The following is a 120,760-nucleotide window of genomic DNA, read 5'->3' on the forward strand; positions in this document are numbered from 1 at the left end:
AAAGTCGCACGCTATGAATAATCAAGCAAATGTCATAATTTTCCAGAGGCTCCGGTTTTTCGTCTGAACTAAAACATAAAGCGAGAATTTAAACCCACTCTGGAAATTGTATATTATCCAAGTGAGAAAAACGCAGCTGAACGCCAAAGAGAAAAAGATGCATTTACAAATTTTGCCAATGTAGTGTAGATGTTCTCTCAGTAACCTCATTTAGCCTTTTCCAGCCATCATTCCTCACACACACAAAACTCTCCATCCCTCTTCTCTTTTTTCATGCCTTTCCATCCCTCCCTCTTTGTACATCTGTCCTTTAATTTTGGGGCTCTGCTGAGAAGTTGTTAAAAAGCCCTATGAAATATGTATGAAGGATTGTTAGCCACGCGATTGGCCCCATTTACCGGACAGCCCAGCGAATGAACGGCCACACTGGATAATCCCCCACAATGCCTCTGGAACAAAGGCCCAACAGCTGACCCCAGAGAGCGAGAGAGATGAAGAGGGGGGGAGTGAGAGGGGATAGAGGGGAACATGGGAGGGGTTGCAAACAGTTAAGGCTCACTGCTGATCAGGAGGCAGCTCGCTCACATACACAACTCACATGTAGTCACAAAACAAAGGCTGGTGGGACAGGAATAACTCCCTCTGTTCTCTCACCCCTCTCTCTCTCCTTAGACTCTTCTCAGCCCCTCCTTCTCTCACCATCTCCCTCTCTCCCTCCCTCCCTCCCTTTCTCACTCTCTCAGTCAAGAGGATCTGAAATACCAATACCCTTTTCTCCTTGACATTGCTTTCTCCTTGCAGTCAGCATTTTGCTGTCCTTTTATAGTCAAAACGTCAGGAGAAATTCCATGCAGGAATATTCTTAGTAATGCGGCACTCCATGCGTCTAACGCCGAGGGTGTCGTGCTGCTCTGGCCCGTTAGCGAGGTCTTTTGGGAAAAGCGTGCGCATGCCCACACGCACTTCTACTGTACAACGGGTACACACAAATTTGCCCTCAAACCAGGGTCATTGTGCCAGTATTTCAGAGACGACAGGAGCCAAACAATGAATTATATCCACTTTTCTCCCTCCAGAGGGGAATTCAATATTTGGGGAATTGGGTTAGCTTGTGTTTTCTCTCTCTCTCTCGCTCTCTGTGTCAAACACACACACACACAGAGCGTGCAAGCTCCTAATTTATGTCTCACCTTTTCACTTGAGTAGTGGATAGAGATATGCACACACACACATACACACACTCACACACCAGACACACAGGCATCTTAGCCTCCATTCATCACCCCAAGGGGGCCTGGTGGCTGTCCCATATGTGTATAAGAGTGTGTGTAAAAGGGCCGGTCTGCGTGTTTGATTGTGCGCGCACATTTCCGTCTATGCGTGTGTGTGTGTGTACCAGTGGCCACTAACCTTGCTGTGTCCTGACACTCCTGATGAGTATCTGCAGGACACTGGAGGAGAGGAGCGGCGTGGAGTGCGCACTGTCAGGCATTTGGGCAAGCTGCTGCTGCTGCTGTATATGTGTGTGTGCGACTGTGTGTGAGCATCAAGGGAGGTGGGCAGGGAGACAGTCAGCATTATCCAAGCAGGTGACCCCTGAAGGCTGCGTCGCCCTGGAGCTTTGAATCAAGGAAAGACACTCAGCCAAACACACCAGGGTAGCTAGTGTGTGTGTGTATAGCGAGCATTATGTGGAGCTCTGTCACACTGCAGGATGTGTCATCTCCTTGGCACAAGGAGGTGTGTGCGCTGGTGTGTGCGCTCACGCCTGCATGAGCGTGTGTGCGTATGTGTGTGTGACAGAGTGTTGGCTTGGGGGAAGGTGTCACAGATCTTTGCCAGACTAATCATCTCCATGGTGTCGGTGAGTGCTGCTGTCAGGGACTCTAAAGAGGCGGCGTGTCTCCCCGTTCCCAAAGCATTTAGTACTTCCTCTTTCGCCAGCACCTCTCTACTGCTCGTCACTCAGCTTCGTTCTCGTTCGGTCACAGATTTACAGTGGGACTCATAAAGGTGTCATGCTCACCGTGTGGCAGGGAGGGAAGTGTGGGTTGTGAGAAACCTGAGAATTCACAAGAAGTGACTTTTCTCAGGCCGACGCCTGTACTGGCTTTTAAGGAAGTAGACACTGAAGATATCAAAGATTTATGGTTTTACATCCACTGTGGAAATATGAGTATATTCTGCAGCTGAGGAGTTGACAGTGTGTTGTGGATAATGCAAAGAAACTACTGAAGGTTGCCAAATGTAACTGAGCACTGAGCAGGAAGTATGTCTGGTGTTCAAGGGTTCATGGTATTTTCAGGAAAAGTTAGGTCAAATGATAAAACAAATGATTAACCACTTCTATTCTCCTTGTGTCTGTTCAGGTCCCTGATCGCTTCCTGGAGGTGGCAGAAATCACACTGAGAGAGTTCTTCAACGCCATTGTGGCGGGCAAAGACGTAGACCCATCCTGGAAGAAGGCCATCTACAAGGTCATCTGCAAACTGGACAGCGAGGTCCCCGAGATCTTCAAGTCCCCCAACTGTCTCCAAGAGCTTCTACATGAGTAAAGTTCTCCTCCTCGTCCTCCTCCTCGCTCGACGCTTTGCGCTTTTAAAATTTTTCTCTGATTTCGTAGAATTTCAGAATGATTTTTGCTCTTTTGCTTTGTTTTCGTTTCCTTTTCACTGACCCTACATTTGATTTCCAGTTTATATATTATTTTTTTTTGAATGTATGAAAGTTATGAAGTAGCATTCCCAATCTGAAGCCTCTGTGGCAGTTCCTAAATGACCTAGCTATTGTGTTGTTGTTCCTCTTATATGATAATTATCATGATGGTTATTATTTGTTTTTGTTTTTTTTAAGATTCTGATGAACTGAAGAGACTCTAATCTTACTGGGTGTTTTCTGGACTGTGTGATCCCTAATCCGTTTAGGCTTGTTCTATGATCAACACTAACTAAGTCCTCAGTCTGTGAAAGGAGTTCTTGAGTTCCCATTTACACAACTAAGAACATAGGCTGGGTTCCTTAAAGACTTTATTCAATTATGGCACCCAGCACTTTTCCTCCAAAATCCAGTGGGTGCCCACATGAACTTTCCCCGCAAAGACTGTGCTACTATGGATGTCCTTCATAGGACAGTCATACACACATTCACACAGAAACAAGGCCTAGTGAGTTTATTACTGGATTAAGACTGGACTCGAGGTACTGGTCTGTACTGGTCTGTGGGACTTGGGACTGTTTTTAAATAGCTACTGAGCTCTACCATGTTTTGAAGTGTGTTTTCCAGGCAAGTAGGGCATTGTGTTTATTGGGTGTACATTATTATTTTGATTATTATTATTGTTGTTTATTATTATTATTATTTGTCATCATTGCTTGCTGAAGATTGGCACTTCACAATATGTTTGTCCTTTGATGCCCGCTGCAGAAAAAAATAAATTATTGCTATTAATTTTATTCCACAAGAGTTTAGATTCTGAAATATTTCTGCGCCCCCATTTCCCATCCTTCTCCTCACTCTTCTTTTAGTCAGTCCATTCCTAATGTGGACTTTAGTTTTTATTTTATTTTTGATGGTCAGGGTTCACTTGCCTAGAAGTGGTGCACTGGGGTTTTATAGCACCAGGCCTATCCTGCACACAGCTAGTCTGGGAACAAAGCTGCAAAAGGAGCTAAGCGGCAGATACAAATGAAGTAAACGGTGCAGAAGTACAGAGGTGTGGAGAAGCGTGACTGTTTGGTGCACAATTCTAAAGTTTTTCCGTAGGGTATCCAGCTTTGATAACTACAGTGCTGCCACTCATCAAGCCAGCTGTTCAGCGCTCAACTAAATCGTACTGGTTTTCTGGTCAGGACTGATGAACATACTGACTGTTTACTTTTTTGCCTCTTAAAGAACTCAGTAATTAGCTCATGCTTGAGATGAAGTCAGCCATCTTATAATGGCAATAGCACTTGATACTTGAATAAATTTAAAAACTGTGAAAATCTACAGTAGAGTTGCTTAAACAATAAATAACTATAAGGAAGATAATTCATGGAAACCCAGATGTTCATTAATTCTGCTTGCAAACAACACACACACACACACACACACAGCTCCTTCCCTCCATGTTCACCTGCCTTTGAGTTGTCTAGCTCTACTCTCAATACAACAATGGTAGGTCAAAGGTAAGCACTCACCCCAGGGGTAGATGGAGAAGCTCCCATCACTACAAAGAGAGCGGACAAAGACGTAGAGCGATACACACCTGAAACCCTGCGCTCTTGTCCCAGCATACCACACTGGCAGCTTCTAACACCCAAAGTATGATTCTGTTGATGCCAATGTGTGCCCAGGTTGTTAAACACCATTCCTTTCACTTTTACCTGAGATGCTAATCCCAGATTTTCCACTTGATTTGGACAATGTAAACCTAGTGTTTTATGACTTTCATCGACCCTCTCAGGCTTTTAAGATTTCTAAGAAGTAGTTAGTGTTAGCTGGCCTTTTGATGAGGTAAGTTTGAAGCAACGAGAGGACTTGAATACTTTGTGAGCTCAACGGCAAACGTTGGCTCATAGTGTGTCTGTGATCAAAAGATCAAAAGGGGGTAGGTTGCTTAACCTGCGGACTTGTCTAAGTGAGACAAAGCACCTGACAAAAGGAGGCAGAGAAAGACAGAGAGCTACTCCCATCATTATGTGGCACCTTCTCCGCCTCCTCCCCAGACAGTGTTCTTCTTAAGATCCGGAGCCCTGAGAGACCGGGCCGGACACTTTTCTCACTGAAGGATGGGCTCTGCCCTTCATGTCTCGGAGTCTCAAAGCACCAGCCAAGGGCTCTAAAGCGCCGCAAACAAAGGAGAAGGGAAAGGACACTTTTATCTGATGCGCAGATTATTATCGCGCCCCATCCTCCCCCTTCCTGCAACCCCGCCCTGAAGTTAAAGAGTTCCTGCGCCTAAAAAGATTACTTCAGGATAATGAAGACTTATGTGCAAAAAAAAGGATCAGCAAGACCTTAATACCGCTCTAAAAATATTTTTGTCAAGTTTTCCTTTTCTGGCGTCATTTGATTTTTAGGACATCGTTATTTAAATACATATACATAATAGCCTTTTTTTAAGAAATGTAAAATATGAATCTATGAAAAAAATATATACTGTAGTGGAAGTTCTTTGAAAGGCACTGTTAGCAATTGTTTCATAAAGAAATCTTGAGGATATTTTCTGTGACGGCTTTGTTTCAATCTGTATTCTGAATAAGTGAGTTGATGGTAGATTAGGAGCATTAGTTGTAGTTTTTTTGCAGGTTTTGTGACCAGTTTTCCTTTTTGGTTTCTTTACCTTTTTGTATTGTGCTGAATGGCTGTCTTCTTGAGATCAGAAAATAAACTTGGAATCCATTTTCAGAGTATGAAATATTGTCGTCGATGCTGTAAATACTGTCAGGATGAAACAATGAATAGCTGTACAGTTTTTCTATTATCACTCAGAGTGCTAGGGGAGGGCAAGAGTGGTTAAAAAAAAGGAGGGTGGAAAAAATAAATGACCCATTCTCTCCAACTGAACTCATAACCACTCTTCTAAAAACCTTTTAGAATTTTTTTTGTTTTGTTTTTATTCCCCTTGCCATGCCTTTAATGGGGCTCTGTTTCCCGTCGGCAGTGCCCTTGAAGTTGCACCAGCATCCGTTTCTTTAATATTTGCTGACAGAATGCTGCATTAGGCTAGTGGTCGGGTAATGATGATGTCACAGAGTGTTCCCGTTGGCAGTCTGCGGACCAGCTTATGTCCAAAAACAAGGGCAGACTGCCACCGACGTAGCTCTAGATTTGACCCGGGAGAGAGACAGGAACTCATTGTCATCAGAAGAAGAGTGTCATGGAGGGGGCACATGTTGTACAGTAACCGTGTAAAAAAAATTAAGGAGAGAGAGAGACTGCAGACAGGAGAAAAAAAGTGATTTATACCCTTTTTTACTGGGTTCAAACAGTGGGGAAAAGTTTGGACTTTGTGGAATTTCTGTACGCTTTGCATTGTGCTTGTGTTTGTGTGAGTGTGTGTCTGTGTGAGAGAAAAGACCGATTATGAGAACCTGTGAACCAGTGAGTGACACAATTCTCAACACTGTGGCCCCACCCCCACCCCTGGGAGTACCATCCTGACATGTAAATGATTCTCATTAAGCGTTGGCAACGTGTGTTTGGTATGTGTGTGTGGGTGTGTGTGTGTGTGCGTGTGGATGTGTGTCATGATAATTTCCTCTGATTTGTTTTCTGACCTGTGTGAAAGGGGTTTTGTTTCTCTATGCTTTCAGTAGTAATTCTTTTTTATTATTATTACATTGCTCCTCTTTTTTTGTAAATATCAAAACTTGGACTTACAGTGAGACATACTGCCTTTGTATAAGTTAGCAATATGTTATGTACATAGTGTTTTGTTGATGCTTTTTGTATAACATTATTATTCGATTTTAGTGCAGTAATTCCAACTGGAACAGCCATGTTTGAAATACAGTCTGAATAATTACACACAGGTTGTAAAATAAAACTCACAATATGGCTGCTTTTTTTTCCTTTTATTGGTGTCTTCTTGTCTTGCAGATTTTGTGTAATTTATTGGTTTAATTTATCCTAATTTATTTGAAAATGTTTTTCTTTTGTTTTTCAAACAGGGAAGGCTTTACTGCATTTCATTAAGTAGAACCAACTTAAAAAGATTATGATCCTTAGACACCTGAATTTGAAGTCAGACATATTGTACTCTCATGTGCACATTCAATTGACAGAATTTATTAAATGGAGATCATGGCAGCTAAATGGAACTGGAGTTTTCTTTTTAAACGACAGATTGCTGCGTTTGTTCCTGGACAGGGGCCGAGGGTGGGCTAGAAAGCTGAAACTAGTTTGAAGCAGTTTTGTATTTTCTCTTGAGATTTTGTTCCCCCTCTATTACTTTGGTCCAGCCCAAAAAACAACCAGTAGTCAAATTGCCTTTCGTGCCTTCACCCTCTATGAACTGAATGTATGTGCAGTATATATGCAAGCTTGTGCAAAATGGATTAAAAATGGAAATAAAAATGAAAAACAGAACAAATCATGTGTGGTTCATTTATATAAAACAATGTGTGTGTGAGTGAGGACGGTGGATAATGGTTGGACAGATATTAACAGAAACAAGATTTAGGTTATACAACAATATGATATTACCTTGTACAGTTATTTTTATAAATAGTTTGGCTACAGATCACCAACTTCTGAGGATCGTTTCATCCTCAGGCTCCACAGCCAAGTGCAGATGCCCCCTCATCATGCTAAATGCAACGGTGGCCATATGCAGGTACACACACACAGACACACTGTTGAATAATAACCCCAACCTACAACATTGGAGCTGATTGAAGTAATCATTTATAAACATTGTTAGAAATTGAGAACATGATAAAAGATTTTGGAGAAAAAGCAGAGTAAATAAACGCATTGAGAAAAGTTGAGAAAAGAGCAGAAAGACAAGGTTGGATGCTAGATTTGTAACCGTAATCATAATTGAGTTAATCTGCTAATTACTTTCTCAGATAATCATTTGATCTTTAAATATGACATTTTACACATTTTTTTCAGAAGCTGAAAGCAGCAAATGTTTGGCATTTTTATTTGAAAAATCAGCATAGCAAATCCCCAATTCTTAAAAAAATGTATGATTAAAAAACAATTTCTATTTCATGTGTGTGCCGTGGAATGTTATAACTGAAAATAAGGCACCAAATGACTGTAATTCCACGGAAAATCGTTTTTATAAGAGATTTTGATTCTCTACATATATTTTTACATTTCCCCACGCACCTTTTATGCTTCATTAGTGTGGATTATATTTGCTGATGAGTACAGAAGTCTTTACAGAAAAATACACTTTTTTAAAAGGCTGTGTGTGTTCTCTCTGCGTCATTTTGCTGTTTTGTTACCGTGACCTCTGTTGTGTTTTCCACCACGCCTGCCCGTTGCACCGTTCCTTTCTCTTTCTTTTGTTCTTGTCTGTCTGCTTTTCACTTTTTTGCTTTGATGCTCAGTTTTGGAGTTGCTTCTTTTGTGTCTTTCTTGCTTGCTTGCTTTTATTCTTTTTTTTCTCTCCTCTCTCCCGTGTTCCTTTTCCCTCTCGTCCTCCGCATGCCTCCCCTCGCTTGCCTTCACCGGAGGCTACAGCTCCTTAGGTTGGGCTGAGACAGCATCTTTGTACAACACCGACCGTCTGCTCTGTAATCAAATACCATCTGTCGCTACATCTGAAGACTCACTCTCTCGCTTCCTCCATCACACACACACACACACACACACACACACTTAGGCACATGCATGCACACACACACACACCACATCTGTGCTTTCCAAGCCTGAATAATGTGTGTGTATGTGTGTGACTTTTATGTACAATGACCCGTGTACTTACAATCATTCCACCTGATTCATTCTTGGCCTGCACAGAGGAAGTCACTGAAGTCACTTTCACCACTTCCTGTTTTTCTCCACCTCTCCCACTGGGGTTCAAAGGTCATTGTCTTCAGGTATCCATGTTTGCTCTGTGGCTCTGTGTGTCAGCAAGACCTTGGCTGCTGTATCAGACGGGAGATTGTGGACTTTAGCTCCTCAGTCTTAGATCAACGGCCCACTATCTCAAAGCTGCCAGCCTTTCCCAATGTTTGCCCAATGTTTGTCCCTGGTCCGGCACAGAAAACGTTGACACGGTCCCCAAGGTCTCTCACCAAGTCCCTCCTCCCTTCGTGGTCACTTGTTATCACATGCTCAGGTTCAAGAACATTTTCCATTCGGTGTTAAGGGTTCTTTCTTTCCATTTGCAAAGGTAAAGTGTGTTCTAGAACTTGTTGTCAGTGGGGGATTTACAGCACGCCGACCTGACAACAAAAATAAATATTTCGGCAAATATCACCACACACAAGCATTGATGTAACTCCACATACTGGGAAACCTTTGTGACAAAGAAACACAAGGACTCCGGGCCTCATTTCGATTTCTTCTCCGTGCGATCCTCCTACCAATGACCGAAATGAGCAATGCACTGTTTGACACCTACTCCTCCAAAATGACCGTGGGCTTCAAACTAAAACAATCTGTCATTCTGTATTCATCTATGAATCTTTCTTTTGCTTGGCAGTGCATTTATTTCACAACTGAACTTACAATTAAACTTTACTCCCCAAAAAAGGATTCCAATTTGAATCGACAACCATGAAAACAGATTTCTGCATTGCACAGATTGATGGATTCATTCTGCATGTGTTCATAATTAAATACCGGATTTCATCTATTGTGGATGGAACAGTACACTGCATGCTCCAGAGCCTCTGGCACAGCCTGGGATTTACTCAGGGTTGCCGAAATTTGGCATCACTGATGGGGACACCTAGTGGTCAGTATGTGCTGCTTCCACTGACTGTGAGCTGTGTTTTTGATGTCTTCCTCATCCCGAACTCATCCTGTTCTTTGGCCTTATTGTTTTTGTGCAATTTGTTCTTTATTCTTTCTTTATTCATTCATCGCTTGCTCTTTCTTTTTCTTCCCCCTCGTCTCTTTGGATCCCAACATCTCATGCGTGTGGAAGTGTGTACGTGCATTTGTTGTGTGGAACTAGAAGATTCCAGTTGGACAGATCATTGTGACCCCCCCCCCCCCCCCCCCATCACCACCACCCTGCACACGCACACACAAACACACATCCCTAGCTCCCTCTCACTTCCTCTCTTTCGCTCTCTCTCTCGCTGGATGGCTTCAACGCAACTGGAGCCTCGGAGGCTCAAGAGAGGAGCCTGGGAAAGGAGGAACAAAGGGCCGTCCATCTGCAGCCATCACCACTCTGCACCTCCTCTCCTCTCCCTCTCCCCCCCTTGTTATTCCCTCCCTTGGTCCCCTCGCCTCTCTTCCCTCTCCCCACTGGCCAGCGCCCCAAATTAAGACTTCAGACAAGAAAATGGGCTCACTAAAAAAAGGGAGCAAAAGCGAGAGAAAGAGAGAGAGAAGGAAGTCCATAACAAGCCAAGAGGAGCAGGGCGACAAAGCCTCTGTTGTTGGATGGCAGGGCCCCTCTGTTGCACTGCGAGGAACTGTCACTGTGTCAACTTGGAACGCTTGTTGCAAGGAGCACAAACCGTAATGAACACACACAGGCAGAAACAAGCTGCAGAGGACAACCCCTCGTACACGCAAGACCTGCAAAATAAAGAAATCCAAGAGTGTGTAAACTCACATACACAAGCATGCCAAGCAGGAAATTTACCTATAAGTAAATGTGAGTGAGGGCTTGTAGAAAACATGAGTTGGAAGCAGCCATGACCTGATGTCTGGTGTTGTGATGCAAACACACACACAGGACTAAAGCAGCCTGTACTTGGTCAATTTCTCAGAGAACGATCAAAGAACTGGAGGGGCCTCTCATGTTCTGACCCAAAAATACACTTTATACTGACTTCAAGAGAGAAGAGGTCATAGGGGGAGTGTCTCTGTGTGTTAACGTGTGTGTGTGGGTGAGTGACTGCACATAACCTCACATTGGGGGTAGAGCTAGAGACTGAACTGGTTTGGCTTCTTCCAGTCTAAACTGGGTCTAGTGGGTCCAAGACAGATGGCACCCAGGGCAAAGCTGGTCTGGGCTCTCTGTCTCTCTTTCTATCTATCTCTTTCTCACTCTCTCTCTTTCTCTCGCACACATCTCTTTTAATAGCCATTATTGGCATCCTTTGCCCCTTCCAGATCCCTGAATCAGAAATCACAGAGGCCCATTATATTTCCTATTGACCCATTTGGCAAGATGGTGGGAGCATCGAGTGCTGGATTAAATCGAGAGCAGTTTATAATCCCATAATTCTAATGTTTTAATTACTTAGATGAACAGGAGGTGTTTGAGCAAGGGCTAATCTCTGAGACATAAGGGCGAGAGACAGAGAGAGACACAGGGACGGAGAGAGAGAGAGGATGGACGAGATTTGTGTTTTTCCTTCGCTACACGCACACAGGCTTACTCGTTGAATATTAGCAGTGTATTAAAGTTCATCACCTGTTATCAACACAGATTAAAAGATTCACAGACTCTACTTTCATATTAAGGTGAGGCCCACACAGTGGCAAGTGCAAAACGATTACCAAGCTGAGATGTTGCTTTGTATTGGTTTGTAATTTACATTGACGTCAGACTTGTTTTTATTCCATGTACACCATGTTCTGGCTTTTAAAAACATGTATTATGGTTCTTAAATCTTTTTAATTGCTACATCTTGAATGCAATCTACGGCTGTAACTGATCCCTCGATTGTCTTTGATAACCACCCCTCGTGTCAATCACGCTGCAGGACAAAGGCTGCTTAACCAAGGCTGATGACCTCATGCCTGGGGTCTACTCCATACAGAAGGGGTCTTAACACAGTTCAACTTGCCGTTTGAGTCTGGGGACGTTTTTCAGATGCTGTCGCGTACTGTGGATCACCTCGCAGGAGCTCTCTGGGCTCAGGATGCACGGACACACACACACAATCACACACACACACACACACACACACACATGCACCGACATGCATCCCCTTGATCCATGGGCTGGAGCGTTGAGCCAGGAGTGAGCCTTAAGACAAGGAGTGACAACCGGGACAGCTGCAGGGGCTGAGAGCCAGTCTTAACCACCCCCTTCCACCACCACCACCACCCGCACTGCCTCTAGCCAGCCAAACAAGCCATTGTTTCTGGCCAGGGCCTATGGTATTTCATTTGTCATGAAATGGATATGGACACTGGACGACCATGAGGTACTTTCTCAAAAAAAGACACTACACTACTGCTGCTGCTGCGGCTGCTGCTGAGCCCAGCCTGCTAACTCCCTTCATCCTTAACCTTCTTGTGCAGCTTTGCCCCAAGCACCCTGCTCTAAACTATTAATAAACTGCTTTTTCCAAGGTAAAGAGCGGGGTAGGGAGGGGCTGGTCTGAAGGGTATTGTTTTCTGGAGGGCTGTAAGAAGAAAGAAGGAGTAAGGTTGTGGGAGGGACTGAGGTTAGCTTACGTGCCAATCTGCTTTTGTCATCCTTTGTGATCTTCACTTTCTCAGGTTTCTCGGTGGACATTAGGCAGATTAGGCCTGTGAGTCAGGTAGGTCATCAACGTCCTGCTCAGCTGTTGAGAATGACAGCAGACATCATGAGAGAAGGGCTATAACAGCCACCTCATAATTGGCCACTTTTTACATGTTCCCATGGCTGCTCGACACTAAGCCGCTTGCACGTGCCGCATCTTAGAGCAACTTTCGTCAAGTAATTGCAGGCCAAAAAAAACACATTGCAATGTTTCTTGTTTCATTGTGAAAAGGGTAAAGATGCTAAGATGCTCATCACCATAACACCCATGATCCATAATTCCCTAAGTCCAACAGGGTTCACGGGCGTAAAAACAATAGCCCTCTATCTCCGTCAAGGGCATTCCTTGGCACAACAATAGGACCATCTCCTCTCCCAGTATTTTCCTTTCCTCCCCTCCCTCCTCATTCTCCAGCCCCTCCATCAAAGAGCATTCCAGCTCCAGAGCCCCCTAAGCCCTTCACTTTGGGCCTGTACATGTGACATGGCATGCAGACAGTCATCTTTAAGAATTGATTCACTCTGGTATCCAAAGCCCAGGGAGCCTGGCTGCCAAGATATCCAACATAGGCGCCACTCATGGGGTCCAGGTACACAGCAGCTGCTCCCCAACAATAAATGCAAAAATGGGAGGCACTCAGGGGGAAGATGCAGAGCTAACCTCCCTCTCAAGCGTGAACTGGTCACCTTGGGCCAGTTGTCCCCTGCCTGCCTTTGGAGATGACAAAGGATTGGGTCCAGCTTTGGGATGAGGGTGGTGGAAGGGGGTGGCTGCTGAAAGACACCTATAATTCAAAATAGATAAATGGAGAGAGAGAGGCGGAGGGCAAGAGAGGGCAGGAGACATATTTTTCCTTCCTTGGAAGAAGCACGCAGCGACGGCTGTGCTACCAAGATGGTACAGAGTGACACATGGAGGACCATAAATAAGGCACTGGCATGTTGTTTTCTTCTGCGGCACATTGTGCAGGAGCCTGAAGGTCAAGTGAAGGAGATGCAAGCCCATCCTAGAAGCCTCACACACACACACAAACACAGGCATACGCACACACACACTCACATACCAAAGTAACACTGGGTATGCTGTGGTGCTACAGATAGAGATCACAAATCATGCAGAAGGAGACAGGAGAGATATTACCTCACCTGAAGTGTTTCCATAAACTCCAGTGTACCAAAGCCTTGGGAAGTGGTATCACTCCTCCAGCAGGTCATGACCCACACGCATAGTGATTTATGATGATGCAATCTAGCACATCATCCATCATAAATAAGAGAGAGTAAATGAATAGACTGAGGCTGTGGATATTGCAATTCCACCCCCAGAAATTATGTATACTCTTGAGCCTCTGTGTAGACATAAATTCCATGATTGTTTAGGATAGAGAAGAAACACATCCCTCACTTTCTTGCTGAAAGTTAAGGTACGGGGGGGCAAAGGCAAGAGACAGTAAATTGAAAGAGGACAGAGGAGATAGGAAGACGAGGGGAGACAGACGAGGACAGACTTGGCATCATTGGTCTTCCTGTTAAAGCGGAAAAGGCATAAGAGGGAAAGCGAGAGCCATTGAGAGCTCGAGAGAGAGGCGGAATTTACCAAAGCGGCTCAGGAGGGCCCTCATTACGATATTAAACAAGATTTAATAAGTGAGAGTGATTTGATGAGGTGATTATCCCGGCCCATTAATCAAGCAGGCTTCTGGCCTCACTGTAATATGGCCCATCTTTCCCCCTATACCAAAGCCTCTTTAGACGCTGAGCTCCTTACTGCACTAACGCCGCTTCAGAAACATCACTAGGCCAAAAAAAAGAGGCATATTACATCTCATCTCTCAAGCCTGCGGGTATTTTCAATGCTCACTCATCCCTCTGCCTCCCAGGCCGCTCTTGTGGTGCATCTGATAAATTGAACTCCTTAACATCTGGGTCAGAAAGTAAAGTCTTATCAGAGGGAGCTAAGAGTGATAACTGGCAATGATAACGTAAAAGCATCTGTTGGCTTTAAGGCTTTTGGTTTGAGAACAGAAGGAAGTTGCACAGATACCATTGGATTGTCTGGTTTAGTCGAGAGGCAGGGGAGGTTTGTGTGTGTGCGAGTAAATGTGTGAGTGGATGGGCTGATTCATAGAGTGCGTCTTTGGAAAAAGGAGTACAAGATGCATCAGGACGTGTGAGAGCGAGCACAATCACCTCTTTATCAAAAAAGACAAATATGACCAAGACTGACCTGCAAAACAAACCCTCCAGGACGGCTTCTAAGATTACATTCACTATCGATTAGTCAGGTGGTGTTGTTGTTGTTTTATCAAACACATTTTTCAGAAAATAGTGAAAAATAACCCAAGGCACGCAATGACATCTTCAAAATGTATTTTTGTCTAGAAAAAAACAAACAGGCGGTTTATTTACAATGATTTAAAAAAGAGATAGAAGTCAGTAAATCCTAACATCTGAGAATCAAAGACGAGCAAACGTTTCACACCGTTAATTACCTTAAATGATTAATCAATTATCAAATCACACAGCAAGATATATAATGCGATGACTACTGAGAGAAGATTGATGAAAACTGATGGTTAAGGTGGTATGACATTTTATTGCATAATTGGTCTAATTAGGATTATTGTTTACACAGTTTAAGTTTTCCTAAATGCTCAAATGTTTGTGAGATGTTGATAAGCTAAACTTTGGCATGGAGGGAGTTTTCTACCGCACTTTCAAAGGAGTAGAAATTCAATGTACAATATTCAACCGGTTTTCTTTTTTGGGTCTAATGAACGTGAAAGAGTAACAAAACAATATCAATAAGTATTACAATATAATTGTATAGAATAGATATATAGATAATAGATATCAATAAAATGCTTATCCTCACTGCAAACCCAGGGAGAACATCAAGCATATAATTGTTTTACCTCAGATTTGTAAATTGTTTTGTTGTTTATCAGGTATTTCTTATTCTCTGTTCGTGAAAAACCTTCACTCAGGAGAAAAATTCTTTAAAACTATCAGAAATATGTAACATTTATCTTGATAAATACCGATATAGACTGAAATAAACCTTTCACTGGTCATCTTGTGATTGTTATGTGTTTTTGTCACTAAGTCCAAACATTGTAGGGAAAAAAAGATTCATATAATTGAAAAATGTGTCTGCAGATTTATCAATAAAGAAAATAGTTTGTTTCAGACTTATACACCAAAAGAATACCTTTGGTTGAATGTTAACTGAATCACTTTGGGCTAAACAAGCTCAGGCACTATACCTGGATCCACATATTTAGTAAATATGTAGAATTTACTGTGTAAAACGATATCATAGAGGAACTGAAAGACAAGAGGGCAAATATAACCTCAAGTGTGGGAGAGAATAGGTATTACAAAGACAGCCAACCCCCCCAAAAAACATTTTAAAAGCTCAAGTAGAAGAAGATTACCTCAAAGCAGGCGTGGGACGGAGCTTTTTCTAGGAACTGCCTGAGAGTATTAATACAATAAGCACAGAAAAATATAATACAAGAATGTTTTTATCAACATAATCCGGAGAGATGAGGCCGAACAAACCTGGAGTATAATCCCAAGGAGAGGGTCTCCTGGTTATCAGGCACACACACACACACACACACACACACACACACACACACACTCAGACACAAACACACAATTGCAGAGACAAACTCCTCCACACTTTTTTTCATGTCTCGCCCTCACTTCAAATAATCGACCGATAATCTTCAATGGGATGTTGTCCCTTCAGTCTTATCTTTCCTGCAACATCTCCACTAGCATTAAGGGTCACAAGGTCAGCTGCTGGGTTAAGCTATCAACTGGAGGTCAGCTTCTTCATATTTACATTAAGATGACTTTTTTGACATCATACAGTACAATTATTTGGATACTTAAAATGTTATTTGTTGGACAAAATCCTGTATTTGATTATAGCTGACCTTTGGCCCCTCCAGTGCTTTGTAATATAAGAATAAGCCGAAAGCAGGAAATAAGTCACTTAGTATATCCCGTGAGTGAGAGAGATGAGTAAGATGAGTATATCCCGTTAATGTTTAGGGGGAAGTCATCTTTAAGGACCCTCTTGAATACGAGATGTATGATCTTAAGGGATTTATCCTCATGAATAATGTAGTATCATCTTAATTATTAAATCAAAGCAAACACAGTGATGCAGCATTAAGCTTTAAGACCAACAGATGATCCACTTTAGATTCTAAATTAAAAAATCTTTGTTTTTCGTTTTGAATGATTAATTTATTTACCTACTGTGAACATTCATGGAAACGTATTGTTGTGTTGAAACAGCATTTATCGATTAGTCCTACTTTATTTAAATTTTCAACTGGTATTGTTTGAATGCTTAGAGTCAGTCAGTGGTCGCAGGGGAATTAGGTTTAATGGTGCAGGTTCCGTCCACATTCTCATGAACACAATATCTCAAGAACGCTTAGAGGGAATTTATTTAAATTTGGTAAAATGTACAGTTGGACTAAAAGATGAACCGTTTATATTTTGGTGATCAATTATCTCAGAAACACATTCAGAGAATTATTTAAATTTGTTGTAAACATTCACCTGGATTTACTGATGAACTGTTTAGGACAAAGGTCAAGGTGTGAACAAGTTTTTTAAAAAATGCCTAAAGAGAATCTTTTTAAATTTGGCAATTATGTTCATTTTGACTCATTTATTAACTGCTTAGATGTGGCTGGTGAAAGTTCATTGTCACAGTGGCCTCTTTAACTTGATGTCGCCAGTCTGCCTTTAGCCAAATGTCATTTGGACTCAAAGATTAAATCAGTCAATCAATCAATATTCAAAGATAAAGGTCAGAATGACTCCACTGGCTAGCATACAACTGCAGGGAAGTAATTTGTGTTCTATATTATGCTATTAAATGTGGTTTGGACTTTGGATTTTCTCCCCATATGAAAAGGTACAAGTGCTTTTATAATAACACAATTTGATAATCATGATAAAACCGATTGAGGGTCACCTCTAGGGAGAAACGTTGGGGTTTGCTTGAAGGACAGATGCTGAATTTGGAGTCTGACACTCGGATCCCTGTAAGACAATGTCGCCTTGGCCAGTAACTTTCTCTCTCTCGCCTGCTCGCTCTCGTTTTCCCTCCATGTATCTAAGCAGCGTAATTTGAGTAAATGACAGGGGAACATCTGCTGTGCATAAGAGAGAGGCCAACACTTTAACATGCAGATGTCTCTCTCCATCTGCATTAATTCAATAATTACCGCAATGGAGGGAGGGAAAAAAAATCTTTTTTATAGCTTAAGACAATGTTATCTGTGCCAGTTGGTATGGGGTGGGTGAAAGGGAGGGGAGTGAACAAGTGTATTTGTGTGTGTGTGTGTGTGTGTGTGCTACTGGAGGTTTGTGAGAGGAGGGGGTAGATTATTACACCATTTAGCCAGAGCAAGCTGTCACATTGCAGAGAATCTCACTAATTCCATTGTGCCCTTGGTGAGTCACTGGCAGACTCAAAGTGACCGATGATGCCTCAACGCTACCACTTGGCCACCAGACAAGCAACCTGCTTCCCTGAGGGTGCAACACACACATGTATGCTGTGTGTTCATGTGTATATGTGTGTGAGTGTGTTACATATGACTAACCTGTGTGCTTTTATGTAGGCGTATGCAAGTTCACGCTAGAGTGTATAATAGCAATGCAACCAGGTTTCAACTCGGCGATGCTTCACGATGTGTGTGTGTGTGTGCACATGTGAGAGAGTGTTAAAGCACAAGAGTGATCTCTGACTACCGTATACAAGGTCTCACCACGTTTAGGAGAATTTGAAGCAAAGCAGTAATGACTGAACCAAAGGTCAAGGCTTTGGATGTATTTCTAAAACTACTGAATCAGTCCTTGTAACATTTAAAATGTCAGGCAATCATTTTTGGCTGGACACCAACAATAACAGTGAAAATATAGGGCCTCAGAGAGCATTAACATGTGATGGTTTCCATTCAAATTAGCTAATTACTTGAAAAGGTGCGCTCCAATAACAGACTCTCTACAAAAGCATTTATAAAGCAATCAGACACATCTCATGATGTCTCTGTTTAATAAATCACATTGAGGTGATGTTTTCAATGGAAACAATTAAATATGGAAACAAAGGTTTGTCTGCACAATGCAAGGTTACTTTTTACATCAAGAGCAACTCTACAGTTTCTCTTTCACATATGAACGCAGCAGGGGATTGTCCAGGTCAGACACGTTCACAACAACAGCAAAATGTCCAGAACATTCAAACAAGCAGTGGCATCTGGGTGGAGCAGCAGGAGGCAGGACATGATGTTTAATTTCTGCAGGGAAATTCACGTTTCAGTTTACAGCAAATTGAGTCAAGCATCGGCCCTGATCAAAAGCTTTATTTATAATTTATTCATTTTCCAAGATGGCATCTTCTTCAGCATCTTTTACATGTATGGCACCTTTTTTATTCTGAATTTTTTTTTGTCTCCCACTTGTTAGAAACGTAGGCTCACTCTGACATTTTCAAAACATTAGACAAGGGGCCTTGCAGGAAAAGTTCCAGAAAATGTCCAGAGCAACTGTCTCACATATTTGTGTTCTCACGTAAAGCCCCTCTGGAAGTTCAGTGCACGTCTGAAAGCAGCGAGAGATTCAGACACTACATCACCTGCCTACACACCTGTGAACACAACACTTGCCCATGTGAAGTAGATTAGCATGTATTTCATCAGTCAGCATACCAGCACACCAATAACCAGCCAAGCACATGACCTCTCAGATACAGGGTCGTGCAGTTCACGAGTTGCTTTCACACACACTCACACAAACAATTAAAGGACGCATCACTGTACATATTAGATTACACATATAAATAAACACACAACCTGACATAATGCCCACGAGCATGCACATATTTGTTGGTTGAGACACACACACGTGCACCCACCTCTATGAACACACTTCTGACTCTTACATGCCGGCTAAACATAGGGACAAAGGAAAATATTTGTATACTTGGCAGGCCAACTTCCTTTGATTGCAGTAGTGCTGCTGTAGGAAACAATGCACAGGCACTATTAATACACTAAGGAGAAAGAGAATTCCTCTCACAGGAAAGCTCAAAGGAGCCATCGGACAGGCTATTTACAGACTTACTGACTGATTGGATGACCGACTGCTCTACTGTAGTCTCCACATCTTGTCTTACTCTACTCTTTTTTTTCTACAAGGACTACGACATGCTGACAAATATAGTACGTGGTGCCTTCGAGGACAAGTGGTACAGCATCTTGGACGTTTCGATGTGCAAGATACTTAATGGAAGAAAGTACTGCTGCATCGCGCCTGTGACATTTGACTGGTGGTAAATAGCTGCCCGGTCCACCCTTATGACAGCTTCTCCTTTCTAAAAGTGCCCAGTTAAAGAGCATCAAATCCCCACTCGCTAAACCCACACAAGCCCAGCCTTCATTAGCATAGCTAACAAACTCCCTGAAAGAGCAACAGTGGAAGGAGAGAACAATGGAAGTCTATTAAAGGGGCAGATAAGGGGGTGAGAGTCGGAGAGGAGGAGGGGGGAGAAGCTATTGTTCTGGTCTTATTTAGCCTTTGGTGTCACCCTGCAACTGTTGTCACTTCTAAGTTTAGCCGGACAGCCGAAGAGGACAGCGAAAAGGAGGAGGACGAGGGGAAGACGGAGAACAGAGGGAGGGTGAGCAGGGAAAGGTGGTATGAGGAAGAGGGGATGATGAAGGGTAGAGGATAAATTGAAAGCAAGAGGAAGATGGAAAGAATAAAGAATGGTTTATGTATAAAAGAAAAGAAAGGGATTGAAGACAGGAAGAGATGATGTAAAAGTACTGGAGCAAAGCTGTTTCAGTGATTTTACGTCAGTCTTGGAAAATTACTGCAGATTCCGTGACTGGTTTTTTGAATTTAATATTTTAAATGTCCCAAAATACTTAAAGAAATCAGAAATCATCTCCCAGAGGCCAAGAAAATAAGTCAAGTTCAGGTTTAACAGCAACATTTCACTGCAGATTGATTATTTTAGCAAATAATCTAAAAATAGGACACGGCTCAATTTGATCAACAGCTAATAAACAGAAGCAGCAATACAGACTGAAAAACCCTCTCATAACCTGCCTCATGACTTTGCAAATATCTGTCAAGGAAAGCACTTTGTGTTGCCATGGAGACACGTTAATGGTTTAAGCAAACATCAGATGTTTAAACAAAGTTACTACATCGTTCTAAGACCATATGACACTGACCCATCTAGGTGTGTTTTCACATTTACATGAGGCTTAATGTGCTTAACACCGCACCTTGAATTTATTATGTTTAGCTCTGGGTATTAGTCACTTGTTGGTTGGTTCTGATGGAAGCTTTCTTTAAGAAGAAAAAGAGTTTCACAATAAAGTAAAACTGCACTCATACAAACTTCCATGCGTTCTTTACATTGGCAAGGTCATTGTGCATGACCTCCGCTAGAGGGCAACAGAGAGTCCAGAGTTTCTGAGAACAACAAATACAGTATATCCATGGTGGAGTGGGCTGTGATAGTGTACCTGTTGGTTCAGAGGCAAAAGTGTCTGTTTGTCCCTGTGCCTGGGTGAAGTAACCTCATGTGGTGGCTTACCAACTCGTAAAGTCTCTCCTCAAAAAGTTGTTGATATTTCTTCCTCTTGCTGGTCGTATTTCTTCAAATATTTGCTACACTGCCTCCCCATGATTTACGGTGGTAGTGCTCCTTTTCATCTGTTTCTTCCATATCCGTTAGCTTATAGAAGACGTGCATCGGAACGTAGGAAATTAACGCAAAGTGCAGACAGTGGGCGATACACATTGAACCATCAACATTCGTTACTGATAAATTCAGTTCACATGTCAAAGTGGAGGAGATGTAGTTTAAGAGCAACTTGGGTTCAAGTCACCATCTGAAGGGCTAGAACCAGGTTTAAGCCCGAGACCTGTCCTGACATGAACTCCTCTGCAGTGATGCCTCTCTTCACAAGCTCTACTGTAGTCAAGACACATATAAGAGATTTTTTTAGGTGAATGTAGGTGTTTGTTTGTTTTTGTGTGTGTGTGTGTTTGTGTTTGTGTGTACTGAGGAAACAGAAACAGCAGTGTCAGTGTTTGAAAGGCATGAGAGCGAACTAGACTACAAACACGGGGCCAAAGGAGCCAAGAGATGTGACGAGCCAAGACCTGAGGAGAAAGAAAGAAACAGGGAGACAGAGGTGGGAAGAGGGAGACAGATTAGCTCAGCTGTCTGCTCATAAAGCGGCTGGAGGGTGAGGCGCTAAGCCCTCCAGTGAAAGCAGAGCTTAGATGGGTGACACAGGGCACTGGACCCCACTCTGCCCACAGTGGCCTACAGCGTCGGGCCAGAGCCAAAGCAAAGACACATGGATAAACAGTGGGAGATGAGGCTCCGCGCCTGCAAACCCCACATGGGCTAAGACGGCCAAACAGGCGAGCAGGCAGGCAGGCGTCACATTCCCCCCCAGCCAGGAGTGGAGACAGGGGGGTTAAGGCTTAAAGCTTGGCTCCCTAACTGGCCGACCAGGGACAAGGCAGGATGGTAGACGTTGCCTCATTCAAGTCAGTCAGTTCATCAGAAAGTGTGGATTTACTGTACAGTATAGAGCCTGGATTCAGCTCAGGGGAATATAGGGACAATTACACATGGTCTTGGCGTGAACTCCGTCCTAAAGCTCAGCCCAGAATGATCACGTACTCCGTCCTCGCTCCCTCCGCTGAATGCAAACACACAGCCCCGTCCATCTCTCATGCCGTGTCCCGCAGATGACCCCTAGTTAACACAGCAGCCTGTGTATGGCCTGCGATGACAAGGTCACGGCTATGGATCGAGGAGTCCTCAGCCCGCGACCACGACAAGACTGAAAGCAGCAACGGTCTTTAACGATACTGGATTTCACATCCACATCCACAAGGGATTACACATCCCTTGTGCACGACCTCGTGGCAGAGAGGCATTAGCAGCTGCCATTTTATGAGGTCCTCAATGTGACAAAGTACTGCATCCATCAAAGTCAGGCCACAACTATGAGCATAAGTATGACCACCGGTTCTACATAGAGTGTTGTCTAAACTGTCACAATGCTTATGTAGTCCAATTCTTGAAGGGGCTCGAGATACAGATACATTGTGAGATTTTAAAGGTTTCCTATGTGATTAATTCTATGGCGGTAGCGGAGGTAAACGCCTTCAAAGGTTGCTCTCACACACAACAGATTTCGAGTGATAGGAACACAGACGAGAGTGAGAGACAGGTTCTTGAGTGAGAAACGGAACTGAATTGCATGGGGATAGTATGAAGTCTGACTTTCTGAGTGGACAATAAAACCTATGGACGATCAATCAATAGCATGAACAAGCACACAGCAATTAGCGCTGTTAACAGTGCTGCACACAGCTATAAAATGTGGCAACAGTGCAATACACTAAGTTAGAGATCTATTATGTTATTATAAGAGGTGTAAAAAAATGTTTTAGTTAATTATGACACTGTGGTGGTAAAAATTATAATACAGCAGACCACCACAGTCTAAATAGTCTAGATCAGTCTTTTACTTTGCTCATGTAGATCAAGCCATTCAACACCTCATTCCCTAAGAAAACTTATTGTTAAAAAAATACATGGAGAATAAACCTAGAAAACAAAAAAACATTACAAATCAATTATCAATTAACATCTACACCTACCTTGAACTGTGCAAAGCTTCAATGCACCACACTCTATTGTCTTTAACTTAATGGCTGAATCTGTACACTGTGATGCCCCCTGTTGAAGGACTATGGTCCCACGTCTGTTAATCATGTTTACTTTTGTTTACAGAGACATTTACTGGATTTTATTTGACATGTAGCATCTCAAGCTCCTACAGGGCAGTAAAGCAGATGTCTTTTTTTACAGTGCACTTAATCTAGTGTTGCAGCTGCTGATAATTGTTGTCCATTATCAACCTACAGGTGCTACCATCTTTACATTTAAATGTGGGGAGGTATAACTTATTTGAACGTTTGTTTTATTATTGTATTATTTAAGGGCTCAAATTTTATTTATGCAATTCATACTCTGTTTATTATAAGTGTAATTTTTTTGTTTAAGTTGTCCATGTTTGGAACAGTTCGAACATCCTAATCAACTTTGTTTTATTATTGTATCAACTTTGTTGTTACAAGAATAAAGTATTTTCCTGATTAAATCAACAAGTCGTTAGGTCTATTGAATTTCAAAAAGTAGTGGAAATGTTAAAGGCCATGGTGAAGTCTTGATTATCTAACTTCAACTAACTGGCAGGAAGCAACAATAGTTTCAAATTTGATCTCATGAAAATGAACAATTATAAAACCAATTTATTGATGAATAAAATAGTGGCTGGTTTTTACCCTATAAAGTAAAAATGAAAAAGATAAACAGGAACAAATATGTTTGACTTTACATTTGCAACAGCTGACGTCAGTCCACTTCACTGGAATTACTTTGAATCCAAGTATGCAAAGATACTCTCTTCCCTATATACAACAGTGACACACAACATGCTCACAGCGGTGCCTTTCTGCTTGAATAGAAGCTGAACTAATTGATTATGGAAAAATTGCTAATTGATTTTCTTCCAATCAACTAATTTCCCTACTTCTAGCTGTTAAAAAGAGCAGTCAAACTCAAGAACATAGCAGCGTATTCTGAACCTCTACAGTTTGTTGTTTATGCTCATTTAAATTTCAGTTTGCAAATCATAAATCAAAAGAGAACTCACATTATATCTCAGACCAAACAGGTCAGGTCTACCATATCTATTTAACAACAATGTCTGGTCTCTTTTCTGTCCTGTCTCTTATTCTGTTGATTCCCCCTAACAGGGTTTCCTTGAGAACTAAATCTACTTAGGATTTATTGTTTCTTATTATTTCTCATCATTGGAAATTATAATCCGTTCACCTAATCCCCCTCTCCCTCCCTCTCTTTCAGATCATATTCATCAAGATCATCCCCTCTGACAAAGCAAGAAATCAGTACAGTGGGTAGGTCTAAAGAGATCCCGTCCTGGAACAGGGGGGTTTCTTCCAAATCAAATCAGGTTCCTCTGGTGTAATCAAGACGAGTCGCCAAAGACGAGGACATAATCTCCCAGGGACATGACTCCCTTGCTTGCACATTATTAAAAAATGAGGAGGAACAAATCTTTAGATTGAGAGAACGGGGAAAAAAATGGAATTATAATAAATCGGGGTTGGAAACTGGGGCAAGGTTGGATAAAGCCTTCAGATACAGATGAGGGACAAATCTTCACAGTGGTATGTGCTTGTGCGAGTGTGTTTGTGTGTGTGTGCGTGCCTACCTAAAAGAGAGAGAGTGAAGGTGTGCAGGCGTGTAATGTGTTTGCATGGTTGCTTATGAAATATTTCAATTTACTCAAGATCAAGTCCCTGACCTGAGCTCCCCCTCACTACCTCTGTATTGAACTCACTCAGTTGTCAAATAATCTGTTGCTATCTAAGGTGACAGTGATGATTTTGAGGGTGTACTTACAAATAACACCCACATGATGGCACAATATGACAAAACTGGACAGTGACCAACTTGAGAGCTCCTATTAAACTGTCAGGACCGCATCCTCATAATAGATTAACTATTGTTTAATAAAGAGTAAAGAGAAAATATAATCGAAGCCAGTGTTGCAGCAGTTGAAAACTACAGTAACAGTTGAATTTAAAGCAGTTTTAATTCGCCACAGTGCAGATCAACTTCAAGAGAGTAGATCTTGGCTTTGCATAAAATTATATAAAATAATAATATATTGATATAATATAAATATATATAAAAATATGAATGGTACAAAGTTTGAGTATGTGAAGCTCCATTTTCACCACCAGGTGGAATCATTGAACTGCAGCTAAAAGTTCCAACAGTAACATGACAACCTCTTGGCTGTTAATACAGTATAAATGTTGGTATGTGGTTTATATATGTATAAAATACATATTAAAAAAAGGTTTGACATAATTAAAGTGAAGGCTCATTTTTTGCAAACTCTGCTGTCCACTTTCCAATAAAGCTATACAGAGTGTATGGAAGCCTTCTTAATGCACTGCAATGCCTTAAAACATCAACAACAACCGTAGCTGTTGTTGTTTTTAGACGAACCAGTGTGTTTGGATTCTGTGGTGCTTTCTGTGGGGCTGGAAAGTGTCACAACACCTCTGTGACAGCTCATTGTCTATTTAAAGTGAAGGGAGTGTGAGCTGATATGGAGCAAAGCATCAGTCAGCTCATGTACAGTATGTTCATCCTCCCATTCAAACTGATTTTCATTGGTCCTGACAACCAGTCGGGCCAATCACAACCATCGATGCCCATCAATGATTAAGATTAAGATGCATTTATTTGTCCCAAACACATGCACAGACATGCACACTCATGCAGGTAGGGAAATTGAACCTCTGCTTTTGACCCATCTGGTGCAGGACACACAGAGCATTGAGTGACCATGTACGGCGCCCGGGGAGCAGATGTTGGGGGAGTAAGGTGCCTTGCTCAGGGGCACTAGACAGGGTAGGGAGAATCCTCTTGGATTTTTGGACAGATCAATCCAGGTTCGTCTTTTTGTTGTTTCTCCGTGGAGTCGAACCAGAGACGAACCAGAGACCTTCTCTGCCCATAGTCCAAGTTTCTGCCACTAGACCACCCCCTCTCCTTACAGATGCCTCTGTCAGTTCCAGTGATGGTGGTGGCTTGCTCTCCACAGTGAACGTGTGTGGCTTTAACACACTTTAATAATCTCACTTTGATTCTCAGCTAACGTGTGCTGCTGCAGTGTGTTATGGAAAGTGATGGGGCTGACACAGGGCCAGAGTGGGACTCTGATGTTATATAAAATGTTATTTTGCACAGCTTTTTTTATTCACGTTGTATTTTTCTAGAATATATATGTGGGCTACATACATACACATACATAAGCACTGTTATGTGTTCAAGTGTTTTATCAAATGTGTGCAAATGAATTAACTGCTAACAATACAACCACCAACCATGAATGGATATAAAAGTATCAACAACTTTGTTAATCACAGCAAAACTTTGTAAGGACACCATCATTGTGCAAAGGTGTATTCTACACAATGTAATAGTTATAGTTTTCAGAACAAGCCTGTACCACGGATGTGTTGTGATGTGTTGGGATAACCAATCCTACCTGTGCCCTCAAGAGTCACGGGTTCATCATGGCGGTTGTTTGGTTCTCCATCTTCTTCACCACCGGAACACGACACCGGTCCCCTGGGTGCTGCTGCCATGAACAACAAGGTGTCTCCCACTCAGGTAATGTCGCGACACAACGTTTAGCATTAGCAAAACATTCGTATAGTAAAGCTTCCGTTACCCGAGACCAGCATACACACCTGTCTCATTGGCTCAACTTCTAATCTTCTTGTCGTAAACACATTTCATGAAACGTTTCTTTTTCAATTGTGTCCACGTCAGTTCCGCTCTTCTCTCCTTATCCTTTTATTAATCTTCTGTTTGTTTTTTATAATTATTTTCTTAATCGTGTCTTTTTGTCGCCACCTGTCGCCCCTGTCCGTGACGTCCTACGTCAACACGTCAGGGAGTTCAGGGGTCACGTGATGCGTGAGTCGTGGTCCTCAAGTGAGACTCTACTGGTAAACAAATACAAGAAAAAGAAAGTTAGCTAAAAGTCGTCACTTATAACATAATTGGGTTCAATGACCAAAAACCACAAATAGCCACAGGGAAAACGGTCCCCTGCCATGTGTAAGATAAGATAAGATAAGATAAGATAAGAGTCCCACAATAGGGACATTTGCAATATTACCGCAGCAAGAGTATGGTATAAGAATGGTATAAACTAATATATACAGTGTAAAAACCACAAAAAAAAGATAAGGCGTGTGGAAATATGTATATCTTTATGACTATACTTGCCACAAGAAGTTTTAATATATCTTATACTGAATAACTTCCTTGCAGCTGCGCCTTTTGGATGCTACTATGAACTATTATTGGGGAGGGTTCCGCCTGTTGAGTTGGGGGGGCCACATCCCACTTCTTGCTTCTTCGGAGTGAGGGGTCATTCCGGCGTGAAGACGAACTGGAGACAAGACACGATGACGGGCAGCATCGAGGGACTCGAGAGGTTCGAGAGTCCGGGGAAAGGACGAGGTCTGCGCGTGTCCAGAGCCTTTAAGGCTGGAGAGCTCCTGTTCTCCAGCCCCGCGTACTCCTACGTGCTGACAGCGAAGGAGAGAGGCTGCTACTGCGAGTTCTGCTTCAACAGGTAATCATCGGTTTATTTTCTGTTCGCTGTGGGATTTAATAACTCGTTTCATTTCATTTCTGCACTTGATAAAGTTCATAAAGACCCTGCACCAGATGCAACTTCATGATGATGACGTGTAACCTGTGGGAGCACATCCACAAAAAACTTCCATTAGATTTCTAGTTCTGAAAGCATTGATGATTTAAAAAAGTATTAAACTGCAAACCTGTGGTTCTCTGTTTTACCAAACCCATTCATTAGTGACTTAATGATCGCTGTCACATTCAGCACCACATGGGCTCTTTGGCATGAAAGTGTCACTCCACAGAATCTATTTCGGTCTGTGTGGCTCGTCTTTCTCAATGGCGGTTTCTATATATCGTCTTTCACCTGTCTCTATACCTCCCTGTCAGAAAAGGAAGGATGGCCGATGAGAAAGAGATTCTGTTTCCTGAATCATGATTGCATAACACAGTCTCGATCAACGGCAGCTGTAGTTGGGATCAATGAAGGGGCTGTACCTTGTCATAATATCACAATGCTAATCTCTTTTGCAGACGAACAAGTTTATAATACTTAAAGCAGACTATTTTTTATGTGATTGGGCTCTTGGGTGAATCGTAAGTTACTTAATCATAAATACAGGTGCGTATATTCTCCTGAGATCAATTCAAAACCATTACATGTCTTTTCTCTGCACATCTTCATGTATGTGTATTAATTAGCCTCTTTCTTAGGGACAGAGTTTGGATTAAGTTAATTTAACTTAATCTTACTCCTCAATAAATGCATTAGAACCAGACCATGTCAATGTCCTGAACACATTTCCAACACAAACATGAATTATGGAGACGCATTCAGTTGGCTGTGAGTTTCATGAACCATCTGTTGAGACTTTTCTCTTCCTAGTATGATATAAGATCGTCTGATTGTGTGTTGATTTGTTCAGAGTGAATTAAATCTGTTACACGGCTTGCTTTGACCCAACACTTAACAAGGAAGGCAGTAATTTCACACCCTAGAATAACACATGCACCCAGTCCTTGGTGAGATGCCCAAAGTTACACAGGCCAGCGTCAACTCACTTTTATCTTAAATGAATAAACTTGGTAAAAGCTGTAACTCCAGGCAGAATTTACATCAGGTCATGTTTTCCCATGTTTACACTCTCATGTTTTCCCACCACAAACCCTGAACACAGAGCAGCTTGTCTGGCCTTTGGTTTTAAGTGTCTCCAAAATGGCATCAGTGGACATTCGGACTGCTTTACTTTTTTTCAGTGTGGTGCAGAGACAGGTGGTCCGAGCTACGGCCAGCTCTATTAATACCACAGAATGTTTTAAAGCCCTTCATTGCTATCGGTTATGACAGGGCACCAGCAACTGCTCCTTCTAGTCTCAGAGACGGAGTTTTACGTCTATATACTCAGACACTGAGGCAAAAAGGTACCCACAAGATTGAGCTCTGATTTATTGGGAGTGGTCTGTGGTATGGAAGTTGACATCCAATGGGCTCTGAAGCCTGGGTCGTTTCTATGTGTGTACAGGGATGGCTGAGAATCTTTAAGTAACTTTTCTTATGATGTGCTGCTTGTCAACCACAATATCATCGACTCTCCTTATTGTCATTTGTAGAAAAAACGGATTGGCAAAATGTGGGAAGTGCAGGAAAGCCTTCTACTGCAATGTGAAATGCCAGGTAAGTAACACTCCAACAACCAGGAGAGTGACTGCAATGTGAAGACTCATGTGTGGATGCTCAAAGGGCAACAGTGGCCCTATCAACCATATATTGATATTTACATGTGTGTAGAAGGGGGACTGGGCCATGCACAAGCTCGAGTGCTCAGCAATGAATGCATTCGGAGAGAACTGGTGCCCATCAGAGACGTCCCGCCTGGTGGCTCGGATCCTTGCAAAGAAGGTTGAAGACACACAAAAATATCCTGTGTGAGAGCTTTCTGGCACAAACTGTACCATCGTTAACTGTGCTTATTTCCACGGGTTTCCACAGAAAACACAGAAAGAGAGATGTTTGTCTGAGAAGATCCTGCTAATAGAAGATGTGCAATCACGTGAGTATTAACTTTAACAACACAGAAAATCATCCAATCCTCATTTTTGTCCTTACAGAAACAAACTAATTTTGTCCAAATTTATCAAGTGTAACACAGTGCTGGATAACTGAAGTACAATGATACGGTGTCTTGTATTACAAGCTAGGAACTTGACATACACACACACTCTGGCAGGTAGTAGCAGTCACAGCGACAATGTGGCCTTGGCATAGTGAGACAAATAAAGGAAGGAGAGCTGTTTATCCCTGTATGGTTAAAGTTGTTGGAGCTTATCGGTGTGGAGGTGAGGAAAGACTCTTATCCAGCAAAGACCTTCGGAGGAAGTGAATTTGATCTACCGCCTGTCACTCTGTCATGAAGCATGGATGCTGCTCAAGTTGTTAATGGAGATTCAAATCCAGACACAAATCAGATTACCACCGTAAGAGCAATGCAGTCTAACTTAAGACGTCCAGTCACATTGAACATTCATATTTAACATGTGAAGAGAGTGATACCGAAATCTTATCTGTAGACTGTATATAAAGATGGACGACGCATCTCTCCTTCCTTCAAAATATCCTGGATACTATAGCGCTGTCATCTTGAGCTATTGATGTCATTTGGAGGCAGAATCTGAAAAGTATTGATGATTGAAACACATGCTCGACCAATCGCAAGTCAGTCTTAGCTGTCAATCATGACATTTAAAGAAAAAACGAATTAAAACCAAACTAAACATAACAATTTGCCCTGTACTTAATGTGTATTTTGTGATTCAGCCTATGTCCCATCAACTAACATGGAGAAGGTTGGGTTTGTGTCCAGTTCTGAGGACAGCCACTAGGGGCCCATCGAAATGATTTGGCTTCACTTTTGGGGAGCTGACCTGTCGTCTATGTTGGACATCAAAAGCTGAAATTTTGAAAATATTACCTCGCTAATTTAAAATGCCACAAAAGACAAACGTCAACTGTCAGTACTTGCATCTAATACAATACAAATAAAATGTTAACTCTTTCTGTAACAGACGTGGAGGATGTAGATAACGAGAAAAGAGAGATGACAGAGTCAGACATCGCCGGACTGTATCGTTTTTTCTCCAAGCACTTGGACTTTCCTGACCACAAAGAGCTGCTCACGTTGTTCTCCCAGGTACTACACACCATGACAATGTGTGAGTCTCTGTGAAACATTCAAAAGATGATGAACAAGTACATGAACAGTGTTTCTTTCTGTGTCCTTTATTCAACAGGTCGCTTGTAATGGTTTCACAATAGAGGACGATGAACTATCCCACTTGGGAACAGCAATCTACCCAGAGTAAGAGCACAAACTCTCATGCAACTGTATGTTCCTTACACTATCTCTGCTCGAGGTTTTGTTTTATTTCAAATTGATTTCATAGTTTAGCGATTTAGATGGTTTGCACCAGTTCTCAAAGGCTGCCCGGGGCTGACTGACACTCAGAGGATGCCTATTGGACTGTACTAGCTGTCAATCACACGGTATCTATGCAACAATGCATACCATGATTCATTCTTTATTTGACTCTACGTGGGACCATCAATTACCAATCAAGACTCATTGTCTCTTGAAAAAGACTTGAAACCAGCAATTAAGACCATAATCTACCTAGGGATATATTTACTGGTGTAATAAGTCAAGTTCAGAGTAGGGTCATTTTCTGTGGAGCCGCTCTCTGCTGATCATTCAGGAGAACACATGTTTCAGGCAATTCCACACTGGCTTCTCTTTCTGGATCCTGAGTCAACATCCATTTTTGTATACAGTTTATATCTTGATCCTCACCACCACCAAGATCCCACTTTTAGGAGCAGCAGAAACTCACAAAATGCACCTTAAGTGTTGCAGATGCATTCGATAGCCGAAATACAAAGAACTTGTTTTTCCCATATAGTTCTGGCACATGGACACTACTTGGAAATCTTGGAAATGTTCAGTCATCCAAAGCCCAGACAAGAACACTTTTCTCCTCCAGTTGGTCTTTGGTGGTATAATCCCAGCTCCCTGCTGGGGCTGAGAGAAGGTGAATTTGCCCTCTCAGCTCCTTGTTGAGCTATTTCCAGCCAACCACCCAGGTAACAGCAAGGTCGCTGACATATCTCAGGGACACTCAAGGCCCCTCTGTAGGCACAGTGGTAGCCTGGTAAACAAAGTGGTTATGTCACAGTTTTATCATTGTTCTGAGCAATAATACGTCTCTTTGCTGCCACCTCATCCATTTTAAGGACGGGGACGTAGAGAGTGGTGTCTTTAACTCTAATCTGTCTCTTTCTCTCCGTATCTGTTTGTCTCTACCCACAGTGTGGCCCTGATCAACCACAGCTGTCTTCACAGTGTCATCGTGACATACAAGGGGACGTCAGCTGAGATTCGGGCCGTGCGGGACATGAAGCCTGGAGACGAAGTGAGGAAAGGGGACAGCTGCCCTGAGAGGGGGTTGGGTCCTCTCATGTTGTCTGTGGAGGAGGGCGCCATGTTACTTACAAGCTGGATGAGTGTGTGAAACATTAGATAATTACATTACAGACCGTGAGCTTGATTTGATTTGATACAGCAGCTTCATCAGAGCATAGCGAGAAGATCCAATGAGTCATGTTTAAAGAACATAAGATACAGAGCAGCTATTTGATAATGTCCATATACTCTGGAGCTGACCAGCAATTTGTCCATAACACACAAGTAATACAGGAGGTTGGTGGAGATAGAATTAAACATGTCTTCTCTTTAGGGACAGCCAAAAAAGGTTATCAATCAGCACATTATTAACTCCACGATATGTTTATAATACATACAGGAAACAATAATTCCAAGGTTTGAAAATAGAGAGTTGGGGTTTTATGTGCAAGAAAATGTCTCTGCTGAGTGACATACTGGAATTAATTTGCTATCAAACTTGAGTAGTGTATCCCCTAAAATGTTGAACTATTACTTTGAAAAGCTTTTTCTAATTAAGAATAATGTTAAATAGGAGGCTGGTGGGGTTATTTTCAGCCGTGACCTTTAACCTGCAGGTTAACAGCTATCAGGCAGCTAATTGAGACATTCAAACAAGAGGACATAATCAGGAATGGACAGCGAGCATTGTGTGGGGATCCTCATGTGCTGTGTTTTCATGTGATGTCTCCACCTGCAGGTGCTCATCAGCTACATAGACCTCCTCTACCCAACAGACGACCGCAACAGCCGACTGAGAGAGTCCTACTATTTCACCTGTGACTGCCAGGAATGTAAAACTCAGTCCAAAGTAAGGCCCAGTACAAATGAGCTCCTGAGAACCAACACGTCGTGCTTTGTTTTTTAACTAAGCTCCGGCTCTGTTTTCACTCTCAGGACAAGAAGAAGTTGAAAGTACGTAAGCGGAGCGACCCCATCGAGCCAGAGGTCATCAGCAACATGGTGCGATACGCCAGGAAATCCATCAGAGAGTTCAGAGCCTTCAAACACGTTAAATATATCCTTTTAAATGATAAATCAATAACATGCTCGGTTGTGTGTGACTGCACGTTTGTTATACTTTATTATAGGAGTGCCAGAGTTAACCCAAACTACGAATGTGCTCGTATAATGTTACTTACAGCAGTCTAACAATGTATACAAATGTTATGGAGAATAACAAAGAATAGTGCACATACAAAGGCAAACAAACAAAAACAAAAACAACTTTTAGAGCGAAATTATTTTATATTATTTAGTTTTGATCCATGGAATTAATCAATTTATACAAGTTCTTGATTTTTGATTTTTATAGATTATTGTTTCAATTTCTAGAATCACCTTTTTATTATGAACCCTGTGCGTCTGTAAATCTTACCAACATTCATTTTTTTTATTAATTTACTTAAGAGGCTAATAGGTGTTAAACTTCCTTTTGCCTCCACTCACACTCTATTATGTGCTTTAGTACCACAGGTTATAAGTAATGAGTGTTTTTATAAATAATAATTCAAGATAAAGTTGCGCTTTACTCACATATTCACTCATCGTGGACTTTAGTGTTCAGCAGAGTAGTTTCCCAAACTCTAAATTATCTGATTGTAGAGCAGCGGCTGTGTCCTGAGCGTGTGTTGATGCAGCCTTGACTCGATGGCACCTCCTAGTGAGCTGCTGGAGATGTGTGAGCAGACCCTGGATAAGATGGGGTCCGTCTTTGATGACAGCAACGTCTACATGCTCCACATGATGTACCAGGCCATGGGCGTCTGTCTCTACATGGGAGACCCAGACGGAGCCATCAGATACGGCGAGAAGATTGTCAAACCTTACAAGTAAGAATCCAACATACTTTCTGCCCGGAATATTTTTTGTAGTTTCTAAAGAGTGTATTAAATCTAATGTATTATTATTATTAATTTAAGTCAGTTTTGACAATACCTGAATAATTTTAATGAGTTTTCTCCTTCATCCATTACTATGATTACAATGAACAGGAATAAGATACAGCTTTACAAGAGGAAAGCCTGGTTTGTCATGTGATATCTGCACTATAAGATTCTTTGCTAAAGTTTTTTTATATTATCAAATAAACACATTTGAGATGTATTCTTTGTGTTTGAGTAAAATATCTTGAACTCTGCCCCCTGCAGGCAGCTGTATCCCCCCTACTCCTTGAACGTGTCCTCCATGTACCTGAAGCTGGGCCGACTGTACATGGGGATGGAGAAGCCCTCGTTGGGCATCAGCTTTCTCAATAAGGTCATTGCACTCTTACATGATATATACATATAAATATACTCTCATACCACATCCACTGGCTACAGATGACTCTTAATAAATTACTCCACTGGGAAAGTAATAAACAATAATCGTCAGCGTCAGGGTATCATTTGAAATCTTACTCTGACACTTGTGCTGGTACGAGACCTGATCTTTGGTACTTATAACCAAAACTTTTAATATCTCACTTAGAGGAAAGTAAATGTGTTTTTAATTTAGTAAAAGAAGCTGGTTTGTTAAATGTTAAACATTGTTACTGCTATGTATTTTTTAAAGACCTACTTATCTGGTTGAGTAATTAAGAATGGCTTCTGATAGTCAGTGCTACAGACACATTTTAGTGTGTACTAGAAAAGTGATTAATCGCCACCAAATCTCTATATTTAATGTACATGTTTAATGCTATAAATGATTTTTGTGTGCCCACAGGCAATGGCCATAATGGAGGTGGCTCACGGGAAAGATCACTTGTACTTGGCAGAGTTGCGCAATGAGATTAAACAAAAATGAAGAGAGAGGATAGAAATGACGGGACGTGGCTTATTCCTATGGACTGAATACACTCCTTCATCCAGGAGCTTTACAGAAGTGTTCTACTCTTTCTGTTCCTGGATAAAAGACGAGAAGGCGTCCATGTTTTTACGGAAAGATTCATCTATGGATTTTCGTTCCCTCGTCAGTGTTGCGTATGTTGCAATATGAGTTGTGTGCGGAACTTTTGTAAAATGGGAAGCTAAGAAATAAGCTGTCATCATAGGACGTTTGAGAAGTTATTTTCCAGACTGTTGATGATTTCGTTTTTGTTATGTCTCGTGAATGACGCATCAGCTGGATCCTGTCATCCATCAGACTGGAGATATCTATGTGTTGGAATGTCGGGACAACTGCTGGGTCTGTTAAAGCTCCTCGACAGGGAGCTGGGATGGAGGACTGTGTTTGTATTGACATCTTCTGTGCTCTGTGTTAAATAATGTTTCCAGTACTGCTAGAGAAACCCTCTACAACACACACGGTAATACGAGGTAAAAGAAAATGAATAAAAAAATTCCTAAATAAACACATGTGTGGCCACAGTCTTAAAGAAAATAAGGCTTTATTGCATAATAAGCAAGTATGACAGCTTCATACATGTCAGGGGAGAGAAAAACAAAGGATTTGATGCACTGAAAACACATATACAAAACATATGTACACATACTTTGAAACGTATTTAGGAGTTTTTGCCAAAAGAAGAAAAGTTGAGGGGAGAAAAATTAAATATTAACAAACAGTGGAATACCTTGTGAGAAAAGAATACTGTCATAAAGAGAACTGAAGTGCAACAAAACACTTACACATGTCAAGATAGAGCTTATATGTATCTGAGAATATATACATTGAAATATAAAAATGCATGCATAGTTTATAATGTTGCGGTATTTTTGGGGTACCAAGTCAAAACAAAAAGGCGAAAAAAAAACTATATAAACACATTTGTAGAAATCTATTTCTCTCACGTGCCCATTATGTACAAAGTTATTTTGGACACGGCTGGCTTTGCATTACAATTCAGACAAATAAAATAAAAAGTAAATTTTATGTAGCGAGTAAAAAGAAATTGAAGGTGAGTCAATAAGCGGAGTTCAGATACGCAGTTAATCTATTGGGTTTGGATCAGATTAGAAGACACACAGTTGTGTCATTAAAGACATAAAACAAAACCCAAACATCAGTACTCTCCTGCTGAACCTTCACCAAAGAGTTCGGTAAAAGATTTGAAATGTTTAAATTGTTCTTTTGCCAAAATTCAAACTATAAAATACTGATTTAAAGATTTTATCTTTGGAGGTCAAATAAAATAAGGGAGTGAATTTACAGAATCCATCAAGGACCCACCAACAAGCCAGGCTCGTTTCATGTGTCAATAAGGCCTAATGATACAGTATCTGGTCAATGTAAGGACACAAGTATACAAATGGTCATATTTATAAATTATTTCCAATTAACTGGACAGCTTTTGAAATGATTTACGGTTAAAAAAAAAATGTGGCAAGCACTTGAAATTGTAAGAAGCAAATAATTGTTGAAATGTATTTTCTGTGTTTTTGCATATTAAGGTGGAATCTTATTAGAAATGTTCAAACAATTGAGAAGAAAAAAGGGACGAATCTTTCTGAGATTCACAAGAAAGGCTTTTAGAAAATTAGGACGAGAGATCTGACATAACTGTCGATGCTCTGTTCAATGGCAAAGGTGACATGGATAGTGATAGAAATAAATTAGAAAAAAACATTTGTTACAATGTTGAAGTAAATATTTGCTGTATTAATCAATACTCTGTTATTTTAGAACTGTGATTTAAAGGATATGTTTTGTTTGGCAAACCTTTTCTGAGTATACCAAGAGTTTAGTAATAATACTGCTGCCACCTACTGTTCATGCAGCGTAATGCCATTTCTAATAATGGCTCAAAGAAGATTGTGAAAAGTAGCCGGCGGGTGAACTATCCAAACTGTTATTGATTTTTGATTGATTTCTCAAGGTATTTCTCCAGAGACACACACATTCACGTCTGCAGCAGAGACAAGTCGCTCTTTCACCTGACCCGCACGGAGAAAAAGCACAAACATGCTCCACACGCAAAGATCAGGTCCGAGATTAAATCCCAGGGGATAAAAGAATGAAATGTGAAAACACACTGATCAGGAGGAATCGGTTTTTGAAACAGGCCGACACACGTCCTCTCCCCCTCCTGAGGTGAGCTTGTACCCAAATCTACACCTTTCCATAACCTTCAACTGCCAAGTAGAAACCTCAAGGTGAAGGTGGAGTCGCTTCTACCTGCGTCTGGTCCCACCGAGGCCACATCAGCTGTATCGGTCCTCAGGCTTGAGTTTAGTACCCCTGTCGTCATCTGCCACATCGTATAGGGTCAAAGGTTGTGAGCCCCTGATCAGATGAGCCGGGAATTCTTGAGGAACTGGATGAGGACCTGGTAGACGAACTTGTACTGGGAGATGGTCTGAACCATCAGCATCCGCTGATGCCTGAGCTCCGACAACATGTGGGGAACCTCCATTGGCTGATGTGAGAGGAGGAAGAGAAAACAGAGAGCGATTGAATAACGAGAACTATACAAAGAAAAAAGAAGAAAAGAGAGAAAAAAGGGTGTGTAGTGTAAAACGTATTCTAGACAGTAAAGTAAAGAAAGATGTCTCTGAACCAAACTTAAACTGGACTAGAATCCCAACCGGAGACTTGAATTCTGACTTGAATCCCTGACTGTGACCCCCCCCCTCTGCCCACGCACCTCGTTGTGCTCCAGGCAGCTGATCATGAGCTCGGTGAGGATGACCACGCCGGTACGTCCCACCCCGGCACTGCAGTGCACCACCACAGGAGGGTTGAGGCTCTTTGAGGTGTCCAGCATGGAGTTGGTGTGTCTCCTTACAGACTGGATCTCCTCCAGGTACGCTGCAGGAAAGAAGACGGAGACAAAGGTAAGACGTGAGAGGGAATATGAATATAGCAGTTTTTATAACTTGTGAATAGTCATATCATTTTTATTTTCTGAAGTCACAGTGTTTGTTTCATCTCTTCTTGTTGCTTCTTGAAAATTGATGATGAAAATGACAAAGTCCCACTCACAGAGAAATCCCACGACGTATTCAGGACAGCCCTGTTCAGGCCAGTCCGTGTACTGCAGGTGCCACACCGTCCTCTCCTGGCCAGACAGCAGGTGTTTGACCTTTAACCCCGTGGTGGCGTAGCAGCCCGAGTCCGTGCGGAACTTGGTGGTCACCTTGAACTTGCCATGTGTGGCTGAGTTGTGTTTGGAGCCCAGTTTGGGCCAGTAGCGGTGACTCTTGGACCGGCCGCCCTCCTGCACGGAGGACGAAGATTGATCGGTGATTGGATCAGGGAAAATAGACACCGTCGCACTCATCGTATTTCACACCCACAGACGAGCGGCAGCTGTCCGCATGCTGAAAATTATCCACTTGTGCGTGTGCCATTTGTGTGTGTGTACCTCTTCTGCAGTAACCATGGCGATGACGTTGACCCCTTGCTCCCAGACCATCTGCCAGAAGTCGGCACAGGTGTTGGCGAGCGGTCCCTGGGTGGCGATGTAGTGCCACTCCTCCCCTCTGATCATCACCTGGGAAAACACACACCCACAATCAATCACTGCACATGTGAAACACACGGCCTGCAGTGCAAACAAAATGCAAAGAGAGTCACAGTTTAGCCTGAGTAAGACATTTATTTAAAATTTTTAATATATTACATTAAAGACACCGACAATACTCTGATCCACCACTGGAGTGCAGCAGAAACCCCTCTTGTGTTTCTCTCCTTTTTCCCTCATTTATAAAACTATCAACTCCTCTTCTCTCACTTTCTTCAGTTTCTCCCTTATTGATAATCACTGAAACACGTCTCATCTCAGCGTCGTTACACCATGAGCATGTCCCTACAGCTGATTCCACCTTGGGACTGTAAACAAAGCATTAGGCGACTGATGGGGGGGGGGGGGGGGGTAAACAAGGCCTTTTGTTCTGTGGCAGCTACCTTAAATGACAGGAGCGGTGAATGTGTGTGTGTGTGTGTGTGTGTGTGTGGGGGGGGGTAAGAGGGTTACACCGTGATAGGCGGCGATTCAGTACGGCGATCGCACCATGGATCGCGATTAGGCATACACACGAAATGCAAACTCATGCATACGCACGAGTTTGTGCGTGCACACCATTTTGCGACTAAGAATGAATAGAGGGGCTAGTGAGAGCAGCTCAGGCTGACTTAAGAGGGTTTTGGAGTTTGGATCGCATTCTTTGGGAATTCCACGAGCTCTGTGAGCTTAAAGGCCTAAACAGCCTTCAATAGCGGCCTTTCATCCTTTTCCCTCCGAGCCTTTCCCCCCCGCTTAGAAATGACCACAACAAAGACCCGCAAGAGAGAGCTGAGTGTATCAAGTTTATACACTTTGTTTCACTTCATGTTGTGTGATGCGTGTGCAGCAGAGACTGTGATCAGCAGTCGAACACATGAATGTTATGAAGCAGTTGGTGACATTGTAAATAAAAAAAATTAAAAAATCAGTCTTTATGAATATTGTTCAATTTCACTACAATCTGACTATCCACTGTAATGTCAGTTTGTGTCGGACTGCACTCATTCACTTGAGTGTGTTTTGCAGCATGTGACTTCATATTTTGAATTTACGATTGTCTCATTTTAAATTCAGATAGAGATTTAGATAGTCCTGGTTTCCAAACAGTGGTATACTGTATGCTACCGAACCTCCCCACCCCTCATGGATGAATGCAAGTGTAAATGAGTCCTTTTTAGACTTTTTTGTACACATTAGACATTTGACCCCATTGAGCCCACCTTGATATGCGAGGCGTTAATGTAGCCTGTGTTGTTCTCCTTGTTGGGAACAAGCTCGACCCGATTCTCTTCGTAAGGAACCACATCACGGAAGCGGTTACGTTCCGTGTTCTCGGGCAGAGTGGCCGTGGCCAGGGCGCAGTTCGCCCTCTTCTTGGGCACCTGCTCGTACTCTGTGAAGACCCGCTCCTCTTCCAGCTTCAACTCCAAGGTCTTACACTGGAGAGACGGAGAGAAAGAGAAGAAGAAACCGAGAAGAAAGAGGAGGGGAGTGGGGTGTTAGTCATTGAATACCAAGTAACACATTATTCAGGGGGTTTCTCTTTCAGTCGCCCCTAAAGGGCTTTTATTCGTTTACATTCCACCACAGCTGAGAGACCATTCAGACCAGGAGGGTCCAGAAATCTCCTGAAAAAAATTATACAAACGCTTGTATAATGCATCGCCGCAGCTGTAAAAGAGCAGAATATGCAGTGGTGGAATATGAAGCCTGGTTGGGGGCTGTGTGTTTGTTAGGCCAGTCATGTTTGAGAGAGCAGCATCACTGTCTGTGCAGCGCTCGGGTCACATTCTTAACATACCAGCGGGACCAGAGGCGATAAGCACCACCATGCCACGCGTTCCACAGCCCACTTAGGGCTTGCCCCCGTTAGCTTAGCAACAGTCGGGACAAAGGCGGTTTTCATGTCTCTGCGCTCAAAAGGGAGGAAAACAGGCCAGAGCTTGAGAAGTAAATTCATTAAATAAATGTGTGAGAGTTGTATTTTGAAAAGGAACAGTCAAACTTGTTTGTCAACAGGTGAGAAATCTGCTGTTTAAAATGTCCTGTAGTGATGTGGACCTCCAGTAAAAAAAAAAGAACTGGTAAAAATTAGGGCTTGAAAGTTTTTGAGTTATTCTTCTTGAATGGAATGAATCCAGATTAGAAGTAGCTATGTATATCCAGTAGGATATTTTCCATCTGAATTGGTTTGTTTAAAAGTACAAAATAGGAAAACAATTACAATATAAGGTTTCAATTTGTGTTAGTAAAACAACTATTGCAAATAATACATTTTGTAAGATAGCACAAACAAAACAGAGGCTTGAAATGATTTCAGCGATTATTTTCAAAGTTACTTTCTGAAGCACAACTTCCAAAAGCACCACGCAGCAGCTTACCCGTTCGTCGGTAGAAGCCTTGGTGCCGTCCTCAGCTGGACTCTTGGGGGCCGGCATCCGAGCCACGTAGAGGCCGTTGAGGGCGGCCATCATCAGTGGTCGCTTCATGGAGTCCACGGACATCTTCTGCCTCTCCAGCGTCTTCAACAGAGAGGAGAACCCAGGCGTCACGGTTACAGGTACCGGCAGCATCGCAAGACTGACTGACCTGCCATGGCCTGAGTGAAGTGCGGCGCTCACGTGAATGTGCGTGTGGAGAAGTGGGTGGGGAGAGTTTGACGTGCATGTGCACGTGTGCATTACAATGTGTGTGTGTGTGTGTGTGTGTGTGTGTGTCCTGTTTGAAGGCTAAACCAGGCCGCACCAATCCCCTTGATTTCTGTTGAAAGGTGAAGCCCCGTCCTCTTTCTCACTGCCTCCAACTTTCCCTCCCATCCTTCCTTTGTCCTCTATAATTTTTCATTCTTTCATCCCTTCGTCTTTTCCTTCCTTCCTCCTCAGCCTTGTGTGTTTACACACTGTCCCTCTGTTACCCTGACTCGTTCCCCGTCTACCAAAGTCTGACCCAGATTGCAGAGTCCCCTCCTTGCTCTGAGGATTACCTCTCCTAATCCAAGATGCTATTAAACCTCCAGGACAGCTCCACCCTGCCCCTCTCCTCCACCTCCCTCACTCCCTGTTGGACAGTCACAACAACAGCTTGGGTGTCACCAGGAGTACCCTCTATATGTACATGAGAAAAACCACTTGGTAGGAATGAGAGATGTTAGCTGTGGAGTTTTGGATTGAGCAGAGAGGTTTATCGTAACCAGCAGTGAGACAGATGATTTGAACTTCTATCTGGATTGTGCTGCTGCATCAAATGTTTGCTCCTTTAACAAACCTACACAAGTGCACCAACCCAAAGAGTAATCTGAGGGATTTAAGAGGGTTTTAGCTGGTTGGGGAGACCGGGAGCCGAGTGCTACCCTCTCAGGTGCTGAACCCTGGATTACTGCTAATCAGGAGCCATGAAATTAGCAAGCAAACAACAGACTGCAACATTTAAGCGTAACAACAGTAGGTTGGGTTAATTTGACTATTTATCTTGATTCATTTGATATATATCTCTAGATTTGATATGTATTGATATGTATATTGTTTTCTGACAAATCCATTAACCATTTTATAAATAATAAATAACATAAATTGTTGAAATCCATGTTGGCACAAATTAAACTATGAATTTAGAGGTGTTCCAAATATTTGCAATTGTCGAATTAGCGAATGATAGTCTTACCCTCTGAGCGATTTCCCTCTCCACGATGCTGTCTTCCAGGGAGAACATCTCTGACACTGGCCTCTCTTTGACGGGCTCCTTCCTAACCCGCTCCTTCACACTGGTCAGGTCCGGCTCAGAGATGGATGGACCTAAAACAGCTCCGTTCACCCCACCCTGGTCCCCTCGGGTCAGTGTCCCACCAGCACCTGCAACACAGCCTCCTCCAGGACCACCACTGCCGCCGCCCTGGCTCGGCCCAGGTTTGTATGCTCGGCCCTGGGCATGGTTTGGGTCCATTGCTCCCTGGTTGCTCTGTGGTCCTTGATTGTGGTGGTGAGTGTGGTTGTGGGAGTGGTTGCGGATCTGAGCGTTGCTCGGAGTTCTGGGAGGACCCGGGTACTCTGGAGGGGGTTTGTTGGGCAGTTTGGCCAGAGCTGCCTGGAGCTGAGCGCTGATGTCCTCGTTCAGGCCTGGGATTTGAACGTCCAGCTCAGGCCTCTCTTCTTCCTCCTCCTCCTCTTCTTCGCTCTCACTACTATGTATAAGCATGGTAGCATTAGAAAGAGTCTTTTGATGCTGGTAGGCCACAGCTGCAGGTGGTGCCACAGCAGCCTCAGGTGCTTTCTGAGCAGGTAACTGCTTGGGCACCTCCTTTGTCTGTGGGGGTGGAGGCTGGGGCTGCTGTTGTGGGGTTTGGGGCTGGGGCATGGATTGGGGCTGAGGCGGCATCACATGTTCTCTGAGAGTATTCCTCCGATGAAGCGGAGCATTCATGCCTTTCATCACCAAGCCCTCCATCCCTCCTCCCCTCATGCTGCTGATCACCTCCATACTGTGTCTCTTGCCCAGGGTGGAGCGGTGCTTAGCAGCTGCAGTCAACGGTTCGCTGACCTCCTGAAGGGACTGGTGCACAACAGCTGAGCTGTCCGGCTGAAAGGTCTTGACTGACAGCTGCACCATGCGGGTGACCAGCTCCGGACTGCTTCCCCCGATGCAGCGGTGGCGGTGGCTGGCGAGGTCCGGTGTACTGGTGGCCGGGCGGAAAGAGCTGGAGGGGTAAGGTGGAGGAGGTCGCGACATGTGGTTTCTCAGCATGTTGGCAGTAGCTGCATAGCTTCCCGCATTGGTGCTCTGTTGTTTGGTGTTTGCCAACTCGGGTGTGCTGACAGTGTGAGAGATGGAGCTTCCTACACCGCCGCCTCCACCACCGTTGACACAGGGTGAGTGACAGGGGCCCTGGCTGCTGGCTGGCCCTCCCTGATGAGGCCCATGGGACACTGGCTTACTGTAGCTGATCTGCAAGATGGAGAAAAAGAACAGGAATTTAGACAAGAGCAAGAATCCCCCAAAAAATCTAAGAGTAGAACAATTTATTCAATCCAGCTCTACCTGTGGTGTGTAAGGTCCAGGGCTGGGCCCAAGGCCATGATAGGGACCCCTCTCCCTCATCTCTGGTTGGCTGTACACCAGAGCTTCAGGCTGGCGGTAAGCACAGGCATTACTGATGTTCAAACTGCGCAGCGACTGGCTGTGGAGATCGTGGTGCGCGGGGAGCATGCGCCGCTTCTGCCTCATGACGGCATCGTACTCAGGCGTGGGCCGGTAGGACGGCGCAATGATGGCGCTGTGGCGGTGGCTTGGGATGTAATCGGGGCGCATTAGCTCACTGCCGGGGATGCTGAGGTTGGAGGATATCGGCGAGGGCGGGACGAAGGTCTGGGAGTGGTTGAGGGAGCTCAGGCTGGGGCTGCTGTACATGCTTCCATTGGGCACGGTACCATTTCGGAAAGGATAGTCCGAGGGGCAGCGGTCCAAACTCGTTTCTGACTTGTAGTACGTGTCATCATGGAAGATGCTGTCTAAAAAGCACAGGAGAAAGGACGTGTGAATAAAAGCATCGTTGTTGATTTCTGGTTGCACAGAAGCACAAACTAACTTAGAAAGAATTCTGAATATTTCCTACCAGTGGGAACAGTACAGATTTGGACGATGTTCTTCCCACAATAATGAGGGAGACAGAGCATGTCTTTATTTGACAATGGAGCGTTCTCTCATCTCGCGTGAACAGTCTCAAGCCCACAAACCGGCAGGCGCACACAATCTCCGTCCACGCAGACAGTGTGTGATGCCTGAGGTCACACTCCGGAAATGATCTCACACCCTCGCATCGGAGCAACACCCAGAATGTTTGTTTTTTCCACACATGCTCTGTTTTTTACGGTCGGGCATGACAGAACGCTTTTCGGATTATGAGGCGGGCTGAGTGTGTGAACAAGTTAATGAAAGAGCGAGGTGTAAGTGAGGTCACTGCTCGGCACTACTAACGTTGCGCCTCTATTTGGTTGGGGCAATTGTTTGAAAAATGCAATTGGCCGTGAGTCACAAGCCGGATGGGAAGGGCACAATTAGCTCCATTGAGATGCTTTGGTTATTATGAGGGAGGCAGAAATCATAAATCCCAGTGTGGTTAAAGCAGTGGGCTGCAGGGGTGGAAACTTGCGCTAAATGTGTTTGTTGTTGTCACTGCCTATGTGTGAGTGTGTGTGTGTGTGTGTGGTTGTGTGTCTGTGTGAGTGTGTGCGTGTCTTTTACACATACCTTGCGAGCTCTGTGGGTCCTGATAATGCTCTCCATACTGGGAATGCATAGACTGGAAGTTACAGGACTGGGGCCGCGACTGAATGAAGAAACACATTTAATTCAACACGGTTAAGAATAGGTAATTAATTGCAATTCTCCGTATACATCAAGTTATATTTTTTATAATTATACACAGATGTCAAAACATACTCTAAATTAACTTAACTTTCTTTGCATTACTAAGCAAAGCCATTACTTTACCACAAGTCATTACCACAACAGGTGATAATGACTGACTCAGACCTCCTCTGAGGCTGTGGAGCTGTCAAACGCCGATGCCTGCCCTTCTCCAAACAGAGACATCTGAAGACTTGAGTGGACTGACTGAGCAGCTATTGTGCCACATTTAGCGTAGCCATTGTCTGGCCAGCGTGAAAGGAGACTCGCAAATCACTGCCTTCATTGTCGCACCGGAAATGAGCCCGAGCAACACCCTTGCAAACTTTCCAGCAACACCCACCACACCAGCAGAGCATGTTTAAAACCGAGGCTCCGCAGCACAATTAAGAGCTGGCCTGAGTGGGAGAGCGGGGTCAGATCTGTAAACCACGGCTGCTTCTGTCTTCCCTCTCTGTCTCCTGGTCTCATTTATACAGACCAGAGGGCAATAATAAGAATAAACAGGGCTGCGACAGAACACTGAGCAAAAACCAGTGACAATAAAAAGAGAAAATGCTTCTGACAGTACCAGAGAGAGGCGGTGGGTCCAGGTGGGTCTCCTCCGGATTGGTGCAGGTGAGTGAGTGGGCCTGCAGGGAAAGACAGATGATGAATCACAAAAGAAAAGCACAGTGAACTCTGCATTGTTACACAATCAGTTTTTTTGTGTTGCGTTTTTTTTTTACATAACCCTCAAAAGGTTGGTTAACTTGACTGGAAAATATAAAAGGCAGATAAAACCGGATTTAAATGTTTGTAGCGGCCTTCAGTCGGCCTCGAGACTCACTCCGCACAGATCTTGTTCTGTTTGTAGAATTTGTGTCTGGCCGTGAAGAGACGGGAGATGTACTTGGCCATTTCCATATCCTCCTGCAGATACAAACACACAGAAAGGAACACATTGATATGTCAAATTAAAGCAGTATTTATAGATGGTCGAGACCACATTTGCCCCTGTCGTTATCTCTGTGCAGGGATATCTGGGAATGCATTGTGGGAATGTGTGTGTTTCTTTTTGTTGCACTTCCCACTAGAAGCCTTCAAAGTGTATGTGTGTGTATGTGCTGAGACTAAAGTCAGACACAACACTCACCATGTGAAAAATGATGGTGTCGTCTTTGCTTGTTATCTCCACTGTGATGGCTGACTTGTTGTGCGCTATGGTACCAATGTCCTTCCACCTGTCGCACAAACACACGCACAATATTCACACAAGGGTGGAATTTTCCCACACACAATATTTAGTTTTCAAGTTCATTTAAATGTATCTTCACCACTCAATAAAACAAATCCATGAAATAGAGGAAGAAGAAGGGGGGACTTACTTGTGAAGCATGATGGATCTGCCGTTTCTGTGTTTGACAAACACCCCGATGAAGGAGACTCCGATGAAGATATCGTTGGTGTAGTTGTCCTGTGGGAGAGGAATGAATTCAAAGTCTTCTCACTGTCAACAAACTGGGTCCTCAGGAGATGTGCATGTGTACGTGTCAGTGAAAGAGGTGGTGGTGGGGGATTTCAATTATCTACCTTAGCAGCGTGGCTCTCCTGGCCAAAGCCATCCAGCTTCTCCACCTCTTTGATATACAGCAGCTCCGCTTGAGCGGCCTGCATTCGACTGGAAAGCAAAAACATATACAGGAATGTCAACGTCTCGGAATCTTTTCCTTGTGTACAAACTGGAGGAGATGATGCTGAGGTTACCAGTGAGTCTTGTGCTCCTCAGCAACTTTCTGGGTCCACTCCTCAAGCACCTCGTCTCCATTAGGCCAGTTCTAAGAGGAGGGAGACGGCAGCGGCAAGTGAGACGGAGAAGGACGAGGAGAAAGGAGAAGGAGAAGAAACAGGCGATGGGAGATAAGAACATGGCAAGGTGAGGGAAATGTTAGCTGTTGAGTATTAATGAGAAATTAAAACAATCCATAATTTACTCTCTTTCTCAAGCACCGTTTCAAACTGTTCGGCATAAAAGTGACTAAATGAACAAAAGAAAATTGTGTTTATTTAAAAAATGTTCTCACAAGGTGACAAGTGACAAAAGATGGTATTCAGGGCAATGCACACGCACACACACACACACGGGCACATTTACAACCCACTTTGACAGTGAAGATTTAAGGACTCACCACTGGGAAGAGCACGTACTCCCTGAGGAAGTCCTGAGACATGAACTGAGTGAAGTCTCCAAAGTCAGCTGAAAGTCACACAAACACAAACACACATTGAATATGGTGATATGATCTGAGACGTCTGCTCTGAGCGGAGACCCCGGAGTAGCACATTTTCCACATTACAGTGATGTTTATTTCAGCTTTGTTAAATAGTATAACACAGTGTCATCAGAAGCAACCTCCTTAACTAGCAAACTAATAAATCCCAGATTTGTTCCTCATTCCTTATAACTACTCTCATGTGAAGCATTACAAATAAAACTGCATTTCCATTTCACTCCTCCCGATAGGGCCTGTAAGCACATCCTAAGTACTGTTCTGCTGTTTGTCGGACAAGAGGAGGTGCAGCAGATCCTTCCCTCCTGACAGATAAGAGTCTTCCTGATGCTACTGAGGCCAACCTTGGAGCTAATGATAAGCTAACTGTCTGTTTACATTCCCCCGAGACACAGACAGCACCCAGGAACAAGAAGATGGAGTGAGGTTGTGTGTGTGTTAAGACTGATACCATAGGAACTCAAGTGGACTGGGCTCTCCCTGTGGTATGCAGCCATATTAGGTAGTGAAGTCAAGATGACCTGAGAAAGTGCGAGTTTGTGCTCAGTCCTTCTCCCTTGTTCTGTCTGTCTCCCTCTGGTAGATTATCCACATGAGATGTTTGTTCAAGCGTGTGTGTGTTTTACCTTGTACTGCTAGGCCTGCTAGTCTGATCCCCTGCTCTACTGTGCAGTGGAGACGTCCATCCAAAAGCTCCTTCTTCACCTGTAGGTAATACTGGTACCTAGAAAGAAAAAAAGCATTATTCAGATGAGAAGCTAAGTCTGGCATTGGTGTTGAGACAAGACCGGGAACATTTGGGGGCCCAAGGCAAAGGGGACATGGCAGTATCATATATATATATATATACATATATAAATAAAGGCATGGAGTTGGAGGACGCTTCTCCTCCTTCTCTTATGTTTACATACAGTCTATGGATTCTCACAAAAGTGTCGTTGCTGTGGCCTAATGTAATCAGCCGAGCTGTGGGCCCACAGCTCAGGGCCTCAGGTCATTTACCTGCTTTGGCTACCTTGTTGCACTGTCCCTGAGTTGAGATTTTGTTGAGACATTCCTTGTCCCTAGATGGTGATGGTGACAAGACTTTGATTAGCCCCTGACCTTTCCACTCTAAAAATCCCTGGGTCAAGGTATTTGCTGCCACAATAATTTGGGTTTTAACCAAATACTTGCATAACTCTTGCAGGTAAGCAGGTAGAGAATGAAAGGATGTAACTAATGGTAAAACATTCCTGCAAAACATTAACATGTTCACATTGTCATAGTGGGAATGTTAACATGCTGATGTTGGAATGTATCTCAATGTGCTGCTGTACTATACGTCTTGTTTTTACGTATCAGAGTGCATACCACAGCCTCTACAGAAAGTCTGACTATGTGGGTGGTAGAAGAGGCTCTTATTGGCTTTCATGAACTCACCAGGAATTGCCTGTTGGTCAATGTTATTTTTCCAACTCGCCACAGTCTCTGAACACCAATTATGTTAAACGGAGCTGGAAAACATGACGGGTCTCAGTTCAACACGTTTCACCCAAGAAAATAAGAAGAGCTGTGCTCAAGGCATCGCACATTAGAAGCTGAGGGATTGCAGACTTCTACTGAGACACAGAGAGACGTGTTCTCCTGCTCTGGGTTTGTGCAACAGAAAGAGTGCGTCAAGACAGTATTGGCAACAGCATTAGCCGGTAACAACAATGCCAGAGAAGCCGTTCTCAGAATCCAAGTGAGGAATGAGTGAATCACCTCCATTTGAAATACCAGTGACTCATTTTTGACTTGAGAGGAATGCCAAACATATACCAGTAGAGGCTAAACAGAATAATTGAATAGGTCTGTACATTTTCAGCCAAGAGCAAAGCATGTAAAAGGGAGCTGATGCAAATAAGGACTGATTCCATTCTTAAAAAGGGACAACAGCAGCTGGACAAAAGAGAAGAAACACAATTGTGGTGCCAATTTGCAGCAAACTGGGACTTTGTGCCCTGTGGTTTTGGGCAGAGTTGGTTTTGCCAAGCGTAAGCTGATACGATGACATTGCTCAGTGTGCTGAGTCCCACTTGCAGCCTTCACAAGATGCGGTACTGAGTAAGTCCCAAAACCAGGAGGCTGAAATACAACGCGCTCATTAAGTTGCTCAGCTTCTTTTGTCCACTTTTAGCCGTGGTCCAACTGGATGTTTGTCTTTTTAAGAATGGAGTGGCCACACAAGAGGAAGGAGAGGACTGTCAGGGTGACCGGGCTCAGCTGCATAAAAACTTGTGCGACGTTTCCTGTTTGTTGCCATGGTGAGCACAGGCCGAGTCTTTCCAATGTGGGCTGTGAGACACCTTCTCTAACGTCCACACACACACAGTCCTCCGGAGTTACGAGTGGAGGCGGACATGGGACAGTCCATGCATGTGCACAAACTTCTATGAGGAGCTGACTGAACTACAGATGCTTCGTTATTCACTCATCTTTCTTACGCCTCAAACTCCCCGTGGATCCTCGTCGTTCCACTGTTTCTCTTCGTTCGTCACCACCTCACATCTTTCATGTTTTACATTCTCTTTCACATTTTCTCCCCCTCTCCCCCACCTCTTCTTCTTCTCCTTTTCTTTTTTGAGCTTGTCTCAGCGTACCCGTGGGCCTATAATCTGACCCCGCCCTCCTCCTCCTCTCACCCTGTCATTACACCCGTTGGCTGAGTTGCCATTCCGTTCCCGTGGCAACCCTCTAATTAGCCAACCCCAACCACCGCGGCTGCAGCGGAGGGGAGGCGGGGCCTGATGCGGTCTGGAGGGGAGGAGTCTCGCGGGACACAAAACTCTTCGAATGATTGTGGACTTTGTTTTTACAAACTCTCCATGTTTTCCCAGCACTCTCCCAATGGGGTCTGGGGAACTGTTGAGGTTTGACCGTGGTTGGTTCTCATTCTGAGGTTCAACGGTAACAACGTGATGGTGTTTATACGTATGTGAGGCCAGCGGTGAGGAGGCTGACCGTAAACTGTTGAAATAACTATGAACAAGTGAAAGGCTAAAGAAAATACACTTCATTGTAGCCTCATGTCAGAGCCCAAATTACACCAAACAGCCCTAAACATTTTATAGAACTGTGGTTCCCAACTATTTTGGATTTTGACCTTTAATACGAAACTGTGTCTACTTGTGACTCCAGAGTAAAAGTGTTATTTCTCCAAAGGTTGTGACCAGTTCAAAGAGGAGATGAGGGGTGAAATTATCCTGGAATTCACAACAAAAATCGAGAAGTTATAAGAAAACCAGAACAATTTAAATGTTCTTCATATTTTCTCCCCCTGTTCATCATCTCATGTCCTCTAAAACTGTGCTGAGAACTACAGGTTGGAAGTAATGACTCCTACTTTTACAACTTTGGACCTTATTCTGCAAAATTCTACTAATATGTAAACCCTCTAATAAAATATTCCATTCATATTCCCGTCTATATGTTGCAGAGCATAGTCCTGATTATGACTCAAGTCAACATTACATTCTACTTGTTTACACTCGAACCAAGAACCTGCGTCATCAGCCAACTGATGACTGTATAACTTAATGTTGCAACATTCTGTGTAAACTCCAGTGAAATGCTATAAGTGGATTAAGACTTCTACAGATCTACATAATGCAAATAAGGTTCTAAGTGCGCCCTTATTGATGTTAAGGTAATCAGAAAATACCGTTTACTATTTCCGAAAATGTTACATATGTTAAGTGGAAAGTTGTATGAAATGCACAAGCTTCAATGAAGCAAATAATTTGATTTATTATGTCTCCTGCCAAACATACTAATACAAACTGAGATTCCATGTAGCTATGCACAAAGACGTCCCTACAGTCGCACACACCTGGCGTGTGCTGTATGTCTGGCATGCATGTCTGAGTGACATCATTCAGTAATAACAGGTGAACATACATACACCGACATGAGGCACAGCTCTCCTTACTTTGAGTTACTGTGACTTCCACCATGGCAGAGAGCTCTGCTGGCACTCCAGGCAGCCACACAGGCACAAAGAGCCCTTTATATGCCCACGCATGTTGAAGCCTCGCTCAAGACACGCTGCCAGATGTCCGAGTAGCCCGGACAACAATCCTGCAAGCATGTGTGCACGCATGACATTAATGTGTGTATGTGTGCGCAACATATGCCTGAACCCACCCACCCCCTGTGCACCCACCATCTATGCAGTGGTGTGACCCTAACTGCCCCCTCAGCCCCGGGATGGGTGCAGACGCTTGTGTTGGAGGGCAGGAGGATTTCACTTTGAAATGTGTTGAATCAGCAAGGGGCACAACAGAGTACATCTGTGTGTGTGTGTGTGTGTGTGTGTGTGTGTGTGTGTGTGTGTGTGTGTGTGTGTGTGTGTGTGTGTGTGTGTGTGTGTGTGTGTGTGTGTGTGTGTGTGTGTGTGTGTGTGATAACTAGCCGAACAAAGCTAGGATTTCAAGGCTGTTGGGGCTGTTAGCCTTGGGGGCTGCTGGGGCCAGCTGGCCTCGCTCTGGTCAACAGCTCTCTGTTTAGGTTCCTCACTTTCTCTCTCTGGACCACTTTGCTCCTCCTTCATATCAGTGAGCCAGAAGGAACAGAAGGTTTCAGCCACACACATGCACACGCAAACGCACACGCGCACACACACTACACACCTCACGTTCTGGTGATTCACAGAAAATGTAAAGCAGAAGGGGATATCTAATAAAAAAGCTAGTAATATACGGTCAGTATTATTTGGAATTAGTACGAGGAGCAGCCAGGGGTCAATCACTGTGCAGCCGCCTCTGCTGACACACACACACACTCCTGTAAAAGTTTGACAATACTAAACATCTGGATATGAAATGATCTATAAACACAGCCCCATGTTGCAACATCTGAAGTTTCTCTCCATTATTCAATTTCAAGTTTGGCTCTTCGCTGCCATTCCCTCGTGGCCACCTTGGCGTAAATATTGCTATGGTAACACAGTGGAGATATTTACACTGAGAAACACACAATGCTTGATTAGAACTAAGACGAAATAGGTATTTAAATTAAATGATTATTTGGTTACTGAATCACCTTTAAATTGTCATTGTTTTTCAAGCTTGTTCCAGCTTCTGCAATATCAAGGTTTCACAGCAACGTATAGAAAATGTACTTTCTCTGGAGTTAAGACTATTGTATGGCAGTTGTCATGATGTGCATTTTTTACTATTATCTGAGTGTTCATAAACCAAATCAATCATATTTACACTCGACACAAGTCGAGTACAGTGTTTACACAACTCCAGCTTCCTTGCATTACCACCTCAATTGCGCGATAGTTGGTTTATCGGTGTGAAGACGTAACCACAGCGGGGGGGGGGGCAGACATACGCGTATGGGTTTTAAATCCCCGGCTTTGGGTTGATTTACACAGCTGCATGTGGGGAGGAAGAGAGCGAAGGAGAAACAGATGAATGGATGGAAGGACGGGAGGAGAGCGAGATCCAGGATCAGGTTACACATCAGTCAAACTCTGAACTTCAAAAAGACGCGACCACAATGTAAAACTCGCATTATGTTCTTCTCAGTAAATCTCATTTGCTCCCAGACAGAGTGAGATGTCTCTCTGGTTTCTGGCAATACAATTTGACTGATTTGAAAACCCAAGTTAATATGTGATAGAATGTTTTAATTCCCGATGATGTTTGTAAACTCAAAAATGGGAAAATAATATAACTCTTATGCAGTTGATATAGATCAAATGATAAATAATATTAGAAATAACACTGGTTTACATTATTAATTTGAATAATAATTTGTAAATGCATTCCAAACTATTTAACTATATACATTTTGAAGGTAGGGTGTAATTTCTTACTTTTTACTCTTTTGGAGTTTTGTGAAACCAAAGCCCAAAGTCCACAAAAACCCAATCCACTCACTCCACTGTTTTTAACAAACAAGCATATATACATAGACTTTTTTTCTACGAGGACAAATAAATATGTATTCGTTCCAGAAAATGCACATGTGGCCGGCGACCTCAGACCAAATAAATAACAAAGTACGAACCCAAAGCCAAACGTTTTACTTTCTCCGCCCCCACTTTTCCTCTGTCATCCTTTCTTCCATGTCCTACCCTCCCCCCTTCATGAGACCAGGTGTGCAGAAAAAACAACGTTTGAGAACGTGTCTGTACATTTTAAGAGCACCGGTGTCCATGGTCTTTTCAGCAGTGATAGATGGAGCTCTCAAAGGAAAGTACAGATGGTATAAGAGCAAGAGATAAATGCCTTTAAAGATATTTGAATTTAATTAAACCCTTCAACAAGGGTTACTAGGAAATAGAAAATGTCCTGAAATCAGTTTTCTACTTCATGAGGTGGGGAAAAAGAGGAAGGGGCTTTTGGAGAAGCTTGCCTCAGGGGCCATGTATGTTCCTACAATGTGCTGTATTGTGACTAACCCTTCTGACAGGGCTGCAGCTGGCTTCTGAGAGGATTCCTGGGGGAGTGTGCGAGGTGTGTGAGGTGAGCGAGTGTAAGTGTGTGTGCATGTGTGTGTGTGTGTGTGTGTGTGTTTTTAAACTAGACATCCCTCGCCCTCCCCCCTTTACCCCCAGCACTTTTGCTGGGAGGAATGTGTGGTCTGCCTCCTACGCTGGACGGCTGTGCCAACATTCCTGCCTAACATAAGAAAGAGGGAGAGGAAAAGAAAAGGAGGATGAGGGGACCGGGGAGAAAGAGAGTTAAAATGTGGGACTTGAGTGATGAGGAGATCTGCTCTTGATAAACACGGAGTAGGGGATTCACGGTGTACAGGAATCGAACGAGAAAGAGAGGGGGCTTGAGAAAATGAGGCGACCATTGTTCCCTAAATTGCCCCCAAGGCCCCATCATAACCCCTCAACCCCTTAACCCTACACACACACACACACTCCATAAAAGCCTGCAGGGGATTCCTGGAATACCATCCCTTTACCAGAGCAGATCCTGGCCTCTGTATAACGAACCTGCAGACACACACACTCTAGTCTCTCCATCTACCTCACAAACACACACACAAACACAATACCATTATTTTAAATGCAAATCTGGTCCTGCCTCTCAAAAGTACTGAGGGAAATGTATCAACATAAATGGTTGACACACACACACACACAGACACACAGACACACAGACACACAGACACACAGACACACAGACACACACACACACACACACACACACACACACACACACACACACACACACACACACACACACACACACACACACACACACACACACACACACACACACACACACACACAACATGTCAGCTGTGACCTGCAGTTGACCTTTCCCCACATCCAGTGAGGCAGAAGCCGCAAATTCACCAGCTCATTGCAAGGTCTGCAGACACAGAGGGTGTGTGTGTGTGTGTGTCTGTATGAAGATGAGAAACAACCTCAAATGATAGACTGTCCACTACACACTCACCCCAGGACGCCCCTTTACCAGCTCGCCAACCTGCTAATTGTCACCATCTCACACACACACACCCACACACACACAAACACACACACACACACAGACATATATGGACTCCCATTGTGATATTAGAACAACATGGCGGCTGCGGCTGCTGCTAATGTAAATGTACCTGTCTGTGAGCAGCTGTATTCAACCATCACATGTCAAAACAGTCATCAGGCCGGAGTCAAGTAATACTTCAACATTTCAGGGACACACTTATGTTCTTTTCTTTCTGCCCTCGCTCTTTCTAAAAGATGGCGCCAGTCAGTGTCAGTACACATTAAACAATCTGTCACTTATTCATCACAGACACGTCAATTGTGACTTTGTTTGTTACTACACCTCATTGCTGGAGCACAGAAGGTACATGACTGTGTTTGTGGAGCCAAAAGGAAAACCTCATCCCCATGTGGGCAGTAAAGGTCTGTTATGTTCAGGAATCAGGTAAAGAACGTAAATAAAATAACTAACTCCCTCTGAAGTTGTGATGTGTTGAAGGAACAATTCCACATTTACTTTTCACACTTTTATGCATTTTTTTCAACTGTCAACATCTCATCCGGCTACTTTTGGGTTCAAGTTTCAATTTAGAAGGTGAAAAACACTATTTTGTACGATATGCATATACGTCCTGATGTCATCACCAATACCTAAAAGCGCGAGGACCCTACTGTTTCTTTAATCTTTGGTCTTTCAAAGCACTGTTGAGGACCTACATGCTCACAAACCTCACAAAACCTTGCACATAGCTCAAGTCTGGTGAAAATATATATTTTCTGTGTGTCATGATGATGTGATGAAATTGCTCCTTGTGCAACCTCTAGAATCTGCATTTTCAGATGTTTCTGAGTTGTCAGCATCTTTGTCACTCAAGGATCATACTGTCCCTCCATAATAACTGCATCTGCACACCCTGACCTCTCTAAAAGCTATTTTCCACCTCTAACCCGTTTTGCGAGTGTCTGAAGAATCTTTACCTTGTGGCCTCTTGCTCCAGCCGGGAAACGTTGGGCACGTAGAACATGACACCGAAGAAGAGGAGTGGCTCATTGCCGAACTTGTCCAGCTGCTTCTTTAGAGGTTTCTCCAGCTCCACCCAGCGCTGGGCCGGGGTCTGCGTCTTTCCCTGGAACCACAGCCCGAAGAAATGGGTCTGGAAGAGACAGAGGGAAGGACATTGTGGTGCACAAGGTCAAGGGGGTGGTGTTGAAGCAAAGCAATGATGACTTAGGTAAGCATGATGGAGCGAGAGGAGGAAATCAGCAGGGATAGAGAAAGGTAATGGAAGCAAATGGAAAGGACAATGTTTTGGGATGGGAATAAGGAATTCGAAGGGACAGAGAGAAATAGGCTCAGGAGTTGAAAAATTCACTGAGAACAAATTATGGCAAACAGAGGGGGGATTCATAGCAGCTGATCAAACCTTTGACGTCAGCATCATAACTCTATTAAACATGAATATTAGAGAGAGAAGGAAAAGGCGATGAGCTTATCTCACAATATCAATCTGGGAATAGATATGCTCATTTAGAATTCACATTTCAGGTGTATACGCGGCAAGAACACTGAGAAAGTTACATTCTTTAATGTGTCAGGAAACGTATGTAGAACATGCTGAGCCAATAACAACACTGCTTAAAACATTGCCCCTACTCAGACTGATCATACTGATTTATTGCCTCTGATCAGCTACTGTCCTGCAGCCATGCAGGTGCCTATAAATATAAACACCGGGGCAGGTGACGACATGTTGAGATAATTTCCTGTCACATTAAGTTTGATATATTTCAATCACATCAAAACAGACACTGCTTGAAGCCCTGTGGGACCTATCTAAATTCATCTGCAATTTGTGAACGACAGTGGGTCGTGAAACATGACGCTGTTGCCATTTTCTCCCCACTGTGTGTGATATACTGTGTATAAAATGTTTGCATATGGTGCGAGTGTCGGCGAACTTTTTTTTTTTTAGGCGTCACCTTGCAATTTAGAAACACACAATGACGTTTCAATGGCTTTGTGTGTTTGTCTTATCTGTTTCCAGAATAAGTAAGCACACCTGTTGCTTCTGTGTGGTTTGACTCTATTATAATGAAAGTAAAGCTGCTTTCAGACATGCCCTGAACTCATGTGTGAGCACAAATGGCCGAGTGAGAGCCTCCGGATTATCTGCAGACTTTCTCAACCTGGCCTCCTAGAGATCACAGCAGGGGATCCCCCAATGGATTCACCCCGAGCGAGTGGGGGGGTTGATGATGCATCTAACGAGCGACAGACACCAAAAAATAAAAGAAAAAAAAATATCTCCTCCAGCAAACGCGCTGACACACACGTAGTAGACCTCGTCAAAGATGTCAAGAGAGCTCAGCCCCTAATCTCGACCTTGACCAATTCTTGCCAAACCCGAACCTAACCACAATTCACATATAACCCCTAACATACACATAACCAGGTCCTCCAAACTGAAGTTTGCCTCATTAGGGCTGAGCTTTGGTCCTGATAGTGTTTATTCTGGAAAAGGTCCTCAAAGCGCCAAAAGAAATGAGCTCACATACAAACACACAGATAGAGTCCTGAGATAGCGTGCATGCATGTGGCAGACTGCGACTGAAGCTGAGGCGTCACACAACATTATTTACAACATCACTGACACCTGGGAAATACCACAACACTATGTTAGAACGCACAGCTACAAAGCCCCTCCCTCTCACTTTGTAAGCAGCCAAGTGAGCGCAGACACACACACACACAGAGACACACTCGAACACAAGTATTCATCAAAGTCAATGAGCAAACACACTCACATTCTTCCTCTCGTCTGTAAGACAAAGTACCTTTCACACACAAAACAACTGCACAAACAGACAATTAACACCATGGAAAGCTTTGCACGTCTTTTTCGAGTCACGAGCAATGACAGACAGAAAAGAAAGATGATTTAGAGTAAAAGGTGTAAATCAAGAGAAATATGAGAAGAATGAGTATGAGAGAGAGAGAGAGAGAGAGAGAGAGAGAGAGAGAGAGAGAGAGAGAGAGAGAGAGAGAGAGAGAGAGAGAGAGAGAGAGAGAGAGAGAGAGAGAATGGACAGGAGGGGTCAAGAGGGACAGGGGGATGAGCGATATCTCTTTCTTCTGGGGTGAAAAGAGGACAGCGGTAGCCACGCTTCGTTAGAGACAGACAAGGACGCTGCAGGAGAGGGACACGAGAGGGCAGGGAGACCTACATGGGGTGAGGGAGGGAGAGACGCGTGGCCATCACACGCACAAAACACACGCACAAGCTGACAATGCATCCATAACTGTGCTGAAGGGAAAAGTGAGTGTTTTCTTCATGGTGTAGGTCTAATCTCACCTGATGCTGATGATAATCAAGCATGACACTTGTTTATACATTTACAACAGGAGCCTGGTTTGAATCCATTATAATCTATTTACCAAAGTAAACATAAAAACAGAGCGAAAGTTCCTGATGGACGTTTCCAGACAAATGAGCTGACAATTTTACGATTAAAGCAAAAACAGGAAACAAGTGTCAGAGAACAAACGTACCTCTCGCAGCTCCAGCCTTTGGGCCACCGCCTCCAGACATTCCTGTCCTGTGCTCTCCACCGACAGAGTGCATTCAATCACGTTGCTGTCCAGCAGGCGAATCCGTGTTACAAAGTAGTTCTTGCTCAGGACGTTGTAGCGCCGCGTGCGCCACGGCTTCAGCCTGAAGGGCATGGCTGGGCCGGGGGTCGCGGCGGACTCACGGCTGAGTCGAAGGTCAAAAGTCAATTGTGGGGGAGCACCCCAAGCGGAGAGAGGGGTGGGCGGACTCTACGACCTGGCCACTGCCCTCCTCACTCTCACGCGACGCCAGCCACGCCACCGGGTGGAGAGATGCACCCTGGCAAGGCACTGGCCCATTCCCAAAGATGCCCGGAGAGGAGGACGAGGATGACGAGGTGGAGGAGGAAGAACGGGTGCTGCAGGGAGAGATGGGAAAAAGAGAAGGATTAGAATATCTTGAGAACTATCTACAGGCAGTTGTGTGAGTGGACCGCAAACCCCTCAACGCCATCATTCTGCCTACCTCCCATATACTAGCACAAACAAATTAGGCGAGTGCTACGACGTTTGCAGCGGCAGCCCTGGCACGGTAGCAGACAGCTTTGTCCTACAGTTGCAGCAGCTGTGCTCTCCGTAGTCCCGTGAGGCCCCGCGTCGGGCTGAGCTGGTAGACAGAGATGTGAGGCTATGGATGAATGGATATCAAACAGCAGAGCGCAGACATCCATCTGAGCCCAGCAGCTGGCTTTGAGGAGCTAATGGAGCTTCTAAAGTCTCATATCTGCCTGTGTGGGAGGGCTTTTCCTTTTTATCTCCCCCCCCTCTCCCCCTCTTGGCCCCAGCAGCAGCACAGGGCCAGACATTGTCGCGTACAGTGTCGCAGAGTGTAAGATCACACACATTTGGTGGTGATGGTGGTGGTGGCACATGTGCTTCCACAGACACTGCTCCACAAAACAGAACAAGCTGAATTGATGTTGTCAGTAAAAGCTCGTAAAACTGTTAATAACTGCAACATCACAAGGAAACAGGGCAACACACAAACACACTCTCTGTGGCTTTAAGGTTGAGAAAAGTCTTTGGGGAAAATGTTGTATACATCTCTAGATTAGTCATCAGTTCTTAGCTTTCATGTCTTGAATGAGGACGCAACTTTCAAAGTAGCGCATGACAGACAGACACACACACACACCTGTAGTACGCCTTATAAAGCCACCACTTAGAGGCAGGCATACAAAGATGAGCTGTGAACTATGCGGTTTAGCCAGGCGATTTCTAAGAAATACCAAAGACGCTTAATTAATAAAGCTGTGGCCTCTTTGTCGTTTTGTTGAACTAGATCACAAGATCAAAAAATTGAATATTACTCAGTAGAGTTCATTCCTCCACCAAGGACCCTCATGAAACCACATATAAAATCACTAGATCCTGATTTATATGTGGATCAGCACCAAATTACAAACACCAATAAATATCAGTGCACTAAACAAAAGATCCATGAATTATCTCCTGAGAAATCAAGGAAATAAAAAATCATAATCCTTCAATTAAAATAGCCCCATCTCTCAATGTTAAAGAAAGTGAAACTAAATTACTGGATCTGCACCAACATTTATTGCCCCAACCCTCCACAGAATTTCATGGAAATCGGTTGTGTAGATTTTGTGTAATCCTGCTGACAGGCAAACAGATGCATAAGGTTACATGCACCCTACAGCAGGGGAAGGAAACAGCAACCCCTCCTCCGTGAAAAAACACTGACTCAAGTCACTGACAAAGCTGGCAACGCAGGTCAAAAACCTTAAGGGTTACAAGAGATAGGAAGGGATGAGCATGGAAATCGAGAGACCGGAAAATGTGTTAAACAATAACAAACGAGGACGAGAGAAAAGACGTACAAATGGGGGGGGAAGAGACCCAACTGTGGCATGTCAACGCTCCAGTGACCAGGAGAGGAGAAAACAGGGGGGGGAGAAAAAGTAGAAGGAGGAGGAGTAAGACTGAGTGGATGTGTTGCTTCTTGTCCTGGGCTCTGGCAATGTGCTGTTGATAGTCAGCTTGGACCCAGGCCCAGATTCTTTACCCTGACTGGAAAAACAGAGCACACCTGACACAAGTATGCACCACAAGGAAGGTAGAGTGCATGTGCGTGTGTGTGAATGTGTGTGTGTGTGTTTGTGTGCCCAGGCTGGATGAAAGACAGCAAGAAGCTGCTAAAGCCCTGACTTCAAGCTTTGTTGTTTGCAACTATCTGAATCACACTCAAAACCCGTGTCCGCCTTAGGAGTGTAACACATTCCTAAATCGTGAATCCTTGTGAAAACAGCTTACTATAATGTGGCATCATCATATTATTGGATGTTTTTATTGGGCGTCCTTGCCAACACACACGCACAAGCACACACACACACTCAAAGCTAAAAGCCACAGAAAAGTGAATAGTTAAGCAAAAATGGCAGAGTAAGTCAGCTTTCTTTAAGAATATGTGGCTGTCCTGACCCCCTGCCATCACCTAACCTGAACCTCAGACCCCCCCCCCCCCCCCCCGTCTCACGCTTTGGGGAAGTGACATCACAGATTGACGGTAAAATCCTCGCCTGAAAAAAATGCCTCCAAAAATGTTCCCATGCTCGCAGGCCAAAAAGATCCCTGTCAGAAAAAGGCTCATACAGACACAGATAAACACACAAAGACAAATAAAGACGCATACTTTCACTGTGTAGTGTACAAACATAGACAGGCATGAACAGGGCACGCCGCAAACACACCATCACACACACACACACACACACACACAATCGCACACACACCCACCAGGTTCTCCAGAGGTTAGCCAAAGGACCAGACAGCAGTTAGTGCAACTCTAAACTAGTAATCAGTGGCATGGTTTGGGAGTGTGTGGTTGAGGAAAACCAGACAGACACACAGACAATAGCTTGGGAACAAACCCACTCCTCGACGCAGAATGCGGCTGCGATGCCACTACAGCGCTGCAGCAGCATTCCCTCCCGACCGTCGTGTTTATTTCCAGCGTGTAAAAACAGCGTATACGTTTATGAATTTGCACGTTGTAATTTTGCGGCGTGGAGAAAAACGAGAGGGAAAACTGAGGGATGAGGGTTGTTTTTCTTTTTCCAGGGGCAGGAGAGCTTTGACTAAATATATATGAAACCATTCCCATCTTTTGTTGTGATTCTTTCTTTGTCCCCCGAGCTGGTGCGGCGAGGGGCAAAAAGGTGGGTTTTCTTTCTGTCTATTTTAAAAACACATGAACCCGAGAATATCATGTTTCCTGCTATGTTTGCCGATGCATTGAGTGATGACATTAATCACTTTTTCTTAAATTAAGCAATGTTTAGTGTCCAAAGAGCAAACCGGACCAGAATAAAGCCACCTCACAGATCTTTAACTTAACACTTATATTAAACTTAACGTGTTGTTCAGGTAAACGTTCCATGCAGTCTGACAGATTCATCTTTTCTTCAAGTCAGAAAGTGTCACCGTGACAAATTTAAACAAAGATGGCTGACCGACCAGTCCAAACCTTTTTTTAATTCATGTGAAGTAGTGAGTAGTTTTGATTGTTAATAAGCCCCTCCCCACATTCTGAGGGGGGTTGCACAGTTTTATAATTACACCCGATAAGGACTCAAAAGATATTATCCGACATGCACCTGAAAATTACTCAAACTTTTTCGGGTTTCATGCAAGTTCAAGTCAACAACATTTTAACCAGCTCGTGGAGCAAATAGCATTAGTTTAATTAGCTAGTTAGCCCAGTTGATCCACCAGCAACCGTTTTCACTTCAGACAGATAAACAACAGTGGCTGGTCTGAAATGAGAAGCCTGCTTTTGCTTATTTCAGTCTCTCTTTAAACACCAGCTGTTTTTACACAGAGTTTCAAGTGGTATTTCCAAGCAACTTATCGGGAACTCGATGTTATGCTGATGTTATGCGTTAACATCTGGCAGACGATGGACATAGTATCAGTTTAAAACACGGCTGACAGACAGATCTCCAGCCTCAGGGTGCTGGATGTTTTTAATGCAGTGACGTCTGTATTTGCTCAGGTGTGTATTCAGCTCGCAGGGATCTCAAAATAAAATAATAACAGCCAAACCAAACACCACAGCTGGGACACACACCACAACCTGTCAAATAAACACAACCAGACAGTTGCATTTAAGTGCTTGTCCGCAGACAGAACTCCTTAAATATTTCATTATGTTTGTATCAAAACACTTTTTACACAACTGCTAAAAAGAGAAGTTGTACAACTACTCTGGTGTGTCTGCAACGAAGCACGGGAGCTGATCTGGGCTCTGCTGTGTGTGCGCTCCGTCTCGCGGCGGCCCGTCTGCCGCCTCGCTCCATTCACTGCCACACAATGGCGGGAACAAAACAGCACTTTGTCGCCTACTGGTAAGACCATTAGGCCAACGAGGGCCGAGGACGCAAGTGTAGCGTGTGTAACTCAATCAATCTAATCTCTGTTGCTCGTCTGTCTGGAATCCCCCCCACCCCTCCTGTTACACACTAACGCTGGAGCAAAACAAACGGGGTTAAGTGCCTCTGCACTTAAGTCCTCTTTCTCCATCGTACTGTTTTTACAATCTACTCTAGGAAACTAAACCAGGCCTGGATCAAATACTATAAGTGCACATTGAGTTTTATTGTACATGGTAAAGAACTAATGAGTGTCTCTTCATAGAATGGTCTTCAGAATCTCCGAAAATATGAGCATTGTGATTTCCCAGTGCCCAACGGGACTTTTCTGAAATGTTTTCGTTTTCTCTGACCAACAGCAAAGAACTCTCAAATATTCATTTAATTATCATATGAGTCAGATTACCAGTGGTTCACATTTCAAGCTCACATGTAAGGCCCAAATCACAATTTCAGTTCAGCTCGAATGGAACTCAGTAGAACACATCCAACAGTTCGCCTAAATTACAACCAGTCATAAATAAGATTTTTTTTTCTCAGGATCCATTAATTACATTTTAAGAAATTCACAAAAAGTGTCAGAAAAACTCCCTTTTCCTAGATCTGCTGTTTGATCCATTGACCAGGTTCTTTCCTGACCAGTACCACATCTTTCCAACAAGTTCCATGCCAATACGCTCTGTAGTTTTGGCGTAATCCTGCTAAATAACTAACAAATGCATCAGAAAAACAGCTAATCATCATGTTTAAGAACCAGACAATGTTTGGAATGGATTGAAAGGTGACTTATGAGTAGATCCAGCATCGACTTGTGGTGTCAACACAAAAGAGTGAGCAGTCACACCGACAACAGCAAATAAAAACTTTTTATTATACGTGTCTAAGAGCTTTGCCTCTTCCTGTATCTGGTCATTAAGACTAAAGACTCTGAAAACACTATTACAGCAGTGTCTGCACCAAAACAGCCAGATCTGGTCTCATATTTCCAAAATCTTCTTAGGACTTTGATCCCCTTGTGCCCCGCTGGCTTAGCATGGAGCTCAGTAGTGAGATGTTTTGGGGAAACACGGCTCTGAAGTCTGCACACACACACACACACACACACACACACACACACACATTCCTGAACACATGCAGCCACAGTCTGTGAGTAAGAGCAGACCCTGGGAGCTGGCCCTGGATTAGACCGTCCTATTGGGCAGTAAAACACACATTTAGTGTTTGATATTTGAAAAAAGAAAAACACACACACACGGACACACACTTTGCATGCACAGTAGGAATAGTTCTCCAGGCGAGCCTCAGGGACAGCAGGACACACCACCAGGGCCTTCTTTGTTATCCGACACTGGCCCATGTGTGTTTCTTACTGAACCAGAGGACTATGTGTGTGTGTGTGTGTGTGTGTGTGTGTGTGTGTGTGTACTTTCGTGCATAAAAAAGCCTTGATATTTCCTCAGTATTCACCATACTTTTAATTTCCGTGCACACATCCTCTAATGCCCTTGCCCGTACACACACAAACACACTGCCTGACACACACAAACACTAGCAGCTGCAACAGATGGTGGAGCCAGGCGGCCAGACAGTGTGTTTCTAACAAGCGCATCTGCTTTTTCACTTTTCAGCTCCCTCTGTTTTTTGTCTCCAGCTCCATCTATGACACAAAGATGCATACACGCACACACACACACACACACACTCACTGCACGTGCACACACACTCATGCCTGCACACATTTTCTCTATTATATGAGAACACAGTGATGGTGACAGACACGCTGTTCACACAGAGGTGACATCCAGACTGCGAAGGAGCCTTGTCTGTAACTTCACACACACACACACACACACACACACACACACACACACACACACACACACACACACACACACACACACACACACACACACACACACACACACACACACACACACACACACACACACACACACACACACACACACACACACACACACACACACACACACACACACACACACACACACACACACACACACACACACACACACACACACACACACACAGTAGAAAGAATACAGGATAATGCAAAGGCTAAAATATATTCAGAATTGTAAAAATGAGAAGGCTCCTGCATCATTTATTCATGGTAGCTAAGTTTAAAGTGATGATTTTATACTTCTGTGATACCTGCTTTTATCTACTAATATAACGTCCGGAACACTTTTAAAAACTTTATATTACTGGTAGTTGATAATTTAACAAAAAAATCTTGATGCTCAGATGATTCATTCATGTGTTACAATTCCCCTGCACCATCTAATGCAAACAGACATGCAGTATCTGCCCGTATGTGACTATTTGACTGAGTTAAACTTTTTTTGCAGCAGGCAAAAGTAGTCAGAACTTTGGAGTATTCACAAAAGAAAAAATCCACTTGTTCTGTATAAAATGCTGTAAACCTACTACTGCAGAACCACAGTGTTCACAGTGGACGACTTACTGCACAGGTGTGGACCAGAAACATCCTAAAACCAAAGAAACTACAGACGAACTGTAGAATAATATATGGCCCACAGGCTGCAGTGCTGTATACACATTTGACAACAATAGATAAACGGTGAATACCCAGTGTTTCAGGCTGGTGCATCCATCTGAACTATCTCACTACAACAAGAGAAGTAGGAGGATGAAAGAGGGACACAGCCCAACACTGACCAGAGACCAGTTTCCCCAAACCAACAATGACGCAGCGCTGCCGCTGCTCTGAGATCTGCCGACTGATGTTCTGGAGGCTCGGAGAGTTGTAGATATGATTGAGAGGAACCGTGGGAGGAGGTGCAGGGTCTCTGCTAAATGCAGAACAAAGCGTGGGTGATTCCCAGCATCTGAATGAGAAAATAAAAGCTTTGGAGAGATAAGGGAGGATGTGGAAGGATGGGGCAGAGGGCGCCGTTATCATGTTGGTACAGTTGGTCGGGAGAAAGGGGAGGAGGTGGGGGTGAGGGCGGGAGGGAGGGAGTGAGTGAGTAAACATACGACCATGAGACTGACTCTCCACCTCAACAACGCAAAACATGGTGGGACCATCAGCCCGTCGGCCACAGCGGCTTTTCCAGCCGTGGTGCTGTTCATTTTTTCCATCTCTCCCCCCCCCCCCCCCCCCCTTCATCTCCTGGGAACTACGCTTGCATAAACCGTGGTCACAAATACAACTACACACACACACACATAGAAAAACACACTCAATCGCCAAAAAAAAGCCAGAAGCCACGGAGTGTTCTCTCACAGCCGAACCCTCGGGCACAAACATTAACAGGGACTTCAATGGCAGCGGGTTTACAGGCCAATGAAAGAAGCAACACTTTGGGTTTGCTACTGTTTACATCCGGCTGCATCCAAACACACATAACGGCCGTGAGGAAGGGAAAATTCACACATTCTGAACCTGACATCAAATGGAAAACACTCTCTGCTTGATCTCACTCCCTCACACACACACACACACACACACACAAACCCACACACAAACCCCAGTACATACATTTAGACCAATAGGTCGACCACATCATGGAAAAAGTCCCATGCTCCTTCAGTTGTGAGCGGATGAGAAGGGAAGAGGGGGGGTGTGTCTCTCCAGGGTGGAGGGGGCGGGGGCTGAAGGTGGCTGACAAGTCCTCCGGAGCACCTGGAAGGAGCCTAGGGTGGAGTGTGGGAGAGTTGGGGCAGGTCGCGACACGTTCTCGGCTCTGTTGTTGTCTGCCCGGGCTGCCAGAGAGAGCGGCACTTACACAACTCAGAGATCCTCTAACAAAAGCACCTCTGCAGGTCTGAGTACACTCACCACACACACACACACACACACACAAAATACTGCTCAAATGAACAGGAGTCACCACTGACTCTGATCATTCTGTTGTTCATTGACTTTCTGTAGATTAAACCGTGAAACAAATCTCCTTAGAGGCGACACCAGCATGAGAAATGCCTCAGCTACTGCAGAAAATACCGGTTTCTAATCTCAGGTATTTGGATCTATATACAGATAAGATTCCATTTCTTTAAATTTGTATAAAAAGAAATGCCAGATAAAACTGAAATGTGCTTTTTCCAGAAATCTGATTGGGGCTCTGAATGTGCCGATCTGCAAAGTCCAGGTATCGTACTGGCAAGGGGGGAAAAAATGGTATTAGGAGGAACCAAATATAGATATAGGAAAATATATAATAAGTATGGTTGTATAAGTACTCTTGCTTGTAGGGAGCTTTCACTCCGACCTTCTTTGGTCTGGACATTCAGACTTTTCAGTTTAGTCCCTAAACAAAAGTAAAAGGGTGTGAATGGCGCCTCTGACCACGATCCAGACAAGCGGACCAACGACAACAAGGTGGTCTCGGCCGGGATCAAATGAATAATGGTTCGGTTTGTTTTTGCAGCGTGAAAACAATATTTTGAATAGTTTGTCATGTCAGAGCAATTACAAGAAGTTGCGAAAGCATTAAACGATACAGGAAGAAGTGGAAATACCTCTCAGGATTGCTTGTATGATAATGAGGCAGTTAATCCCTAATGATACTACAGAGGTAAAGGAATTAACGTATTGGTGCACGCCCATCTGTAATCCAATCGATGTCAACAAAAGGTAAGTGCAGCCGGCCTAGGCGAGGACAACAGGACGTACGCATGTCAAACAAGAGCTCACTAAACTGCAATGTGGAGCCAAATCTAACCAGATCAAATGTAAACAAAGCTACAAGAGACAAGACATATAACAAGTAAGAGTTAGCACATTTCATCAACAATACCCCCCCTCCCCCTCTCTCTCTCTATCTCTCTCCCTGCACTACAGCATGAACACTTGGCCAAAATTACAGGTACGTTCTCCCGACATAGCAATCAAATGGCCTCTAAGACGCAAATGACCAGAGCCCACACAGACAATAGCCACTTTTCCTTTTTACGTGCAGCCTCCCATCACGCAGTAAACACCTATTATATTCTTACCGTGCTGACCGTCAACAAAACAAGCCGGTGGGACTTTACGTTAGAGTTTCAGCGACTTTCCTCCATTGTTTTTGCATGTGACGACATAGTGTGTGTGTGTGGGTCTGCTCTCAGACATGTCTGACCATGAGGGGATGAGGAGCAAGGATGAAGGATACAGATCTGACTTTTCTTAAAATTCTCCAGCAGTGTTTTATAACTGCAGTGTCCTCCCGAGCCACTTGCTCCGGCACCATATAATTTACACAACATGCCTTTGAGCTTATAAAGACAGCCAGATGTGTGTGAGGGTGTGTGTGTCGGTGTGTGTGTGTGTGTGTGTGTGTGTGTGTGTGTGGCCTACGCCTCCTGCAGCTATGCTATATTTGCTCTCCCTACTTTTCTCTTTTACTGTAGCCCGGGTAGTCAAAGGTGCATGTCCAAACACATCTTGCACATACTCTCACACAAACATGTATGCACAGTGTGCACGCAGGGTGTGAGGAGGACAAACAGCTCCATAGCAAAGCCATCATGTCATCACCGCCAGGTCCAAGAGGAGGGACGCTCATCCACAGACATGCCGAGTCATCCAAGTGTGTGAAAAGGAAAACCATCCTGTAGAACTGTAATCACTGTGAGGGTGAATGCACGTGCAGGGCTGATCCCAGACATCTTCTTCTTCTTCTTCTTCTGACCTGAATGACGTGAAGTGTTTTTCACTGAAGTCAGAGCAACAACGACCACAACAAGCAGTTTCCCTGTGTACAAATGTCAGGTCTAGATGTGATGAGAGAAGCATCTCAGCTAGGGATGGGTGACACGGACAAAATGAGATCTGACGGTATCGATAGATATCACGATAAATGTCACATTATAGCAATGTCGCGATATATTTTCCATAATTATTTATTTTTAAATTTAAAGGCAGATTTTTGCTCCTGATTGAAGTTTGTACTTTGTGCACTTTAAAGTAATTATGTGTCATACTTCCTCACTCTGCTGACACAATGCATTAGCACACTGATACAAACTGAACCGTTATATTATTGACATTGTGTTATCGCCCCAGCTCTAATCTCGATAGTCCAGGTGTTGCAGACTATAACCTGGCATCTGCCCAAAGGTGCCTCTGTAAGGGGCCCTACAGAGGGCTCCATCAGGCCCTCCACCAACTGAATACATCGTATCATACTGTAGCACAATTTATTATATCGTGACACAGATCATATATTTCATCTTATGTGTTTGTGTTCATGTTCAAATACTGGATGAAGAGGAGGAAGAGCAGGAGGATGAGGAGGAAGAGAAGACGGAGGGAGGGAGGGAGGGAGGGGGGGATGAAAATATTTGGGATCCCTTGCCTCCAATACGTGGCCACAGCCATTTGGCCTACATTTAAAACCCAGCTCACTCACACCGTTAAAAGTTGTTGTCTTCCACCACAGGTATGTGTGTGTGTGTGTGTGTGCGCGCGTATGGAACATTCAGGAGCAGAGGGAAACTCTCGACTCTCCTGTGCTGAACTTTTTCTTCTCCAGACAACTCACCACTACATGTCGTCCGCTGCTCTCCGCTGGAGGAGGAACTTCTTTTTCACTCGACGCTGCTGGAAATCACAGCTTCATGGAGGTATTCCTCATCCGCTCCGTGGAGACAGCGTGAAAAGTCCCGCAAGCCGGAGAAGCTCCTGAATCATAAAACGCAAAAATTGTCCGGAGCGAAAAGAGGGAACGAGTCTCAGGAGCGGGTTCAAAGTCACTCCGGAGGTTCTGGGGCTTTCTGGTCGAGAAGCTGCTTCAGTGAAAAAATGAAGAAAAAAGTTGTTTTCCGGCCGCAGAACAAATAGAAGATAGACGAGTGGAAGTGAAGTTGTGTTCCTTGACCGTGAATAAGAAGCACAGTGCTCTCCGCCGGGCTCGAACTCTCGGTGTGTTTATAGTAGTGGTCCCTCCGCTCCAATGGAGGCGTTCAGGGCCAGGGGGGGAGAGAGAGAGGAGCTCACGGGGCGTTCACTGTCGGCGGGAAAATAATGGAAACGCGAGATTCACGTGCACAAGTCAGAGGTGTGGGTTGTGCATCTCGCCTCCTCGGTGTTAATGGAGGAGAAATTGACCAGGTTAAAAAGTTTAAATAGGTCTGCACTTAAAATACATTTTGGCCAAAGATGGTTACTATTATTTTAGGTTGTTCTTATTGCACAAATGTTTTGCTTTTATTTCCAGTCAGTTTGAATAGTTATTTGATGGAGACTCACAATTGGTCGAGTATGTGTGTATGTTGGTTTCACTTTTGGGCATCTTATCGTATAGTCACGTATTAAAATATGACAAATGATGTAAAACATCATGTGAATTTACAGATGAGTACATAAATTAGTTTGAATTTAAGACTCATCTAAATACAATGCTGTATTGTCCTGTTGACCCTGTGTTAACTGCAAATGACAAATACAACTTGAATCACTCAAATATGTGAGAAATTCTCCACAGGCCAGCAGAGCTCAGGGGTCCCAGCCTCTGCGGGGACCCTGAAGGCGGCTCCAGATGCCGTCCCCTCTGACATCAGACCGGAGGAATGTGAGGAATGTGGGCTCCTGGGAGAAGTCCTCCTGGTTTAATGGTTTTCCAGGGGCCACAGAGGTGACTGGGCGTCCAACAAAGAAGGTCTCCTCACATCTCATGTCCCCTCTCTTTGCCTTATGGCCCTGGATGGGTCACAGCATCACGGGGGCCAATTTATTTACACAACCTACAAATTTACAACATTGAGGCTGATTAAAGGAAGAAGTTTCACAAAATATATACTTTGCTATTTAAATTTAGGAGGCTGCCACTGGATATTTATTGTATAAATCAATGCAGTTATTACATAAAAATGTTTAGTATCATATTAACATTCAGTATTTTATGAAATATACAACAATCGTATTTGATAGTATCTTTGATTAAGAGTTAATTTTGTTATACCCTATTATATTATTATTATAATTATTACTATTGAAACTTATCGGTGTAAGTAGGTGATATCCACATTTTATACAACAGAAGTATATATTCATCTACTTCCACCCGAGGAACCACCTAATAATGACATTTTTTGACTTTAGAATGTTGATTTTATTTATTTATTTAATTAATGCTTCAGTTATAGCTCTGGTCATTTTTATCTATGTGTACAGCGATTTTTCAAACCTTTTTTTAAATTGAAATATTGTCATGTTCATTGCCAGCAACATATACATTTAAATATGTGGTATACAACATGTAATTTGCGTCTGATAAAGTCAGGTTCTTTTCACTTTCCATTTTAAAATCCAGAGAAGTTCAACAGAGAAAATATTAAAGACTTGACCTCTGTGTCCTCAATTGTGGTTTTCTCCATGCTGTATAAAATTACAATGTTATTATTGATCCATATCTATACTTGGGATAGTTTCCCTTTATATTTCTTATTCATTTATGTTCATTCAACCACATTAAACCATATATTGCATTGGCTGACACACACTTGCTTTCATGCTGTTTAGTGTCTTTGTGAATAAGGTCCATAATGATCTCATTAAATTATTTCAAATATCCTAGAAGGTTATTAGTCACTTCATCCTATGAGGATATAATAGAAGCACATTTTAAAGGTACCACAGGAGTGTCTAATTTTTTTTAAAGCAGAATGAATGTATCTCAAGAGACCGTAGAGGTTCATTGAAACCTGTAGTTATGTCACAGTGAAGTCCTGTCAGAGAGAATATGAGAGTTACAGCGAAGGCCTGGATAAATGCAGTCAATTATTTTGTTGTGTTTAAGTTTAGCTCTAATTCACAGATTGTACATTTTACACATACTGAAAAGTATACAAACTTAACACACAACATATATTCCACGGTATATATGTTTTAATTATTTATTATAGATTTACATTATAAGTTGGATCAAAAAGAATAATACAATTCTCAGCTGAATAAAACCGAGGCTTATTGGATTCAAGGATTATTTGCGACTAAATATCAACCTCTTGTGGCGAACATGAAACTCACAACAACAGCACTCCGCACAATCGTTATTATGAGCAGTGCTGTGCAAGTTCACACCTCTCATGAACTAGTTCAGAGCTCAGTTCATACAAGTAAACATGAATAGTTCACAGTCATAGTTCACCATTTAAATTCTGAACTAGTTCATTTAATAGTTTTAAGGTGGAAAGTGAGAATGAAAGACTTAACTTATTAAAGAAAACCTTATCCATCACTACCCCTTGCCTTTACTGTCGGGAATCTTTATCAGACAGTGTGTAAAAATCCCTCTCTGCTTTCTCTTGCCATTTGTATATGAGACCGAGAGCTGTTGTGTTGCAGGTATGGCCTGCCCCTTTAAGGAAAGTGTGTAGTGTGTGACGTAGTGCACTTGGTTATTGTGGGAAAAGAAGCTAAACGTGTGTGTATAACGAGAAGTGACGGACCACCTAGAGGTGATGCGAGTGTTCCTCCTGCTGTATATCCGATAAATAAAGTGGCCGCATTCCAAGTTAAGAAACATCTCCTCCTCCTTATTCACGGAGCGGTCCGGACGGCTGGTTACCGACCAGACAGCGAGCCAAGATAACCAGTGACAGGGGCGGCTCCTGGTACAGGCGACACAGGAGACTGATTTATCATGACGTGACACATGCAATGTAAAACAATACATTAACATCACACCATCATCCCCTAACCCCGGGGAAGCACCGGAGCCTTACTTAAAAGTTACTTTTATATTTTTGGCTTTTAGAAACTGGATGATTTAACATACTTTAAAAACCTTTTGTTAGAGAATAACCCAGTACTTTGCAAGCTTGTCTTCGGACGCCTTACAAGAATCACAGTCTGCTGTGATGTCCTGAGGCTGCCCCCTGCTGGCTGCTGGGTTCCTCTGCTGCTCTAGCTTGGTTTGTGCAGCTTGTGATTAACTGAAGTTTCCATAAGAGAAAATCTTTAATACCCTTCAAGGGCAATTTGATAAATCATGTTGGCAGTAATTACAGGGTTTAAACACAGGATGTACACGGTTTTAATGTTACCTGCTGCTATCTGTCAGCCCATAAAGTCAAATCTGAAAGCTTTTAAAGTCAGAAACAGAAAGTAGGTTGGTGGTTGAAATGGATTCTGGGAATTTACTCAATGAGTGAGATTAGGGTTGGCCAAGTTAAAGTAAAGGGAACAGAACAAAAAGGGAATTTATAACCCACTCAAACCCTCTTTAACCTATACAGGATTTATTTGGACAGCGAGTGTACATACACATACAAGTGTATATAATATAAGTGCATATCAAATAATAGTGCACATAATAAGACAGTCCAAGCGTTTTTGGTATGTATTTAAAAAGTACACTGCTACATGTTTCTCAAACATCAGCGAATGAGTCACATCCAATGGGAATAATGTCTTTTATTTTCTCTTTCAGGATTTTGGATGAAAGCCCTGGATTGTGCTTCCTGCGGCTTCCTGTGGGAGATGCTTCGGGAGACTTGTTCGCTTTCTTTATTTCCAGTATAAGAGGACCATGTTTTGAATTCCACAATCTGAGGCCATGGCCACAGTGAATGAACACAAATCTGTTTCTCTTTGTCTCGTCAGTGTTGCCTGGGGTCAGAGGTCAGGGGTCGGAGGTCACAGGCTTTTCATCACCTTTTTCTAAGTCCGCCGTCGCTTTGTGTTACAGATTCACTGGGGATAATTGAGCTTTTCAAACAAATCGGACACGGATCAACCTTCAGCAGCACACACAGGCCTCCTCACTCCCTTGTTATTCTCTCCGAATCGTACGACACAAGGAATCAGATAAGAAGCCAGCCTGTTCAGGAGGCCCAGTTGCACAACCTGACACTGAGCTTGTAATGAAATTAATCATAATGCAGAACATACATTTTTATAAGTTTATTGGATTTTTGCAGGAACAGTATATCCAGTCTCCTCCAGGTTTATAGGTGTGTGTGTGTGTGAGGGGGGGGGGGGGGGTCCTCTCTCACAGGACTAACAGCTTGATAGAATAATAATGTAATACGGTGGACTCTGAATGGAAGGTCCTCTCCCTCTCACTGTGACTGAGATACGCTGCCCTTGGAAAAGAACAGAGGACGTGACGGATCGAGGATTTTTGCTCCTGGCTGATGACTAAACACTGGAAAATGTTTATGACTCTGCAACGGAAACAAAATGAGTAAAAAGGGCCATCGTCTGACGAGGAAAGGGGATTTTACACATTAGGGTAGAAAGAAATTAAGTTTCCATCCCTGTTCACTTGTTGGTTTGTTTCCTGCCTCCTTGTTTGGTCTCATCTGCGTTGATCTGCTTGTCAGCAGGATGAAACTCCGTACTCACAATGAAGCTCCAAGTCGCTTGGACTGTTGTTGAAGTCGAGTTTACCTTGTTGAGTCGAATAACAGAGGGAGACACAGAGGGGGGGGGGGGGGGGGTGCACACAGTTTGTCTCTTCTTTAAGTTGAGGTTGACTACAGGGTTTGTCTCACACACACACACACACTCACACTCACACATACATTAATGTGGAGAGCACCTCAGTAACCTTCCTGACGACTGAATAGGAACTTGAGGATGGGGCAAACACAAAATTTGTGAAAGGGTTCCATCGTCAATAGTTGATTTCCGTTACATCGTTTTACTTCTTAAAATAAAAGCACCTGTACTGTAAGGAGGCCAGCAGCTTCTTTTGGACTCTCATACCATCACTGTTGTTGATGCTGTATATTCTGATTTTGACCTTCTTGTACTTTACTGGAATGTTTCTCCACCACCCTCACAAGGAAATGATTGTACTTTTTTCAATTCACGGTTCTCCTGAGAGTTCTATGGCATTTTTCACATCTGGAAATATAAATAGAGATCTTTTTTAACATTAGATCTGTTGAACTTTGGTGTCACATTGTCATCGAGGAAGAGCATTTAAGACTTATGTTCGACTTACGTAAGTCCTGTCGTCATCACCCACATGGAGTCATCCATCTGCTGTCTCTAGGGGAGCAGTCGGGAGTGGTACTGGTGTGTGGTCAAAAGTTAACTTCTCTCATGAGGCTTTGAAAGGTCTTTGACAGACAGCACCACTAATATGATCCTCCATAAAACCATGTGAAGAGGAGCTAAATCCCCCAAAAGTATATGAGGGATTTGATGCCTGACGTGCCTGAGGACATTCACTTGTGTAAATAGTGTGATTCAATCTTTTAAATATTCAGTCTAGCCTTTGTGTTTAATTGACTTTGCTTCATCACAGACTTCTAACGCTGTGTAAATAAAAAATACAAAAAATAAATGTAAGGCCTATTCCAGTGAAAAAGTACAAAAATAAACGAGAAGCTTTGTAACGCTGACATTATTAAATGTTTCTTATATCTGAACATATCTAAGTGATCTATTTTGCTGAGCACATACATGATTCTTCACATCATTTACAATACTACATATATATTGTCTTTATTCTGCAGCTTTCAGAATCAAAACGTGGTTTAATATGTATCTATAACTTAGTCCCCTTACATACATTTCCACAGATATATATACATGTGCACACATTTATAGTGTGAAGCTGAGACAGAGGCAGCAAACTGAAAACAATCCCAAAATAAATCGTTGTTTTCACCCCAGTTTGTCAGTATGTTGGTTTTCTGTTCAGACTTCCATGAAACCTGGTGGAAGTCTTTTTTTAAAATTATTACTTACAGTTTGTATTATTTGTTAAACAGGAAAACAGGAAAACAGGAATGGTGCGTCCCAGAATATACAAACAAACCCTCCTTGAACCCCTGAACTTGTCACCAGCACTTTCAGAACTTGCCTTGGTTGCTGATGTAGACACCTGACATCATCTAAAACAAAATAAAGGAAAAAACTAACAAACAAATACATGATTAAATAAATAACAATGAAAAAAATGTAACCTGCAATAATACTTAATTATTAAATTAAATAACACAAACAATTATCATTTCTCTCTCTATCTCTCTCTCTCTCTTTCATATTTACATACATTAAAATGATAATAATAATAATAATATAGTAATCATAATATTAAGCAGTAGTATATGCATATATACCCATAAAACCTACAAATACATATAGATATATGCATGGATACACACCCATGTACTTATTCACGGACCTAAACTTATCCAAACATTTTCATACAAGGCATACCTGCATGAACATACCTGCATGAACATACCTGCATGAACATACCTTAATACTTAAACTGTGTCAATCCAAAGGTAACCAAACACTTACCCCTAAGGCAACTCCCCACAAATATTTTTTTAAAGGATTTCACTGATTTCCCAGGAAACAATTCATTGATCCTGATAGAAGGAGGAATATGCAATTTCTAGAGGATTATTTAGGTCATTTAAAAAAATGATAATATTGTTATATAGAAATGTTACTGGATAATTATCTTGTCTTCCAATTAACCTGCAACAACTTCTTCTTTCTGCTTTGTCCTTGTACATACGTTGCACCGTGAACACATTCACACAGCTATAGAAAGCTGAATGTGTATGTCAGGACAATGACTAGGTGAAAGGATAGTGGTTTTCTTTTCAAACCCTGTGTGCATGTGCGTGTTTGTGAGTGTTTGTGTGCAGTCATGACGCTCAACCAGTGAGTCAGATCTTCCAAATGAAGTTTCCACACAGGGACTAATGCCTACCTTGTTGTGGGGGAGCCACAGAGAAATAACCCAATCAGCCAAATGGATTCTGCACACTTCGCGCATCACTCCATCCCTGTCACATTAGGGCTGGCCTTTGAGGGATTCAATGCAGAGATTGACACACGCCGAGAAAAGAGCAGTCATTATCTTTGTCCTTTTTTGTCCTCTAGTAATCAAGCGTCGGCCCGACCTAAAAATGCAAACAAGAAATTAAGGAATGTAATCCCCCGGTCAGGGTTTCTTCAAGTTAATGAGGGAGTTTTTTGTGAGAGGAGGAAAGAGGTTTTTAGTTCTTCACCTGTTATCTGGTGACGTGAGTTGCGCCATTGATTAAAAACCGTGTGTGGGTGGCCATTATACCTGCCACACACACACACATACACACATACACACACACATCACACACACACACACACACACACACACACACACACACACACACACACACACACACACACACACACACACACACACACACACCAGTCATAAACGAGCAGGACACCCCTCGCCTAGACCACACCCCGAGGCCTTGAGACTTCATGTGTCTATATAAAGAACTCTCCTCCTCTAAGGAGGCAGCAGCAGACCCTCTCTGACTGAGCATTCAATCAGAGCAGAGAAGAGGCAGGAGAGGAGGAGGAGAGGGATCCCGGTGAAAAAGCGGCCGCTCTGGAAGATCTGTGGACAGACGCAAGGAGAAGAGCGAGGAGAGGGAAACATTTGGAAAAGGTAAACATCTGTTTGTCTTTGTGTGGTCTGGCTGGATCCAAACTGGGTCTGGTTGGGGTTTTTCTGAATGAAGACGCTTTCTGTGTCAGACACTTTCTGAGATGTGCCGCTGCAGATTTGATACATTTCTCAGTCTTTTTGAGAGAAGAGTCATTTGAATTGCCGTCCATTGATATTTCCACCGTTGCAAACAGTGAAAAGTGACTTAGATAACCCTTCAATCACTCTGAATATCAGTGAGGCATGAGGTTTCAATCTATTTTGATTGCAGCTTCTTTGAACACAGTGTGTCTGCGGAGAGCAGAGCTCAGCTGAGTGAGTCATACTGTGGGATGAGAGTAGCCAAGAGTTAAGGAAACGATGGCCCACCAAGGAGTAGAACAACAGAGGAAGAAGAAAATGTATGAAAGGAATTTGATACTTGAAGCAGAGGGGTAGAAAAGTGGGGATAGGATTTTAAAAAGTCAATATCTAAGGAAGGATATAAAAACAGCAACTGAGAGATTAGGTGGAGGCGTCTGCCATGAAGTCAAATATTGACTCTTCTCCATCACTTGAGCGTGGAGTTTGAAATGTGTGCGAGACGTGTGACCCCAGTTTCATTGGGCGCCGTTGAGCAGCTTGAAAATAAACCATTGGAGTCAGGCTTCTCAGCAGGGTAGCATAGGCTTCAACAATAAATTCTGGATTTTGAGAAATAAACATTTATCGTCATAGCAAAAGGAACATCTGGAACTTATTGGAGCACAGCAATTAAGGGGAGGAAACCTCATATATCAAAGCAAAGATTAGCTCTTGACCCTCTAATGTCTTAAGCAGATCTTAACTCAGTCTTGGTTTTCAATCAGTTTAACTGCTTCCTCTGCTTTCATAAAGACATGTGACAAAGTGCACCGAACATTCAAATTCATGATTCAAAGGTGAAATAGTTGAGTTTTCAATCTGGGTTGTTTTGTTTGTTCTGGCACGCGTTCGGGTTCAGCACGGGGCTCGGCCCTCGGAATGACATCACACCCACAATCACCCGGGTTCTTAGAGCTCCAGTTGCACAGGAACAATATTTACATGAGCCAGCTACCCATGCTAGACAAAAGCAGTTCATAATAACGCATTGACACTGCAGCAAAGCGTCCACAGACTGTAATTGGACAGCACCACGTAAACAACGCATTTAATGACAGTACAGCTTTCACTATTGTTGACGTACGGAGGGGCCATCGTGAGGTTCCTCCGACCGTCCGAGTCAAGATTCCGACTTGAGGGAGCGTTCCAGCGGCAACTCGTGGTTTAATTGAACGCGGCATTGATTATATACTGCAAAAACTGCTGCATCTATTTTAGGGACAGCAAAAACAAAACGGCTGTTGTTTTAATAAAGAAGTCACGAAATACTTCTTGTCAGGAGCAGTCGTGAAACATTTTTTCCAACACGTCATTGTTTGTGTGCAAGACAGCTCCCAATGGCTTTTCGTATTTTGGCCTCTTTTCACTTTTCCCGTTCCAACAATGCCCAAAATGTCAAAAATGATAATTGTCTGACAGAGTCGCTTTAACCACTGTGACAGATGCATCGCATTTCCTGTTGCAGCCTCGTAATTCAAGCCACAGTGTGTTTTGCTTGGAGGATTCTAATGTGAAGCAGATGCATCAGAAGATGTTGCTATTTACGCTGTCAAGTTGAAACAATAGAAGTTTGATGTTGTGACTCTGCTGGATTTACACGCCTCGGTTTGTCTTTTGTATGTGCAGGTGAATTTAAATTGAATCCAGCATCGACAGATAAAACCTGCTATACAGTGAGGTAACTACTGAAAGCAAAAGCACAGGTTGTCCAAGGCTGAACAGCTATAAATATTGTTAAAGAGTCTGGGCTGATCTCATGAAGATATCAGGATTACCTGACGTGAAATATGGGGCTTTAAGTGCCTGTTCTTTTTTCTTCGGGTCTCCGACAGTAAATCATGAAACAAAAGACGTGAATCGGAAACACGAGAACCCTGCATCTCCCTCCCAATTCCCTTTTCATCACCCAACCTCCCCCGTGACAAATTTTCAGACGGCCCCTTGAAAGCAGCAAATCTTAATCAAGTGAGTCAGGGAGTGTAACAGGCGCACTCTTTCATTATTGTGGAAAACAACACCATCTATTGCATTACATGCGATTATTAATCTAAAATAGGAATGCCGATAATTGGTGTTTGAGCTCGCAGCAGTTATCCAGTCATGACACGCGGCTATAAATCAACAATAAAGGATAGAGTTGAAACATGCCAAGGTGGAGAAGGAATGGGGGAAGGCGTATGCATTAGTGCTGCTCAAGAGGCACGCTCTGTATTTCTGAGAACGAGTAATATTTCAGGGAAGATTAGACGAGTGGGGGAGAGCGAGCAGGGAGAGTCCTCCACCAACACATTTCTCAAGTTGTGTTTATCAAGAGAACTTCCTGGATGGTACTGCTCGGTTGTTCAGCTCAAAAAAGCCTCTCTCTCTCTCTCTCTCATGTTTCTGTCTCCAGGCTGAAGATGGTTGGTCTACATTGGCTCTTGGTAGCGATGATGGCGTACGTGTGCGTACCAGGGTTTGGGTCCGAGTGCCTGAAAAGCTCCATCTGCAACAACCTGCGCACCGAGCGAAGGATCCAGGTGAGTCAACCTCCCTTCCTGATGTCCCTCAGAAAGGAAACTTCAACCGTGCAGCTCATGTGCTTTAAAGAAGACATGGACAAAGCAACAACAGCATAGGAAACTCATTTTGAACTTTATTGGTTTGATTTTTGATCCTCAAAACAGCAGTAGGAAGATATGATTACCTCGACGCACCAGATATATATTTTTTTTTAATCAAGATCCATGAGTTATTCTCCAAGAATTAACAGCTGAAAAGATAGAGAAACAATCAACCAGTGACTACTTTGATAATAAACAAGCAATACAAGACAAATATTTAACTTATGTGTATTTTCGTTTTCAGTTTTATCTTAAAGAGACTGGATTTTTCCCCACATTGATTTTCTCGTGTACATGGTCAGGATTCTATAAGATAAGGCCGTGTAAATTGTATATGAATCTTCCTCGTTTGGATGCTAGTGACATGAATCTGCATCAAAGTGACAAAAATGCTTGATAATGTATCACCATCAACTCTTTCGGCCAATGACTCAACAGAAATGTTCTTGTTGCTTCTCTGACTTCTCCACGCAGAACTGTATTCGCCTCTGCATACAGAAGATCCAGGCAGAGCTGCCGCAGCTCAATGAATTGGCCCCGAAGATAGACGAGGAAAAGGACCTCTTACTCAGGGTCATTCTGGGCATCCTGGCCTCCAGCAAAGACAAGGAACCGGGCGTGACACCCCACAGCAACGAGCGACGCTCCTACTCTATGGAGCATTTCCGCTGGGGGAAACCAAATGGCCGCAAACGTCGGCCCATCAAAGTCTTCGCGTCGTCTCTGGAGGGAGAGGGCTCCTCCGAGGTCGGCTTCCCCGCTCAGGTTCGCAGGCAGCTGGGTGGTGCCGAGGGCGAGACGAGCGGCGACCTGAATCCACAAAGCAAGGGAAAGCAGAGGGCAAAGGTCAAGTCACAAGTGCCGCTGAGCCCGCAGCACAGAAAAGACGGGAGCTATCGCATGAGCCATTTCAGATGGGGCAACCCCAACACCTCGAAGCGTGACGGCAGCTTTATGAGGCCGCTGGAGGAGAAATCTAAAGCCCAGCTGGCTAAGCTCTTGAGGAACATTCTACACAAGGATGTGCAGAGAGGATCATAGGATGAAAGAAGCATGTTATGACCCACAGATATGAATTAGTATAAGTTACAGGATTTGGTAAAAAGGTTTCTTTCTTTTAATCTTGATTAAAAATATTGAGTTGGTTTTATGTTGAGTTAAATGTTATGCTGCAGCCACTGACCCCTTTGACCTTCTTGACTTTTACGGCTTTTAAATGGGCTTTAAGTGTTTATTTGCTTGTTTGTTTGTTTGTGGTCGGACATGTCATTACTGATTCAAATGTTTTGAAAAAGGAGCTAAAAGGTGAATATTTAACAATAAAGATCATTGTGTTTGTGGCAAAAAATAACTCATCGTCTGATTCATTTCATTTAAAGATGGAAATGAAGGGGCGGACCAAATAGTAGAAACACTTATGTGTCATGTTGGATATCTTTTTTAATGCTTTGTCTACGAGGAAGCGGAGACACGTTTATATACAGTCTGTGGCTGTGGTAAATTATAATTTGTTTAAACCGAGATGCCAGTAGCGGAAAAACAAACACTGGTCTAAGTTGTGCATCAGGAACCTCATCTCTCCCTTCCTCTAATGGAGAGATGAGGTTCCTGACGTAGATCAACTGCTGTGGAAATTTGGCCGATTGAGGTCTCAATCCGTCTCCTGTTTGCAGTCCAATCTCTTTTTTCACGTTTCTTCTCTGATTTCCCATGATGCACGGTGACAATCCACCTCAGTAGTGTGTATTTCACAAAATCCACACCAAGTTACACACACACACAGTATATATTCGTCCTCTATATACGTCTGATGTTTTACATTAGGTTCGATGAATTATTCCCTGGGAAATGGAGGAAAATGCCAACATATTATCTCACAATGTTGAAGAAGTGAACACTTCTTCAACATTGTGAGATAATATCTATTTTCCAGACCCTTTGTTCAGATCTACCCTAAAAATGTAATGGGATCTTTCTTGGACTATGTCCAATCCTTGCATAAAGTTTTGTGTTTTTCCTGATCCTGCAGACAAACCAACTAAAGGACATAACCTCCAGGGCGGCGGTAATAAAGAGATCACATCTTTTTATGCTTAGACAGTTTTATTGTACAACACAGCAACATCACTAGCATGCAGAGTCAGGTATGACACTCATAAGGCATTTTCTCCTCGTAAAAGCTGCCTTTGTCACTAGGTAATCCAGTTTTTAAAGTGCAAAGTTCACAGAATGAATAGAGTTTGACCTACAGCACTACGTTGTAAACAAATCTATATTAACCAAACATGTAATGACAAAAGTAAGATTGAATTACCGTCGGTTAATAATATCACACTAGGCGACATCAACAAGCACACAGCTGACAGGTTCACAGGGCGGTCGTCATTGCTAAGTCGAGTAAAAGATTATTCTACGACGTGTCGCTGGAAGGCTTCGGCTTGTTCTTCGTTAACACGGTGGAAAGAGCCACTGGACAGAAACTGTAAACTGTGTGTGATGAGTTTGGTCTTAATGAGAGCAAAGACGCACATCGGCGTGAATGTTAAAACGTGCACGCTCACTCACATTAACGCAGGTACACTGACCAAATGGTAAACATGAACACACAATCTGATACACTGGCATGTGTGGACATAGATTACACGTACAGGGGGACACTACATTATGTAAAAAAAAAAAAAGAAAAACTGGACTACAGCGAATGACAATAGGGAATAAAAATCAAACGCCATCTTCCACATCAAACAAGACCTGTCACGTGCGACGCGGTCAGGTCACAGAAGCACGGGGGCGGGAGAGACGGCCTCTTAGGATTTCACTAAACTGAACCATCACAGCACGACGACAACAGAAGATACCACGTCACTCACACAAAAGGATCTGCTACCTCTCGTTGGGCCGTGTCAGCCAGGCTCGTGCCACTTTATTGCCATTATACTTACGTTTTTTTTAATACCTGTGTGTGTTTGCGAACACACAAAATGGCTTTTAGACTCGCTTGTGTCTTGCTGTATGAAAAAGATGCAAGGCTTTTAAGTGTCTACAAGAGAAAGAAAACTCATTCCAGTCGGGGTGTAATGGCAACGGCACAGGTCAGAGTGATGTGTTCATTAATACATGAATAATGTGATCCTCTGCCCTTGTGATGATGCAAAACATTGCTACTCCACAATGTATAAATTAATTTCATGTGTTGCTGATTATTAATGTGAGATTTTAACAAAAGAAAACAAATATCGGAATACAAACTACGTAGCTTTCTCCCTCATCTACGAACACAATCAGTGCAGTGGCAGTCTAAAATTAGAGTTAATATACAATATATATACACACACACACACACACACGAGAACATCCCTACTCTGTACATCAGCTTTATATATTTCTCTGTATATACACATTTATATGGGATGAAAAAAAAAATAAAGGATCCTTAGCTATTCGTCTAGTGTCTGATCTGGTAAACGCAACTCGAGTGTGGTCACGACTCGTGTGTTCTTGTGTCTTAGCTTGAGTCACCCGTAAGGCACACTCACTTTGGAGGATAGCACACAGTCATCTTTCATTTCAATCACAGATAAAACAAACAAAAATTATAATTAGACTTAATAGTAAATGCAGGAAATAAAAAAAGCCTGTCGTTAAAGAAAGAAGCACTTTTGGCTATTACACTAAAAAGGCAAAACGAAAAGCGATAAAAAAGACTAAAGACGAGCTGCAGAACAAGGGAGACAACAATCAAACTTAAAAGAACAATATTTAAATTTAAAATTAAACTCATATACTCTCTTCCCGGCCAAAACAAATATAAAACAATTACAATATAAAACATCATGAGATAATAAACATGACTGGTCAATCTCGTTTTGTTATTCAGGTTAGTATGGCACCCTGTAAGGGACAGAAAGAATATCAAGAATTAGCAGTGTTTCAGTTCCAGGGCGTGCAATGGTTTAATTCATTCTAAAGCCAATAAAATATAAAGTCTGAGTCTGTCACAGCCTCTTTAACTCACAGTTCTTGGCAACGTCTCAACTTAAAAATCCAGCCAGTGGAGTTTATACATACATTTAAGGAAGATCTGAAAGGAATTAAATAAAAAAAGAGTGGCAGCTGCATTTACTGGCGTAAGCAGGTTGTTAGGCTCACATAATCTAAGCTAAGTTAAACAAAGAGTGGCTTGCTCTTGAGTTGGCTTGTTCTCCTCACATCCTTGGTTCTGATGCTTTTACAGTGAGGATTGGTTTGCATCTTTTTCCGTACATCGCTGTTGAAAGTGCGGTTTAGTACACACACAGGTCAGGGAACTTCATCTCATAGATGGGCACAGATCGACTCTGACTTTGGCCATAACCTGACGAGATGGTTCCAGATGGGCTGGGCGGGGGTCTGGATGTGGAGAGGAGACAGGCCGCAGTCATCATCATCATCATCATCATCATAATCATCATCACATGACTGCCATTAGTGTCATTATTACTCTTTCTAGGAACGTTATTCAAATATGTCAAAGCTCCGTCTTTTACCTGATTGTCATGTCAAAGATCTGATTTAGTTTACTCTGCAGTAGAGTTGCCTGGACAAGAAAGAATAAATCGTATTAGGTAATGGCAAGAAGGTGAAACAAGAAAAACAAAAATATCCATAAAGATGAAATGTTTCTGACGTACCCTGGCACCGCAGTGGGCAGCTATTTCCTCAAAGGGGGCCTTCTGAAACTTCTCCACCACTTGTCTCCTGCGCTCCCTCTCCTGCTCCTCCATACCAACACTGTCCACTAGAGGCACACGGAAACCAGATGTAAATTTCGAAAGTACACCGTGGAGTCACTGCTTTTCTTCTGCACTCACTCCATTCCATTATTATTAACTACTACTACTTTGTATCATTTTATGTATCTGTTGTGAAACGTTATTATCTTAAAACAAATCCATCTTTAGGAAACAAGCGTAGACATGTGGTGATGCTGTGTTGATAAGTCTAATGTTACAAAGTGAATAGACAAACCAATGGCATTTTTCAGGGTTTCAAATGTGATCTCCTCTGCTGGTGTCCTCTGTCGAAGAGAAAAAGAAAAACGTGATGAGGTAACTGAGAAACCTCTCTTTACGTTGCACATTCATGTTTTAAAACAGTAGATTGTCTTTGAAGCTTAAGAGCCTTTACCTCCTCTTTCTCCGGACTGTTTCGGGACTCCACCTCCACCTGGAGAGAGATAGTCTCCCCGATGCTCTTTCTCTTGGACAGACGGTCCTCATCTGGAAAGAGAGCAGATGTGATCATTAGTTTTTCTATTGAAAACGTAGTAAACCTTGATTGAAACACTGAGGGACCGTTCTCAGAATTTAACTATAAATCTTACTGTAACTGTTCTTTTAGCTCCATTACATTTATTTTAAAGCAGCAGCTTAGTGGTGACTTTACAGGAGTAGTCTGAGCCAATAGACATCATCATTTACTTGAATATAAAAGTACATCAATCAATTCAAGAGATCCTTCTCTTTGTTACAGTTGAAATGAGGACCCAAGGGGTATGTACTTTCACCTGTAAACTGTGGGACATAAGGCGTAGCCAGTCTCTCTGTGTTGTAACCACTGCCTCCGAGAACCTCGGTGATCTTCGATTGAAGGAACAAAACATCTCCTTCTGCCTTCTCCAGTGAGGAAGGCAGCCTAGGAAAAAGCAGGGAGAGGTGGTTGTTTTCAATTATAGTATTGAATATTTAATTATCAAATTCAACACTGGGAGAAAGGAGAACTGAATGTGGAACGAGGTACATACTTGGGGTCATCAATGAAAACATCCTCAGGTAGAAGGTGGGGACTTTCTTTCTGTCTGACCTCAATTACCTGAAGGGGCAGAGGAGAAAAGCAGTTTGTTAACACACATGTTCCTGGTATTCTGAATTTCTCTCTGGATTAATAAAGTATCCATCTATCTATCTATCTATCTATCTATTCAGACACATGTATAAAAAATAAACAAAGGAGTCCAGACCTCGTGTATGTGCTGGCAGAAGGCTGGGACGGTGGTGAGCTGGCAGATGAGGTTGAGGTAGGCGGCGGCGAGGGCGTGAACAGCACAGCGGTTGTAAACAGGCATAGCCTCATCGGTGGACAGAGCCAGGTCCTGCACAGGGTACAAAGCTCTGTTAAACACTGGACCTGACGAACTCTCAAAAGCTTTTTCAACTTGATTCAGAGAAAAGACTTTAGACGTGGTTTAATGCGTCTTTGGCTGAGTCCAACTCTTCTTCTTGCATCGTTATTAAGTCTGCGGTTAGTATCTTCGACGGGGTGGTTGTGTTTTCATTGCTATTTGTTTGTCTGTCTGTGTCAAAAGGATGAGTCATAAACTACTCATCCAATATCCATGACATGTTATGTGGAGGTAGATAATGACCCATTCAAGTTTGGAGTGGATCCAGAGAAAATGGAAGATCCAGGATTTTTTCCCCCTCTCTCTTTAACATATCCAGATGTCATGTTGTTTGTTCACTTTGAGTTTGCATTTAGATCAGTGCGTCAAAGATGAAATAACTAGTGTATCACAACACAGACCAAGAAAAACACAGTAATATTTGCAGTCTGTATATATGAAGATGGATGACATGACTGATCCCTAATAGTGAAGCCAAAGCATCTCGATCTCGACCTGGTGGCTGGCAGCAGTACAGTTATTAAATCCTGCTTCCTCCATGTTAGTGGAAAGGATTTTCTGTCACACCAGGTAGTTCTTATCATACTGCTGCATGTCCAACTGTTAATTTTTTCTGATGTTTAATTTGATATTTGATGCTATTTAAATGGAATTGAAATCTGAGACTGACTCGTGATTGGTCGAGTGCATGTATTGGCGGGACCTTGCTATCGCAGCTCCATCCCCCAATGCCTACATCGCAGACTCTGGCTCCAAATGTGCAAGATGATTGAGTGTAATAGAAAACAAAATAAGAATATAGGTGAATACAATAACATCTTAGTTGCTTGCATGGATGCACATCTGTACCTGCAATGCAAGTGCCAAGCGGATGAGGTCCACCACCACCTCTTCGTTGGCCAGCTCCACGCTGAGAAGGCCCAACAGAGCGAAAAGGGTGTCGTAGTGCTGCCGACCACTGCTCTGCTCCTTACAGCCCAGATAGATGTGACGGTACAGCTGCTGGCCATGCTGCGAGTAAAGGAAGCACGCACGAGGGGAGATTGTATCAATTTAATTAAGTGCAAATGTAATACAGAAATATAATCTAAAATAGGAAAAGCAGAGTAGAAGTAAATTAAATTTGAAAAGGGGACAGAACAAAAATTAATGTTAATAAATCGGTCTTCATTTTCCATTCCACGGAAACAAAGCACCTATAGATAGAGGACAGACCTTCTTCATGAATAGGTTGTCCTGTCTGGAGCACTTGTCAACTTTGAGCTTGAGAATGGAGATGTCTGAGATGATGCTGCACAGAGAGAAGACACAACAAGAACACACAAACTGTAAATGAAGCACAGAGTGGTCTCATTAACTAAATCTAGTACAGTACAGCTCAGGCCCTACAATAATCACAGATGCAAAGACATACCTAATGTTTTCAAACTTGGGCTGGTTGTCGTGCCGGTCGATAAGACTGAGGAGGATCTGCAGCACCAGCAGTCGAATCTCAGGATCCTCGGTAAGATAGAAGGACAGCAGCGGCTCCAGGAAGGAGCTCGGCAGCGCAGTCAGCATGTTGGTGGTCTGGAAACCTGCCGTCACCTGAGACAATCATAAGCACAGGTCAAGTTTACAAACTTACAACACATGACTGATTGGCCATTATGGCAAAGGGAACAGATCAATTCTTGATTATGAGCTCCTCACTTCTGACTGGCTTCTGTTCTATCTATAGGACCATGAACAGCATCATGGGTGTGACGCTAATCTGCTGCAGTCATGCTGATGTTTAACTTTGACTACAGGAATTCATTTTGACACATTTTGAGATACAGGCTTATGGTTCTTTTCCATTTAGCTCTAGATAGGGGACCTGAATGAATGTGTGCTAAAAAAGGATAAAAGAATATGGGGATGTCAGATTACAAAAGAGCAGCCAAAACTGTATAAAGAGCCACTAATTCAAAGCTTTTAAATTAATAATGATAGGATAGGGATCAATATTAACCTGAACCAAGGACTTCAGCAACATGATCTGAATCATCCTGGTGCCCTCAGGCCTGGGGATGAAAAAGCAAATACAATTAAAGCTTAAAACAGTTAAGTTTTGTATATATGGTGTGTTGTTGACTGACCCACAGAATGGCTTAAGGTAAGATATATGTTTACTGTTTGACGTGCAAAAATAATTTACCCGGAGCCTGTGGACAGAAGAGACAGGTGACCCCCAGGGACAGGGATCTTGCCCATAATGAAAAGCATGACCTCTGATCTCTGGTATGTTGGTAGAGTGTTGGCAAATGAACCTGAAAGAGAAAAAAAACACAACATGTAAACACAGCGGTATAAGCATAAACAAAGACAAAGTAAATATTGTCAGGAGTGCAGGAGCATGTATAGCAAAAGGCTCCACTACTCCCCTACTCCCCCACTCACTACCTCACATTGACCGAAACATCTCAACAACCACTCACTCACCGATGGTCCTGATGACGGCCTCCTGTAGCTGCCGCTCCTCGTGAGCTTTGATGATCTTGGTGCCAATGTTACCGTCGTAGGAGCCGGTCAACTCGTAGTCCACACTGAGACGAAGCTGCCGCAGCAGGGTGTTGAAGACCTCCAAAACTGTGGGGCCTGCAGATGCAAACAAAATATTTTGGAGTGTCCTTGGTAAAGATACTGAGTTGTGCAGACAGTGTATGAATGTTGAGCGATAGAAGAAATTGTTGTGTGGTGGCTAGTACTGTCGTCACAAACCCAAAAGGTTCCCCGTTCAAATCCCGGTTTCAAGTTTCACTTTGCATGTTTTCCCTGTGTTTGCATGGGTTATTCCGCGGTCATGCACATTGGGGTTAGAACTATATATTACAGTAGGTGTAATTGACAGTGTGAACGTTTGTCTCTTTATGTTGGCCCTGCTATACGCTGACATACGCTGCCCAGGGTGTACCCAGGGTGTGCGCGTGTGTGTGTATACGACTCACCAACAGAGCCGCTGGCTGCAATGGCAGCTGCCTCCAGCAAAACCTCCACTATCCCAGCTCGCACTGTGGCTGAGTTCTTGCTGTTAGCGTCCAGGTGACCGAGGAGCTGCTGGATGACCAGGTGAGAGTGCTGAGACTGAGGAAGAAGCAGAGTAGGAATGATTGAATGAAACAACATCAAGAAAGCTTTTTTCTGCTGTAAATCAGTGAGAACTCCAAATAATACCAGGGGATGTTTGACTTTTCGCCCCTAAATCATGTATCAACCACTTTACAAAACGTATGGCGCATAAATCACATACGATTTCAGGTTTCAACTTATACTTGTAGTTGAGATCAACGGAAGGAAAGAGAGAGAAAAGAGGGGAGGTGAGGAAGAGGTCTTGAAGGATATATAGGCACTTTATCACTCACCTGGATGGAGTACATGATGATTTTGAAGCAGCGCACCGCAAAGGTCTTCCCCTCCCATAGAGAGTGATTATCTAAGTGCCTGGGGGAACACAGAGAGGAAGAGGTGAACGAAGAGGTTACAGGAAATGGAATCATACAGCACCTAGAGGGATACAGAGTACCTACTAATACATCTCCACAGAATCCTACCATCGAGACACAAAGTGTAATTTGAGCTCCGCCAAGGAGGTTATGTTTCATCGGCATTTGTCTGTTCGATTGTAAGCAGGATTATGCTGAAACTGCTGAACTGATTTATTATGATTCACAGTAAATAATAAAATTAAAATCCAAGTCAAAACTAATTATTAAAACATTCAACCAAAATGATCAGGATGATTAAAACCGAACAATTGGTCAAACTGAGAGATAGTTTGCAAGTAGAGAAATGGAGAGAGTGGTCGTGACATAAATTACTTAAGCATGAGACAGACAGTGATGGATGGACGAGAGCTGCTCTCACACAGAACATGACAAGTGAGATGAATTGAGGGCAAATTGGGAGAAAACTGAAAATAGATGGAGCCGGCGTGTTCAGAGAAAAATAAATTTTAAAATATATACTACACTCAACAAAGAGGAGCTACAGTTGCTTTCAGAGGAATTCTGGAGACATCAATAAATTAAGGCAACACAGGCTTAAAACTTCCAAGAAAAGTTATATTTTCTAAAAAATTTTAAAGGTTTGTAATTTTTATTCTTTTCAATGTCTAAATGAATAAGTTATAACATTTTCTGCAGGCTATCAGGTTAGGTTGCATTATTGCAAGCACATAACATACAAGTTAATAAGTTAACCTTACTGCTAATCCACAACTCCATGGGAATACAGCATAGATCAGGAAAGATGAATGCTGATGGACATACGAGGACTGAAGACAGATTGAAAAAATATACTCACTAAAAAAGGGTTAAGCATTAATGTCTAGGGCTCAGACAGTTGCAGGTAGAGACAAAAAAAATACTTTGTTCCGGGAAGAACAGTAGAGCTGCATTGATTCAAATAAAAAAAAAGAGGAGGAAGAATGGAGAAACAAAGGAGCTCATCTCAGAGAGAAACCACGCTCAGAGACATTCAAAGATAATTAAGGCCACCACAGAAGATGACAGGGGCACAATGAAGCTGTGAAAAAGCAGCGGGTTGAAAATGTCTTCTTAGAAAGAAAAACAACAGTAATTATATAATAACCTTGCAACACAGACATCTATGCAGTGCGATACAATTAAGATGTCTGCTCTGCAAACCATGCCCTCACAGATACAACTGTATAACCTTGCAATGACCTTGTGCCCCCTTGCACGAATGTGGGTAAAGCTAAAAATACTGCAGTCGCGTCCTGGGATGCAGCCCTCCTTCAGGTTTAGAGAGTGCATCAAAAAAAAAACCTGCATGAGGGACCAAATCAAAACGAAAGGACAGATCTTGTAAATAAAAGAGCGAGCAGGGCTGTCTCACATTAGCACGGGTGTGATGGCATTCTTGATGTTGCCATAGGCAGCTCGTCCCAGCAGCTCCCTGAAGCAGCGCTCCGTCAGCTCCACCGGGCTCTCCTTCTCCTTCTCGGACGCCTGCAGCGGTGAAGGGGAGCGGCTGCTGGGGAGAGATTGCAGGTGAGAAAGCAGAAAAGAAGAGGGAGAGATAAGGATAGGAAAGGGAGGGAGAGAGGGAGAGAGGGAGAGGTAGGTGAGTTGGGAGGGGCAGAGAGGTAATGAAAGAGAAGAGAGGCGAGTGTTTTGAACCAGTTTGACTCAACAACAGTAACATTTACACAAAAGCTCCATGTTTTACAGAAAACACTCTGCAGTGCAGCCTTCACTCCTGAGGTGACTTCTCCCTCTGCAGTGAAAATTAAGTGGATGTGTTTGCCCTCGTGTTTTGCTTGTGAGTGTGTGTGGATGCTCACAGTCGCCTCAGCCCTTCTTTATCCTCATGCATAGTTAAAACCTCCACCATAGCTCTAACTTGGTCATGACTAGCCTCGGGTGGTCCACCAATGATGACATTATTTATTAAAGACCCCGACTCTTTCATCTCTCCTGCTCCTGCTGCTGTGGAGGAAATGTGACTTCCTGTCTCTGAGTGACTCCCCTCACTAAGATGAAATTCACAAAGCCAAGGAAAATAAGAATTGATATAACAGTTTAAGGTCATACACATGACAGGAGAAACTTTCTTTTGGTCAGGTAATGTAGAAATCTGTAGGTGAAGTGTTGAAAGGTTTATATTTTCTGCTGAGACGATATCTGGCAGGAAACTATTTAGGGAGCATAAAGAGTTCAATTTTAACAATCTAAATCAAAATAGGCAACTGCATTGGTGAGAAACTAAAAGACATTTGAGTTCCCACACATGAGATTTAATCCACAAGATTTTAGTACCAGAAATAAATTATCTTTCTCTCTCTCTCTGAACCATCAGAAGATATAACTGTGCCTCATCTTTAAATGAACTTGAACATGTGTGGACATTAATGTAGAGAGAAATGCACCATCTGTGAGTTCGACCTGATCTCACTGCTGCTGGTTTCGTCACTGGTGACGGCTTAAGTCAGTAAGGAGGAATAGAGGATGCACAGCAGGGTCAGACCTCATAACTCACACAGAGGGGAGGAAAGCATGGTGAGAAATCTGTCTCTTTCTCTCCATCTGCCTCTTCATTACAATTACCGCCACATATCTTTGGGCTGTATTCTTTTACTCACCCTCCACCCAGTCCTTTGCTATTTCCCCCCTTTGCTCCTGTTATTTCAAATCGCAGCATTGACGTCAAACATATAATTTGAGTGTTTGGAATATTAATATAAAGGAACTCTGCATCTCTCACTGGCGTGGTCCTGCCCTCAATCCTTGTGACGCCGTAACTCTCGACTGATTGCGACATTTCTGTTCATATTTTCCCCCTTTCTTCTACAGATGATGCTGCATGTGGGGAAACAGACACCCGTAAGGGGAGCGATGCTGTCAGTGGATTCAGTCAGTGATGACAGTGATGATGAATGACGTGGGTGATGCCTGGCTAGACTGCCAGGACAAACAGCACCGGTAGGCCACAGAGCGGCTGTGGACTGTGTGACGGAGGCACAACGGGTCAACGCCGATTCATTTTAGGTCAATAATCTTCTCACCCCATGTTGACAATCTAGTCTCTTTAATGACAAATCTTCAAAATAAAAGCCTGGTTACTTATACCGTGTGAAGAAATGGAGAAATAAAGAGTACACCTTAAATAAATTCTAAATGATTCTCTCGAAATCCAACCATACAAATGTTGTCTATATATATATAAAATGTCAAAAGTTACACACAGATATACATGACAGCATCAGTGTATTTAAAGTTGGCCGACTTGTTTCCACCTCCTCCCACTATCCAGAAAAGAAGCTAAAATAATCTGCTCTGTAGTGACCGGGGGATGCAGAGGTGGTATTCGAATATTGCATGTCATGTCAAACTTGACATGAATGAAGTGACAGCCCCAGTGAGGTGTCAATGTAAGAGAGAGAGCGAGAGAAGGACGGAGGGGCTAAGTGAATGAAAGCATCTTCAATGAAATAGGATAATACCACACTATAGAAACAAAAGTAGGAATTCAATACATGGTGCTCAATGTTGATGTTGTAAGTGAAACCCTGAGAAGATAACAAAGTTCAACGTGACACACATGCATTTGTGTTCACACCGCTTAAAGAAGGCAGCCACATGCATCGGAGATCACCTCAGAATGTGGTCGGAATGATCCGATCTCAAATGTGTCCTTAATACATCTTAGGTGCTTTCACACCTGTCCACTTGTTATCAGATCACCAGAGGCTTCTTAATACCACATCTGAACAGAGTTTGCTTAACATCCATTATATATTTGCCATAGGTTTGAGAAACTGGAAACAAATCAGTTGTCAATTTCCTTGCGGGCGCTCACCTCTCTGTACGCTCTCCACTCTGCAGGTTGAAAAGCAGAGAGGGGACGATCTTGTCCATGTGCTGAGGGTCCCAGATGTTGGCCTGTAGCTCATCATTCACAGTCTTCCTCACCACACCCTGAAGACCCTTGATACCTGCCATACGGATCCTGGAGGCAACAAACAGACACAGATCACTTGACTGATTCTAAAAATGGATGATTGTATTTATAATTGTGTCAGTGTTTTCCTTGTGTTTTATTCAAGGTTATATTTAACTGCCAAAGATGACATTTCTATATTCAGATGACAAAATAACTCAAAAGATTTCATTTTGTCAGAGAAGAAAGAAATGTTCACAGGCAGGGGTACTTTGAGGGAGTCTAAAATAAACTTCTTATAGTAGTCTTATAAAAAAGCAGTAACTTAATATCTCTCCCTCTGGTGCAGTCAAGCATCTGTCCACTCACTTGGTGCGGATGTCAGGGTCCTCGTAACTGGAGTGGCACATCTCACTGAAGCGCGACACAAAAAAGTCGTAACTGCGGTGGTACGACGGCGTGTCCTCTTCTATGTTGGCAAACTTCACAAACTGAGAGAGGGAGGAAAAGAAAAAAATAATTAGAAATATATATATCTGCAGGAATAAATAAATCTGCTCCTTAATATGCCAAGTTCATGAATAGTTTATCTTAATTAAAAACTGACTGATGAAATGACCCTAAATCCTAATGGTGAATATCTCCCAAAGTAACGTCAAAGCTGTAGCACCATAACATCTCATTAAGAATTAAAGCACAGAGCAGAGGAGGGCTCTCCCACTGCGCCAGAAAATGTCACCATTTAAACACGATGACATTTAGCTTCACGCCACACGACAATTAATAAATTATGAACTAGACTTCTTTGGAATCAAGTTAGAAAGGATGCAACCTCTAAACAAGAATTCTGCCGTTTATTCAATAAAAGGAGATTTAATGTAATTACATCAATCCCCCGTTCAAAAAGAGATCCGTCACCCAAATGCTGCACTAAGGATAAAAAAGATGAATGTATGGAGAAAATGAGCATCTAAAGAAGTCCCTGTTGAGTACATTTCCCGAGTTCACTCTCAGAGTGGTTACTGGAATTAAATGAAGTACCCTTGAACAAATTTAATGAAGTGAACCCGTAACTGCTCCTGTGATGCCGCTCAGCTGCTGCAGTAAATTGCTGCAGCAGTTGATACCCGGACGCTGCCCAGATTTACTGGCAGCATCAAGTCTGTGTCTGCAGAACATCAACTGATAATGGAAAAGCTGAGGTTATAAACATTTTGAGCTGCAACCAAAGGCTTTTTTTCTTTTCGCGAGCACAGTGGACAAAACAGTAACTCAGGCATTGCTGTGCTGAAGAGCTTGGTATGTGTGGAAAGGCTCTGCAGTGCATGGTTTAAGGTCACGGACACTGTGAGAAAAACTGGTCGGGCTGGATTCCCCTGGTTATAAACTCTCCTAATCCCTCCCCCTAACCTCTCTCTGACACCAGTCTGCATGCGACGAGCCATATGATGCATAATACTTAAGGAGAGGCTTAATAGCATGTCTTTGCACTGAAAATTACAGTATACATATATTTTTATGAATGAAGAAGCTTACCTCGATAGTGTACTAGGACTGAAACTAACCCTAAATCAATATCCTCACTGGAGGCCGACTGAAAGCAAAGATAAATTTAGCAGAATTGGCAAAATTGCACTACGGATTGTGATAAACTGCCCTGACATGCTCAATGAAGCATGCACTCTGAGGTGTGTGTGCTGGAGTGCGTGGCCTTGCATCAGTCCAAAACACTCATGTGCGAGTGGGTGTGAGAGACTGATAGCAGGAAGATTATGAGTGAGAGGCTGAAATGTCTCGTCAATCTGCGGAGATGACTGTAGAGCTTTGCCAGTGTGGTCGGCGGCTAATCTGATTTCCTTTATGGATGCTCTGCTGACCTGGTGCAACAGCACTCATAGCTGCTTCCCACATCACAGGAACTCATCACTCCTACTCCCACTCCACTCCACGCTTCCTGCTGAGCTCTGATCGTTCTCGAGGTTTAAAGTCTTTTACTTTGCGCTATCAAATCGGGAAGGTAAATGCAGCCTGTTAACTTCTGATTAAGATAATACCTCTAAATCCGCTGAAATGAGTGGAGTTTGATGTGGCATAAGAGCTTAGAATATAAGGCACATTAAATCAGATTAATGACTGACAGTTCGAGAATGTGGGAGTTTGTCTACATTTATAACTGTAAAATAATCTAGTCTTAGCTTTAAAATGACTCTTTACCACAAGTTTTATGAGCAGGTAGGTTTTTGCTTATCAAATTACATTTGTAGCGTTAAATTGTCTGTTTGGCTTCGACAGTAAGTGTGAATCCTTTGAAAGTAATGCACATGAAGTCACTCAGACTTCAAGTTGGATTCTTTATTTGTTTTACTCTGTGAATGCAACAACTTTGGTCCCCCACTTATGAAGTCAAATTGTCAGTTTGATTATTTTAATGTTAACCACAAGTATTCACAGAGTTGTCTGTTATCACTTTGGTGCTACTTTGATATAGATACTTTCAAACTTGTGATGTAATCCTGGACACTCACCGAGTTGGTTCCTAGGATCTGTAGATTGGGTTTATCTGACTCGAGCAGCTTGCGCACCATCTTCAGAAAGCTCTCCACGAACAGGTTGATGCTCTGACAGTGGCAGGCCATCAGCAGCTGGTCCAGAGCCTCCATGGCTATGCACACGTAGCTGTGGAGGAGAAGTGAGACGCAGGTAAATATTATGCAAGACTCTTGACCCTGTAGGCAAATGTAGTCTTTGAGTGTATATTTCATATAGAGATTAGAGTTAATGGTTACATTCTCGACGGCTAACTTCACACAGTCACGGATACAAAGTTGGATAATCTCTGCCACACGGATTCGGAAGACTCACATCTTGCACAGGCAGAGCGACTCCGCCAAGTGCAAATGTAATCTGTACAGGCTCTTAACGCTGGCAGGGATCATCACACAGCGTAATATTCGTGAGTCACGGAAGACAACAACTTCTGTTGCATATAAGGCAAGAATGTGCAGAAACAACACTGTTGAGGATCTTAATGCAGCCATGTTGTCTTTTTTATTTTAAAAACAGACCAACTCGCCTCTTCACCTAAAATGTTTTTCCTGAGACTACTTAGAATGCCGATTGACCGGTGATGCTCACCCATATCTGTGTCGGGCCACATCCCTTGACAATCTCTCAGACAGGTAAGCTCCGATACGGTCGAGCTTCTCTGGAGCTGACAGGGCATAAAATGTCAGCTTCTCCATGTTGGCTTTCACCAGCCCATCCTGAGAGGATGACAGCGGGAAGGAAGGAAAGAAGAAAGAAAAAAAAACAAGACACCGCAGAAGATCATTTCAGGTTCTCACTCACATATAATTATTCAAGACAAATCTCTAAGCTTTTTGCAGCTACAGTAACTGTACGCAGTTCGGTGCAGTTCTCCCTAAAAAACAAGTTTTAGTTGTATAAATGGATCACTCTGTTTCACATGCTTTCCCCCTTGACCTACTTCACTGCGCTTCAATTTGGTCAGGGGGAGGAGAGAGCTAAAAACATCTGTAGTCCATTGAGATCACTTTACATTCTGACACCTGCAGTCAATGGACATAACATTCCCAAAACTAAACAGAAGTCAGATTAAAACTTGAACCCATTGCCAAGACAACAACATTATTATGGAAGGCTGGTAGCATTTATAAATACACCCATATAAAGCTTTGTAAGACAGGTGCTTATTTTTCTACTTTTAACACATCACAGAAAAACTGAATAAAGAGCAGTATAAACAGGTCCTGTGAACAGAATGAACACAAAAATAATATGACCATAGTATAAAAAGCGCGGATGTTACTAAAATTAAAGATGGCTCAGTTCTTAAGTGTCCCAGTAACACATTAGTTTTTCTTCCGAATTTTATAATATGTTGTGGGAAAATGTTGATCTTCAGCCTCATCTTTTCCTCTGTGCCTCGGCATCCCTGCTTTACGTTACTCACCTACAAACTTGCTACATAGTTTAGCTTTCATTCCGTTAATAACTTAATCATTCATGTTGGTGTTGCCAAGCAGCAGAGTTCTCACAACAAAACAGCTTGAAGGCCAAGCACACCAACATAACCATGAACTCTTGAGAAGGTTGTAGCATCTTATATTCAAACATAGAAACAATTGTTTTTTGGGGCGGGGGGGGGGGGGTAGTGTCACAGTATGCAGGCGTATATATATATATACACACACTCACAACAAGGACATATGTGTGCTACTTCGTCCCCTGTACTTCCAGTTTTGGCCACAGATCTGACAGGTAAAGTGGGTTACTGCAGCAGCACAGAGGCAATTCTGATCATCTTCTTCACCATCCACTTCATGAGTCATCTGTGACAGATCTCAGTTAATCAGAGGAAGTGGAGGCAAAGAAGAGGTCTGTGGTTTGACACAGACAGCTATACATAGGACAGTTTTGTGTGGAATTGGTGCAAAGTTGTTTCATCACCTCAACTTCACTACTCCTAATCCAACACGTCACTGTTTATAATCACCTGACTCAGCTACTGGGGATGTACTGATCCCCCTTTTTCAGTCCTGATACCAATACAGGGTACCTGGACATTAGGTATTTTCCAACATGAAGTACCATTTCAACACCAGTAAGCTCTCCTTCTAGCTACGGTCAAAATGGACATATAGTTAGTTGTGGCAGGCACAGAGGAAAACATATAGGATTGAACTAAATGGATCTGCCAAATTTTTGCAAACAATCCGTTTATCTGAGTCTGTATCTGACCAATATCTGATGGAAACCATTGATAGGTATGATGGTGCCTTTTTAAGATAACGACTTCTACTGACATTCAGTCAGTGCATTAGTAAGCTCCACATATATAGAAATGGTTATCAGAGACAGCAAGGCAAGCGATAAATAAAAAAACAGAGTGTCATTGGAGCTTCTCACCTCTGGGTCTTCTGGGAAGATGTTGTCTACCAGTCTCTTGTACCGAGGCCGGAGAGCCCCGCAGCAACCACAAACCCCTGAGGAGGAGGAGAGGACGGAGAAAAACAAAGGGGGAGACAGAGATAATCAATTAGACTTTTCCACTGGGACTGACAGAAATGCGATAAAAACAAAGAGCTGTTGTAGCAAAATCTTTCTATCCTGGATGAGTCTGTGTAAATGAGAGGACACAGTGCAATAGCAATAAGGTAGCAGCACACTGAAATGAACAGTCTTCTTGCCAATATATGTTAAGGCCTTATCTTTTTCTTGTATTATTAGGTGCAGCTGCCTGCTGTGACAGGTTAAACAAAATGCATCAGCCAGTGTAGAGATGTGAGGAAAGGAGAACAGAAGAACCGAAAGATATTCTTCAATTGTATCAGGACAAAAAGCAAAGCATTAACAAATCTTCACGGCCGAACGCTCTGCAAGAAAAGAGCTGCCAAGCGTTGTTCACCGATGACAGTACTGGCACGATGCCATCATTCAAACTGCTGAATCCAAAAGTGAAAACGTTAAGATATATTCTTGTTTAGAGAGCTTCAGGAAAACAGAAGCTTAGTCTGACCCTCCACAGTCTGTCTTTGCACTTTTTGCTTTTACAAAAACAACCTTCATTTTCCCACACAAATTGCATGCAAAGTGAAGGTAACCCATGTGAAAGCCTTTCGAAAAAGACCCAGTGTAAAAAGAATCAGGTCACAAGACAATTACAGACACAACAATGCTGCTCTGATGATAATACACACACAACACAAAGTCACAGGCATACACACTCTCTCTAAATCAAGACAGCCTTGGAGAGACAAGTGCCTTTTTTTTTGCAACGAGGAGAAAGCTAGCGAGAGGTGGATTCTGATTGGCTGAGGGAATTCAGCAGTGGTGAGTCATAAGAAGACCGTGTGAGAAAAAAGAGGAATAACCTAAAACTGTATAAAGAACAACAAATGAATTACTACAACCAATCACATAGCTCTCCATTACGACTAATAAAATAAAGCTGCAGTTATTAAACAAAGATAAACAAGTTTAGAAGTCGTAAAAGGCAATGGGGGGAAAAGTAGGTCATTGCGGTGTCAGCAGTGGACTCACGTTTAATAAATAATATGAAAGACGGACACCTCAGTCCAAACATAGGAACAATTCAATGTGGGATAGACAGAAGCAAAACTATCTGCTTTTCGGCCGTCCTTCCTTCCCTCCTTAACCTCAACCTCTTTTTCCTTCCTTGCATTATACCAAAGAAAAAAAGGTTCATGTTGCGCCGTCCACACGATGAGACGCTCTCAGCCTCCTCGGGGACTAAAATATCATATAAACAAACCGTCACCTGGAGCTACACGTCCCGACAACATAATGACATTATATTCTCAATATAAAATGAACCAACTGAGCACATTTTCACAGCTGATGGAGGCAATCAGCATCCACATGCCTGACTCACCAACGTGCAAAGACAGGCTGAGCCCTGCCACAACAAGTAATGTGCAAGATGAGCAACAACCACGATTCTTGCGCCATACAGCTGATATCAAGAGACACATTTCCAGGGACTTGCAGTACAATCTTATTTCAGTGTACATTTTACCTATAAATCATCATACCAAAAATAATACAATCCCTCCTCTGGGCTAACCTCACTACAATAACAGGCCTTGTAGTGTGTTTTCAGTGACCTACACCTCAGGAGGGGAATCGGTGCAGACAGGAAGTCCTTGAAAAGCCCTTTAATTGAACAAAAGGCATCTTTACAGTCTAAACTACTTAAAGGCCCTTCTGTTTCAAGGCTTCTTTCCCCTCTCTAAAAGTTCTGCTGAACTCCACAGCAGGAGCTCTGCTGGTGTTCAGGCTTATCTGTGTGTCTATTCATAGCAGAGCTCCTCCATCACTTCAAACACTAATGAGGCCTCTGTAATGGTCCCTCCCTCCTTCCCGTCCTCCTGCATCCACCCAACCTGCATCCACCTCACTCTATCGTCCTTCCTGTATTGGCTTGGGGGCCTGAGAGTGGGAGTCGCCACTGAATTAATGAAAATGAGGCAGGTCCCGAGTGTAGAGAGGAAAAGGTGGAGGACAAAGAAAGAGGGACAGGGACGCAGGGGCGTACGGAAAATATGACGGAGATGGTAGTGTGATGGGGCAGGTGGATTGAATGAGTCACAGATTAGTGCTGCTAATTTCTTTGTCCAGTATTAATCTGTCCTGTCCTCTCTGTCAGCAGGAGAGGAAAGTAAAGCCTAACTGAATTATCGGTTGGTGATTAAAAATACAAAAGGCTAATATAAGCCTTTAAAAACATTTCAGTATCTGCATTTATAAAATAATTTCTATATATTTGCTTGTATTAGGGTTCTCTTTTTATTATTAAGTATTTCACCTTTATTGACAGGATAGTAAGCTTGAAATGGGGCTATTGATCCAAATATCCTCAATAATTTTAACACTTACATTTCATACTCTTGTGGTGCAAGAAGGAAAGAATACTCTACTTGACTTGTGCATCGCAATTAGTTATAAGTTAGTTACGTTCTTTGACAAGTCCTGGATTGTTTGCATTTTGACAAGCGACCTTAAAGGCGCTCCCATTGTTTGCAAGCAGGTAGAAAAATGGCCTGACACAAACTGAACAGATGTCAACAATTTGTAAAATTGAGATGAAACACACTAGTGAAAACATCCCTACAACTATTTTATATTCAATTTCTGTCAGTAGATTCCTTTCACCTAAATCTTGCATGGTGCATTCGTGAACGCAAATGTTTGAGAGAGACACTCTGCAGTTTCTCAGAACCCCCCAATGTGTTGTGCATGTGTGAAAGGCAAACTCTGGGTTAAGTCTGTAGCCAATTCTCTGGATTTTACCTGCAGGTCAAGTCTGGAAACATTCACATATTCTGCTTCCAGTACTCCAGTGATGTAAAAATCTAGTGTTTTGTAATTAGTTTTGTGTCTATGGTGCTGGTTATGGTGGGTTAATGTGTTACAAGCTAAGAGAGCGCAAAACAGTGGGTGGACAGGAATTTGGAAGACAGCGGTGAAAGCACACATAGCAGGGGATCTCACGACATCCGCCCACTCTGCATGGCGAGCTGACAACACATTTAGGCGCTGGACAACGAGCTCTACCATACACACTCGCACATAAACCCACACACAAACATGGTCGCACACACTTTGAGGAGTATGAAAAACTGTGGAACGATGAATTACTGGTTGTTAGAAGGAAGAACAAGATAATAGAGGAGGAGGAGGAGCTAATGTCTACTTGTGTCACTGAATGCTTGGAATTCACATGTTCTTAAGTACACACATGTTGAGGGGGGTCTCCACCCCTCCAATCACCACAGCAAGGAGCCGGCCAGTCACAGTGCTATTTTTATCCCTCTAACAATGGGCTGGTACATTAACAGATTACACTCTCCATTTCCCACAGGATTTCAGCTTAACATTTCCACTTTAGGGTGAGACTAAGAGGGTGGAGGAAAAATAACTGCATTCTGAAAGGGAGATAAATTGGGCCAAACAAAAATTATATAGTTCTGAAGTGCCCCTGTCTTGTCAGTAGTTTTTTTTTCTGATAAAATAGTCACCCACTCACAAGAAATGTTACGATTAGCTAATAAATATTAATTCCTAAGCTTATTTGTAGACACAATTTGCTGGTCAGCCACAATTTTCAGAATATATTGATGTGTGGCCTTTGCTCAAAGCTTTAGAGCGAATAGTAAACAAGGAATGACTAATGTGTACTTTGCTGTTTCAGGAATGGTGCATAAATGGATGTTGGACATATAATTGGCTCCTCTGTGCATATTGTGGCCACTTTATGGCCCCTGATTTGCAAAAATCTTACATCCGCCACTTCTATTTAGGACTTTGAACATGCACACAAAGCAAGTGCGTGTGACAAGTGGCTGAGTGCAGTAACACATCTGCACCTGCTTCCATAAAGCTGTTCTGCTGTACCAAAATTCATGTGGCTGAGAAAAGAGACTAAATATAGCTGTGATGCCCTGCATTTTGGATCAGTGTGTGTTAATGCGTTTCTCTTCACGTGTGAGTGTGTGTGCATGAGAAAGTGGTGGTGGTGGTGGGGGGGGCGGCGGCGAAGACGACGATGACTGCAACTACACATTTATACCTCAACTTCACCTGGGGTCATGCACACAAGCACAGACATACTCAAGCAAACAGTATTTACTTCTGTTTTGTATTTGGGCAGCTTTAAGCTGTATACACCTGTGCAAAATACATGACACTTCTCACAATGGTTGCAAAGCATGTTGCCCTTGGGGGAAGGACCAAGTCCTGCTATTTTGGAATCAGCAAACAAGGAGGGGCAAAACATATTTGACCAGTGGATACACATGCAAAATGTAGTGTAGTGTACAAAATGCAACAGTGGTGAGGAGAGTGTAAGCAAATGATGAACAAGTCTAATTCCACAACCAACTGATATGCACACAAGCTGTCGCCTGCTGAGTTTGGGAGAGCTGCATAGCAGATGAGCAAAGAAGGTGAGCATCACGGCTGATAGCTTTGGGGGTAAATTCAACTGCTGTCACTAAGGCACACAGAGGAGGACAGCTATTCACATTCACTGCATACGTAACCACAATGTGAATCTATCCCACCTAACTCTGTCACGACAAGCCCATCTCCACGCTTACACAGAGTAAATACATATTTTTCTGCCATCAACCCCTGTACACAAGTCAGATTCATAGCATAGTGTACAGTCCCATGTGGGTGGTAGCGAACATGGCTGATATAATATGACAAATACTCTGATGAACAGACGCAGCAGCCAAATAAATCCTTGAGTCACAAGAATGAGCCGACACACTATGAATCACAGTCAAACAGTTACTGACACTGGGCTGCGAGGGTCTTGAGTGCAGGCATTTCCACACAGTAGCTCACCAGCGCAGTGCACGGTGAAGTGAACATGATCTTCCCGTGTCTGGGCTGATGATTTATTAGCCTGCTAACCGAAATCTTTTTTTCCATCAATACTCGGCACACTCGAAGCAAAGCCGGCTACATTTTTAATAAGCAATAATCAATGAACCATATATCTGCATGTACAAGAAACAACAGAGCGACAGACAACAACAACATTTCACCAAGGACATTGTCTCAGGTTTTAACTTTGTTCAGCACCTTTACTACTTTTCACAGAAGCATTCATTTATCATTAAGGGATGATGAAAACTAGGAAAGGATAAGAGAGAAAAATCAATCATCGCCCACATAACTACAACAATTAGCTGCCTGTGTTATAAGTTCAGAGAAACCCAGCATTATCACCTCAAAGATAAAAAGAAGGAAACAAGAAATATAAAAGTCTTTTACCAAAAATATACATCTTGAAAGCTTGTGTCGCCTTGGAAGCTAATGCTGTAGTTCAATCAACAGTATCCACATACAGTAAGAGACCAAGTTCTCATAATGTACAGGAGACGATACACTGTAGTGAGAACTGCAGTCTGTCACAAGAAAGCTCAGAGGAAACATTGTTTGTAGAATGTGGGAAAACTGGCTTTAACGCTGGATGCTTGACATTGCTCACATGCCTACAATGGCTGGAACACGCATACAAATACACAACGGAGGAAGGGCTGTTATTCTTACCGTACATCACTCGTGATGTTGGAGTCTCTCACCGCGGCAACCTGATTCCTTAATACTGCTTCAGTGGTTTATACAGACGCACTGCTGTGCCAAGAGGCACTCAGAATGCACATACACATGCACACCCTGCTCACTCTGGGATAAATGTGCACGTGCGCTTGGAGCTAAAAGCCATATGAATGTGCGTCGTGATTGGTGCAGAGCTCGGCTCGATGCAATGAGTTACACACACTCCCCCTGCCGAGCAGACTCACACAAACACAGGCACAGAAGGGGGCTGAGAGGCAGCGTCAGAGAGAAGCGTGCCGTGATGACCTTGGATTTTCCCCTGTTTGTCTTCTGCAACAGCGCTCCTTCTTAGATGGGCTTTGCAGATTTAACATGCAGGTGCACAAACAAACACACCCACCCCATTATAATCATTTATCTCAGTTTATAGAGAAAGAAACAGAGAAAAGGGGAGGGAGGGAGGGAGGGAGGGGGAGAGAGAGAGGGGGGGGGGGGGGAGAGAATGTGCACATCAGGAATATACGGGTGAAGACCTCCCACTCACGCAATCTCCTTTCCCCCTCTCTCCACCCCCTGACGGCATCACTCTTTCCCTCCTCTCCATCATTAATCATCCCATGCCTCTTTCTTTTCTTAGTTTCAGTTTTTCCTTTTGTGCTTATGCAACTTTCTGCTACATTTCCATCCATTTTCTAGTGAAGCATCAAAATGTCGGCCTTTTCTGCATTTTGACAGGATTGGGAAAACATTTAGCTAGAGCTGTAGCGGCTGGGGGAAACCTCAAAACATTACAGCCTCTCTTTTTTCTAATCAGTTCCCTTAGAGAGCAGAGGAAACATATCAAAATGGCTTTCTGGTATTGGCATTTTAACTAAATCTATAGCAGAAACAAAAAAACTGTGAAATGCTATTGTTTATTAGCAGATCACTGTTTTATTCTCAACTATAGTACATTAACACAACACTGGTGAGCAGCTGGCTCATATCGCTCTAATGGTCCGGCTTCTCACCTGCACGACGAGGAGTGCACCACGTACGCCACACAACCATAACTACGACCGACATAATTCATATTGATGATCACATAACTGGCAGGTTTGCAATGAAACCTGAAACCTTCAGAAACAATCCACTTCCCAGATAGTATCAGCGTATAATGTGTGAGAAGCCTACTTTCCAAAGCTGGATTTCACGATTATCAGAAGTGCTCATTGGTCCATGAGAATGAGTTACATCAGGCCTGTTGTAACTGTTAAATTGTTCTCACTTGAGCAATTAATAGAAACAAAAACCAGTCATAGGCTGCAGCCTTGTACAGATGCAGCCACTGCATTTAGCCACAGCTTGGATCCTGTAAAGTTAAGATACGTTGTAAGAATTTAGGGACAAACGTATCTTCACAGTTACTGTTAGTTTGATTGTTTCCCCCCCCTGGGGATGAATCCCTAGGTCATTTTGCTCAGCTGGCTGCCATCATACACAATCAAGCTTGGTTTTCCTTGCTCTTGCACGCCTGCACTTGTGAACCAACATGCCCTGTAGAAACACGGCGACTGCCCCCAAGACCTTTTTGTCAATGAGAGTTTACGTTTCAGTCGAGATTAAGGATGAAAGCAATTAAATATGACCCAGACGGCAAGTAATGAGACTTCACTTTAATTGGACATAAGTGTTCCATCAGCAACCTGTGATAAATAATGATCGCAGCCAGTGGTCTTTCCATTGAGTGCTAAAGCATCCTTAACACTCTCTTAAATAAGCTCTATCGCCCTGTTTTTAACAAGACAGGAGGGAGTTTGCAGCAAGTCAAATAGTAGTTTCTACGTTTCAGTGGAACAATTCTCTAATCGTGTGTTGTAGAAACAGCGACAGAGCCAGGGAGAGAACAGAGGAGCTGGTGTTGTCACTTACCCTTGCCAACGCGATGGTCCAGAAGGATACGACAGTCCAGTGCCAGCCTCTGAGAGGCCGGGACATCAGGCGCAGGCAAGGGCATGGCAGGCAAGCAACCACACAACAGCCCACAAGCACACACACAAAGAAACCCCAACACACCACAGAAAACCCCCTAAGAAGGCAAAGACTGAAACGTAACACTACAAGTTACAGACTAAGAACATCTACTTATTTGGTTACAATTCTTGGATTTGAAAAGTAATACTTGCAAACCCATTCTCCCAACGTCTGGCTCACAAGTGCTGGATAAACAAGCTAAATGCAAAATCTACTCACATCCACAAATAACCAGTTTGTCAGGAATAAAAAGCTACACACATGCTCGCACACACTCACACTTACACTTGTCCTCAATGAAGCCTGAGCAGAAAAGCCAAGTCCAACTTGTGTGTGACGGCGGACACCACACCAAACCAAACCAAACTCACAAATTCTCAAAGAACCTGCAGAAAACCAACTCCTACGTCTCCGTCTTGGAGCTTCTCTGTAATTTATGTTAGTGCATCGGCAGGTTTGCCGTATTAACAGAGAGATTAGCGAATTAGTCCTTTCAACAGCAGCTCTGCTTCTCTCGATGCGCGCCTCTCTCATTAATAAACATCTCAGCCACACAATGGGGCTCACTATCCACCGGGAGTCTCTCTCTGGGCGAGAGACACGGGGAGACGCAGAGACAGTGAGGGTGGAGAGAGGCAAGGACAGAGGGACAAGCATTCGGTCCGTGGGCTTGACGTTCGAAGAATGAGGAAATCACTGGATATCAACTCAGGGAAACTGCATGGTGAGGGATTCCTGTGCAACATGCACATCACATGCATGTGCACAGGAATGTTGGAACATTCATGTAGAGTTTCTCTGACTAAACATGTTCACAATGTGCAGTGATGAACTGTTTTTTCCAACACTGTCCTACATTAAACTTTTAGGTGAACTGCTGTTGAAATAGCTGGGTGTTCCTAACCTGTCATGTTGGATGCTCGACACAAGGCGGCGTCGCTCCTCCAGGTTCACAGCGGCGGTGAGATGCGCGGCTCTTCAGGCCGGAGCGGAGTCTCCACCGGCGGGTTGGGAAATCAGGAAAACCGCTGGATTGTCCTTGGCCTGTGGAGGTTAGCATGTCCAGGTTAGCTGATGAGCGTACACACAAGTGAAACCTGACACACAACGCAGGAAACGCCACGAAATGACACGTTTCTGTCCAGTGAGAAAAACAAACAGTGACATTTATCATATCGTCACAAACCGGCTGTTCATTTAAAAACCTCCACAGATGCCAGTCAATGGGAATAGCGGTAGCGATGCTAGCTGTCACTGCTTCTCCTGGAACTTTGTTCCACCATAGAAACACTTTTCACAGATTTGTATGACGTTTAAATATAAACTCACGCTTGACAGAACGTAACGAGACTAGCCGGCGTCATTTAAAGGGGGGGGTGTTGTTCAATGAAGCTAGCTATGAAGCTGGTGTAGCAACGCAAGCTAGCTGCCACAGTTGTTAAACGACAGCACCGTTCACTTACTATGAAGTGAACACGATTAGAATCCGTGTAGCTTCCGTTAAAAGCATGTGGCAGGCGGTCACGGAACGTCTGAGAGCTTCTCCTCCACCGTACCACAAGTATTCACATGTATCCACTGCTCCCCAGCTGGTCCTGACAGGATGTGAGTATGTGACTGAGGCATTAGTGACACACACACACACACACACACACACACACACACACACACACACACACACACACACACACACACACACATATATACCACGCACATGAACACACACACACAGTCTCTACACTTTGATTGACTGGCAGCATATCTGATATATGTGGGTCAATGACCTGACGCCTATATGTTCTGTCCGACTGCATTTTCTACTGATAAAAGTAAGGTTTAAATACATAAAGAACTACCATATATATGCAGTACCTCTCCAGTATATGTACACACTCTAAATTTCCCACTAAACGTTCGTTATTTCAATGTTTCTGTTTTTTAAAGTGTCAAAATATCATATGGTGCGACCGTCCGGCCATTCAAATTTATTTCCTGCCAAATTTGGCATGATTACCAAAGTATTTTGTAGTCCTGTACAAAATTGCAAAGCATTTGCATTATATTTCCATCATAGTATACTCACAACGTTGTTCTGATAATGTCCATTTGATGACATACCATAGGAAGTAGCATCATAAACCACTTTGCAAAGGTCCCATGGAAGGAGCAACAGGTTGGTAACTCTCTCTCAAATTTGTAAAAAAGAAAATGCCAATGATATATATTTTGATTGTAAATAAATAAATGCAAAATAGCAGGCTTCCTGTTGCGTTTTTCAAATTGCACCCATAGACTTTTTTGTTTGTCTGGTCATGATACATATGTGTATCGATATTATAAATTATCATAGGGCCCTTTTGTGCTGACATAGATTGTTTTCTTTAGGTGGCCAATTATGTGCCTGTAGACCATTGCAGTCGCACCACATAATAGATATGTTTATGTTTTATCTGTCACGTGTCCTAGATTGAGAGTGTTTGTGCTTTTTTATATTCAATTAATGATTCATATGCATAAAGTACATAAAGAAAATATTTCAATGCAATTAGAGTATCTTTCTTCTAATATTAGGAATAAATACCAACCAAAATATGTAAATGTAGTTTCATCTCGGTTATTATGACCTTATTAGTAAGTCATTAATTATTCATGTATTTTTATTTCTTTATATTTTTATGTTTACATTTATTTTACCAGATGCCAGATATTCGTTATATCTGCCCTGGCTAGTTTATATTATTTATTCTGATATCTGGAGATTATCTTGTCACTTCCCTCTTAGTGTTGATTCCTAGTTTGGGAACCACTGACTCATTATAGCTGAGCTGAATTACTGTAAACTACTATTCGTGTGGCTAAAAATATGCCGTATACATTGTCTTAAATTTTCCATTTATTATAAGTATAGCTTTACCCATCAGCACCACTTGGTTGAATACTGTTTGCAAGGACTTTACTTCCTGTCTTGTCCCATTTAAAGACATGTTCTCTAATTATCCAGTTGATACGGATTCTAACGAAAATTGTCCTTTTTATTCATAGAATCTCTGTTCATATGTTCTATCTTCACAGAAAGGTAGAGGAGCATCCAGACCTCCTGTCTGCTAACATCTGCAGTTTGTACAGCAATGCAAGAATCATTGAAAATGAAGGGTGCCGATAACAAAGTGCCAGCTCCCTATTATTATCTGGCTTTATTACAGGTTATCCTTGATAAAAATTTGCACACTGTTAACTATAGTTCTAAAGATGAGGATGGGATATCTTGCTTTTGCAGCAGGTCTTTCAAACTAACACCTGGTGGCAGCAGTGAGTCAGAGGGAATTGAACTGAAGTTTGCAAACTCAAGTGATTATTATCTTCCCGCAAATCTATTTTAATCATAAGTTTATCATGATCCTAACCTTTGAATTTTGCAGACTGGCCTCATATAATTGATTCACATGACGTGTCACATTATCTGCCACCTCTGCTGCTGTCTAAACTTGGTGCCTCTCTGCCGACCACTTCACACGCTAAGGCATTTACTCCCCAGGGTCACCTAACACCACTAAGCCCTGAACTCCCCGAGTCTTTTACCTTGCTTTATTTTTGTCGGCCCCTCATGTCTTTACCAGCTCAATGACAAGCCCGTTGGTGTGTGGCCCTTTGGTAGGAGAAGGCTCCACACACAGTGGAAAGTAGAGCGAGAGTGAGTCAAGCTAATGATCTGTGCAAGAGTAGAAGTCAGAAAATTTGGACCTCATAAAACAATTTATGGAAACGTCCCATAATCAATAGTTACTGGTTATGAAAATCCTGATGCAACTAATTGTTTTGAATAGTAGTGATTCGATTTTACCTTACAAAAGTGTTTTACAACAGTCTCTACTTTATTGTTTATCTTTGCTTCTTCCCTAACTGGCCTGTACATGCCCTCATTACAAGAGCTTTGTGCCCCAGCCGACAAAAGCTAGCGTGCGTTCACCGCCCAACTGCAGTCTTATGTCACTCACACACACACGTTCACACAGCGCATGTTTGAGACACATGGACTTACGCGGATAGAACTCTGTGCCCGGCCTAAGTGAAATGTTTGGCAAGCACGTAGGCTGCAGGATTGGCTCTGTTGCTGGTTCAGTTTGAGTCGGTATGAGAATCAGCTGAGTAGGCCAGAGCCAAAGCAGTTTTGCCTTAATACTAATTAGCTTCTGAGGTTGTTTTTTTTCCGTCAGTGGACTAACCCATTGTCTCAAATAACAGTGACAGCAAATCAAACATATTCAAAGAGTTGTTTTTTTATTGCATGCTTTTCAAGTGTCAAAGAGATGTGACAGCAGTTCGAGTAAAACTAATTGCCTTAGACCAGGCGGCTATTTTTAGATGGACAGTAATCAGCAAGAAAGGTCTGCGCTACAGAGTCGCGCTGGGACAGATGGGAACTCATTAGATCAGCCTTAGGGGCTTTGTGCGTTGCCTGGACACTATTAGCAAAGCAAGTCTCAAAAACTTAAACCAGCTTATAACTATAGGGACCACAGGCCTCAGCCTAGTGTCTCACAGAGTCTTCATTACTTAGGTCTGCTGCACTAAAGCTGTTGTGATTGCTAATATTTTCTCTAGTCATTAAATGCTCAATTTTCTTTTCCTTGTTGACGAACAGTGCAATTCAACTTCTCTTATTGATTTATTTAATGAGATATATGACAGGGACCAAACAATGACACTATATACTGTGTACATATACGTATTCATATTTCATGTACAACAATAATTTGCCACAACATGTATGATTCAAAAACAAGCTGAGAGTTAGATACAAATAAAAGATTAATTGAGGGCTGTGGGATGTAACATTTTGACCACAATAGGATCATCTTAATTTCCCCTTTGATTAATCATGATTGAATCTCATACAATTTATCCTTGATCATGCTGTGTCCTGTACAACTGAATGAGTCTTGGCCTGATTGCTTTAACTAAGGCATTGTTGTTTTCATGTCATCAGAAGATCCCGACCTTTGACTTTGTAACAACCCCAACCAGAGTGGGAGGGATGAGCCGAATGTATAAAGACAACAAACTCCTTCCCATCGGTTTTGCATATTACAAGTGTGACAATACTGTAAGTGATTTGTGTCTCGTTCCTCGTTGGAAGAGTGGGATTGAAGAAATTGCCACAGCAAGATCAATAATCAAACAATTTCCATCTTATAAAGCATTTTTTAAATATATCTTATGAAAATCCATTGCCCATTAGCTCCATAGTTGTAAATTGCTTTATTGATAATAAATCCATTAAGTTGTCTATCAAAGTATGTTTTATCATGTTTCATATAATACATTTAATTTAAGAGAAATCAACCTTTGTTAATTCAAATGCTTTATATAAAGAATGTTGGGTCGTTTTGCTGTAGAACCACCTCACGATTGGTTAGGATGCAGCTTCCCACAGGCAGCTTGGATTTCATCACCCCCTCGTCCCTAATTGCATATATAAATATTCACATAACCAGGAGCATGACGGAAGTGAAGAGCCAGCACCTTTTCTTTTCTTTTCCTCATGGGAGTGTATGAAAAATAGACTGATAGTAATGCTTTATAATTTAAAGTATTACTGTTAACAGGTCTGTTAACAGGTCTGCTTGACTCGGCCAAAGGGTGAGAGAGAGAACTGCTACATTTACTGGGATGTTGTCTTGGGGCGAATGGGAACTGAGCGTTGCAGGCCAGTGAGAGTGGCTGCTGTCCAGCTAATCCTCTTTGCACTCCTCACTCCTGCCGCTGCGCTTCAACGCAATTGTTGACTTCATTTCAAAACAGTCAAGGTGGTGACCCACAACTCTGCCACACTACCACTCAACCCTCATCTTGGCCGGACTCTCATCCCACTCTGCTCGTTTGGATTCTTTGTGGCAGGGGGGACGATTTTCTCATTTATGGATTACACCTTCATTTTTAGATTGGTACACGATTCCTGTGCGATGGAATCAGGAAAAGTGGATTATGACAACCTGGCTGAATTTATCCCAGGACAGAAGCTGGACAGGAGCATTGGATGTACAATATCGGAAAACATACAGGTCAGTTTTCTATCTTCAACTTATTTATTTTACCCAGAGTAGGAGTCAATTATAGCAAACAGCAGGCCTTAATTCAAAAAGTCTGTATACACATTGTCAGTGTTAAAATTGGCAGCAGGCCTGGTACAGCTGGATAACAGGTGATCTTTCCAAAGCATATAAGGCTTTAAAAGTCAATAGAGATGTACCATTCATTCACATGGCAAGTTATTTAACTGCCACTGTGAAAGCCTTAATTCTAAACTGCAGCTCCTTCATAAAGAAGCGTTTCATCATATCAGCGTGGATACGTCATGTTGTTGGGCATCTGACTGGTGACAGGTGACTGAGTGGGTGGGACGGCCGCATGAACACAGCCAGAAGGTCCCGGAGGAGTTTAACTCTGGGCATTAAACAGCTCAGGTCTAAATCTGGCTGCCAGTTAATTTGCTGGAAAGCTTCCTTTCTTCTGGCACATGCTGTGTCAACACGTGGAGCCTGTCAGGTGACCTTTTCCAACATGTCTGACTATGTACAGCACTGTTACTCCTGTCGCTATAAACAATTTTAAACATAGAAGATGCACAGGTTTTTTTTTGGAAGGTGAAACATTTATTTGTACTTATATTATGCTGGTGTAACTTGAACAGCATGTGAAGGGCTGTAATAACTCATGCAGTGTGTTCATACTCATAAAGTCACAAAGACTCCCCTTTAATGTAGTTTAAGTTCAGATGTTGTTGCTGTTACTATGTGTGGAAAGCGTAAAGAAGACATATCAAAATGAGCAAACTGTGGCCTCAAGGAAATCCAATGTGAAGAAAGTTTTCCCATTAAAATACTTTTTAATGGGAAAACTGCCATTACTGCTGCTGACTGTGTTAACTGAGCATTTCTATCAGTGATGTACCAAAAAAGAAAATTCCACTTACAATGTCAAAGATTTAAAGATTTGCTGTCGGAGCGTGAAATGTCTGTGAGTAAAGTCTCATCGGCCTCCATCTTCTTCTCTTTAACCTCCTGCATCGTCCCTGCTCCCTCTCCAGGCTGCTGCTTCTTCCTCCTGATCTGAGACCAACAGCCTAAGTCAGCTGAGGTCGACACCATGGTGACCTTCACGGAGACGACACAGGTTTCCCCCATGGGGCTGTGCGAGCCCCCCTGCCTGACGGCAACCCTGTCACCCGGGCTGCGGCGGAAAAAGTTGCTGTGGCAGAATGCTGTCAAACACATCATCATCCAGCAGGAGCTCAGTGCTCAGGTGATCCCACACTCAGAGATCAGTGAACCTGTTGCTTGAACAGCTTTGTTTTCATTCTTTTGTACACATTCCCCTACAAGACTACACAGAATGTATGAGCTGAAACATGACATCTGACCTTTGAAACACAAACTGAGAAAAATAGTACCTGCACTGTCTGATGATATGTGTGAGTGGCATCATGAACATAGGTTACAAAACCACACAACTCTCGATTATCACTGTAACCGGAGTGTAAAGTGTCAATAGACCCAAATCACCAAAAAATACATTTAGTCAGTTAAGGTGTTGTATAGTTTAGTATAATTTTGACTTTACAAACAGATCAAACAAATAAAATCTGCTAAAGCTGAACCACACAACTGTAAAGATATGGTGGCCAACATTAGACAGATATAGATACATAACTTATATGAAGATACAAATGTTCATATCAGTCATATTGATCATTATTGAGATAAATGTGACATTATTATTTATTGTATGTTTGAAGACTTTGGCCTTGAGGGAAGGTTATAGTTTTAGATTCTTCTATATGGGCATAGATTGACACTTACACCTATTGAATTAATTAAACTGGTATTAATCTTGATATTTTTTCATCACCCAGGTCTAGTGCCAACCCTTGAAAGTGTCATGGATCAGTGTCCAAAAGTGCAATCCAGTGGAGTGTAGAGCACATATATGATAAAAAGGCACTTTGTAAATGGTCAAAATGTGTTTCCAACCATAAGGCCATTACTATATCATTGCACTGGTCTCTTTTTAAAGGACTCGTATGATAGTTGGCAAAAAGAACAGGAATTATACATGTTACTGTAAACGCTTCTGGTTTTATGTTGTGACAGGTTGGTGTGGAACCAGCACAAAAAATAAGTGTGACAGATGCCTACATGGAGGAGATCAACAGACAAATCCGCAACAAGGGCTCTCGTGGGGTCACGAAACGTCGCTCCTCCACACTCAGAGTCCACCCCTCCCAGCCCAGGGGCTCGACCTGTCCACGCAGCAGCCTCGGCGGTTGTGACTACAACAGCGATGCCGACTTCTTTGTGCACTGGGGCCGCACTATTCATGGGGTCTACATACCCTCCCTGAGGCACACCTTCAAATCCCGTGACCTGGAGAAACTCTACCAGCAGCACTCTTCTCACCAGAGACGCAACTCTCTAGCTATCACAAACGTAATCGACGCTGTGGCCAAGCTGCACGTGTTGGTTCTGTACCTGGCGTTGGCCCCTGAGGATTTAATAGACTCTGTGCGTGGCGGCCTGACGGGCCTTTTCATGATGTTCGCTATCGCACTGTGCATCGTGGTGTTGACCTGCAAAGACTCCTTGTCCCCGCGGTGGCTCCACTATGCTGGCCTGGCTAGCTGGTTATCGCAGACAACACAGGTGCTGGGAGGACTGGTATACGGTCTAGAAAAAGACTCTTCGTGGTACGTTTTGTTCACGCTGTTCGCCACATACACGCTGCTGCCCTTACCTCTGTTGTGGGCCATGTGCGCTGGCTCCCTTACCTCAGTGCTGCACCTGCTGGTGGAGATAGTGCACTACTACAATGATGCAATGCTGTTGAGAAAGGTGAGTAAATAAACTGATTGCCTATAAAACTATTTTTCTCATATTGATATTACAGTGGTATGTCTCATATTATTTTTGATTATTCATTATAAATTCTGGAAATTACTCCTTTACTAGACAATGGTTTAAATGTTCAACTAAGAGAATCAAGCATTCCTCCTCCTGATAGATGTGATATAAGATTGTAAACATTGGCTTAGAAAGTAAAATCTCAGTGTGAACATTTTAAAATGAACCTTTTATATATTCAGATCAAGATATGCTTTATCTATAATTTAGATTTGACACTAGCATTGCTATAATTCCTTTTATTGTAATTAGATGTTTTGGATGTTCCCGGTTTGAAAACGTGAACAATAGTGAACAATATTTTCTCACTTGGATGCAGGTGTTTGCCAAAGGCCTGCTGTACCTGGGCATGAATACAGCCGGCCTGTTTATCCACTACTTGACAGATCACGCCCAGAGGCAGGTTTTCCTGGAGACGCGGCGCTGCATTCAGGGTCGCCTCAAACTAGAGCAAGAGAACCAAAGACAGGTGAGGGCGGCCATCTTGGAGGTACATGTAGACACAGACATCATTTATTAAGACAGCTGTAGACTGTTATTACTTTTACGATGGAGGGATAACTTCAGTGTGCTAAATACCTTGTGGCCATCGGGGGGTCCATTTTCCAGAGACCCCCAAGAATTTTGCTGTTTCAGGGGGTCTCAAGGTATTTCTCACTCAGGATAGGAGGCTTCTCGAAATCTCTTGTGAAATGCAAACAGAGTGTCTGCTGGTTAAATCACGGGATTATTATGTCGGCAAACAGGAGCGTCTGGTGCTCTCAATCCTGCCTCGCTTTGTTGCCTTGGAGATGATCGCTGACATGAGCTCTTTGGAAGATGAACTCAATCCTCAGGAGTTTCACAAGATCTATATACACCAGTACAAAGACGTCAGGTACACACACACACACACACACACACACACACACACACACACACACAATAGAATTAACAAGGCTTATACATATCTAGTTAACACTTTAATTTACAATAAGTCTAACATGTGTTGACAGGTTCGACAAGAAACTGGACAGTGACTTGAATGTGTTCATTGAAATTGGTTCTTACACAGTTATCTCTCCTCTCTGCAGCATCCTATTTGCAGACATCAAGGGCTTCACTCTATTGTCCATGAACCTGTCGGCTCAGGATCTGGTGCGAACCCTCAACGAGCTCTTTGGACGCTTTGACCGTCTGGCAGAGGTAAAAACCTCTGCACCTTTTATTTAATTTAGCTATTTATCATACAGAACAGGTTTTTTTTTTTTAGAAAAGTAACATTATAACTTCCCTGGTTTCTTCTCTCACAACAGGATCACCACTGCCTGCGAATCAAGATACTGGGAGACTGTTACTACTGTGTGTCAGGGGTCCCTGAGCCACAGCGGGCCCATGCTCGGTACTGTGTAGAGATGGGCCTGGCTATGATCAGCACTATACGGTCAGCCGACCCTGAATTCTGAATCAAACTGTCAAAGTTACCTGTTACATATGATGATCTATCACAAAATTATTCATACAATTTGGTTATTCCATTCTGACCTTGAATTCCAACCAACACCAGGGATGTGCGGAAGCAGTTAAAGTTTGACTTGGACATGAGGATTGGGATCCACACCGGCTCTGTCCTATGTGGAGTTCTGGGGCTACAGAAATGGCAGTTTGACGTCTGGTCCTGGGACGTGGGCATCGCCAACATGCTGGAGGCCGGGGGAATACCAGGGTGAGTGTCCCTGCTGGTCCCAAAGACTCTATATGAAAATGAACAACCCCTCTCCACTTCCTGCTCCTCCACATTTCCACCAATCCTTCCTCTTCTCCATCACCCAGACGCATCCACATTTCCAGGGCGACTCTGGACTGTCTACAGGGCACCTACAAGACAGAGGATGGCCATGGCCGCGACAGGAACGACTTTCTAAGGCGGCACAACATCGACACTTTCCTCATCTGCCCTCAGGAGGGAAGGTACAAGGTTGACCATGCCGAACCGCCGAGAGTCCTGAAAACGAACCGAACGTGGAACCCAGAGATGCCTTTCGGGAACGCCATTGACATGAACAGTGTAGGTGCTTGAGTACAACATAAAGGGATATCATTATGTGCTTGGTGTCATACACTAAAAATGGTTTTGATTCAAATATCAATCGATTATTTATAACAGAAAATATGAACTGATAAACCTCAAGCCTTTGTGTGGGAAAACTGAAAATACAGATCCCACAACAGACCTGTCTTTGTATATTTTATTATCAGAAGCTTCAAACCTTTGCAAAGGGGTCAATACAGAGACAGTCACCAATTATCTTTATGCTCTTGATGTTATCTGCTGGGAAGAAGATGGAAACCAGACGTAAAGCATTGATCTGATCTGCCGCCGTAACAATGATTTAACGATTGTTTGCACATCCAAGGCGTTAATCAGCTTCATGGCAGCACACTGCAGTTTCTCACTCTTAAGTAAGCAGAAAGAGAACGGGACCTCATAAATTCCATCACATTTTCTTTCCTTACTGTAGATCCTGGCTTCCTTTACAAATGGCTCGCTGCCCAACATATGGCTGTCGACCTCCAAAGAGATCAACAAACGCATCCAGCATGCTATTGAGGTTCGCAGCAGTGAGCGTATGCACAAGGAGCACATCACCCCGCTCACCCTGGTGTTCAAGGACACGCACATCGAGGACATGGTAAGCAGGGCCGGGGGAGAGTCAGGCAGGAAAGTCATGCGTTCATCTTCAGGTACCTGAAATGTCATGGTGATGTTTATTTGATGTCTTTTGGTTGCTCCAGTTCTTCCAGATGAGAGACGAAATGTTCAACTCCAACTTGGTCTGCTCCTTCATCATGCTCCTGTTTCTCATGGCTGCCCAGGCCCTCATCCCGGCTCCCAGGTAGGAAAACACTAGCCCCGTCCAGTCAGAGCTGCATTCCATTTATAAGGGGTTCATATATTCCCATATATTTATACCTAAACTCTAAATAAATAGTAATCAACATTCCCTCTATACCAGCAACAACAAGTGAAGTAGAATAACACTCAGGAGGGTGCCTACCCAATTAGCTTTCATGAAGCTGCCCCAAATTACTGTGTGTAAGGATTAGTGGGTTAGGGTGAGTTATTTATTATACCAGATTTTTTTTCATCAAGGTCTATGAATTATTAAATCGTTAAAACTTCCAAAAACAATCTATCTCGCAAAGTTAAAAAAAGGTCAAGGAAATCCTGGATCTACACCAACATTTTATGGTTTCTTTCTTGAAGCGTATTGCATCCTTCCACAAATTGTCATTGTAGTCCGGGCAGAATCTTTTTGATTAATCCTGTCATCTTTGCTCATGCAGAGTAATGCTCCAAGATAAATAAGTTACAACACATTATCTTTATGAACATGATGAGTTATATCTTTTTCACCAAAAATATCAGCTTTGTACTTACATTTTTACTATGTGTAGTATATTTTACTTTGGTGTCATGGTCAGGTTTTCACTCCCTCACCTCACTCCCTTCGGCCTCTTGTCCTCTTCCCTCATTCTTCCTCTGAAGGATGTTTCCGGCCGTCCTCCAGTTTTCCGTCTTCTTGCTGATCTACATGCTGCTGCTGCTGTTGGCCCTGGCTGAAGAGTTCAAGTGGGCTCCTGCATCGCTGCAACACCTCTGCTGCTGGATCCATGAGAACAACAGCGCCCGCAACCTGCTCACCCTCACCGCAATCCTCATCAACTTTGGCTTGGCCTCGACTGACATGGTGAGAGAGAAAACATGCAAACTTTCAGACATGCTGTGTAGCATGACTGACCCTCATAAACCCTTTGAACACCAGTAAATCTAATTAAAAGGGCATTCAATCCTGTTTATCATGCACTTGTGTAACCAGAAAACATAAGTGAACACTTAAGAAATATCTGCATTTATGTATAAACTTGTCTTGAAAATTATTAAATTTGTATCTATGTTACTAACTATTGAGCTTAAGATACACAAATCAGTGTGTTGACCTTATCCATGTCAAACAGATTATAATAACATTCACAATGCAGAATGGAAAAAGTGAACCCTTCATCACGCCGTCAGAAGCTAATGTTTAAGTTGAAATTATTAAATTGGGACCAGAGGATGTTCGAGCACTTAAATCCAAGGGTTCACTTACATTTCCACCAGCACAGTAGATGTTTAATGGGTTAATTTAAGAAAACACTATAAATATTCATGTTTGTGTTTTGTTAGCTTAAGCACATTGTGTTTGTTAATTTAGCTGATGATCATTAACTATTTCATGTGCTATTAATACAGAATACCAGGTCATTTCAAAGGGTTTACCGACTTTCTCCCTGTCCTTTTGTGTTCTGTTATTTTCACAATCCCTTATAAAAGGCATGTGGGTAAACAAGAGGGCCACACCTCCCTGCTGAAGGAGGCAAACTGTGTTTTCAGGCCTATTTGACAAATCACACAACATAAATGTGGAAACTGTGGTCACCTGGGTCTTTGGAAAACATTAAGGATGTGTTAAATTAATGATTAACGATGAGTGATTTTCTTTGCTGTTTTGTCCAAGATTGTAACTGACACCTAGAGAAACCCATCGTAGGGCAGGAGAGGTCCTCGGGTTCATTCTCACAAACGTCAGCTCAATTCTTGAGTATGTCTTAAATGAGAAATGTGCATCTGCTTCACGTGACACTGCTTCATTCAGCCTTTTGTTAGCAGTCAGAGGTTTTTGCTGATGTTGTGTGTCTTGGGTGCAGGTTTGGTGTCTTCTCGCTAGCACAGGAGAGGCCGAAAAGATGGACAGAACTAACACAGCCTCGCGTCCCCTCACCGTCTGCACTTACCCTGAGGTGGGTTTTATTTTTACCTACTCAAATGAGGTTATGTATTAACGGATGTGCAGGACACCAGACACCGGTTTGTGGGAATGGTCTAATAACATTGAGTAAATAGGTCAAACATCGAACCACTTAATCTGTGTCCTCAAATTTTTGATATATTTCTGTTTTCATCCTCTGACGCTCCATCTTCTTCTTTTCTTTAATGTTTCCTCAGGTGTTTGTGCTGAGTGTTGTGATAGCCATGGTCACTTGTGCCGTGTTTCTGCGTCTCAACTCCCTGCTGAAGCTGGCGGTCTTGCTGCTGGCGGTGGCCGTGTACTCTTACCTCATCCACGTGGCCTTCCTCACGCTCGCACGCCACGATATGCAGCAGAACATGTACTGTCCTGCTTTCTTTTTAAGGACATTTTCCATTTTATAACCCATAGTTTACATCTCTATATTCCACCTCTCTTCATTTACTTCTGCACAGGTCTCATTATGTCCGGAGGAAAGGAATCTCCATTATCTTCATGATGATGTTTATTGTTGCCGTCTTCTACAATGGACGACAGGTAATTAGTTTGCTCGTTTTTGATTAACAGTCGTCATGGAATCACTTCCCTGACCTACATTGTAGACCCAAACAATAGTGAGCTGACGCGTAGCACCGGGTGATTTCTAATATGTGGTGTATCTATCTACTCTTGGTTCTCCAGTGGGAAGCCACTGCCAGACTGGACTTCCTGTGGCGTCTGCAGGCCCAACAGGAAGTGGAGGACATGAGAGAGCTGCGGGAACACAACGAGTGTTTGTTAAACAACATCCTGCCCATGCACGTCGCCCGACATTTCTTGGACCGGAGCAAGAATGACGAGGTACCAAAGACACCCCTGAACCCGTCTCTGACGCTGACAACGAGTTCACAGGAATCTTCCTGAGCAAATGTATTTATTCTCACATTATTTGGACTTCAACACCTTTTTCAAGGAAGAAGAAAGATATAATGATAAGAATCCACATCTTTTGTACACTTCGTTATGTTTTGTTGAAACGCTTAGTGTTTTTTTTTATAACAGCTGAAATATTAGTAGACATGTTTTTGAATTTTCCCCCCAAACCTTGCAGTTTATCACATCATTTTCATTCCAGGAGCTTT

General features: G+C 43.0%; 6 protein-coding genes across 11 annotated transcripts in view; 4 read left to right on the forward strand and 2 right to left on the reverse strand.

Annotated features, from left to right (window-relative positions):
* The window catches only part of LOC133973407 (prospero homeobox protein 1-like), a 30,880-nt gene extending 23,805 nt beyond the window's left edge, over positions 1–7,075 (forward strand). For both annotated transcript variants that reach the window (XM_062411250.1, XM_062411251.1), the window contains exon 5: positions 2,370–7,075. In XM_062411250.1, coding sequence (XP_062267234.1) covers positions 2,370–2,555 — 186 coding nt within the window. In that variant the 3' untranslated portion in view covers positions 2,556–7,075. The remainder of the gene's footprint in view (positions 1–2,369) is intronic.
* Positions 7,076–27,117: 20,042 nt separating this feature from the next.
* smyd2b (SET and MYND domain containing 2b) lies at positions 27,118–35,272 on the forward strand. Of its 2 annotated transcripts, none has more exons than XM_062411254.1 (12): positions 27,118–27,438; positions 29,055–29,118; positions 29,233–29,343; positions 29,434–29,494; positions 30,507–30,631; positions 30,732–30,799; positions 31,805–31,907; positions 32,637–32,747; positions 32,834–32,954; positions 33,594–33,768; positions 34,087–34,195; positions 34,646–35,272. In XM_062411254.1, exons 1-12 carry the CDS (start codon positions 27,269–27,271, stop codon positions 34,724–34,726), a joined length of 1,299 nt encoding a protein of 432 aa, XP_062267238.1. In that variant the 5' UTR covers positions 27,118–27,268; the 3' UTR covers positions 34,727–35,272. The 2 variants fall into 2 exon arrangements, with proteins under 2 accessions (XP_062267238.1, XP_062267239.1); XM_062411255.1 differs by lacking the exon at positions 27,118–27,438 and adding an exon at positions 28,836–28,956.
* Positions 35,273–35,292: 20 nt separating this feature from the next.
* On the reverse strand, positions 35,293–69,458 carry LOC133973408 (tyrosine-protein phosphatase non-receptor type 14-like). Its single transcript, XM_062411252.1, has 20 exons — positions 69,038–69,458; positions 58,072–58,490; positions 55,500–55,675; positions 47,662–47,759; positions 46,934–47,001; positions 46,512–46,582; positions 46,338–46,425; positions 46,133–46,221; positions 45,901–45,988; positions 45,595–45,677; positions 45,337–45,397; positions 44,607–44,685; positions 43,398–43,867; positions 42,027–43,304; positions 40,748–40,888; positions 39,587–39,805; positions 38,226–38,354; positions 37,844–38,078; positions 37,506–37,669; positions 35,293–37,277 (listed from the first exon to the last, which is right to left on the reverse strand). Exons 2-20 carry the CDS (start codon positions 58,243–58,245, stop codon positions 37,149–37,151), a joined length of 3,840 nt encoding a protein of 1,279 aa, XP_062267236.1. The 5' UTR covers positions 58,246–58,490; positions 69,038–69,458; the 3' UTR covers positions 35,293–37,148.
* A 7,324-nt stretch (positions 69,459–76,782) lies between these two features.
* LOC133973464 (pro-opiomelanocortin-like) lies at positions 76,783–80,984 on the forward strand. Its single transcript, XM_062411345.1, has 3 exons — positions 76,783–76,915; positions 79,431–79,557; positions 80,116–80,984. The coding sequence occupies exons 2-3, from the start codon at positions 79,438–79,440 to the stop codon at positions 80,680–80,682; spliced, it is 687 nt and encodes a 228-aa protein (XP_062267329.1). The 5' UTR covers positions 76,783–76,915; positions 79,431–79,437; the 3' UTR covers positions 80,683–80,984.
* A 2,010-nt stretch (positions 80,985–82,994) lies between these two features.
* On the reverse strand, positions 82,995–108,004 carry LOC133973463 (protein EFR3 homolog B). Of its 4 annotated transcripts, XM_062411343.1 has the most exons (24): positions 107,314–108,004; positions 106,755–106,894; positions 98,153–98,229; positions 96,359–96,486; positions 95,749–95,899; positions 93,593–93,714; positions 93,143–93,292; positions 90,680–90,817; positions 89,185–89,263; positions 88,771–88,906; positions 88,265–88,420; positions 87,981–88,092; positions 87,795–87,846; positions 87,216–87,388; positions 87,017–87,092; positions 86,651–86,812; positions 85,640–85,771; positions 85,424–85,491; positions 85,187–85,314; positions 84,808–84,899; positions 84,649–84,697; positions 84,312–84,418; positions 84,168–84,217; positions 82,995–84,030 (listed from the first exon to the last, which is right to left on the reverse strand). In XM_062411343.1, exons 2-24 carry the CDS (start codon positions 106,759–106,761, stop codon positions 83,925–83,927), a joined length of 2,451 nt encoding a protein of 816 aa, XP_062267327.1. In that variant the 5' UTR covers positions 106,762–106,894; positions 107,314–108,004; the 3' UTR covers positions 82,995–83,924. The 4 variants fall into 4 exon arrangements, with proteins under 4 accessions (XP_062267327.1, XP_062267325.1, XP_062267324.1 ...); XM_062411341.1 differs by lacking the exons at positions 106,755–106,894; positions 107,314–108,004 and adding an exon at positions 105,749–106,328 and having other exon boundaries at positions 90,680–90,814; XM_062411340.1 differs by lacking the exons at positions 106,755–106,894; positions 107,314–108,004 and adding an exon at positions 105,749–106,328.
* Positions 108,005–111,656: 3,652 nt separating this feature from the next.
* Positions 111,657–120,760, forward strand: part of si:dkey-206f10.1 (adenylate cyclase type 8) — a gene marked incomplete in the record, with an annotated part of 10,974 nt that continues 1,870 nt past the window's right edge. Inside the window, 16 exon segments of the mRNA XM_062411906.1 lie at positions 111,657–111,912; positions 112,938–113,152; positions 114,001–114,738; positions 115,127–115,276; positions 115,554–115,684; positions 115,881–115,992; positions 116,103–116,230; positions 116,354–116,512; positions 116,620–116,854; positions 117,309–117,479; positions 117,583–117,683; positions 118,337–118,538; positions 119,539–119,631; positions 119,837–120,000; positions 120,095–120,176; positions 120,321–120,479. Coding sequence (XP_062267890.1) covers positions 112,997–113,152; positions 114,001–114,738; positions 115,127–115,276; positions 115,554–115,684; positions 115,881–115,992; positions 116,103–116,230; positions 116,354–116,512; positions 116,620–116,854; positions 117,309–117,479; positions 117,583–117,683; positions 118,337–118,538; positions 119,539–119,631; positions 119,837–120,000; positions 120,095–120,176; positions 120,321–120,479 — 2,781 coding nt within the window.

This window comes from Platichthys flesus, chromosome 18 (genome assembly GCF_949316205.1).
Source record: "Platichthys flesus chromosome 18, fPlaFle2.1, whole genome shotgun sequence".
In the NCBI taxonomy this organism is placed as follows: domain Eukaryota; kingdom Metazoa; phylum Chordata; class Actinopteri; order Pleuronectiformes; family Pleuronectidae; genus Platichthys; species Platichthys flesus.

Excerpts from the sequence above, each read along its gene's own strand:
- LOC133973464 (XM_062411345.1), top strand. The coding sequence starts at position 79,438 with ATGGTTGGTCTACATTGGCTCTTGGTAGCGATGATGGCGTACGTGTGC. Across the intron at positions 79,558-80,115 it reads GCACCGAGCGAAGGATCCAG|AACTGTATTCGCCTCTGCAT; the intron begins GTGAGTCAACCT and ends TTCTCCACGCAG.
- LOC133973463 (XM_062411340.1), bottom strand. The coding sequence starts at position 105,833 with ATGCCCTTGCCTGCGCCTGATGTCCCGGCCTCTCAGAGGCTGGCACTG. Across the intron at positions 88,421-88,770 it reads TGCAGCCAGCGGCTCTGTTG|GCCCCACAGTTTTGGAGGTC; the intron begins GTGAGTCGTATA and ends TTGCATCTGCAG. Across the intron at positions 85,772-86,650 it reads GCTTGGCACTTGCATTGCAG|GACCTGGCTCTGTCCACCGA; the intron begins GTACAGATGTGC and ends TACCCTGTGCAG.
- smyd2b (XM_062411254.1), top strand. The coding sequence starts at position 27,269 with ATGACGGGCAGCATCGAGGGACTCGAGAGGTTCGAGAGTCCGGGGAAA. Across the intron at positions 29,495-30,506 it reads AATAGAAGATGTGCAATCAC|ACGTGGAGGATGTAGATAAC; the intron begins GTGAGTATTAAC and ends TTTCTGTAACAG. Across the intron at positions 31,908-32,636 it reads ACATGAAGCCTGGAGACGAA|GTGCTCATCAGCTACATAGA; the intron begins GTGAGGAAAGGG and ends CTCCACCTGCAG.
- LOC133973408 (XM_062411252.1), bottom strand. The coding sequence starts at position 58,245 with ATGCCCTTCAGGCTGAAGCCGTGGCGCACGCGGCGCTACAACGTCCTG. Across the intron at positions 47,760-55,499 it reads CTGGAGCAAGAGGCCACAAG|GTACCAGTATTACCTACAGG; the intron begins GTAAAGATTCTT and ends TTTTCTTTCTAG. Across the intron at positions 37,278-37,505 it reads GCTGCCTGGAGCACAACGAG|CCAATGGAGGTTCCCCACAT; the intron begins GTGCGTGGGCAG and ends CTCTCACATCAG.